The 141,943-nt window shown below is 35.7% G+C and overlaps 3 protein-coding genes across 4 annotated transcripts; 1 reads left to right on the top strand and 2 right to left on the bottom strand.

The window, feature by feature from the left end:
* Positions 1 to 1,371: 1,371 nt before the first annotated feature.
* e(r) (enhancer of rudimentary) lies at positions 1,372 to 7,422 on the bottom strand. Its single transcript, XM_089647800.1, has 3 exons — positions 7,321 to 7,422; positions 5,881 to 6,066; positions 1,372 to 2,591 (listed from the first exon to the last, which is right to left on the bottom strand). The coding sequence occupies exons 1-3, from the start codon at positions 7,321 to 7,323 to the stop codon at positions 2,469 to 2,471; spliced, it is 312 nt and encodes a 103-aa protein (XP_089503926.1). The 5' UTR covers positions 7,324 to 7,422; the 3' UTR covers positions 1,372 to 2,468.
* Positions 7,423 to 9,206: 1,784 nt separating this feature from the next.
* On the top strand, positions 9,207 to 69,768 carry PPP1R15 (Protein phosphatase 1 regulatory subunit 15). Of its 2 annotated transcripts, XR_016304984.1 has the most exons (3): positions 9,207 to 12,943; positions 64,012 to 64,591; positions 65,396 to 69,768. XR_016304984.1 is itself a non-coding variant. In XM_089648005.1 (2 exons), exons 1-2 carry the CDS (start codon positions 9,587 to 9,589, stop codon positions 64,465 to 64,467), a joined length of 3,813 nt encoding a protein of 1,270 aa, XP_089504131.1. In that variant the 5' UTR covers positions 9,207 to 9,586; the 3' UTR covers positions 64,468 to 69,768. The 2 variants fall into 2 exon arrangements, 1 of the variants encoding a protein (XP_089504131.1); XM_089648005.1 differs by having other exon boundaries at positions 64,012 to 69,768.
* Positions 69,769 to 122,674: 52,906 nt separating this feature from the next.
* Positions 122,675 to 127,594, bottom strand: LOC149410486 (uncharacterized). Its single transcript, XM_089648255.1, has 2 exons — positions 126,727 to 127,594; positions 122,675 to 126,624 (listed from the first exon to the last, which is right to left on the bottom strand). The coding sequence occupies exons 1-2, from the start codon at positions 127,592 to 127,594 to the stop codon at positions 122,675 to 122,677; spliced, it is 4,818 nt and encodes a 1,605-aa protein (XP_089504381.1).
* Positions 127,595 to 141,943: the final 14,349 nt, after the last annotated feature.

Raw genomic sequence — 141,943 nt, forward strand, 5'->3', positions numbered from 1 at the left:
CTGAAAATTGAAAGCTTGAAAATTTATGACCACTTACATATTGATATTGACGTGCTGATAACCAACCTCCAATAGGAAAGGGCACCAAAAGAAGAACATATTTGAACAAGATAATAATGTATTATGTACATAGTACATGCCTCGCACACATTTTAAAAAGAAGGAATAAAAAATTACATATTTATTAAAGATAATAAAGAAATTTATTTTATGCAAACAAAAACAGGTGACAAACCACTCTAAACCTGAAACAAGCCAACCAGAATGAATAAACTACAAAAAAAAAAACAATGGAAAAATGCATTTTCGCATTCAAGCGCTGTACAGATTGAAAAAATATAATTATCTCCTACATTTGCTACATAATATACACACCACAATTTATTTTTGCAATTAATATTTTTGTACCTTTGAACACAAATTTTATTTAAAGAGTTGAATTACGAAACCTGAGGAAATTTATGACTACACTCAAACTTGGTTATAACGATCACGGCAATAGTAAAAATTGTATTTGCAAAAAATGTTTTCAGCCAGGGTTTTCAAGAATTACCCCAAACATTTAGATTTTTCTCTATAGACAAGTGGGCCGTATGAAATTGACATCCAGGACGCAAGAATGGGGCCGCGGGTTGTGCATCACTGATTTGTGAGAAGTAAATTTTTACAGCCGAAAACCAAAATAATCTCGCTAGCTAGTTATTTATGACAAGTGCGATTTTACAAACAGTAGGTACAGTACGCACAAACTAGTGATAAAAAGATGGACAACTTGGTGATATTTTTCTTGGAAGCCATGAACCAGGTGATGATAGTTATAATGCGTTGATTTTTTTGAAGAGGAAATTGAAAAGCATGAAAGCGAAATGTTTAAAACAATCATTGATAATAAATTTGAGTAATATAAGAGTGTATTTTTCTAATTTATTTTTTAATAGTTAATACCTACTCGTATTCTGAAAATGTACTGTCCTTTTGCGAATATATTGATGGTAGAGGCAGGTAGGTAGATACGCACGACTTTTAAAAAACCTATTTTGGATATAACGACTAGCGGCTATAAGGAGCAAATTTAGTCAGTCCTCTCGTGCTTGTTGTAACCAAGTTTGACTGTATTTTATTTTGGTTACCCGCTATCCCGAAAAATTCCATTACATTATTTCAGTATACTTCGGTTTGAAATTATTTCTGTTGTGCGTGCTTCTTTAAAAAAATACCCCATGATTTAAGATAATATTTTAACTAAAGATAATACTTTAACCTACATGCTGTTGACCACATCATATGCTCATTCATATGTGAATACCGACAAAGAGTCCCAACTGTGTGGAGTTAGTGAAACTATGAGAGTGAGGCTGAAGGTAGTATGGAGGGGAAGGGGGAGAGTACCTGGCCATTCAGATCTGGTCATCAAACATGACTAAAGCCATTTCAAGCAACGTTTCAATTCTCAATGGTGGTCTTTCACCATGGCGATAACTGAAAGTATCTTCCATTTTGGAACGTGCTGCAAGTATACTATGTATTATTTTGAATTAACAAATTGTGAAATAATACAAATTCATCAAATATAATTTACTTGCGCACGCCGGGATTTGAACCCGCGACCTCCAGATTGCTAGTCGACAGCCTCACCCCCAACAACAGCAAACAGGTTAAATATTAAAAAATCGGAATATTATGGAAAGAAAACAACGATAGGCATTATCAAAATATCAATATTATTAAAATTCATTATATTTAATTTTTTTTTCAAAAAGTTTTGAAACGTTAAGACTATTTCAGTATTTTGGAATTGGATGTTTCAATTGTTTCAGCTATTTGATTTAGCTCATTGCTCCTCTAATGACAAATTTACTGAATTCGAGATATGCTTCATTTTGCAGATGTAAATTACAGACAGAACAATGATGTACAGCGGTATTAAGAATAGATTGACAAATGTAAATATATTATGATTGCTGATAATGTAATAAAAACTATTTTGAGCTTGGATTTATTTCCTTATTTCTAAAGATATACAGTGAAAACCTCTTTAAAAGTTCTCATATAAGAGGTTTTCATGGTTAAGAAGTTTTTTGGCGCTCTTTTAGAAAATCTTATATGTAGAGTTTAATTTTTATCCTGAGGTAAATTATAACAAAAAGATAACACGCATTATAAATTGTGTCCTTATGTGATACGTGCTTTAACACACACTTCACCACAATTTTTACGTATCTGCCCATGATGATGCTGCCCATAATGATGGTCACGGCAATGCTGTCCGAAACATTGGCTAAAGAAAGAAACACGGCATAATACTTGTTTTAATTGTTGGTAATAATTTGGTAAAATGAACATGTCATCTTTCGGAGAGTGAAATGTGAAATTTTGACGAAACAATGAGAAGTTGGTTGGTTTTATCAGAGCATCGTTCTTCCCAAAGCACTTGGAACAATTTAATACACAGTTAGAAGATAGATCTGTTAGTCGGTCTGCCCTGCGGCTTGCCTCAGCAGCACATAGATCTTTTCCTTAATCCAGTCTTTGTTGTATGGCGCGTACGTGTTTGTGGATTTTTGGTACACCAGACAACTCAAGTCTGCCAGCTGGAAAATAATACATTTGAAATATGAGATAGATTAGGTGTTAGGATGGTTAAACGATTACATGACGAAACAGAAAAGTGAAAAAAGAACAATAAACCTAACCTATATTTTATCATGCTTTGTTTTGTTTAGCCCACCAACATACAGGGAGGAATTGTGGAATTCTCAAAATTAGAATGCTTTCATAACCTCACTCACAACCCAACAGTTGCTGTAGCTGACATTTTTATATTCTGTCATTCTTTGTTGACTGTTTTATTCCTAGGATTAAAAGGATCTAAAGCTCACGCACTGTTACAAAACATCCAAAACAAGTGACACAACAGTGGGAACAACCTTTCCGAACTGGTCGGTCGCGGGAGACTGGCGCCAGCGGCGAGTTTACAAAATGTCTGCAATGTGTGTTTCGTCACGACGTTTGGTAACCGGTAGATTCGTTTGGCTCCCGCAAACCGCAGAGCAGGATTCCAACATGTACCATTGGATCCATGCTCGATTTGTACAGAACGCCGCTAAATGAAAGCAGAGTCATCGATCAACTTCTGTCTTCTCAACACATGAGAAGATACCTACCACCTTAAATGCTGATCATTGCGAGTGATATTCGCCGTTCTTTGTGAAGTTATGAGTGTTAACGTGATTAATACCGAGAGGTACCAGCGTTAAAACGTAAGCTTTTGCAACAAGTGATCGCTGTATGTGTGTGCATTGATTCATGTTTTAAAGTGACTTGTGATTCAGTTATTTATCGAACATTATCTCGGTGTGGGCCCCACTTGACATCGCACATACATTCTAACAGCAAGATCATCAAACTGGTAAGTGCAAATCCTGCGTTGTTACTCTGTGTGTGGGTTAGGGGCATATCGATCCTACCGGAATAACAAGAATCCTCAGGCAGGGAGAGGATAGAACTCCTTTTTCTAACTCAGTATGGTTCTGTTGCTGAGAGCTCCGTTGCAACCTCTCTTTGTGTTACATTTGTCATTTACGAGGAAGAGGTTACAGGGAAGCTATCAGCGGTATGCCCTTATAAATGAGGAGATTTGAGAAATGTAAAGTAGAAGATCAAGATTAAGAAAGGGACATAAATAATGTGTTCTCTTTCGCACAGTGCTGTGAAAACAATTAACACATTCTCGGTATCCAAGTAATTCGAGTCTTATTTTCCCAACTGAGAATAGGGAGAACAAAGAGCGGGTGAAGAGTGAAATTAGTGTGAGGAGAACATATGCACAAATGAATGGAAGGAGTCAAGGATACTTCAATAGATGATAAAGGGAATGAAGTTAACGGCTCCAAGATAAAATATGAGAAAAAGAATCTGACTAACTAACAATCATGTCTTTTTTCCACAGGTGTAGACGGAGAGGATAACTGCCACACATCTTGGTACAAACTCCTTGCTTCATTCACATTCATACATAATTTTATATTTTACTCCTGACATGACTTGACTCAAGTACATGATTCACTTGATGATGCCATGTCTTCCTAACACCACCTAAAATTTTGTTCATTCAAAAAACATATATTAATTCATTTCATTAGATTATATTGAGTTGATTGTTCTGTTTTTTCACCATTCCGTTTTATCATAGTTCTAGTATTATTTTTTTAAATGATAAACTAATGTTTATAAGACACGGTTTTATGCATAGCACAAAGGATAACAAATTATTATAAGCAATAATTAGTCGCCTGAAAATGTTATCCTTTGTGCTACGCATAAAACCTTGTCTTATAAACATTAGTTTATCATTTAAAAAAAATAATAATATTTGACGAGTCAAAATATTTCACCCACAAATGTAGATATAATATGTCTCGACGCCATCTAGTGGGAAATTTAGCACTAACAAAGCATTCCCTATAAAAATAAAAATTGGTTGTTTACAGGTGGAAAAATATAATAAGCAGTAATTGTTGATTGAAGTACTAGTACATATTGAATTATTTGGCGTGTTGGAAATAAGCCGACATAGCTCTGTGGCCCAGAGCGTCTGAGCGGGTTCAATTCCCGTCGGCAGCATTTATTTTTACTCTGGAGATATTTTCAATTCGTATTGATATTTCAGGCGACTAATTATTGCTTATAATAATGTGTTCTGCTTTACTATGTTGTTATATAGCTTTTACCACTCAAGTGACTTGTGGTGTATTATGGCAAGTTTGCAAAAACGTTTGGAGCGATCTCTTGTTTATAATGTGTCTACTTTATAGAACCTAAAAATCTACAGCGAAATCTAGGTGGATTCATTGGCTTCAAACCGAAATAAACAGTTCATATGTTTCCATATTAATATTTTGAGGAATTTTACTTAAATAATATGGTAAATGTGTATATATACACAACCCAATCACTTGAGTGGTTAAGGCATAATATAATAGTAATAAGTAGTAGGTTGTAGGATACAAAAAGTTTGAATCAATTTATTATTAAGTCATTTGTTTGCTTTTCGGAACAGCACATAGGTCTCGTAAAAATCGTTGTTTTTCCCTCACTGTCAGGGTTAGAAATATGATCTAAACGGTGTTAGAAAGAGAAAACACCATGCTTTATACTCAAATCTAAAAGCTAACTACAGAAGAGATAAAATGTGCACCTGAATGAAACCAAAGTTTTTAATCGCAATTTGAGAATAGTTTATAAAAGTTTGTGATTTTTTTTATTAATTTTTTTTTATATTAACTCCACACAGGAGGCCCTGAAGAAAATAATTTCCCTCGGGGCCTATGTCATCTTTGGGGATGCTGTGTGGAGGGTCTTTTTGTGGAGAGGAAGGAGTGAACATGGGTCTTGAAGAGTCCCATGTTGTAGGAGGGAGGAAACACAGAGGCCGGCAGTTTGTTCCACAGCCGAGCTGTTGAACTTAAGAACGAATCGTAGAAGCGACCCGTTCTCATGCAACAAATGTCAACCCTGTACAAATGAATTACTTTTATATGAACCAACAAAAATGAGAAGGTAATGTTTATATTGCATTTATCTAATAAAGTTCGTGTTTTTCTTTTTTTTCGATTTACTTAGAAAAAACATAAGGTGAGCCATTTTCAAAACTTTTTTTTGTTGCATCCAAAATTTTAATATTTTTAAAATGCATTTATATCTCAAAATAAAATTCATCACCTTTCAAAAAAGTGTTTTTAGTTTTCGGATATGTTCAGAAATATTCAATTTATTTGGATTTTATTGCAAAGCGGAACAAAGTGGACAGAATATGCCAGAGGCCTAAGGGGTTAATATTGTAAAGCGCCCACAATTAGATTAAGATAAAAAGAAACTTACTTGATCTATAAAGTCGAAGAGCTGTGAAATATCATAGGTAATGGTGGGGGTGTTGGGGTTCCGTCTCTTCAGGTGCTCCTCATATATCTTACAGACGCCCTCCATGCAGTCATTCACGCTCTCGTAGTCCGAGTAAGTCCTGGTCTCTGGCCGCGCTCCGGGCTGGACTAGCAGGATGGTGTGCGACTGCAAACATGCTTCAAATTATTCACTGTTCCACCGGTATTTTAATGGAAGATGCTTCGAGGAACTAAAATCATTGATCCCTTCGGCACCGGTGTAAAGTCGGGAACGCCAAACATTTCACATAAGAATGGGTCGCTTCTACGATTCTTTCTTGTTTTCAACAGTTCAGCTGTGGAATCATATGTCGGCCTTTGTTATTCCTCCTTCCTACAACATGGGTCTCTTTAAGACCTAGGTTCACTCCTTTCTTTCCTTGACAAGACCCTTCCCATAGCATCTCCAAAGATAAAGTGGGCCCCGAGGAAAATTTTATTTCAGTCAGGGCCTCCTGTGGGGAGATATATAAAAAAAAATGTCTTCTCCACCAGTTTCCCAGAGGCAAATCTGTGCTGAATAATCCCAGCATCACATGGTTATGTCCTCCATCAACTTTCTCCCACCAAACGAAGAATAAAAAGTGTAGATTATATGATAAAATAGTCAATAAGTTGTAAGAAATAAACAATTGTTAGTAGGTTTAAATAGGTCTGTACTTGAGATCTGTGTTTTATACATAATGTGTGGCCACGAACATCGTTGAAAAACAAATGGTGTGAATGCTTACACGTGCATAAATAATTTAATCACTACAGCAAAGGTTCAACGTTTACATATATTTTTATAAGTTCAAAGCTTTATCATGTTTTAATTTTTACTAGTTGTTAAGAGCCTTAGAGAAAATTATTTCAATAAATTAGTTTCAGATTGCCATCAAATTTGACTCTGTTCTTGGTGTAGATTCCACCAAGACAAGAGAGTAGTCAGAAAAGTAATGCGCAAGAATATTTGAAAGTTGTTTTTAAAGCGACGCAACGCTTTCATTAGGACCAATTATTATCGTTATTTGATTTGTAACAACCCCTAAGGAGAACCGGTGTCTTAGAATGTGTGATGTTTTTTTATTATTATCGTGTACTCGTAAGGTAACATCATCTGTCATGCATTGAAAAAACATTATTTCAACACGACCTAAAACATCATATTTACATGTATAAATCGTTCAGATGGGAAGCAGATCAAATTGCTGTAATTTTAAGACAATTTATAACAAGAGCAAACAATAAATAGGCTTTTCCCATTCAAATAATAAATATTTGTCATAGAAGGCCTAACCTAAACGGCTCTAACAAACTGTGAAATGCCGATATACTTCCACTTGCACTAAGGCAGGACAGTGATTTATTATCTAGGAATAGTAAGTAACACGATATTTACCATTTTATTAGACTATTTGTATAATGGCGAAGTTTCACTAAATAAACAATAATTATGAATACAGGCACCGCTGTCCAAATTTAAGCATAGAATTTAAAATTTTCAGAATGGTAATTATATATTTGATTGAATTCTTGTCTCTGGTTAACGCTTGGTTAGGTACCTAGTACCTACTAACAAGCATGCTACCAAGTTTAGACAACCAGATAAACAATTAATAATAACCGGCACGAAACATCGAATCAAAACAATAGAATGAAAATAATAATATTGTCTTCCTTTCATAACACAGGAGAAATATGTACAGGCGTCCCAAAACTCAACATTATCCTTTGGTGGACTGATTAACCAACTCATGATAGACCAAAAAATTATAACATTATTTTAATAAGAAGTCGTTAGTTTACAAGATTTTGGTATTTTTATGAATTTCGTGAAAATCAACACCAAATGTTTTTCGATTGCCACAGCTACAAAATTTCACATTGTAAGATTATTTTTTTTTATCACGCAACTTCAATAGCACTGCTATTGATAACGATCCAAAATAAAACTAACCGTGACTATGCCCTTAATAACAATAATAATTGATAAACTTGTATAGCGCCGTTTTTGTGAAAAATCACCTTAAAGGCACTCTACAATTTATTACCAATTCCTAGTATCTATCTTATTTTACTATTTACGAACAGATTCAGAAAAACATTTCTTTGGCAAATAACAACATTTTTGCGTGATTCATTAATCGTTTTTTATCAACTAATTATGACTTCTGTACCACGCCAACCTGACAAGTTTTGCAAAACAAATGTGCAATATATATTTGAAATTTATTAAAAAAAGAAAAATTTTGCTATTTGGCTGTAAAACTGCTAGCTGGAATATTTTAACCAATATAATAACATAATTTATCCGTATTTCAAAATACTTCGTTAAAGCAGGGGGTGTCGACACTGTGACATTTTAAAAATAAAAGTATTTAATCCATAGCGACAAATTATTCGGTTCTTGTTATTTTCTCACTTGGGCTCTTTTGACCGCAAACTCTTTAAAAATGTCGGGCTGTATTCGTTAAGAAAATATTTGGATATAAATATTATATGATTAAGGATAAAGTTATTATTACTTTCGATTCTTCTAGGCTTCTTCTATAAAAAATGCAGTTGACAAAACCAAGAGTAAAAAAATATATTCGGACTATGAAATGTACAGTTGATAAACGACGAGAAACATTTATTATTATTGTTATTATGTCATATCATTTTAGATAGATCTAGAATCGGGTTTATATATTTAAGAAAAGTATATAAACAATTTTAATAATACCTAAAACATTCCAGGCAATAAAATGTACCAAATGCGCGTTTTCAATCTATTCTGCCATCTATGTGTTTTTTTATGAACTACAAATGGCTGATGCAATAATTCCAACGTGATAGAATCCTTTTATCCCCCTTACTTCGTATCCTGTGCGTCATTCCTTTGCTAAATTACTCAAAATTACAACAACTTCAAATATTCTCTAAATAAATGAATCGTCATGCCTCTGAAACATAAAATCAGCTTCCAGGAATATGAAGAAAATTATATTTTCCTACGCAGTTTGATGTTTACTAATATGGTCAGTAATACCATAACAAAAAATAGTTTTCCTTAAAACCTGTTAAATTTATATTTATATTCATAATAACGTTCGAAATCGGCGAGTTAGGCAAATTTTTTGCATTAAAATTATTTTTTAATTTATTTGAATTACAAACAGATTTCTTTTGCCAATGTATCTAATATGTTTACTTTTGTTCTAAAGGTGACCCTGATTGTGAAAATTATTTTTCACTATGGCAACCTCCACCATAACACACTTTTGATTTTGATCTGACATTAACACCAAATGGCTAAATGAAGAACGTAACGAATATATTGTAATCGCGCCAATTTGTCAAAATAATGGAGTATCTTTGTGAAAATCGTCTGAATAGTGAATACAACGTGATTGAAGTTTCTGAAGTGCAGTTTAATAAGTTTTCTGTTGGTGGTATTTGCCAAATTCCGGAAATTTATCAGTATATCGCAGCTGGACGGTTTCGTAAGAAGTGTTTTGTCAAGAGTTCGACCTTGGATTTGAAGAACTGTCGCGGAATTACCAGAAGAAATGTGCTACCGAGAAGGTTCCAGCGTTCATGAGGCACGTTATTACTAATTTCACGATGACCTGATCTCTTTGTAAATAATTTATTTGATAGAATAATAAACAACACAACCCATCATGGAGTTCAATAGCAATTTTGGTAACAACGGAAAGAAATTCAATAAGCATAGCATGCAATTTATGCCCCGCCACTATGCAACTACAACGCAGACACGTTTTCCCGTTAATCCCCCCATTAATAATATTGTATTTAGAGAACATAGTGAGACTATCATCGGAAACAAGATGACGACGGACCCTATGATGAATGGCTTTAACAACGTGTTTGGCAGCAACCCAATCATCTCTGAGAAGATTTTTAAATCGTATGACACTCCTGAGCCCTCCAGGATATCCATTTCAACAGAAAATTCCCTCTCACAGCCTCATATTTCTCTCTTGCAAGTATCCGTGGAGAATCCTACCTACAAGGACCGTGCGATGACTCCCTTAAATACGTTCACCAACATCTTCAATGGACTAGTTAATAACGTGTTAGCTGCATTCCCGGCAACTGTGGCCAGATCCTCCGACTCCACAACACAAACAATGCTCAATGCAGAAGAAGTAAACAATTGGAAAGACGCCTGTGACCAAGCCAGCTGGGATCAATACAAATCAGACACCATTATCCCTGAGACCATTTATAACCAGAAAGAACAGATGGATTTAATGGCTGATAAAAAACAAACCTCACTCTTGGATGATTGCCAACAGCCCGGTCACAGCATTAACACACAAATTAATAGCGAATCTGCAAAAAGCAGTTGGCTTCTAGATACCCAAGGTGTCACGGGTAAAGATAAGAGTTCTTTAGAGTCTCCTGTTGCTTTTTGTGCTCCGGTTTGTTCACAACAAGTATTTAGTGACAAATGTGTATTAAATCTTGTCCCTGACTGTTGTACTGCAGTGGAAACATCACTACAACCGAGCGTTCTTCTTCAACCGTCTCCTTCAAGTTCCTGTGCTTCTGATCAAGGAAAACAAGAATCGACTCAAAAACCTGTTTTAAAAATCCTTATCGATCACTCTACCGAAGTTGGTACATCAAAATGTGAGGAGAAATCTCAGTGTGGTCTTCCTTGTTTTACAATAGTGCAAGATATTGTTGAGCCCAGCGTTGATGAAGTTGATTTTAGTCCTAATTGTGATATAAGAAGTTCTGACATGTTTGCCACTATGAATCAACGGCGGTGGCAGCCTTCTCAGGAAGTGGAGAACCTTCAGTTTACCGATATAAAACCCAAAGTTTCTTGCCAGGGCGTCAGCACTAAGGTAGAGGTTGAGCCCATTTCAAAACCTACAAAGAGTAGATTCTTGCAAGCTGTTCGACAGAGAGCTGCAGAATCCAAGGAAAAGATTGCCGAAGAGAAAGCTGATTCTGTGTCTAAATGCGAAGATAAACTTGCAAGGCTCAAGGAGATTCTTTCAACTTCTAAGTTGCAGAGATCATCTTCAATTTCCTGCGAATCTGATTGTAAGAGTGTGTCTGCTTCAACTCCTTGTGATTCAGATGTTATTCCACCGGCTGTTAAAGGTATTCAGTTTGATGACGTTTCTAAGCCTTCTCTATGCGAAATAGGAACATCACCCTTAATGACAGCACCTGTTAATGCAAATATTATTAACATTCAAGATTGTCTTGAAAACAAAGAAAGATCTGAATCTACATTGAAAAATCATTTTCAAGAGTTAGAAATTTTATTCAACCATCTCTCTTTGCATGATGATGATAAAGTTAGTTCGTCGAGCGATGTTAAACCATCAACATGTGATGATAAGTTATCAATAGAAAGTCAAGATCTGAACACATCCAACGATGAATCTAATGTCAATATTAACAAATCCAATATTCAAGATGATGTTATTCAAATGACAAATATAATATCAACTGTCGAAATAACAAATAAACCACCAACTGATATTGTAAATAAGATTGTTGAAGAGGATATTTTTACTGATACCATTAAGTCAGAAAATGATTTTTTGAAGCCAACAGCGACTAAAGACCATTTATCTAAATGTGATGAAGAAATCATTTCAAAAGAGCAACTACCTGAAGATACGAAACCAGTCAAAGTCGCTATAAGTAATTGCGAAGACAAAATGGCAAAACTAAAAGCCTTGCTTTCAAAGAAAAAACAGACTTCTAAACTAAATGTAAAGGAAAGGCAGCCAGATAAAATAGAAGCATTGCCCGATGTACCATTGAAAGCAGAGTTGCCCGTTGTTCCTACTGTTGAGAGTGTTGCTTGTGCTATATCAGAAGATTTTCCGTGTCCAATTGAGAAAAATAAAAATCATCTTACGAAAACTGAATTGAAGCCACCGAGAAAGACTAAGCGGACCAAGTTGCAGAAAAATCACCGGCTGTCTTCTGCCAAATATAATGAAATTAATGCATACTCAGAAGACGTTTCAGATAAAGTCAGGGAGGGAACCAGCCATGACAGATTGTCACCTTCAAAACACAATGATAAGATTTGCAGCAAGAAGCATAAGAACGAGCATTGCGGCAGCAAGCATCGCCATAAGGATCGTCAGAGCTACAGGAAGGACATACGCGACGATTTGGTTTCCGACTTGGATCATGATCAGTTGCCGGTTTATTTCTCTCCCGATACGCTAGAGCTTCACAAACCTGCCCGCTCCAAGAAGGCTAAGCGTCTGAAGAAGCCGGGTAAGAAATATCTCAACTCACAAGAACTGGTCAAGAGAGAAACCGTCCCAAAATGTTCAAGGAGATTCTCCGAGAGGATTGGTAAGTGCGTGTCGTTCTTGTCAAAATTACCAGCACAATTGTCTCCGGGCTCTACATTTATCTGCCGAGGAAGGCAACCACAAATTGCAGCCAAACCACGGCTCTCCAGCACCGAGTCCGAAGATTGTATAGGCTTTGATGAAGTCAAGGGTCGATTCAAGAAACAAGCGTCTGAATGTGAGAGTGACGATTCCTTCGTCATTGTCTTTTCTGATTCCAATAAAGATAAAAAAGATGATGCGGAGAAAGAAAAAGATGTGATAAAACCAAAAGAATGTGAGATATTGAGAAGGGTTTGCCCCCCACGTGTTCGAATGCCTTCGGAATGTGATTCGGAAGATTCCTTCGTTGTCTGTTTTGAGAAGGACGAGAGTGACTCAGCCGATGACGTCTATGGAAATGATGATGTGTATTCCGACTCGGATTCCAACTCTTCGGAAGATGACGATGAAGACCAGTCTTCAAACGATGACGAGTCAACGACGGAATCGTCAGGATACGGCGAGGAAAGTGACATTGTAAAGTTAAATGATGAGTTCGCAGTGGATTGTGTAGATAATGTTGACTGTGAAGTGTTTGATGAAAACGGAGATAAAATCCTAAGAAGCTGCATCAAGAGGAAAGGGGATAGAAGTTCACCGAAGCCCTCGTCACGCCAGTGCCAAACCAAAAAGGTAAATACTATTTTATATTTATAAACAGGGTCTTTAATTAACGGCAGAGCTGGCTGACGACTCGGGTCGCTCATGAACCATTGCCCAAGTGATTGGGTCGAGAATACCTGTTCTTTGATCGGCGCGCCGCCGGCCTCCAGTCGAAAGTGCACATCGTACCTGAGACCTGATTACCCATTATACGATGTTTGATCAGGTACATTAGTTTTTTTTAGATTTCAGGTATCTTCCATCTCTATTTGTCTGTCGCGAGAATGAGTTCCGAGGTGCCCGGTTTACAAAATTCATACATCTATGGTCGCTCGCCATACCACCCATCAATCATGCTGACGATCGATCTTTTAAAAAAAATAACCCGCTCATTGGTGTTGGTTCGTGATTGGGTTACAATGGTCAGGTAGTTAACGATCGACTCCGGACTACTTCATGGATTCCTAATCCTTGTTGCATATAGCAAGATATAGCAATACATAGTATCAGGTAACTATGGATTAAAAGCTCGTTTATACCAGGGGGTAAATTAATCAATTGTATAGAGAAACCTATCAAATTCATTGAGTTGTGCGCTGTTTGCAATGGAAATTCTTTTAGTACGATGCCAACATTACCATAATGATTTAAGTTGAATATTAGAATTCTGAAGTTAGTTGTTAAAAGGTTTATACTAGATATAAAAATGTTATTTTTTATAACTAAATAAAAACATACAAAAAAATCATTATTAACATTGATAAATTTGTGTACACTGTGCTTCGGTTCATCTAAACCGAGCTTTAGAAAGTGGCTTGACCCATTCTGTACATAACATACAATCAGTAATTCATTTGATGACATAATGGAAAAGTACAGACACTAAACGAGCTAAACACGTTATTGAAGTAATTTATTTAAATGTTCTAATTATATATTTATCAATTATCTTTGCTGTGAACCTGTTTTAAAAAGACAATGAATTTTGGCATTGTCCGAACTGAAAAAGGTATCCACCATATTTGTTTTATGACCACAGACAATAAAAAATATTAATTTCGGTTGTGTCTGGTTCAATCAACTCGTATTTGCTTTGCTCAGGAACGCTGAATATTTTAACAGAAAATTGGTAATTATAACCTAACTAACCGCCACACTTTTAGTAAATTTTGAATTTTTGTTGAATAAAAATGGAATTATAATGCATCTCCAGACGTAAACAGTTATTTCTTGTAGTAATTAAGTTAAAACTAAGTGTAATATCCGTAATCTATGGCTGTGAAAGGTGTGGCGGTTAAAATATTTACTTAAAATAATTTTATCTGTGGAAATTGTACCTACACATGGACAAATATTTTCCTTGATTTATTTTGACTAGCAGCATATTATCTTAGGTAGAGAATTCAATATTTTCTTCTGTGGGTAGTTTATTGCATTTGCTTTTATTTATGTCGTAATGTATATTCACTGATAATAGATACGTGGGTAAACATAATAGACAAACTCTAGGGAATTTTATCTAAGTAACAAATACTATTACATATTATACAAATTAAATGGTCCAATAGAAACCTTTATTGTTTGTGAGAAACTTGTCTTTGTTGTCAAAATAAAGTAAAATGCATGTCATACATATTTTATCATTATTACTATTTTGGGATTTCTGAACTTTTAGGTACATAATCTAGAACAGGGGTGCCCAAGCCAAATCGTTTAGTAGGCCAAAAAGATAATACTGAACTTAGGTGGGCCACACAGGGGGGATGGGATATATCGGTTGGAATTGATTACAAAAATAATTTCCTAGTGCGGCCATGCGCCTGGCACTTTCCAAACAATAAATCAAAACCCCCATCAAGAATCCGAGGTCTCATAACAAGAAAGTTATAATTTCCTAAATATAAATTTTCATGAACGATTTTTTTGTTGTTGTATGAATATCAAAATCCAAAACATGTAAGCTGAAAACTTCATTTTGGGCCCATTTGCAGGTTGGGTATGCCTGATCTAGAATATTTTCTTTTGTTATTGATAAGCAACATTTTAATCATTTTTATCAAAATTGTGGGTTTTTGAAAGTCGAATTCAAAGAAGCTATAATTTGGAAGTGATTTTAAATTGTGTTATCTATGTCATGAATAGTGAATAATTATTAATTTAGTCATAATAAAACAATAAAAAAATCTATGTATGCAATATATAGGAGATTACAGCGGAATGTAAGGTAGACGGCTTTGCATTTAAAACCTCTTATAATCTGTCCCTCTTTAAGACTCGCATTAACTAGCTCATCTTATAGCCCCTTCCTAAACCGCCTCACAAAATCATCCAACCATGTACACATTTCCCACTGTACCACCTGGTTCAAGGCTTCCAAGAAAAATATCACTAAATTGTGTATCTTTTTATCACTAGTTTGTGCGTGCTGTACCTACTTCCTACCGCTTGTAAAGTCGCACTTGCCATATATGCGGGATTGTTTTGGTTTTCGGCTTTAGTTTTGTTTAATTTACGCTGCATTTTCTAAATGGAACCAAATTTGAAGAACCGGTTTGTTTAACACAAAATTCAACAGAAACCTTAACTCCTGAATTTCGCTGCCAACCGCCCCCCCCTCGATGAAAAAAAAATCGGCTTGTAGGTCGCGACCTGTTTGAAAAATAGGCAAAGCGGCCCCTCTGCTGAAAAAGTTGTGCATCACTGGCATAAATTTACCCCGTGCAGGGATGTACGTACTCGTAACTAGGTACCATCATAAACATATTTATTGGTTTTTTAAAAAAAATTGACGATTAGTTGTAATACAAAAGAAGACGTTAAAAGGGAACAAATTTGCGAAGCTCAAATTTCGAAGATTTTATGACAATTTCACATTGTGCCCGATGGATAGCAAATGGTTCACTTAGCCGACAAACTTACACAGGTAGGTAGTGCCATAAAAAAATATGAATCCGTCCCTAACGGGATAGGAAATTCTCGCCCCTTTGTTTGTTACTACTTCGAGAATGATTTCCAACTTCTTTTTAGACCCAGCGACCCATTAATTTATTCAGAAATTGTGTTGACAAAATTATTTGCTCGGTATATCAAGGAATCGACCTCGTTATAACAGTCAACAATTATATGAAGATAAGCCTGAACTAAAATATGGTTTTGTAAGTGCATATTATAGCCGTGAACTCGCTATTGCAGTGATCGTTATAACCAAGTTCCACTGTATGTATATTTTATTATGATTATACCAATTTTCTGAGTGATTCTATTCAGAACACTCATTGTAATCTCTTCTATCGGAATTTGTTTGGGAATTTATTTTTTCGAGTACTTTGACCTCTACCAACAAATCAATGAAAATTAAAAATGACTACAATATCACTTATGATTACATTCGTTTCTGTGTTGTGAAATTATGTTCGTAATAGGAATACCCAGTCACAAGATAACAGATAATGACTTACATTTGTCATTATATAATTACATAATTAATTTTACCAGGGCTTTTGTGTGTATTGCATTCTGTCATCCATGACTTGGTTGTCTAGTACTAAGTGCATCCTTGTAATATATGCATTATAATCATCACAACATGAAGTCATTAAATTTTCTAATACTATATATAATACATTATGTATATTATGAAAGCAATATCATTATGCTAAAGGGATTGATGGTTAGTTAGTTAAGGCGATGCCATACGTAGTAATGCAAAATCATGTGTTTTTGGTTTGAAATATTGGGTCGTCTGGAAATGTTTCAGATGCTTTAATTAAATACTGCGAGCAGAATACATAGGCCAAGCCTTTTGAAATAATCGAGTATTTTTTAGATAATGGTCTTTTTATAAGCCCAGAAAAAAATAATGTAAAGGCCTATGAAAACTTCTTTTAAGTTCAAAATGTCCTACTTACGAACCCATTTTCGGGTATGATTTTATTGTATAATGTGGAAAATTAAGTTATTTATAAAATGATCGAAAAAAAAAATATTTATGCATGAACATCCACAAAATAAAATAAAAGGCACTTTTTGGTCATGTTTTTTTCTTGCATAAATCAAAACAGGCGGATGGTGTTTTGTCATGGTTATTTTTGTTCATTACTTTATTTGTACAGTTTATTGGTAAATAAAATATGGTAGTTGATTGTAAAACAATCAGTAACTGTATGTAAATGGTGTAGTAATACTTTGTAAACACCTCACTAGTCGCTAGGTGAACCCACCCTGAGGTGTTCGAATGTTGTATATAAGGTGTTATTGCACAGGGTGTCCGGGGGTAAAGTGCACTAACTTCGGAGGGTGATTGATTCTACATGATTTTAGAAGTAGAAAAGTCAGATAACTTTTTCGAAATTACAACGTTTTAACGTAGTTTTTAGCTATAAAAGTTAGGTTAGAATTTCGAATCTTTTTTACTTATAAAATCATGTAGAATCATTAGGCTAGCAGCAGTTGTAGCACATCAATTGTGTCAAAATTATTTATTTATTTATTAAATTATACATTTAACCCATCGGCATACCCGCCGCCAAGATTGGGCGGCTGGATTTCTTTCGCAGCGGCATATGAGCCGCCAAAACTAACCCTACGTACTTGGGTACATTATAATAAAATCACAATTTTTATAAAATCTATATAAAAGTAGGAAAAGTGTTTCGTTTGAGGTGCAATAAGAATCAGTAAACAATGCACAGTAAGAACCCGTCTGAAGTATGCACAGATGTAACAATTAAAAATATATATATATATTATCACTTAGCGTAGTGTGGTAGTGTATCTGTGGCTTTAGGATATGATTATTATATGCACTTTTAAATAACAATATTTATAAATATTTGAATGATCTGTTATCTTTTCTTATCAATAATTATAATAGCGAGTGTTGAAAGCACAACATTGATAGGGTGTACCAAACAATAACCAAGCGACTAGATACAAGATACTCACTATCTATTTTGATTAAAATTCTCGATAAAAGATTATATTATACTGTTCTGCGAAAGTTTAATATACATTGACGCCAATGTAAATATTGCCTTCGTGGCCTTTATGATGTGGTGGTCAACTCACTTGGATTCGAGCCTTGGAACCCCAACACGCAATCTAACGTAGACACGATAAAAGTATTTAGACAACATTGGTGATTAGTCGACATGCGCGAGCACGACAACAATCTTTGACAGTTGACATCGACTACAATATCGTTAGTATACCGCAATCGACAATTTGGGAGGCGGCTATGGGTATCGCCGCCCGGCAACCATTTATTAGATAACCAACACCTCTGCCATATGTCACCCCAAGTGGTTTGCTACGTTTAGTGACTCAGCAGAGGAGAGATATTTCTTTATTTTTCTAAATTATCTAAAACATTTAAAGATGTTTTAATAAATAAGAATAAATTGAAAAAAAAATTAAAACTATTTTTTTTGTAAAATCCTATAAAAATTAGGAGGATGATTTGAATGAGTGTTACGGCCTTGTGATCTAGCAGGTTTTGGTTCAACTGGACATGGTTTTGTTGGGGGATAGCGCTACAACAATCAGTGTTAATTTCTGGGTGGCAGATGTTTCTACTGAACACGCAAACGAAATATGCAGCCCGTGCGTTCCCCAGGTATACGCTAGTACATCGTGCCCCTCACAGACATAGGAATTAATAGACGAGAAGATAAAGGCGAGGGGTAAAATCAACTGTTGAAGAACGAAGGGAGTGAAGATGACTGTGATTCGTCAATAAATCAATCTGACAGTAAATAGGCATCTCGCATTATAATATCACCATTTACTTCTTAAAAGTAAAATCTGCTTTGAATGAATAGACATTTTTACATGGGAGCGCAAATTACTCGCCACGTTATGAACAAATTTGCGAAGTCCAAATTCGGCAAAGTAAGGCAGCTTCTATATTCAGAGTCGTAGTTAGTTTCAGAGTATTTAGTTAAGACACTTTTATAAATGTTCATAATTTACTTCCCAGCAACCAACCAGCTTTGTGTTTCGCGTCCAGACGTTTCTCGATGTGATAGTAACAACTGATTCATATTATACGATGTGAATATGCTTAAAATAAAATAAAATAATGCTTATATATGGAATGTAATACGACAATTGGGTTTATTCTCTTTTTTCGCATCTATTTTTACCAGTTTTCATAGTACAAGTAAACATTTTGCCGTGTTATTTCGTAAAATGAACCGATGATGCCTCGACCATAGTTCGCACAAGAATGATGACGTCACGTTTTCAAATATCACTTGAGGCCGTACGCGAGCCCAGCCGGCTCAATGGAACCGGTATGGGGAGTGGGGATAATACGCTTTTAATCACTTAGGGCAGGTCTACCTAATATTCATATGTCTATGGTGCCCCTGGAACAACAAGGTTCTATCTTCCATTTGTACGAAACTGAGATATTGAGTCTCGACTTTTGAATCCCGAATAAAATACGTCTTACCTTCTGTTATGTTTGAATACTTGGAAGGTTTTGTCGATTAGCTTTTATCGCTGTGACGAGAGGATGTTGTTTGTTTATATTGTCGAATCTTTGAAGTACCTATATATAAAGTCAATATCGATGGAATAGTGCATGTTTACAGATCGACCTACTTATGTAGAGTGTAGTCGGTGGCGTTGGTGAACCTAAAAGGCCATGGACCGAGCTATTCGAGAACAATTTTAAGCCGTGAAGAAGACGTGAAAAATTCATTTTTATCGTGAAAAGAGATGTGAAAAATGCCGTTACATACTTATTTTTTTTTTAAATTTCCCTTTCCCCGTCTAATCAAATACCCCAAAAAATATCATTAGCCGTTAAAACTCCGTTAAAAATCTATATAAATAAAAATGTTACTATTCGTTTGTTCAAAATCTTAAATCTAAGAATGCTAGAATGATTCTTCACCGATTGCTTTTAAATTTTGACACAACTTTGCATTCGAAAACGCGTGTATTTTTATCAGAGATGTGCAAAATGGGTACCCAAAACCATTTGAAATGGAAAATGGGTCAAAAATTTTCCATTTGAAAATGCAAAATGGTTTTTAGAAAAGCATTTCAAATGCAAAATGCAAAATACCTATTTTCAAAATGCATTGAAAATGCAAAATGGTTTCTCAGGTCAAACAATCAAAATAATTATAGAATTTTGTCATTTAATAATGGACATCAATGTAGAACAAACATGATGGTAAATCCAAAAACACAACGACTACAACTTATGAAACCACAAAAAATATGCGCGGTACTAATATTGCCAGCGTAAAAACATAGAAACTGCTATCTAACATTTAATATTACAGCGTCATGGCCCCATGTTCAGTATTTTTTGTAATGGTATCACTCAATTGCCAGGGCTTCTACCAGGGAGCAACTTGACAAATGTAAATTATCTCTCATAGCGAGGTTGAGGACCGACTGATATTTGGGGCTTATGAAAAAAAGATGAGTGGAGATAGTAGGAAGAATGTTGCAAAAAAGCATTTAAAATGGAAAATGCACCGAGAAAAGCATTTAAAATGCAAAATGTAAAATACCCATTTTGCATTTTGCATTTCCATTTGAAATGGATTTATTTGAAATAAAGCACATCTCTGATTTTTATATACGTATATTATATATATGTCACCTGTGACAGGTAAAAACATTCTTTAAAAAAAACAGTGCCATCTGTTGGACAACATGCTTTTTATGAAAAATAGTGTCATATGTTGGACAAACATGCTTTTTATGAAAAATAGTGCCATCTGTTCGAAAAACATGCTTTTTATGAAAAATAGTGCCATCTCTTGGAAAAATATGCTTTTTTATAAAAAACAGTGCCATATGTTGTACAAACATGCTTTTTATCAAAAACAGTGCCATATGTTGGAAAAACATGCTTTTTATGAAAAACAGTGCCATCTGTTTTACGTAAAAGCAACACGCGCTATTGTTTCTCCATCTGCACGGACAGGGGTGCAGCTAGTATAAAAATAAAATACATAGTTCATTTTATACCAGCCAGAAATCGCTAACAGACTTTACTGTCGGAAACGTTTTGAAGCATCATGTATACCATGAAGCAGAAATCTGTTTGTCTGAAGCAGCAAAAACTCTGTAGTCTGTAAATTTGCACAGCGGATTCTGTTTTAATTTTTTAGGTAAACGCAATTATTTTAATTTCGCATTGTCATTTCCACCATGGTCTAGGAGTTTTGAAATATCCATGCAACTAAAATATTTTAAAAATTCCACTCACTGGGAGACGCAATAAATTTTCATGCGAAAACGCGCAGTAAAGCTAGTAAAAAAATAAGAACAAGGTAAAGTCCATAATTTAGGAAAAAGCTTCGTCTGACTAGTTATAACACGATAAATTGCGCCACAGGCCGGATGGTTTCTTCTTCATCTAATTCTTTAAAATTATTATATCCTAGTTTAATAATGGCCGCCTTGACCGGTGCTTGATGATAGATACAATAAATAAGTTTAAATTTAGAATGCCTTATTTTATACGAAAACATCTCTCTTCCGCAACCATACTGCCGTAAGCCAAAATTTTGTCAAACTGCCGTAATGAACTTTGAGTCGGCTTAGAGTAGTAGTTGGTACTTTTTAATTTTAGATAATTCTTTTATAGCTGGGTATGGCGTGTACTGCGTGAAGAAAATAATCATTCTTATAATGTTTAATTCAGAAGAAGCACATGTGCAAACGTTCGCGATTTTTAGTAAAAAATGCAGAAACTTTGTTGTGTATAAATACCACTTCTGTTATTTATCTATTGTATTTACGATTGTAAAAAATTTAATATACCCATTTAAAAAACAATTCAAAGGTTTTTTTTAATAACAAACACTTCTTATACTGATCACAGAAAAAATTGCAATTGTTGACACCGTTTTCTCGAAATATGAAAAAAATATATTTTAAGGCTTTGTGTAATATTTTAAATTGAGCCGCTATCAATAACAACCCTTACGTAGATGGCGATAAGTTTTAAATTCCCGCTTAACACCCATCCATCCGCCTGTTTTGATTCATGCAAGAAAAAAACATGGCCAAAAAGTGTCTTTTATTTTTTTTTGTGGATGTTCAGGCATAAATATTTAATTTTTTTCCATCATTTTATAAATAACTTAATTTTCCACATTATACAATAAAATCATAACCGAAAATGAGTTCGTAAGTAGGAAATTTTGAACTTTAAAGCAGTTTTCATAGGCCTTATACATTATTTTTTTTCTTGGCTTATAAAAAGACTTACCTAAAAAATACTCGATTATTTCAAAGGCCAAGATGTATTCTACTCGCAGTATTTAATGAAAGCATCTGAAACATTTCTAGGCGGCCAAATTTTCAAACCAAAAACACATGATTTTGCATTACTACGTATGGCATCGCCTTAATCGTTCATTTTGCAATACATGGGCGAAATGTGCATTATTTTCAAAGCTATATCGCAAGCAAACGTATTTGCGCAGGCTCATGTCTCTTACTATGCGCAGAAAAGGCATTATTTATTAATAGTTCGATAGCATCCATTGGCGGAGGGAATCTAGTTCTGAAGTTATGGCAGTGTAGTTGCGGTAGTCTGGTATGATATCAATGGGCCACGGCAGCTGTGTTGGCAACGATTGTATAAATAATTAATAAATAAACAGTTTGGTGATGTGGGGCGCCAATTCAAAACAGATGCATTAGGCATTTGGCTCACCGTCCGACACGAGGAATTCTAATATCAGCCACTTCTTCTTTCTTCTTCTTTTTCTTCGGTAAAATGAGCATTTCTTTATGGATGTCATTTATTTCACTGCTTCCTAATGTAATAATGAGACGTGGTGGATAGCCAAATGTTTGCAAATTAATGATTTTACGATCAATGTTTTTTTTACTTCCTGGTATAGGGGTCTGGGAACTTTTTTAGGTGTTACCTCAAAAAACATTTGTGAATGTAATCTTCCTTGTAATCCTTTGAAAATGAGATTAACTGCGTTTAAGACTCCGTTATAAGCGTTCAAAAATGAAGAGGATTCCTGAATATGGCTGGAAAGAGATATATGTAAAATCGAATGATAGGAAAAGCACGCTAATGATATAAAATATATTTAATAAAACACAACTTAAAATATAGCAGAATCTCTTCATAACTGAGTTAAGTAGCATTTAAAGAAAAAATGTAAATTTTTATGACTATGAAGAATAAAAGTAAGCAATGTTATATTTTACAATTACTAATTATTTTTATTATTATACAGTTGTTATAATGTTTTATAATGGGGGGGGGCTCAGGAAGGGAAGTGGGGACTTTTATGAAAATGCTTCCTGAGGTAGGTACTATTCACCTGCAAACATTTGCTTTTTCCCTAATTAGATCCAGCTGGGCGTTGATTCTTTGTCTGGATTGACTGGGTAATACTAATCTAATAACGGTGTTTTGAAAACATTGAACCCATTTACCACTTCTTGTTCGAAAAAGGCTTTGCTTTAAAAAACTAAGTACAGAAATCGTCAATTATCGCACTAGAATATAATTTGCCTATGTGTGCTTGAATAGTCGATCCATTACAGATAACCTCAATTAATTAACATATATTTATTTATAGAAAGCTGACTTATTTTTTGACACATTGCTACTCCCCTCCCCCTGTTCGGTACCCCCCTGGGGGTGGATTAGTGATCTGGCTATAAATGTGAACTTAAATATAACTGATCTGTAAAGGGTAGAGGTCATTTTCAGTTGACCTACCCCGTGTTGATTGACGTAAATATTATTTGGGCGAGTCGAAGATCGTCTAATGTTTACATTTCTATGGAATGAGATCTTATTACAGCGGGCAATCTTGTATTGATTGATAGATACGATTCAGTGGTGGAATTAAACGTAATAACTACTTCATCGTATGCCAAGGTTATTTTTGGCAGTTTGAATCCAGTATACCAGTAAGTAGACGAATGGCTAAAAGCGTCGGGATCGCGTCCAGGTGTCGCGGGTTCAATCGCAAAGCTTACCTTATATGATAGAAGATAAAAAATTAAAATATTTTTAGTATTTAAAGAGTCACAATTGCTCCCAACCCTGCTGATTCTGTACAAAGGAGGGCGGTCCGTCTGATTGAAAATCCGTTGCTAACGGACTGATCACCATATCTAATGCACAGACGCAATTTAGGTAGGCTGAGTCTGTTCTGCAGGTATTTTAAAGTAGCAGCAATAATCCCCGGTGCTCTTTCCTCGTTCGTGAAACTCGACAGACACGAGCGTAATAACCGTTCACAGTGGATGTTGGCTCTTTTTGTTAAGTCGGCTTGTATGTGGAACGATCTTACGTCGTTTGTTTTTCCTTCTTCACATAATCCGGATCACTTCAAGAGACCCGCATCAATAAATCCCTTCTTACAACACCTTCCTCACAACCCTGCTCAACCGGGTGGCGGTATAGTTCCCCTGTCTTTACACCGTACAGACGGACCCTCCTGAGAGGTGTCACATAAAAAAAACAACCGTCTGGCCAGTAAGTTAGCCAGTAGAAATGATACGTTACAGTACTGCCTCAATAACAATATTTTACACAGGAATACACAGTAGAAATGATACGTTACAGTACTGCCTCAATAATAATATTTCACATAGGAATACACAGTAGAAATGATACGTTACAGTACTGCCTCAATAATAATATTTTACATAGGAATACACAGTAGAAATGATACGTTACAGTACTGCCTCAATAACAGTATTTTACATAGGAATGAATACACAGTAGAAATGATACGTTACAGTACTGCCTCAATAACAATATTTTACATAGGAATACACAGTAGAAATGATACGTTACAGTACTGCCTCAATAACAGTATTTTACATAGGAATGAATACACAGTAGAAATGATACGTTACAGTACTGCCTCAATAACAATATTTTACATAGGAATACATAGTAGAAATGATACGTTACAGTACTGCCTCAATAACAATATTTTACATAGGAATACACGGTAGAAATTATACGTTACAGTACTGTCGCAATAACAATATTTTATAAGAACATTAATGTAGTGCATTTTCACATTACTATTCATACAACAGATATGATAGCCTTGTATCTATATTCTGTGCAGTTAAACACATCAGCCACCTCTGCGTTCAAGCGAGTGCGTATCTAAGTGACTGAGTGCAATGTCTTGCACCAATCTTCTCGTGTGCAATGGCTTAGGTGACCTTGCGTTGGACACGATGCGCCCAAGATTTTAAGGTTTTATTATTTTATGTCTAATTCAATTTCGCAACTTTTAGCCAGTAACATTTTTATCTTTCACTTTTTCAACTGGTGTGCCTTTTTGAATGTTAATACTATCACTACACAAAAAAAATCTACTAGCCAGTGGGACTATGACACCACCAGTTATTGACGAAAGTAATTACATTTTTTTTATTTGCTAGAACAAAAGATTTTTTTATTTGTTTTTTTAATTTTATTGTTGATATTCAATCGTAAAATATCAATGGTTTCGTTGCTTGTGTGGCACGTGTGGCCGTCTTGTTGAAAGTAAACGTTGTCCAGATCAATACCATCCAATTCCGCCCATAAAAAAGCATTAATCATCTCTCGATAGGACAATCCATTCACCGTAACTGTTGCTCCAGCCTCATTTTCGAAAAAGTAAGGTCCAATGACTTCGCCGGACCATAAACCGCACCAAACAGTCACACGTTGAGGATAGAGAGGCTTTTCAACCATAACTCTTGGGTTTTCCGAGCCCCAGATGCGACAATTTTGCTTGTTGACGAAGCCACCGAGGTGGAAATGGGTCTCATCACTCAAGATGATTTGCATTTGATTCACTCAAGTGAATTTTAATAATTTCAATGCGTTGTTTAAGCGTGTATGGTTCAATTTTTATTAATGGCGTAGTTTCTACTTGTCAAATGTCACAAGATGACAGCTTCAAAAGTAACATCTACCGAAATAGCGGGCTATTCAAAGTAACACCTCTTATTGGAAAACCCTGTATATTAATTTGATTACTCTCGAGTCGATTTTTCACACGAACTGGCTATAATTTTTTTTATCGGTTTGTTTTTAAAAATAGAATACATTTTTATATCTAGCCCAGCGACGGAATATATTAATTTTTTTCGGACGATTGTACATATTTATTTGTGATTCGAATTGCGCCGTGTGGCTTAATATCGCAGGCCATGAGTGGGACCTATTGATGTATTATACGTAGTTCGAACAAAGGAATTCGTAATCATATTACGTAATAATATCATTTCTTTCGTCCGCTATGAAACAAGAATGCTTAATGATGCTTAAAAATATTTTTTCTTTTGATACTGCGCGAAAGACGCCAATTAGAACTGAGTCCTCCCATCTTGCCACGCTTTCCGAAAGATGTTTCCCATCAAAATGAATCGGTGCCTTCTAGAACCAAAGCTAAGGGGCTTACCGCTGTGCCACGTATGTCGTATTAATTTATTATAATGCTGCGAATGTTACAATCGCCGATTCCAGCGAAATAATTTCGTTTTACAACTACATTGCTTAGCTTGTTGAAAATTGCCACGAATACCTGTCGGAGGTTTTTAATTACACCTTTGCGCTATAAATCCGGTTGTAAATACCAAACTACTTCCAGGTATGCTAATATGGCACGTGATTTCATCGTGGTCGATTAATGACATTATTACTTATATTTTTATCTGTTATTTATTATTAATTTGTTGTTATGTCTGATGTTGACTCGTCTACTATCGACCATTTACCCGCAACATGTAAACATTGTGTGATATTTATTAAAATATTCAATAATTGTTATTATTAAATAGTTTATTCATTGATAATGCTGGTGCCATGCAATAATATTGTGGTATCATGTTTTAATAAATTGTTCGGCGCTGCGACTTTTCTACGCGTTACCTCTTCCGTGTATGATGATGTTGGGCAATCGGAACAAACATGATAAAACGGATCAAAAATAAAATATTTATTTTGGTCGTAACGATATAATCTAATAATAAATTTCTGTACAAAACAAAAAAAAATCAATGAATAATTTATATCACGGAAGCGACCCCTCGTTATAACAGCAAACGATTGTATGAAGGTAATTCTGAATTAAAATATCATTGGGTAATTAGTCACTATAGCCGTGAACACGCTATTGCCGTGATCGTTATAACCAAGTTTGACTGTAAATATAATATTGTGTTATGTTAGGTGATTTTTTAAAAGTATTATTTTTAAATACATATATTTGAATTTCACTCTTGATATCGTGAGATGAATGAATGCAAACCTTATAAGTGGAAATTAAAAACACGCGGACGTATACGCATTTCTCTGAAATTTGACGACATTAAAACAGTTACTATTCGAAATAAATGTTGGTCCTACCTATTGGGATTTGGCGCAGTTTTTAGCCTGGTTGACTTCAGTCCCTGGGTAGGATAGTTCAATAAAAAAAATTAAATTTGAAAAGATATTTTAAAAGTTCACAGCAGTTTAAGAGCCAGTCCCTGGAGCGGAAGGTTCAACCGTTAGTCAAACACAAAAAAACGTTATTTTTAAAAATACATGTATCAATAATAATTGACGTAAAAAACTTTTTTGGGTTGATTTTTTCTAAACTGTTCTGTTTTATCGGTAACCGGACACACTTTTGAAAAGTCATGAAAAAAATAGGTCAAATAGACGTTAGGTTACGTTTATATGCTAGTTTTTTTTTTCATAATTTTTAATGACTACATCACTTTTAAAAGTGTGTTGAATTGCTATTGTCCTGAAATGTCGTGGATCCTAGGGTTGCGTTAGGTTAGGTTTATATGCCCTTTTCATCGCTTTTAATTACTTTATATCACTTAACAAAAGTGTGTTGAATTGCTATTGTCCTGAAATGTCGTGGATCCTAGGGTTGCGTTAGGTTAGGTTTATATGCCCTTTTCATCGCTTTTAATTACTTTATATCACTTAACAAAAGTGTGTTGAATTGCTATTGTCCTGAAATGTCGTGGATCCTAGGGTTGCGTTAGGTTAGGTTTATATGCCCTTTTCATCGCTTTTAATTACTTTATATCACTTAACAAAAGTGTGTTGAATTGCCACTCTCCTGAGTTCCAATGGTACCTCGTTGTTACTGCTGAATTGTGTGTTGTTTTGTGGCACTGACTTCTCAGGTGACATAATAACTTACGTACTCTAGCCGGCCTTGTGTGATTGATTGCTCAGCCATGAGATACATTATTGTAGAAGATTTTCCTTATTTACATTGCATATTTCTGAAATCCCTGAAACAGTCGAGGACCGTGTTCGTACATTAATAAAATTAGCAACTTCAAAAACAAATAATGTACAAGTATAAAAAAAAAAAAAAATTTACCGCCATCGAAGTTTGTGTTTATATTTATCTTGAAACTTGTCCAAGTTCAAATACGATAATTGCCACAATACAGTTGGCTGTATTCACAGTTGAACAATTGAACAGTTAATAATCGATACATTGCTATTTGCGCCCCGCCTTTGTTTCATAAAAGTAGCAGTACCTGGTGAAAGATCACCATTCAGAATCGAAAGGATAGCCAGGTTCTTCTCTACCTTCCTCTACCCCATCTCCTGCCCATCCTCAATACCTACAGCCTCCCAATTGGGGATGCCCTAGTATCATTGGCTCCAGACGGGACTTGTGTCTCTTGTACGGTATTCACATTAAAAAATGACAATCGGCACGCTTATATGCCGTATCTCCGTCTGTTTTGTTTGTCTTTTTAAATTTTCTCCTACTACCAGCATCATTATAAGCGACAAATTTTGCTTGTGTAATGATTGAGGACCTAGCTAGCGGAAGCAGAGGAATTGAACCCACGACGCCTGGGCGGCTACCCGAACCATTTTTCCACTCTACTATTATCCCTGTTGTGCTCGATTCGGTTCTTGGTCATCGGCACTTAGCTTCTGTTTAAGCTGAACATTCCGTGTATAATTTTCCTCGCTGACGTAATTTTTCTTTTTAATTATTCTCCCACACACAAAATCATCCGACAGTTGACAGCTTGAAACATTTGGTACAATACAATAATTAAAATGACTTCAATGGTTCTACCCACAACGGTAAAAAAACATAGGCGACAATGATCAATGGATGACAAGATACGGTATTTTTTTTTAAATTTCCGTTTTCATATTATTTATCTTTAGGTATTTATTCCCGAGCAATTTTCAAAAGAATAATAATTTTAAAAAAACGATGACGCTATAGATATAGATGTATTAAGAAAAAAAAATAATTTTTATGAAAATAAATTTTTCGTATACCTTTTTTATTTTTACATTAACTCCACACAGGATACCCTGAGGATAATAATTCCCCTCAGGGATTGACATCTTTGGGGATGCTGTGTGGAGGGGTTGTTTTTAGGAAAGGAAGGATGGGAAGTTCTGGGAAGGTAGAAGGTACGAGTGGTGGGTAGGAATCTGGGTCAAAGAGTCCAGGAGTGACGTATGCATCCATCCCTCCCACTGCGGTGCAGGGAGATGTTCCGAGAGAGTCCTGCTGGAGAAGCCAAAAGGTCTCCCCCAACTCGATCCGGCCTGCCACGCAGTTGGTGGACAGACGCGTCCGCCGCCAAGACCCGGATACACTTTATCCCATGAACCCGGACACCCTTGCTAAGTCACCAAACGTAGCGAACCACTTGGGGTGACCTATGGCAGAGGTGTTAGTTATCCAATAAATGGTTCCCGGGGCGGCGGCACCTATACCTCCCAAATAGTGTGTATACCCCTACCTAAATTATTTGTGAATATTTTTGATGTCAGGATCGTTTTCATTGATAAATTATTTCTACATGAAGAATGAACACTATTTTTTAAGTCTAATAAAAAATCAAAAATTGATAAAGCTGTCCGACAGAAGATTGGTATCTGATGTCATTTTTCTGTTTAAGACGATGCCATACGTAGTAATGCAAAATCATGTGTGTTTTGGTTTGAAAATTTGGTCGCCTAGAAATGTTTCAGATGCTTAAATTAAATACTGCGAGTAGAATACATCTTGACCTTTGAAATAATCGAGTATTTTTTAGATAAGTCTTTTTATAAGCCCAGAAAAAAATAATGTAAAGGCCTATAAAAACTTCTTTAAAGTTCAAAATCTCCTACTTACGAACCCATTTTCGGTTATGATTTTATTGTATAATGTGGCAAATTAAGTTATTTATAAAATGATCGAAAATTTTTGAAATATTTATTTCTGTAAATAAAATAAAAGCCACTTTTAGGCCATGTTTTTATCATGCATAAATCAAAACAGGCGGATGGTGTTAAGCGGGAATTTAAACCTTATCGCCATCTACGTAAGGGTTGTTATTGATAGCGGCTCCATTTAAAATATTACACGACGTAGTGCATCGCCTTAAAATCATTAATTCCCTTATTGGGTAGCCCTGTATATATTGCAAATGATTTAACTTCATGTTCCTTTCAGAGTCACCCGAACTAAAACTAACTTTCACTGCAACAATAATGTCAATACCAATTCATTTATGATCTTAGATAACCAATATGCAGAAATAGCAGATTTTTGTAATAATACCGAAAAAACTTTTTATTTATTTATATAACATATTTAAAAAAAAATATTATTAGTTGACATTTCGTTTTAGCCTGATTTTAAATTTTAGTTATCATATTAGTACGTTTAAACTTTATAGTTTTTTGTAATCCTTTTTTATAATAATTTTATTTCTGATGAAATTTACTCCCCATAGTCTCGAATACTTCGATAAAAAAATCGGCAGTTCAACAGCTGATGTTACTATCGCGAGAATTCGTTTCTTGTTTGATAATGAAATCTTAAAATAATCATTTGAACCTGTTGTCTTGCGTAGCGTGTGAACATGACGTCATAGCATATTTTATATCTCAGATTAAAGTACTTTGTTGGATGGAAATGGTAGTTTTTCCGTCACGGATTAAGTTGATTTATAACAGATTTCTATTGTATTAAGTATACTTTAATAAGATCCCTGAGATGTATGTGTGGTAAAACTGTATACCACCCTCGACGTGGAGACCCGAAAAGAATGCAATATAGTTAAGAAAGGTACGCTTGGATTTGTTAAGACACATAGAACGGATTGATATACCGCGAAACTTTGGGGGTGATTATTCATAATCTAAGATAAAATTCCTAATAAATATTTTTAAACAAAGCAATATTGATTTTTTTTTTTAATTGTCTAGTGTAATCGTAGCTTTACTTTTGTGAGTCGGAATGCAGGTGTTCGGATAACGTAATGGCAACCCTCACATTTCAAATAGAACAAGAGCACAGATGTAAGAGCAAGTCGCTTTTCGCGTCTGTCTGTTTGTGAGCTTAGTTCTTATAAACTACACAACGGATTTTGACAGGGTTTTCACTATCATTTATAGAATTACTTCAGTAAAGTTTATATATATGATAGATGCTTATTGTTGTTATAGAAAGTAGAGAAAAGTCTAATCTGAAAGTAGAGATGTTATGTAAATCAAGTCGTCAAAATATATTTTCAGGCGCTTACATTGCTAACGCTTGCTAAACCATATGAGATACATCAAAATAATGTATAGCGGAATTGTATATCTTTAAAAGGTCTACAGAAAATTCCGCGAAGGTGTATGTACGAGGGTGGTCTGAAAAGTTTCCGACCTAACAATGAAACAATTTTTTTTTCCAAAGTTTTTATTTATTTATTTTTCTACACAGTCTCCTTGTAACTCTACACTCTTCTCCCAGCGATGCTCCCATCTCTCAAACCCATCCAAATAGTACTCGGCGTTTTTCTCTGAAAAATAATTATTCACAAAGGTGATTGCCTCCTCATTTGACGCAAATCTCTGTCCTCCGAGCGCAGTTTTTAGATTAGGGAATAAAAATAAGTCGCTTGGGGATAGATCTGGTGAGTAAGGCGGATGGTCAAGCAGTTCAAATTGTAATTCGTGGATTTTTGCCGTGGCGCGTTGTCTTGGTGAAATAGGATTTTCTTTTTCTGCAAATGTGGCCGTTTTTCTGACTGCTGACTTCAGCTTGTGAAGTTATGATGGGTAGTATGCTCCTGTTATAGTTTTTCCTTTTTTGAAGATAATCAATTAAGATAACTCCATGACTATCCCAAAAAACAGTCGCCATCACTTTCCCAGCCGAGAAAACAGTTTTTGCTTTTTTTGGAGTCGGTTCCCCCTTTGCAGTCCACTGTTTTGACTGTATTTTTGTTTCAGGCGTATAATGGTGTATCCAAGTTTCATCTATTCGCTTCAGCGAAGCGTTGCGGGGTCCACCATTAAGTGGATGTATGGGATTTTGTCAAACGACGATATATGCGGCAGTCCATCCCATTTGCCTCTGTGGAAAAATTGCGTAATTCCTAATAAGGAATAATAGAAGTTTAAGATTATTTTCTTGTTGTCGTTATACTGAACTATTATCTTGAACAATTTAGGATTGTTGTAAACGGAAGTGTCGCCCTCTGTGTTTTAAACATAAAATCGTTAAAGTTTTCAAACAGCGAACGGCGTCAGCGGGTTTTTATCTGCTAGTTTACACGAATGCACATCGTTCTTTGTTTTGTGTGGTCGCAATGTTATCGTAATTCTTGGCAGTTTATCGCTTGTCAATCAACACTGTTGCATAGCAACAACAACTACATTGTGTACATAATATAAAAATTATAACACGTACAACTGACGTACTTGACACGAATTTCATAAAAAATGCCATTGGAACCACAAAACGAACATCGCACGTTTTTCATTACATAAGACAAATACTTAACTACTGTTGCACATAGTACGATACATAACAGGTAAGTGATGATGACAATTGTTTGAATCTCTAATTCACACGTACGCCCGACGTAAACGTGCTAGTAAGAATGTACGCGTTTTTATCTATTTTTAGGTTTATTTTAACGTTTTCCTGCTCAATCTGTTACGTTTATTATCGTCAGCACGTGTTTGCATCAAATGCATGATTTATTTTGATGTTTTAAAATTTTCTCCACATATTTTATTTTTGACCGTTAACTGTTTCAACCTGTTGCCTCAAGTGTTTGAACCGGTAAAGGTTAAAAATAAAATATGTTGGAAAAAGTTTAAAATTGTATCAATATACTCGTATATTATAATGAAATTCCTTTTCGAATTATCAGTATATTTTTATTTATTTGGGTTTTACGCCCAGCCGGGCTTTTACAGGAAATTTAAGAATATAATATACCTGGTGAGCTTTCTAAAATAATTCACAAAACTGAATATAAAACAATATAAATATAATAATTCTATATCAACGTCCCAATATCACACTCCTATGCGACGGATTCAACAGCTAGGAAACAAATACTCTGATGTTGTTGATATATTTAGTACATCAATTTTAATATATAAGGCATACCCTATTGAAGTTTTTTTCATCAAGTAGTGGCATATTTTAATAAAGGTATTTAATTTGACTAACACATAATAATTTTGTCAACTGAAACGGAAAAAAATATTTTTGATTTTTGATGTTTTGTGCCTGCATACTGTGTAGATCAAGTTCAGTGATATTTTGACTTTATATTTATTTTTCTGCAATTGTTTTAAATAATCGTTTCCTGCACTATTTTCGTGTATAATTTCATAAATATTTTTTATATATATGTATGTAAAAGCCTTAATAGGCGTGAAATAAATAAATAAATATTAGTAAAACATGTCAAATGGAGTAAATAAATATTTCAATTGTACCCTCAAACTTGTTGCAGAGATCATGCATCCTATTGGTTGGTGGGTGTGTCTGATAGTTGATTGTGTATGTATTGCAGAATAATGTTACATTTTGTCTGGTTTTCCTTGTCGGCACATGGAATTTAAGAGTGGCAACGATGGCAGGACTGTCAATTAAGTTGTTAATGACTCTGTGTAGCAAAAATTTATAAAAAAATAACTTCTATAAAAAAATTAACCCGGAAAAAACACGGTTTGTTTTTCTATAATACATCAATTTTCGACCAATTTTTTTTTTTTGTTTAACTGAGGATTGAATCTCCCTCCCCATGGAATGGAGTAATCCGCCCTAACGACATTTATTTCGTATGTTAACTGCTGTAATGTCATCCAATTTCAGTAAAATGCATTTACAAGTTCGTTTCACTACTTGGATAATTTTTCAAAATTTCCAAAAGGCTTTCGCAAAGGATATTTTGAAACTGCTCATTTTAGTGTCCAGTCATTAGTTTTTTTTTTTTTAAATTTAACATACGCATTAAAACTAATATATACATTTTTGTCACGGTTTTTTATAGCATATACTAATGCTGCATTAATTTATATCCGGCATTTTGTATCACGTCATTTTTTAAGAGGAATCTGCACTAAAGGAGTGTTCAACACTGGTAGGAGACGCAAATGTTGATGATTCTGCCGCTGAAATCTCCGCTGTAACTTCTTTTTCTATTACGTGGTCGTTCGTGAGAAGGACAGGTTACAACAGTGATATCATATCATAAATAATATGTGTTTTTTAACTTGCTAAAATTACCCAGTGAAGTTTTGCTTCCCGTGACGTCACATACCTGCAGTCTTCCTGTCCGATCACGTCCCGAAGGGTTCCTATGACGTCAGACTACTCCCGTTGCTTTTATGTGCCCAATATATTGGTTATTTAATAATTTTCAAGATTGTTCAAAATAATCATTTTACGAATAAACATACACATTTCATAAAACTCATATTTAGACCTGTTGACAATATTTTTACATTGAAATTTCTTATTATTTTACACTGTTGCTTTGGAGTGCATTTGATTTTCCATTAAATTTTCATTACGATCTCTTTTATGGCAATTACAAATACTAATTTCGGTTATATCGTGTCTATCTGTAACTCCGGTTTAATGAACTCTGGAACTGAGATTTGCTTTGAATTTAACTGTCAGTATTTTCAAAATTGGAAGTGTTCGTTTGTAGAATTCCGACAAGCGATAAAGTTATTCAAATTATTTTAATTGCTATTTTTAAAATTGGTACTGATTTGTCGAGAATTCAAAATATCTCCATTGATGAATTGAATCATATTTAGATGAAATTGGTTTCACTTTTTTACCTTCATTTAGACCTCTAACACCGAACGACCGGAAACCATCGAATCCGTCCCCGCGCACAGGTCTGCCCTAGTATAATTATATTTAATGTGAAGGAATTCGCTACGGTATTAAAAAAATAACTTGTAACTCTTAGACTGGCTATTGGCTTTGCGAGTTGTTGCTCCAACTGGACAAATAATACAACGCTTTGTCCTCAGGTACAATGTCAAGTACAAACTCGTTATTTTTTTACAATGTTGTATGGTAGCGATTTACATATTATTAATAAGTACACTGTTTCAATATACTTGCCTGTAATATATAATGTAAAGTGGAAATTAGCTATTAAAAAGTTGTTGAAGGTCGGCTAGAGTTCTCATAGCAACCCTGATGTAGGCATGAAAATGGCATAGAAAGGACGAAAGTTGATTGAATGATGTAGAAATGATATCCCTGAAGTGGAGGTAATCCATGCTCAATCGAATAAGTAATACAAGACTGTAAAATGATACAAAAAAATTGGACTCTCTCAGTGCAAGTAGTCCAAATAATTTGACTCCAACACACTCGTGTGTTATGTAACAACCACGGTACTTGCGTGTTTTGAATTGAATATGAATTTCCAATTACGAAGCCTAGAAGCTTGTACGCTCTGCTTGCCAAATCCTTAATGTGTTGATGAAAAGTTAGTTTGTTATCGTAAAATATCACATGTCAGAAAATCCTAATCCATTTTGAGGCGTATTCCTTATCTTGGTGTAATTAGGAAATCCTCATCCATTTTGAGGCGGTTTCAGAATCTTGATGAAATTAGGAAATCCTCATCCATTTTGAGGCCGATTCCAAATCTTGATGTAATTAAGAAATCTTCATCCACTTTGAGGCTGTTTCCAAATCTTGATGTAGTCAGGAAATCCCCATCCATTTTGAGTCGGTTTCCAAATCTTGAAGTTATTAGGAAAATTCCATCCACTTTGAGGCGGTTTTCAAATCTTGATGTAATTAGGAAATCCTCATCCACTTTGAGGCAGTTTTCAAATCTTGATGTGATTATGAAATCTTCATCCATTTTGAAGCTGTTTCTAAATCTTCAGTTAGTTTGGAAATCCCCATTCATTTTGAGGCGGTTTTAAAATCTTGATGTAATTAGGAAATCCTCATACTTTTTGAGGCGGTCCAAATCTTAAAGTCATTAGGAAATCCTCATCCATTTTCAGTGGGTTTCCAAATCTTGATGCAATTAGGAAATTCTCTTCCATTTTCAGTCGGTTTCCAAATCTTGATGCAATTGGGAAATTCTCATCCATTTTGAGGGTCCTAGGAACAAGGGGAACAAGAGGGTTCTGATGACTTAATTTATGAATTCGTAGAAGCATGTATCCTAAAGTTAATGGATAGACAACGGAATAATTCACCCATCTGTCCGTAGATGATGTAAGGATTGGGTGTTGAGATCACCCTCCAACAAACATAATAATTTAGGGGTGTGTTGTATGGCTGATATTCATTCTTCTGTTACCTACACCGTTGGCAGACAACGAAGGCAGTTTAGTATCAACACCCCACGGACACGTGCGACACGTGTGACTAACCGCACGTAGTCCATTTGGTATTGTTTGTGTGTATTGCGGCATTATCGCAACTATACTGCCGTAAGTCAAACTCAGATGGACTAGTTTTGCATCTTCAATATGCATAATATATGGATGGTTCCGTAACAAAACAGAAAAGTGGAGAAAAATAACAAACACACCTCACCTAACCTATTTATCTCTGTTCTATTTTTTCCGGTTAACCGTATGTATTTATGTAAAAGTAGATCAAGATTTGTATGTGTATTACTGGAAGACCCATGGAAAATCACGGGTTGGTTCGAATTCTTGAAAAATCCGTTCCAATTTTCATAATGCCGCAAATGAAATGAAGATTAAAGGTAAAACACATTGGACCCACGTACGCAATGTACACAACGCATAATTTATTTTATTTTTATTTATTTAATAGCGTTATAAACAGTCTTTAAAAATGCATATATGACAGTGATAAGAGTATTTATGTGATTGATCAATAAAATAAGATATATGTATTTATTTAATTTCAAAGGTACATATACGGGGTGCCCGGGGGTAAAGTGCAATGATTTCGGGAGGAGATTTTACATGATGGTAGAAGTAAAAAAGAAAAAAACTTTTTTTCCTATTGAACTTTTTTATTCCCATACTAAAATATTTTTCCATAGAAGAATATTTATGTTCCCATACAAACGATTCAACCTTTTTTACCTTTAAACGTTGAAATTTCTAAAAAAGTTATTTGTTTTTTCCACCTCTAAAATCGTGAAAAATCACTCCGGACGTTAGTGCACTTTACCCCCGGACACCCTGTATAATTTCAACGGTATAATTTACAATTTGGGAATTAGGTTTGGGAACCGCCGCCCTCGGAAAACATTTATTGGATAACCAACACTTATGCCATATGTCACCCCAGGTGATTCGCTGCGTTTAACGATTTAGCAGGGGTGCCGGGGTTCATCGGGTGAGGTCTGTTCAGAATGCGCCTTGCCCACCAGCTACGTGGCGTACCCGATCGAGAGACGCTGGTTTGGGGAGACCCTTTGACCTCCTCAACTGGTCTCTCGATCCATCGCCTTGCTCCGCAGTGGGAGGGATATATTCATATGTCCTTCACTTCTGGACAAATTGATCTATAGATACCTAACCCTCAGACCTTTTACCTTCCCATAACTTCTTCTCATTAATTTCCTCAAAAAAGACCCTCCACATAGCATCCCAAAAGATGACAATATATGCCCTGAGGGAAATTATTTTCTTCAGGGCCTCCTGTGTGGGGTCCATGTAAAAAATACAACCATAAACAGTAATTGCAAGCTACTAAAATATTTAAAATAAAAATTTACAATCCATTAATTTTCTATTAAAATAGATGCTTCAGAAACACACTTGTCTTGTCACTTGTCAGTTGTCGAGATCGGCGTGGGAAATAAATATGTCACTGGTGGAAGGCTTTAACCTTTGATTTGAACATTATTGTTGTTTGTTCTGGCGTTTATAGACATTGGTTGCTCGTTTCGCAGTTAAATTGGGAGATACGTAATTTCCAGATTGGTTAAGAAGTTAGGAAGTGATTTTATAACGTAAAAACCAATCGAATTTCGCGACGATTCAAGTTACACGTTGGCCTGCGAACGTAGTAATGCACACGTTGCGTACGTGGGCCCAGTGTGCATTACATTTACATCGGATCTTTTAACGACAAGCCTGTAGTACCACACTCACCTTGTATAAACTTGAACATATTAATTTCCCTTAGCGTCAGTTTCGTGTTTATTTTTAAAGAACCTTTATTATTTTTATTCTGTGTAATTCTTTTGTTGACTTTGCCGTGCATTCCTTTGGCGGCCGTCAACCTTAGTAGTCAAGCCAGTTTCTCCTCAGTTCGAACATGCCATTGCCTCGATCGAGTATAAAAGACCTTCCACACGATCCGGCTTACTGCCGTTGCTGTAGCTAACATACAATTTTATATCCTGACATTCTTTGTTTATTTAAAAAATATATATTATTGCCTATTTAAAATATTTACTTATTGAAGACAATATTAGCGATTTCTAAACGAAAATCTGAAACAGAAAAATCAGAAAAGGATACGGTCACATCTAGGACTCGAACTCAGGACCCTTGTCTTGCCGGGACACCGCTCTACCACTGAGCTAATGGGACCCTATCCCCCTCGGTCACTTTTAACTGTATAATACTTCGAATAAGAACTACCAACATTGTCTCCATTTTTTCACCGCACATTTTTATTGGCAACTATCTTTATGTATGATCGCAAGATTCAACCAGAACTAAATGCAATCTAGACAGCGTCTTTTTAGATAAACCTATCTTATTTTTTATTTTTTATGTGCGACATCTATTGACTTTTCTGCAAGTCTATAATGAATATTGTTGTGTTGACCTTGTATCTACTTATGCTGTATTAATTTTTTTAATAAAACTTATCTTCATGTTTACTTAGCCATATCTTGATGTGGTTTTAAATCTTGTTGACTATTTTGTTTCTAGCATTGATCCAAAACACGCATTGTCAACAAAATCTTAAGTGACGTCTCGACGACTTGGCAGAAATAACCAAGCGCGGCTCGCGCTAACGTTCATTTGTGCGCTGAACGGCCAACAAAATTGAAAACATTTTACAGCTCATCACATAATATTTTAAATTATAAAATTGCACACAATGTTAAAAATAAAAATGAAATCTATCTAAATATATTAATTTGGTTGAGAATCCATTGCCGACACAAACTTTGCTTCCCGTACGCCATTTATGACGGCTACGAACCAAGGCACATACTATTCCGGACGATATGGATAAACGTCCCGTTTGGGAATTGTCATTTTATATGAAGCTCCAAGCATACATCGCTAAACCGTCATAATATATGACACAAAATGTATCGAAAAAATTGCCCTGAACGGGCGGCGTTCGGCGCACAGTGGGCTGAAAAAAAAATAGCAGTGTAAATAAAATATTGTAAACTAGACAAAGCATACTCATATGTAAAGCATTAAAATGAATCATCAACATAAAAAAGTTTTTTTTTTCAACTTCGAGGATTTAAAAAAAAAAAACTCAATTTGCGCCACAATACGAAGTATGTCAAAAAAATACAAATAAATAGTAGTATATATGTGTGTAAGGATATAATGGTCAACCTTATGATTCCACAGATAGCCTCATTTTTAATGTCAGTGCCATACAAATTTTTCTTTAAAAAATGATGACTCCTTCATTTGTACACGCAATTGCTTCATACGAAATTTGATAGCATAATAATGATCAGCAGAATCCATTTCTAGCCAAAAAAAATACCCTTGAAAATTCAAGTCTCTATGTCTATGAAAGGCGATTTTCAGCCCACTGTGCGGCGTGAAGATGACACCAAGAGAATCGCTGGTGTCCGAAGATTTCCGAAGAAATGGCTGCAGCGAAGTAATTATTCTTGACCTATGGTTTGAACAAGATAGTAATAATATTTCTCTTATAAAATGCAATCATGAGTCAACGGGTCAGCTATGCGTCTCGTGTAATATTTTCTTATAATACAGCCCTTGGGTTAGAGAACCTATTTGATATTGACATTATTACTTTTTTTTTGTACAGTTAAAAAATAACCCTTCGTTAACGTGTATTTCTTATCACTTATTGTGTTATTATCAGATCTGTTATATAGAATTATTCTGGTATCTCTATTCTTATATAAAAAATTACAATCTCTTCATATACTCTTAATTATGATAATCCTTTAAAATGATTGACGTAATAATAAATGTGGATTATATAATAAAAAGGTCGATGAATTGATCTTCTCTATAAACAGGTAAGATACCCACACTTTTAAATATATATATTTTTTTATTAGTTGCAATTCCAAAGTTTGTACATGATGTATAAAGTATAATATAAGTAAAAAATAAATTTTTATTCACAGTCCTCCTCACTAGGGTTTCTTGTTCTGAGACAGCCTGTAGTTTTTAAACTTTTGTATATATACAAGGTGTATCGGCACGTACCCGACAAACTTTAACCAGCTATTCCTTAGCATATTTGGAGTAAAAAATCTTATGTGCACTTTGCTGTCCGGTAACATTTTTTTTTAATAAAAAATTTACTATTCATATTTTCACCACACGTCACCACTGTTTTATCCTTTGTCAAAGTTTGAAGACCCATCTGACAAATATTTTATTCGAATTCCGTTGAATAATGCACGTGTGTACCTATATTGGCGCACTTTTACAATCACAACGAAATGGCATGGCACCATTCGTCTCATTTTTAACTATTATTATTTTTTTTTTTTTTTTTTTTTTTTTTACTTTATTTATTTTCATTTCTTTACACATATTATACATATTAATAGATAGTATAAAATAACATAATATATAATACCAAATAGTTTACAAAAGAAATGAAAACCCACTAAGGCACTGACTGCCTGAGTGTGGGTAATATAAAACGATTACTATATTTCAAGTACCTAAAGTATAATATACATTAGTAGAAAAAGTTTTTTTTGTTTATAGTTATTATAAAAAGTAAAGAGAAAAACATTATGTACAATAATTTATAAAGTTTCAGCAAGTGAGTTGTAGAAAGGATAAATAAATTTATAGTAAAAGCGTTTCAATATCTGCGTCAATCAGCCATAATTTTACCTCTTTAATATATTCTATCTTTTTATTTATCATTTGAGTTTGTAGTGGTAGAAGGTTAAATGTACGAGGACCAATGAAACTGCTATGCGTCTGCATTAATTTAGTATTGGTTTGGGGGGTGTAAAATATATTATTTGTTCTTTTGCTCATTCTGTTTTCATTTATTTTGAAATTGTTTTTGTTTTTAAATAGATATTTCATAGTTTGTAATATAAATAATTTACGAATGTTAAATAATTTAGATTCCTTGTATAATAGGTCGGTCGAAAATGTTTTATTTTTGTTATATATGACTTTAATTATGTGCTTTTGAATTATTTGTAGAGGCTTAATAAATGTATCAGGTGCACCACCCCATCCTATTATGCCATAAGTGATTGCAGATTGCACCAGGGAGAAGTAGATCATTTTCAATTTTTCAGCGTTTAAAATTTCCTTGAGTCTATAAAATATGTAGGTTAGATATCTTAGGGGGTATTTCACTATCTCTGATTATGTTCTGACCAAGCACTAATCCGCGGAATAGTCATTTTTTCGTTTTCACTATATCTGAATAACGCTAACGCTCGGGTTAAAGTTAGATTTGACTAATCAGTGCTCGAACTTCACGTTAGGCGCTATTCCTCGAATCAAAGATGGCGTCAAAACATTCCGAGTTTAACAGCTGAGAAGTGAGTCGAATTTTGTAGAATGAATTTGAATGCTTGTATGATCCATCCTGAATTATTTGATTGTGTTAAAAATAAGAAACAATGTATTAATTCGACACGAATCTATCTAAAATGACCTGATAATCAACATAACATAACCAAACAAATGCACACTTCGCGGTGTGCGGACTGTGACGCATGACAGCCGTGGCAGTAGATGGAGTAACTCAAACATTTTGCGATGTTGCCAGACTATTTCGAGTGTTATCTATCCGGAAGCTAGAAACAATGGTGAAACGGTCGCCGTTGAATAACGAAGTTATTCTGATCTTTAAATCCAGCCAACGGATAGCTAGTCAGATATTTAGCCCGACATAGTGAAATACCCCCTAAGTTTTGAAGTGGTTTGATTAATATGAGATTTCCAATTAAGATTAATATCTATTGATACTCCTAAATATTTTATATTTTTGACATTAGCGAGTTCGTTGCACAGGAAGCACATTTCTTGATTGCAAGTTGTATTATGGATTCTAATTTTAAGGTTGTCTTTTGGTTTGTTTTTGATGTTTTTATAAAAAGGTAAGTAAAATGTTTTGCTGTAGTTTAAGACAAGTTTATTATTTAGTGTGTATGAAAGAGCGAAGACGCTTTTTGACACACTTGCTAATAACAGCTGTTGAACACGAGAAACAATGCCAATGACAGTGACGGAGTGTGGATTTTTTTATAATTTTTTTTTTTTAATTGAAAAAAAATGTTACCGGACAGCAAAGTGCCCATAACATTTTTTACTCCAAATGTGCTAAGGAAAAGCTGGTTAAAGTTTGTCGGGTTAGTGCCGATACACCCTGTATATAAAGTTTTTGAGGAATTGTTCGGTGAACCACCAAACACTTAAGGCACCGGCTGCGCCTGGAAACAACCTCTGCCGGCTGGTCGCTGGAGACTGACGTTGCCGACGAGTTAACAAAATGTCAGCAACGCGTGCCTCTGTACGAACCTCCGCGCAGACATATAGCGCTAGTCGCCAATACACTTGATGCCTGGACAGACTACGCTAAAAACGCGCAATATTTTTGTGGCTTTGCCTATTTTGCCGTATCGCTAGTGTATAGCGAGCGATATGCTGAAATAGGCCCAGCCATGATGCTTATAGCGTACTGTGTCGCCTACCTGAATCGTCGAGTATCGGATACTTGCGTATCCCTGTGGACGAAGGGCCTTAGTGTCGGGGAGGGCGGTTATTCGGCTGAGTGACAGATTTTTTTTAATGAAAGATAAATGTCACTAAAAACCAAAATGCCAGCTAAAATTCTCTTCAGATTCTTGGCAATTCCGGTTAAAAAAGGACTTCCGAATGAATTAACAAGTTCCCGAAAGTTTTAGTGAATTACGAATATAATATTATGGTGTCGGAACACGTATTCATGAAAATCCGAATATTTTAATATTACAACGAAAAATTTTTTTTTTCGTCGTCATTATCAAGGCAAATCTATAAAAAAAATTTAATTGATATTTTATTAATAAGGCCTGTTAATTTATCGTGATTGCAAAAATCAATTTCTTTCCGTGCAGTTTTCTCGATAATGCACGGAGAAAAAATAGTATGGCTGATAAAATCTTGTTAAAAACATGATGGCAAGCCATTTTCCAATAAAATATTAGTCCATACTGAATATATCGGAATACGTTTATGAACACGTGTTCCGTCATCCTCATAACACATTCGTGTTTTACTGATAGTTAGTTAGGAAATCTGTCAATTTATTCGTTCAGGCCTGCAGTCCCGTTTTTAGAAAGGAATAATGTTTCTTAACAGGAATATGAATAATTTGACCAGATTTTTAATAAATTTACAATATTTTATATCGACAAGTTTTCTCCATGTGGTAATGCCATGGCATCGCATCTGTTTATCTTGTCTTCTTTTGATCTGGTTCGGTTTTTTAATTATCATTCGTTATCGTTATCAGTATAGTGTAAGTTTGTTCACTAATCGCTATCAGAAAATGTACACAATTCAAAATGTAATTATCGATATAGTCAGGATGTCCAAAACCTAGTGGTGTACGTGAAAAAGATTCTATGGTATCAGTCTTACTTATAAAGATTCCCATAAACGCCGCTTCAGCGTTGGTATAGCTATACGAGGAAGATGGTCGTGTACTGCGCTGGTTAAAATCGTTACTCATAATATTAATACCCATGCCAGATTTTTTAGACTGGCATCACAATGTTCTAAACCTCAAAATCTCTGTTATTTTCGCATTTCACGTTTTGTTGCTAACTTCAAGTTTTTTCAGATGTCGTAAATAATGACATTTGTAGTGTCATTGACCCGGTCTGTTTTTATTTCCATCCAAATACGGCCAATTCGATTATGCGTCCCGTATTTGCTTCGTTAAATCGATATTTCGGGTTAAAATATCCCTCCGATTGTGCCACAAATGGGTATTACTGCTTTTTTTTTAACATTTTACCGCAGATCGATATTTGTCAAACTCTGGCATTCTTCATATTGCCGGCGCTATCCTGACCTATACTAAGGGACCATTATAAATCTGACAGTTGCTTATACGGCCGGTATACGCATCCGTAGTTATTATGAGTAACGTTTTCCACTATTCCGACTTTATACGCCCGTGTAATATTTATACAGCGATTATAAGTAATACTGTTTAGGCTTATATTGTGATAATGCTTTCGTTTTTTTTCACGGATTTATTATAAACATCGTCCTAAAATAATGCAATCTTTGGTGACGTTTTATGAACTGGTATATTAAAAATCACACTGGGAAGTAGTACACATGTTTACGATGTCATCTGAATTGGACATATTTTTATGATGAGTTTCCGGAAGTTTGCAAGTAAACAGATGCCCAACAAACACAATAATGTAATATATTGCACCTCCATTGAAATACTTTTCCTGATTCATCCGTGACAAAGAAAATGCCACGTATTAGGTATATTATTATGGATTATTTCACCATTTTCGGACAGATTTATCTTTCTGTTGTATTTGTTACTCGGGTGTAAGTAAGTACCTGCTGTGTATTTAGAACCGCATTCACTATAACTTTCTGATGCAATTTTCCGTTCAGTTTGCCGGCATACTAGTTACAATCACTTCCGATGTAAGATCAGCGATCTGTGGGGGATGCATCGGTAATATGAAAGTAATTTTTAGGCCCATGTGATTATTTTCTCGATGCTTAGTTATTATTATTTATTAATTTTCAGGAAATCGACATTTTACATTTATTTCAGTTTGTACATAAGTATTATACCTATAGCCAAAATGAAACCTATTATGGATTTCCTTCTTGTGACTCTACCTCTACTGAGACAGCATAATAATGAACAAATAAATTAAATTTATAAGAAAGGAATATGAATTACAAAGTTTATACAGAACAAAACATTATATAAAACGAAAAATTAAAAAAAAAAAACATTTATCAATACATTTATAGCCATGGAGAGAGGTTTTAGATATAAATCAAATCATAATAGAAATATAAACAATTGTATTTGGTAAATTCGCAATTGAAAATATCTACCTTGAATAATATGCTATTGTAATTATTGCATAGTCTGTTCAGGCAAGAATTCTGAGAGTTCGTTTTGCATTGATCCACACTGAACAGGACAGAAGAGCGTGTTGAACGCGCAGGTACATTGAATTGAATCTTGTTTAGCAACTCTGGGCATTGAATATTATTATTAACTACTTTATACAGGAATAGTGCATCCTTATGATGCCTCGGTACACTCATTGAATCAATATTATGTTATGTTATGGTATTTATGTTCTTGCTATTGTCCTGTGATGAACTTTCAATGTGCATTTCAGTCTTTGCTACAAAAAAAAAATGAGTAATGCCATTTTATTAAAAAATTTCTTCAAAATTATAGTCATCCTGTTAAAAACGGGACTGTAAGCCCTTCCTCATAAAATGTAAATTCCTAATAATATCGGAACACGTGTTTATCCAATCGTGTATATCAATTCATTCGTTAGTGGCCTATAATCAAATCAAATCTGCTCAAACTCTAACATCGACAATTTTTCGGACTCACTGGCCACATTTAAAAAGAGCGTCTCGGCAATAATATAATCTGTCCAATGAGCTACATATCGTTGTACTTCATTATACCATCACTTCTCACACCAACAAACACACTCACACAAACAAACACACTCACAATTTACACTGCACGTGTCACCCAGTAATTACTCTGTGTACCTACCACAATAAAAACAATACAAAGAAACAATAGCGGTACCCACTATGAAATATTTAATAGGTATGTGTAATCTATTGCGTATGTGCGTATCACTTCCATTGTGACCTATGTGCTGTTTTATTTCTATGATATTAATAAAATAAAATAAACCACAAACTGATCTTGTCTTCTCCATTCGACGTGGCCATTATTTTTTTTGTGATTGGTTTGCTTTTTTTTTAAATGGACATCCTAGTTCCACCACCCAAAAGCATTGGGTTTTTCTGATTTTTTTATGACGGGAGAAAATTATGCAGTCAGGGGAGAAGAGGATGTTGACTTAATACTTGTCTCTCTGGCTACACATTTATTAACAAAGATGAATGTAGCTGTTAGCATACATCAAGAAGTATTGAGTGGCCTAAACATAACGTGACCACAGAGATATACTATTAGAGGCGATATTGCTTACTAATATCTCACCTAAAAATGTTCCACTAGAGCACGATAAGCGTTGCGTGTAGAGTGTGGTTCGGTAGTTTTAGTTGAAGCGTTTGGAGCGTTGATGGTCAATTGGAGTAAAAAGCATGTGTACGCTTCATGTCTCATCTAAATATAATATATTAATGCGTACATGACTGGAGTCTGCGTGGAGAAGATAGCAGGAAACCAACAGCAATTTACTCATTTCCTAGGATCTTCGAACAGCTGCCAATGATGATGCCACAAAAAACATCAATTTGCTTGCATTTCCAACCCTTTGAAGCGAAGACAATGGAAGATATTTTTATTATTAAGTGATGTAATTTTTTTGAAATATTGTGACACACCCTTCGGGGCTCTTTCACCATTGCTACTGATTTTATTATTAAGGCCATTAGGCATACGAATCGAGGCCAATGGCACCCTATTAAGCAGACGTGTTTGTGACGTAATGAGAGTTCAATTTGAACAAAGAAACAAAGAGATAAACTCACGAAACAGCGTCGCAATTAACTGACGTAAGAAGTGGCATCTCGTACCTGACCCCACTGAGAGATAGTTTGAACTCTCATTACCCTGTAAATTCTGGTCGCCCTATAGGATAGGACAGTTGAAACATAGCGAGATAAGCGTGCCGACTGTAGCCGAGCTACGACCAAATTGCACGACTATCAAAGCGGCCGAATCAATGAAACTTATGCCTTTGATGTGTGCGATTGTGCGCAAACGATTTTGTGTGCGCGGTTTCAAGTCAAAAACATTACGAAATTGTTCACTTTAATGCTTTTTAAAATAAATTTGTAAAGAAGAAATACATAATACTAGTAGCAACAAAGCTTGTCTTTTAAAGGCAGCTATAATAGATGTTAAAAATGTCGATATCAATTAGTTAGACTAAGTTTTTTTTTCTTCTGACCAATATAGCACAATTTGGCAAAGTTGGCGACCTTCCATTCGCATTCAGAAGTGAGTAGAATTGCAACCGGCGTCTTTTTCTAGGCAATTATAGCCACAAAGGTTGACAACGGTCAACAATTAGGCAAGGCTACAAGGCTGCTTTTTTCTCCCCATGTGAATACGGCTTCATATTGAGTCAACTTAATAAAAATATATTTTTGTTTGTATTGAATAAAGTTATGCAAATTTTCGAGTTGTAGTGAACCGAATCTGCAATCTACGAATTCGAAATCATTCGTTACGCTGAAAATCGGTGTGCTAAATCGAAAGAAATCTCTGGATCAGTGAGCTCTAGAGTCGTGAAATTTGCACGACTTTTTTTTATTATTTTTTTTATTTTTATCTTTTTTACTATACAAACATTACAATTACTTGAATATTATTTAGTGTTTACATTAGGTACTTACATGTCTGTAGGTTCTACTAAATCAATATTTAATGCACGATGTACATTTCTATACACTTCTAGTGTTTTAAGGATAAATTTATCTTATGGAAATAGGCGCTTTTAACTAAATTATAATTATATTATATATATAAATATTTAGGTATGTACATTTAGATATTCAATGTAAGATTGTTCATTTATTAACCGCAGCTTTGACACTTTGTCGCAGGGTCTCACTTTCAATTTTTAAATTTTTTTTTACTAAGCTAGTTAAAAATCACTGATATCATGTATTCAAGCGTTCGGCCTCAGTACTTATTAACCCTTCAGGCCTCTGGCACATTGGCTGTTATATTTCTTAAAGATGCTGTCAGAAAAAATCCTAATAAATGGAATATTTATGAACGTATCCGAAAACTAAAAACTGTTTTTGAAAGGTGATGAAATGAGCTTTCAAATTTTATTTATACTGTTTAAAATATTGAAATTTTGAAATCAAACATAAAAAGTTTAAAAAATGTATCACATTTTGTTTTTTCGTCTAAACACTAAAATTACTGAAAACGAAAATACACCCTGTATATGTATAATACATGGATATTTATTGTAGGGTATGGAGTATTGTCGTGCCTTTATTGTGGCGTGTGTAGGTAGTAAGTAATAACACAGTAATAATACGTGATCTTATCCTGGTATTTATTCGGGAGTTGTACTAACAGAAGGGGCACACAACTAACGTGCATCGCCTTTTATAAGATCTCGCAAGCATGCTATCTCGCTTGCACTCATATACATTCGCAAAGATATAACATTTCGTCGCTGTGAAATCAAACTTTTGAGTTATTGGTGTCAAAAAATTTCTTTTTTTCCCTTCTATTTTTATGTCGAACCGGCATGTCGTATAGTTGAATAAAAATCTGTCAGATGGCGTTGGGCCGGTATGCATTTACGCGTGAATCGCCATTTTTTTTAGCAGAAGACAGACCTATTCCGCAATACGCCAGTTGCTTCAAAACTTTCAAGGGGGAAATGCGTCCATCATGTAAGTAAAACTGGATTATCTCACAATAGTACATTTTTATTACTACCAAATATGACTTATTGTATGACTTATTGGCAGATAATCCGGTTTGCACTTAACAAAAGCGTTTATAGCAGCCTCAACTAAAACAAACCGGCATATATGCCAAAATGTCTGACCCGGGTAAAATTTCTCCCGGTTAAAAAAATAAATTATAATAGGCAAATTTAAAAAAAAAACTTTAGCAAACTGAAAGATGCGAAACTGCGGTGAGGAATACTAGTCTAAAACCCGTGGAAGAGTGAACCAACGAAGCATGAAGCCTCCTTGCCACAACTGTAAACGCAAGTGTTCCTAGTCATTACTACAGATCTCAAAGTTCTCGGGAGTATATCGATGGTGGAAAATCTATCGCCGATCACAGAGATTATCTAATATAACAGAAAGAAAGGAGTCAAACCTTGCAGGAATCAGCTACTACCAGTACAGAGGTTTTTTCAAGTCATACAAACTTTCACACTGAAGAAAGATCAGTGTGATGTTTGTCTCATTTACGACGGCAACTTTTACTTCAAAACCTCCTACGGATCACATGCCTGGGAGGAGGCGAAGAAAAGGAATAAACGGGGCAATGGGAGCGTGAATCCTGTTCTGATGCACGCTTATTCCAAGAGACTATTGATGAGAAGAAGAAAAATGGTATCCTAAAGTTAGTTACCGCCGGGATAATACCGTCAATTCAGATTTCCATAAACGATTGGGAAACTTTGAAGTTACCAGCAAAGGAAAGAGCAGTATTATGTTAATTGTTTATAAAAAAATTGTGAAGCAATTAATTATTTTTTCATTGACAACATTGTCTTTTTTTATACCTTAAACAGGTTTCAAAAGAAGAAGCCACTGTGACACAAATGCAAATATTACACTGATTTTAAAGCCATACTGGCATATCTGCATTTTAAGGTGGAAACACATTATTAAAACCCGACGCGACCCGATGAAACGCGATACGTGTTGAGTCGAATCAAATGTATTGTTTTCTTATGACCAGAATCACACTATGAACATCCGACGCGACGCCATGTCGGATGTTCATAGTGTGATTCTGGTCATAAGAAAACAATACATTTGATTCGACTCAACACGCATCGCGTTTCATCGGGTCGCGTCGGGTTTTAATAATGTGTTTCCACCTTTACTCTTAATTTAAGCAATTTTCGATTTATTTGCAACTACTACTTCAATAAGCAGTATTCGTCTAAATTTTATTCATTCATAAGGTGGCATTGAGGTGAACCAAACGGACGTAAAAAGGAAAATATCATATGCGAAATCTTTAAAGCGCTCTGGTGAAAAACAAGCATTTTGCAGATATGCCGGTTTGATTTCACAGCGACGATTTATTGAAATTAGAGAAAAGTCCAGCTACGCCGGGTAAACGTCAGCTAGTTGACTGATAAAATAATAAGACAACGCCATCATAATGTATTGCTTCTTTCATAGTTTTCAATTTGTTCTCAGAAAAAGATATCGATGAAGAGTGTTGAAACTTCAGCAAGGAAGAAGTGTGAATTGCTGGCAATGACATTACATAGTATATAAATATTTATTATGTATTAGTTCTAGAAAGTAAATATCTTTTTATATCGTCTATTATCATTTGAGATCCAACCTTACAAAGCGTAAATAAGTGTTTACGCTTTGTGAGGTTCAGCGTTCATTTTCGGGTTCTGTGAAAGTCGTATTCAAGTTCTGCTATCATATCATTATTGGCTAGTTGCTTGACAGAACTGAAATATTAACAGAACTTGAAAAAATCTTTCACAGAGCTTGAAAATTAACTTTGGTGAAATTCTCCCAAACAACCCGTCCTCGATATATTTCATTCCCATGTTATGAATCACGTAACTGGAATTAAGCCCGTACTGTGTGTTTGTGAATGAGTGACGCGCGGAGGAATTAGTATGATGATATATGTACCTAGTATTGAAATATCGTGGAAATGAGTAAATGTTATTTACAAGAAGGAATTTGGTATTAATAAGACGCCTCCTCATTAAACTCCCACTGCATGAGCCGGTGATAGTGAGGGTATATTTATTTTTGCTTCTGATTTAGAAATGTTGGGAAGAGATAAAAATAAGAAGACGAAGGCTGGGATATCATACTTATCTGTGTTGGTTTTTTTCTTTCTTTTTTATCTGAATACCGCACTAGTGTTCAAACTAATACCAACCGTCTGGAACCCCTAACTCCAATTGAGGTATGTTGTAAGGCTGAAGGTAGTGGGCAGCCGAAGGAGATGGGGAAGAGTAAGGTGGGGGAGTACCTGGCTATTCAGAGAGTATCTTCTGATCTGGAACGTGCCGCAAGCATTAATATTTATAATTTTAAATTAAATAACACAAATTGTTCAAATACAATTTTCTTGCGCACAGCGGAATTTTAAACCGTCACCTTCGAACTGCTAGTCGATAGCTTTACCCCTCGACCACGGAGGCCGTTACGATAGCTGTGAGGTCATTTTAACGACACGATATCAACCAATACGACTGAATCGTGGCAAAGTTGTTATCAATAATATGTTCTTTTTTTATTGTTTTTTTTTACGTGAAATCGTCTTTAATCGATGCCAGGTGAATTATGTATTTTCATACTAATAACTCTGCTAAAACAGACATATATCTTAGTCTCGTTTTAAAGAGGAAGGGTGAAAGTTTATGATGCAAACTGCGCAAGCGCAAAGTGAATCCACGGTTTTAGACTTTCCGGATTCGACACGTGTCCACATGGGATATTTCGGATAATACGTAGGTTTTTCACATATGATTGAAATTTATTTATTTATAGGTACTGTGTTTTTACAGACGATCTCACTTATGTAAGAACAATCTAGTTATAAAAACTCAGTTAATATACAAATAGGTACAACAATTACCAAAATATACACATCAATAGGACGCATTAATTTTCATATACCTAAATAAAGATTAAAATATAAAACAAATAAAAAATCAAAATTAAAAATACATATGAAACACAAATATTACAGAAAAGTGAGAGACGCAAGTAATACATAATTTAACCAGTGTAACATATTATTTAACAATAGCAGATTTTTTTTCTGAATCCATATTCATTTAATTATCGACGAAAATATCTACTTCAGCACACTCAATCTTATTATACAGTCGACACATTTGGGTCAGAGGGTTAAAATAGGCGATATTATTTATGAAAATATTCAGGTGAAAAATGCTATGGTGTATTAAACAATGGGAATTGGGGACATTTATTTCAATATTGCTAAGACATAATGAGGTATCAAGATGGCCGTGGATAATTTTATGCAAACATATTAGGTCAGTCAATTGCCTTCTTATTTTAAGTGTATTAATCTTAAAGTATTCACGACGCACGTCGTATGATCTAAGATGGTCATGTAGTCCACATTTGAAAGATATTAGTCTAAGCATTTTTTTTAACCGATTCTATAATGTTTTCATACTTGCAATAATGTGGATTCCAAATAGTGCTTCCATATTCAAGTTTACTTCTAATTAACGCATTATAAAGGGTTAGAATAAATCCCATAATTTTAAGTGATCTGGACTTAATGTCATTAATGTATAAATCAAATATGAATTTAGAATCGAGAGTAATTCCTAGAATATAGCATAATGTTTCAAACACACAATAGAAGATGCACTTCAATTGAAACGTTGCTTGAAACGGATTTAGCTATGTTTAGTGGCTAGATCTGGATATAAATAAACGTAAATCGCATGTATTTATAAAATCGCTAATATTTTTGTGATTCAAAGTCAAACGCGCAAATAATTACGTTACGGAGGCTGCCTTATAGAGCTGTGCAGAAGCAAGCGAACGTTGAAACATATAAACGATGTGAAAGTGCAAGGAGGGAGAAGTCGGGGCTAGCATAGATAATGCAAAACCTTGCTTGACCAGATCTCATGGACCCCGAATCAGGTCGAAGTCGTGAGATAATACAATAATTATATTCACGTGCAAACTATTTTAAAACTAATAATATGTCCTAGCTCCATATATATCTTCCTTTTCGCTCAGTTTCACTACGTTCGTTGTAGCTTATTGAAAGGTCGTAGATGTTACGAGTTCGAGATTGCGTAAGTTTCGCAGCATTAAGTGTTGATTTTTCTCCAGGAAGTCAACAAAAATAGTCGATTGCAAATTTCCCTTCATTTATCACATTCGTTTCTCAGAAGGTAGAAACACGTTTAAGAAAATTGAGGAAAAAAATATTATGCACTTAAATTATTGTTAGATCTACTTATCTATTCCCCATGATAATTTTCAACCTGTATAAACAAAGTTCTCATCTATTTTCAAATGTTTTTTAAAACAGTTTTTTTTTTGTTTGACTAAGGATTGATCCTTTCTTCTGAACCTGTCGACAACTCTATAAGACCGACATTTATTGCGCATACTGATTGTTGTAATGTCATCGCATTTCGGAGAAATGCTTATTTGTCCGCGTGTGTGTGCGTGATTGACACCAAAAGTTCATAGAACGCATTGTCATCGACAACGAGTCTATCTACTGAGTTTCAGATCGATCGGATGTCGAGAAGTGGGTTAATTTCCGCTTACAAGATTTGCGTTCAGTGCCGAAAACCGGGAAGTGAAATTCAATGAAAAATATTATCAAGGATTCTTAAATTTTTCTGAGACCCATAGAGATTTCCATAGTCGTTCCATTTCAAATGTGTAATTCCCACAAAGTCATTTCGCTAACCCTATTTTCCCATCCGCTCAAATTACAAATGTGACCTATAGTATCAAAGTGTGACATCTCCATTTTTGGCTAAAATGAGATAATGATGCAGTTTTGTAGCCATTTTATTGTTGATTATAGCTTTTGCCACAGAATCTGACTTTTCCTTTTAAATTTCTACATAATTTGAGTTAAAAATTGAGGTTATTATCAAAAAATGACATATCCCTCGCTTATTAGTTTCAAATAATGACAGATCCACTTCAACCAATAGGGAGTCGCCATCTTGTCACGTGATTGAGGGATTTAACTGCCATTTCTGTCTTGTGTGTCCAGCTGTGAGTGTCGGTTGACAGTTTTTCGGTATTTTAGTAAGTTTTAAAAAGTTTTAAGATAAAAAACAATGGAACGTGTTGTTCCAGAGAAAGCAAGGAATAGAAAAAAACAGCCAGAAAAGTGGAAAAGATCCAGGGAAGTGAAAAATAGGTAAGTTTTGTTCTCAACTGTCAAGATCACTCATGGTTCATGCAGTTTTGCAAAGGGCGTGCGAGAGTTAATTTTATTTTTCACACACGAATTTTTTTATGTATTTTATACCTGTCTCTAGAAACATCAATTTCACTTTAATCAACTATTTCATTGGCAACTCAGATTAATAAGTGAAATGTAGGTATTTTAGATACCTCTCTAGTAAATATGTATGGGTATAAATAATTATTAAATATAAATTTATTTTTCATGTAAAATTAAAAAAATTAAGTATGAAGTAGATGCATCAATGGAAAATAATTTAATAATAGAAAAACGTGTGCATAAAATTCGGACAAAGGCATTCTTTACAATGTTGGAAGAAGAAAAAGAGGGCATGGCAACAATTTCTTTTGATTGCCAAAAGAACCAACCACTGCCGAAAGTTGCCGATCAAGCAGCTTACTATTCACGCCAATTATATACATATAATTTTACAGCAGTTATTGGTACTTCCCATTCTAAACTCACTAACGTGCACATATATGCTTGGACAGAAGATCAGTACGCAAAAGGATCAAATGAAATCGCAAGTTCATTATTCCATCTTCTTTCTAAAATTAATTTTGATGGAATCAACACTATTCGACTAATGGCAGATGGATGCGGAGGACAAAATATAAACTCTGTTCTCATAGGAATGTGCATGAAGTGGTTGGAAAACAGAGGTGATGTTGTAAAAAGAATTGAAATAATTTTTCCCGTCCCAGGCCATTCCTTTCTACCATCTGAGTTTTTGCTGGAATAGAGAAAAAAATAAAGAAGAAAGAAGTAATTGTCAATCCTGAAGAGTATTACGATATATTTAAGGAACATGGAAAAGTATATAATCTTGGAACTGACGTGAAAGTCTTTGACTGGAAGTCTGCCGTTCAGGAGGTTTTGAAACCTCCAGGCAAATGGCATTTTAAATTTGCTCCTTTGAAAAGATTTATTTTAACCAAAAAACCATCAGGCGTCATAACAGTTGCTGGAGAAGCTCACTATAGAGTAGATTTGTGTTCTTCAAAGAAAATTTTCAAAACAAATTTATCTGCAGTACAAATTAACCCCAAAGAGTTAAATTGTGGAACAAATGTAAAAATGGCTAAAATTAAGGATGTTGATTATCTTTTAAAAAAACATTATGGCAACAACTGGAGAGCTCTTGGTTGCTTACAATATTATAAAAATGTTATCGAAAGGTATGAAGAAAATCAGAGAGAATCCGAGAATATTGAAAAAGTGGAAGTTAGCGAAGAAGATTGTGAACCTATCGTGGAAATTAATGACCTTATAATATGATTTGTAATTAAATACGTATCCTTTGTACAAGCACCAATTACCAATTTACGAGTCTATTTTAATTTCTTGTTTATCATTTGAATAATAGTGTATTTTTAAAACTGTCATTGCTTTCATTGGAATTTTTTTTATTTTTAAATTGTTTATTGAAAATTAATTAATAAACTTGTGATTGTACTAACACTCTTTCGAGAATGGTGTTTGTACTTTTTTTTAAAAATATAATGAATATTTTTTGTTTACCTCATGAAAATAAAGTACTTATTTTAACAAAAATATGTATAATTTTGCTAGTTTGTTACGTACACCCATGGCTTCAAAAAAATGGCGGACCTACATAAGTTGGCTGCAGAGTATGACAAATCCAGTATCATGAGTTTCAAAGTATGACAAATCCATACATTATTTTCAAAATATGACACATCCAAACTAAAAAGTTAAATAAAAATGAAAATAAGCATTATACAAAAGAACTTACTTCATAAAATTAAATATTTCACTATGTTTATTGGAAATACGTTGAAAAATGGTTAAATATCGTCAATATTAATAGTTAAATATGTTTTCATGATTATCTCAAAACTGTAAAAATGGAGATGTCACACTTTGAAACTATAGGTCACAAATTAAGTTTCAAATTTTAAAAAATGTTCATCGCTTCAAGACCTAGCAATACCTAATGAATTCATTACTCTCCGATTCGGCCAAAATAGTACGTACGCTTTCGGTTCAGAAATATCGACTTGTTGACGGCACTCCTCGCTGTACTGCCAGGTATTTCCCTCGAGAATTTCCATAGAAGGATTCCAATACTAGTACGGTTATCGTTTACGTCAGGATCGCATCACAGCGTCGTGACGCACGCCGTGACGCTGCGACTATTCCGGCGCGTGACGCATCGTCTAATTAGGGATGTCCACTACATAATATTATTTTCATCAGAGATGATATTATTCTTAGAATGTTTTTGATATTTTTACTGTCGATTGGCTTAGTCACGATTTTCATATTTTTGTTATTATTTGAGACATACTGTTAAACAAAATGCAATGTTGTCAGCGCTATTTAAACATAGAAATTTATTTATAAGAGATAACTTTGCTATCCGGTTTCGCACGAGATTTTACACATTCAAATAAATTCGAGTGGGTTTTTTAAAACGAATCTAAAAGTCAAAAAAATTGAGTTATTGCGTCATTGACTTTGGTATATTTTTTTCTGAAATATCTATGTATCGAGCTATGCAGCTGTTTCAACGCTCCATGAACTGTGGAGTTTTGAAATATCCATTTAACGCCTCATTTTTTGATTATTTTTTTTTGATTTTGTGGAAACCCTTTTTTTATTAATTGTTTGCTTTTACTAGGGTGATACTAATTGAGAGTATCTGCGACTCTAGATAGTAAAACTAAGTCAAAAATAATAGTTTATCATAAGCAATAACATTTATTTTATAAAGTGCTTTTCTACTAGAATACAATATCTCTTTCGATATTTTCCTCAATGCTTCCCTAATAATCCTGTATCAGCGTCGTAAGCCATATGACGTAGTTGTGACTTCACTTCACATTCCGAGCATTCCGTTGTTTTAGGGTGCGTATAAACACGTGAGCTATACTGCCGAGCAGAACCATTGACTTATTTTTTACATGTTTCGCACCATTTTTCGATTGCTTCTTTCCTTTCCCATAATTAGTAGCTTGGCTCGCGCGTTTTTTTCTCATGTCGATAAGCAGCATTATACATAGAATACAGAAGAACACGATAACTATACTTCCCCAATCGGGGCTTAAATTTTCAATGCAAAACTGTGTTCACATTCAAATTGAATGGAGATCTACGGTATCAGGCGAGTGTAAGTGAGAGAGAGCGCTGAGCTATGGGCTAAATGAAACATTTGTTTCCATTCAAATTTGTATGGAAGGCAATTCTAATTTTATTTTTTATTCTATTGTTTTATGGGTATATCGGGTGAAGTCCTTGGTGTTTCCCGGGCTTCACACAAACTCTAATATAGACACCTATTATAGTTACCTTTATCTTGTTTGTTATAGTGACGTTTCTTTGGACAAATTGTATAGTAAAATTACATATTCGAATTAAATAAAATGTTACTTGATCCCCTCCAGCGTTTGAGGGTAATATATGACAGGGCGACCATATTTTAATAAAAACAAATTCTATCCTGCGGAAAAACTTAATTTTTTGACGTTAAAAAGAGAAATAATAATTCTTTCAAGTTTGCCTCAAATATTTGTATTGGAATCTATCAATAAAATCCTAAAAAAATTCAAAGTGAATAATTCATATTTCGCACCCCTATCGTAACAATCGGTTTAACTTTTTATTATTATATGAACGAGATAAAAGTGAAGTGATAGTTATCTTACAAATTCGAGAAATATCAAGTTCTTTCAATTTTTCTATGATTCGAGTAAAAATTTAAGTAAAAATGTGGAGAACATTTTACACGTTTGATATTAAAATTTTATTATTTCGAAAAAGTTATGTTTATTTTAAACGCGGACACCGGAAAGATTATTTTATCTAGTTTCTAAAACAGTATTTGTTTTTGAGTAAAAAAAAATTATTTTATTTATTTATTTATTTATTTTTCATGTTCTCCGTAAAACGGTTATTCACCAATACATTATGGAGAAGATTACAAATTAGACAAAAAGTATAGCAAAACACATAAAAAGGTCAGTTTCACTACTTTGTGACATACGTCAAAAGATAATTGTTAAACTGCCTGTAGGTTACGTTAAAAATGTCGATGGTCAATGCAGACTCGTTGAGCAGTTCAGTCGCTCTGTTGACTGGGGCGTTCTGATAGGCAGAAGTCCTCGCTTTTGGAGCATAAAAAAGGGTATGGGACCTTCCACGAGTATACTTGTCTGGGACATATAAGTTAATCTCTTTCAAAATAGGTGGATTATGTATAGTTCCAGAGATTATCTTAAAAAAATGTTTTCCTAAAAATATTTTTCGGCGGGCTTCTAATGTATTAAGATCGAGCATTCCTGCTAAGAATAAGGATGGATACAGGAAAGGGTAGTACATATATTCCCTCATATATAGGTAACGCATGAATCTCTTTTGTACTTTTTCTATTTCGAGAATATGGTTTTGCTCAGAAGGGGCCCAAATAATGGAGCTATATTCCAAGATACTGCGAACAAGTGCTTCATACGTTCTTCGGATTGCGATTCCGTTGGTAAATGATCTTGAATTACGAAGAACAAATCCAAGCATTTTGTTGGCACGGGAGACAATATCAGATATATGGGATTTGAAAGAAATAATACGTATATTGCTAATTTGAAATACAGAAGTCATGAAAGTACTGAAGGGTTAAAAAGTATATTTTATCATTAGCCCCTCAGGCCTCTGGCATATTCTGTCATAAGTTCTGAGTATTTCCGCTATGCAGTAAAATCCAAATAAATGTAACATTTCTAGATGAATTACGCTTTCAAATTTTACTATTAGAAATAAACATATAATTTTTTAAACATAAAAAAATTGTATGCAAACATAATTTTTTTTGTCGTTTCATATAAAAATCATTGCTAAAAAATGATTTTTGTTGTCGTTTCATATAAAAAATCATTACTAAAAAATGATTTTTGTTGTTGTTTCGTATAAAAATCATTATTAAAATATTCAAGAAGTTTCATATTTTTTTCTCAAATTACGGTAGCTTTTGGTTTAAAGCGGCGTACATTTTACTTTTTCAGTGGTTAACTTCTGAATTTACAACAAATCACTCTTTCTAATGCCGTTTATTTCCATGAGACCGTGTGAGCTGTTCCCAAAAACGAACAAATTATCCTGAGGGGTTAAGTAAGTAGGTATTTAAGTACCTACCTGCAAATCTATTGATTTTTTCAGAAAAAAATTGGTTTTGATTTATTAAATAAGAAAAAATTTGAAACGTATTTTTATGAAGTCGAGGACTGTTTACAGAATTGCCAGTTTGCGACTCGGCAATGATACGATTTTTTTTTCTAGTCGGACATTTGCAAATCGCTTTGCTAAAAATATATCGCTGAAATTGTGACCGGTCGAATATTTCTTTGTACGTTTCTGACCTTTATGTTGGCATTTATGTGCTCACTGAAGAGATTAGCCGGTAGAGGTGTGCTGTGGGCGTGTCAGTGTGCCAAACAAGTGAGAAATTTTCTTAACTTTTATTAAACAAACCTTTTTTTCTTGAGCAGGTAATCAATTAAATTTACTTTTTATGTGAACATGTACTAGCGCAGCTCTGTGAAAAATAGGAAATTCTTAACAAATCGTTTATAATTTTGAAAATGATTATAAAAAATAATTTCTGTTAGAAATATTATATTAGTATGTAGCCAGGTACTTTTTCGCTGGTCTGAATTCTTCACAAAAACAGTTCCAATTTTGAAAATTACACTTAAATTCAAAGAAAATTTGAGTTCATTGCACCAGAGTTATGCAGGACGCACAAATAATCGAAAGTTGTATTTTTTATATTTCTGCACAATTTCCAATCGGAATATGTTGTGAAGCTGAATGGAATTGGGGAGGAGGGAAGGAGAAGGGGAGATTCGGAAATACCTGGCTATTCATATTTGGTCACCAAACACGGTTAAAGTCATTTCAAGCGACGTTTCCATTCTATCACCGGGCCAATCTTATGTTATCTACCGCTCTGGAACGTGTCGCAAATAATATATCCAATACAATACTGTGGAATAACACAAATTAAATAAAATAAAATGTATATTTTAAATTTTAGTTAGTTAGTGAAATAAACAGTTATATTTTTACTGAAAAAATTACATGTTACATGGTTGCATTACAGAAAAACAAAGTGGATTTGACAAAAAAAAACTGATTAAATATATATAGATAAAATAATAGATACTTACATCAAAAAATAATGTTCAAAGATAAACAAATTAAAGAAGAAAAACAAAATAATGAAAATACAAAAATAACTTTCCATCACAACACAAGCAACATTTTTTCAGCTTACTGTGGTGGTAGCAGGAGATTTTCAAATATTGTCAGGTTATTCGTAACTCGGGAATGTTTGTATTTCTAAAAAAAAAAAAAACTTTATGTATCTAACAAACAGTAGAGGGTTTGTTATTAAATTTGATATTTTTTTTACAAAATATATTTAGTAAATTGACCTGAGGATAAATGTAAAATATCAGCGTCTGAAAAGATATTATTGTATTTTGTGCACAGACATAGGAATTAATAGACGAGAAGATAATGGCGAGGGGTAAAATCAACTGTTGAAGAACGAAGGGAGTGAAGCTGACTGTGATTCGTCAATAAATCAATCTGACAGTAAATAGGCATCTCGCATTATAATATCACCATTTACTTCTTAAAAGTAAAATCTGCTTTTGAATGAATAGACATTTTTACATGGGAGCGCAAATTACTCGCCACGTTATGAACAAATTTGCGAAGTCCAAATTCGGCAAAAAAATTCGGTTCTATTTTGAGAGTCGAATATTTCGTTTAAGTATTTAGTTAAGACACTTTTATAAATGTTCATAATTTACTTCCCAGCAACCAACCAGCTTTGTGTTTCGCGTCCAGACGTTTCTCGATGTGATAGTATATTATGTTTCTAAAACTGATCTATATTATACGATATGAATATGCTTAAAATAAAGTAAAATAATGCTTATATATGGAATGTAATACGACAATTGGGTTTATTCTCTTTTTCACATCTATTTTTACAAGTTTTCATAGTACAAGTCAACATTTTGCCGTTTTATTTCGTAAAATGAACCGATGATGCCTCGACCATAGTTCGCACAAGAATGATGACGTCACGTTTTCAAATTTTACTTGAGGCCATACGCGAGCACAGCCGGCTCCAATGGAACCGGTATGGGGAGTGGGGATAATACGCTTTTAATCACTTAGGGCAGGTCTACTAATATTCATATGTCTATGATTTTGTGCAAGTCTTTCTGAAAAATGAATGTTTTGTGTAGTTAGTTTTTGAGTGTGAGTAAATTGGCTACAAATCAATTTGTTTTCAAATCGCTAAAGATTTATAAATCGCACTTCTATGAATTTTGTATTCAGTGTATGTGTTCCTGTATGATTTTCTTCTAGACGAAGTTATGTGGATATTTTTACGTTGGTATTTGGATAATGTGGGATCTGTGATTGGTTTTATCACTTGATTTCGTGTCGGCAGTATGGTGGTATGTGTGTTTTATTTGTTTTGTGATTAGTTTATACGCCGATTTTTTTTTTATATCGCACACGTGCCAATTTTAGATTGTTGCGATGTGCAGAGTGCACTTTTAAGAAGCGCAAATAGTGCAGACCTTGATGAAACCAGTGCTGTTAGATAATGGAAAAGAGTTTTTAGAATATTTACAGTTTTTTTTTACGAAGTGTTATTTTTATTTTCCTGAATACCAAAACTAATTAAATGAAAAATATTAAATCTCATAATAAAAAGGAAATTAGTGGATCTTTGTTATTTTTGTACTATGCCCTTGAGGTAATATTTCAGAAAAATTGCACCATAAAATTTTCTTTTCACATATTAAGTTGCTACTAAGCCAATCTTTTAAAAACTTTGGTAAAATATATGGATAATAGAGACATAATATGCACTTTTTATTTATTTTAAAACACTTTGTGGTATAGAGATAATAATGAGAAGTAAGTATTTCAGTTTCCGAAGTGGAAAATATTGCATTTTAGTAGCTATATCGTTTTTTTTTTCTTCTTCAAACCATGTTTTGACCAATGACGTTACAATGTATCGTTTTGACATATTAACACTAAAAAAAGTTTTTTTAGGCTAGTTTTTAAAAATTTGATTTATTTTTTAATTAAACCTAAACAAAGAATCTAATAAATTTTGGAATAAATAAGAGAAGAAAAATAACTAACCTTAAAATTTTCACATAAATGTCAATGGCTGCGTAGTGAATTTTTGATTTAATTTTGACTAGGTAAATATTAAAATGTATTATTTTATTTTTCCGGAAATTGAAATCCTTACTTCTCATTAATATGTAACTACCCACAAAGTGTTTTAAAATAAATAAAAAGTGCATATTTACCAAAACTTTTCCCATCGGTAAATATGCATTTGAATAGGTTTGTTCGGGTTTTAATTTAATTAAATAAAAGATTATCTAAAATCGTAAACTTCGAATTACTTTATTTTATGGGGCGTAATATCTCATGTATTGTACTAGCGATTGTAAATCTGAGATTAAATTCTAATAATTGTAAATTCTAAGTTGTCATTTTATGTGTTAAAGAAAAACAGTTAAGATAAATCAAAACATTTTATTACTTTGGATAATAAATTATTTATTACTTTGTACATTAAATTATTTACGACTCACTTCTGATGTTCTCCATAGCACTGAGCTGTTAGATGACTTGCTGGCTTTTGTATTTCCATCATGATACAACATGGGTCTCTTCAATGCCCGAGAGGTTAACTCCTGCTTTTAATTTAAAATACCCTCCGTGCAGCATCCCTAAAGATGATATATGACCTAAACAAAACGACAGGCAAAAAACCTGTGAAAAATCACAGGATGTAATTTTATAATATAGTTTCCCTTTTTAAAATGGCCTGCAAAAGTAAACCATATTTATACGACATTTCAAATATAGAATTAAAATAATTTTCTGCAAAGATATATTATAATTAGGTACCCACCTATCTACTTAATCGCTCCTCTGAATTCGAAAAGGTTTTTTTTAAAATGTATGTATGTATGATTAAGTTATCCCATTTGATCTATTCTATGATCTATTTCATAGAACGAACCGTTTGAAATTTAAAAGGATTTGGTGCGTGTTCACATTTCTTCTATTGTATTTCGTTCACACTTGCTCTATTCTATGGTCAATTCTATATTCAGTTGAAGTTGATTCATAATTCAAACTTAAAACAACTCAATTACTCTCAATCTTGTTGTGTAATCAGATATGAGCGCATCAGCAGAATGCTGCCTGCTCATTACATAATAATAATAATAATAATATATTGGGTTTCTATTTCTATCAAGCTTTCTATGACATAGAAAGTCCGTTCTCACTGATCTAGGAAATAGATTTCATATATAATTCAAAGAAAACTCAAATAATAATGTATGAAACGTGATGGTTATGACTATTAATATTATTAATAACCATAACCACCATGTTTTACCGCAGGGGCAGAGAACAGACTGCCACATAGCCCTGTCTCGGCACACACTCCTTGCGTTATATATCCCTGTCTGTTACCCTGAGTCTTGACTTGGCCCGACTCACAATTTTCTTGATCTTGCCGTGTATTCCGTGCGTCCTATACTTCTACTGTTCACTTTCGCGACATATATTCTCCTTACACTCCTTTCTTTGCGCATCCATTCTACATACCCACGCCATCATATCTTCTTGTATAGTTCCTAATTTTAATATTTGGTCTCTTGATTCCAGGTCCGCTTCGAGTCCGGCGCGCCCAAGGTGCACAAGATCGTTGCGTGGGCGCACGCCTATCGCCAGGCGCGCATCGGCCCCTGGGAGCGCTGTGCGCGGGACGGCGAGCGGTTCCGCCAGCGCATCCGCGACACCTCCGTCTGCCTCGAGTGGGTATTCCGCGCCGAACACCGCAACCGCATCTTCTTCCAGAGGTTCCGTCCGCTCGTCATGAGAGCCGCACGCGAAGAGCGGGAAGCCAAAGCGAAAGAAGACAAACGATTAAAAGAAGAACTGAAACTTAAGGATCAAGATGAAAGTTTGAATAATGAAGTTGTGAAGCAGGAAAAGTTGAAGAGAGAACAGGACGCTATCGAAGAGAAACGGATGCACGCCGTATTTCAAGCTATGATTAAGGCAAACGCAGCAGAACAGCAGAGGCTTATGAAAGACGTGGAGACCGTCGGAGGCGATTGATCGTAGTTTTAAAAATTGCCAATTATTGTGAACAATGTGGAAAATTTATACAATCGCGGTACGACTTGAAGTTAAAGGCGAATCAAGCAAATATAGAACATCCGAAATGAATAGACCACTGAAGGTTCGTCTTATTTTCAATCAAACGATATAACGGAAGAAATATATGGAACAACAACTACCTTGGAGAATAATTTTTAACACAATCAACGTAAAAATGTAACTGTCGGAATCTTACAGTTGCAGAAATAAAATGTGGCAAATATTACATTAGTCTGATTATTTTGTGAAAACAACGTAACTACTAAATGGAATTCATACACCGATCGCATTTTATAAGTAAACCATACTGAAAAATTACACCTATAATATGTTTACAGTTGAAAAGTTAGGTTTTAATTTCCGCTGGATGTATTCGTTATCGCAACTTTTTAAATTAATTTGTTGCGCTTTGGTTTGTAAAGTAAATGCTTGCTGCGCTTTATGGTTTGTTTGGCTTGGGTCTTTGCTTTACGAGTATATCGCGCATTATTATTAAGACAATCTTTCAATTTGTTGACTTTTATGATGTATGGATATTTTCTTGGCAGCTGTATGCACAACCAGACATCTATTTATGTAACGATTATTTCAAACATCAAACTGCTTGGCAATGTGATACGTGCTAATACGATATATTCAAGAAGGAATGATAAGTTATCACAGTGATAAAATGCGTAAATCTTACTGAAACAATGAAATAATACTAGTTTCAAACTATGTATACAAGCGGAGAGATTCTGGGAAGATGTTCTTACCTGAAACTTCATAGATCTGTGAAATTCTAAAGAAAGAAATGTCCAAACTAAACAAAGTCTGCTGAACCATGAAAACTGTTGTACAAACTTTGAAGATGTCTGTCGATAAATGTTTATTTGTATTGTTGCAGTTCCTACGATGCCGACCGACTTCCAATTACAACTGTTTTGGGAACGATGATGTTTTGCGAATTCAAAGTGATAAATTTAATAATTTAATTAATACATTTTATTCAATAATCTATACAAGCCAAGCAATTAAAAACGACAATCTTCGTTAATTTAAAGGAAAGTTTTTAATGCATCAATATGCGGTATCAATGTTCCAAGTTTTATACGAAACTGTAAACAAATTAAATGTACATCTACAAACCGTTTTCTATGCATAACCGCTATTCGATTTGGTCTCATTTCTCATACAGCTCAGGGTAGCTAGTTCCATCAATGACTGAAATATGGTCGTAGACGAGAAAGAAACAGAGATGATTTAAGATTTGCAAGACCAATTAGTTAGTAGGAGTATTGAGACCTCCTTTAGCCAACTTTTCAGACAGCTTTGCAGAGGCCGTCATAAGGGCAGAGCTGAACTCTAAATCTGCCGGATGCTCTGACAATAGACATCGAAAGCGTGTCTGAAATGTTGACTCTAGAAGGAGGAGGATGGGCTAAATGTAAAAATACCATTAAAGTCAAACAATATATAAGACACGAAACTACAAAGAATATAAATATTATATGAATGTGAAAAAGACTAGAATGTTTAATCGTACGACATTGCTAAGATCATCGCTGTATGTGTTCATTAAAAGTTATCAATATTCAAATAACTGGATGTGTAGTAGTGTTCTCTAAGTTTTTAATAATATATTATGTACATTTGTTCAATATTATTATTTATTCAAGAACTTTGAAGGAAAAATAGTAAAATTACAATCAAAATGACATTGATCCGAAAAATATATTATACTAATAATCATTTAGAAGTTAGTTTATTCTAAATTGTAAGTAATGTATTCATGTTTAAATTTTATATCAATAATAATACATATTTATAGATTTGAAGGGCTTACGTGGTCTTTTTGGTTTAATTTCCTGTATTTCTTATATTTATGAGTCGTCGACTTGCAAAACCCAATTCGGGAAATTTCTGCTGGTTCCTGATACATTCGCAAAGTGCTTAGGGTAAATTGAAAATAAATAAATTATTAATATTTTTCGCTAAATATCAAAAAAATAATGTATAATTATGTTTATTTTTAGCATAAAAGGTATGTTTTTTTATATTCAAAATGTTCTAAACAGTTTTTCGTGACGTCCTACAGATTTCCAAAAAATTCCAAAGTGGCTTTTGCAAGTTGACGACTCATAATATTATGTACGTTCAAGCGATAATTTGTGCAAAATTTAAATATGTATCTCTTGTTCTTCTATGTATTTTTAGTTTTATTTGGCAAATCTTCACTAAATTGTAGTCTAAACTTAAGGTTTTTCTTTTACCAATCATAATAGTTTTATGTATTTCTTAGTATATATGGTTGTATTTTTTTTCCATTGCTTTCACAAGACTTGTGTCAGAAATATTTTGAACGTAGGGCCAGTTATTATACTGAACTACGATGACTGATTATAAAACAAACATAACATCTATCTCAATGCCCTGTCCCTGTGTTTATAGCGGAGAGAACAGAACTCCGCACATCACGTTCGGGCATGGAATAATAATAATTATTTTCCTGGCATATAAATTTAATGTTGTGAAAATGATGTTTATATAATAGGAATAGGATTAGTTTATATTATTCTTTACACCGTTTTCTTTTAAATTTCATCCTAATTTTTATGTTATTATAGACATCCAAATTAATAGATTAGCCAATCAGGAAAAGGGGAACAAAACCTGGGAGGCGGCGTGACCATCCTATTTTCGGTGATTTCTCAATAAATGAATCTGACAGTATACACGCAACTCACATTGTAATATCACCATTCGGTCCTCGAAAATAAAATCTGCTCACGAATTACTAGTCCTTTTACAATGGCGCACAAATTGCTGGTTGTGTAAATAACTACAAATCCAAAATCAGGTAAACGAATTTGTTTCCAAATTTTAATACTTTGTTACACTATTTAGTTTGAAACTTTTACAAATGTATTATAACCTCCGTCGATTTTAGCATCGCTACGCTAGGCAATTCATTTAAGAATGAATATTCAGATTCTGCGCAGAAAAGTTCCAAAATGGACAGCTCTGCAAACCTTTGCCTCATCTTAGTGACCTCTACTTTTACATGCCTGGTTATTATAATGTGCGCTCTTCGGTGGTCAATGTAGGACTGATGTCATAGTTTATTAAAAGCATTCTCGGACCCTGCTGGTGCCAAAAATATGGTCACGTTGTTTGCCTCCATCCTGTCGAAATGATACCCATATATCATATTAGGGCAAGTCTGTTAATTTAAATGGCTATGTATGTTACCATTTTTAAGCTAAGTTGTTTGAAGCCCATAGTCACATTTGACAACTTCACGAATCGACAATAATGACTCCTGTTTACTAGACCACCCCTAGTGAGCATTTGATCTAATGTTTATCTGCCGTCGTGGATAATAGCACGGTTGTTACATAAGCTGATCATCGGTGGTCAACATGGGCCTGCATTTGGCGTGGCAACTATAAAAAAATCCAAAATGGCGCTGTTCGTCAATTTGTGATCATGTCAAATGTGACTGAAGTTTGAACAGCTGGACGTTTTTTTCAACTCTTCATTTTTATTTTTTCATTGTGACAACATTTCAAGTGTTAATAAATAATAAATAGTATTTTAGGATAATTAAAAATAAATACTTTTTTTTTTACAAAATTTTGACTTTTTTTTTTTACAATAAATAACTTTTGAAAGGATGTCTGACAAATGTTAAGTTCCTTTTATCACTTGATATATTTTTTAATTGTAATATAATATCAGTTCTTTTCTCAGGGGTAATATAAAAAAATGTCCTTTTTAACTTACGGGTAATAATTATGAAGTTAAATTCTATCATTTAATACAATAAATATAATGATAGCATAAAGCTCAATAAAACATTTTTTAACATTGTATTATTTTTCTTTAATTATTTGGGTTCGATTAGCCGTAAATTATATTTTTCGGGCACCAAAAAATCACAAATGATGATACAGAATATATTATACAATATTTGTAACTAGTTTAGGGAAATCTTTTTTGCTCTCATCACTGATTTGAAAAACAAAAATTGTGTTTTACAGAATATAGAAATGTGTTTGCTAAGTTCTGTAGGAAGATTACCAAGATATAAGCATGACCGAGTAAGATGTAGAAGTGTTTCTTTAAAGTAGACCGGAGAATTGTCGATACAATTAATGTCATTTAAGCGATAATTGATCATTTACTGAGGCAATTGAAACGATTGACAGTTGAGACTTTCCACTGAGGGAGGAATGATTATTCATTTAATTGATTCATTTTCATCGCGGAACTAATTTGTTTTACTTATAATTGCATTATATCGCAATTGTCCAGAGTTATGGAAAGAATAATCCATTGATTATCACTGTATTCGCACACTGTGTGTTTGTGTTTCTGTAGACGCCCAAGTGGGGCGAAAGTATTGACGTGTCAATTGAAGTTCCGTCAAATACGCCATAAGGTGTGGATGTGGGCAACTGAGATGTAAGCATGACCAAGTAAGGTGTAGAAATGGTCAACTAAGGTGTAGAAATGGCAACTAATGTGTACAAATGGCAAACTAATGTGTACAAATGGCAAACTAATGTGTATAAATGGTCAACTAAGGTGTAGAAATGGTCAACTAAGGTGTATAATTGGTCATCTGAGGTGTAGAAATGGTAAACTAAGGTGTAGATGCCGTCAACTAAGGTGTAGAAATGGTCAACTAAGGCGTACATGTGGTCAACTGAGGTGTAGAAATGGTCAACTAAGGTGTAGATGCAGTCAACTAAGGTGTACATGTGGTCATCTGAGGTGTAGATGCCTTCAACTAAGGAATAGAAATGGTCAACTAAGGTGTACACGTGGTCAACTGAGGTGTAGAAATGGTCAACTAAGGTGTAGATGCAGTCAACTAAGGTGTAGAAATGGTCAACTAAAGTGTGGAAATGGTCAACTAAAGTGTGGAAATGATCAACTGAGGCGTGTAAGTAAGGTATACAAATGGCTAACTTTGGTGTGGAAATGACCATCTTCTATTAAACAATAATATTTTAGACATTTCTATATTCTGTAATAATAAATTATTTTCATAAATCCAAATTAGAATATTTTCACTGTATTATTTAAACATTTATGTATGTAATATTTTAGTTTTTTTTTATTATCATAAGGTAAAAATCTATGTGTATTTAACATTATATAAAATAAAATAAGGTTAGATGTAATTGATATTTTGCACAGATAGATAGCCAAAATATTAATGTAATGAATATATTTACACTTTTCCTGTTTGATTTATGTAAAATTCCTGGGTAATATTAAAACAAAAATCATAAAAAGTTGTTTTATTTCATTTTGATTAATTTTACTGAATCATCACATAAGTTTCATTGGGTTGTGTTCAGAGATGTGCTTTGTTTCAAATAAATCCATTTCATTGTGGTCAACGAATGCCCGCTCCATTCATTCCCCGGCGGGATTGATGAGGTTCACATGGCGACGCCTGAGGCCCTAAAATGGCTCGCAGATCTAGATGTCCCCCTCTGACCCCCCACCATACGAAAGAAGAAGAAGAATCCATTTCAAATGGAAATGCAAAATGCAAAATGGGTGTTTTCCATTTTCGATTTTAAATGCTTTTCTAAAAACCATTTTGCATTTTAAATGCTTTTCTCAATGCATTTTCCAATTTAAATGCTTTTATGCAACATTCTTCCTAATATCTCCACTCATCTTTTTTTCATAAGCCCCAAATATCAGTCGGTCCTCAACCTCGCTATGAGAGATAATTTACGTTTGTCAAGTTGCTCCCTGGTAGGAGCCCTGGCAATTGAGTGATACCATTACAAAAAATACTGATTCAAATACTGAACATGGGACCATGACGCTGTAATATTAAATTTTAGATAGCAGTTTTTATGTTTTTACGTTGGCAACATTAGTCCCGCGCAAATTTTTTGTGGTGTCATAATCTGTAGTCGTGGTGATTTTGGATTTACCATCATGTAATATGTTTGTTCTACATTGATGTACATTATTAAATGACAAAATTGCTTAAAAATTCTATAATTATTTTAATTGTTTGACCTGAGAAACCATTTTTCATTTTCAATGCATTTTGAAAGTAGGTATTTTGCATTTTGCATTTGAAATGCTTTTCTAAAAACCATTTTGCATTTTGCATTTTCAAATGGAAAAGTTTTGACCCATTTCCATTTTGCATTTCAAATGGTTTTGGGTACCCATTTTGCACATCTCACACAACTTGTGTTATTATGAAATATAATCTTCTATATGTATAAAGCAGAGTGTCTGTGGCAGGCGGGCGGTATGGTTTTGTTTTTCATACAAATCTTCAGTTTTATTCTGAGATTGATTATTCATTCAAAACATGAGTAAGGTGACTGCCTACATGAGATTTAGAAAAACCACACCCGTCCTCTTTTTCCACCGCTTACAGCAGAATTTTGATACTTCTTGATGAAATTTTGCACACTTGACTTACAAAATATGAGGCTATTTAATTATTATTGAAGACAATATTAGCGATTCCTAAATAAAATTCTGAAACAGAAAAATCAGAAAAAGACACGGTTAGATATCTAGGGCTCGAACCCAGCACCCTTGCCTTGCCGAGGCACCGCTCTACCAACTGAGCTAATGGGACCCTATCTCCTTCGGTCATATTTAACTGCATTATACTTCATAAAAATAAGATATGTTTATCTAAAGACACTGTCTAGATTGAATTTAGTTCGGGTTGAATCTTGCGATCATACATAAAGATAGTTGCCAATAAAAAATGTGCAAGTGAGAAAAATGAAGACAATATTGGTAGCTCTTATTCGAAGTATGGTTGGTAGAACAGTGCCCCGGCAAGGCAAGGATCCTGGGTTGTTGTTCCTAAAATTTAAAATTTGCGTAACGCCGGGGGACTTCAAGCCAGTATGACATAAAATTATTCTTTCAAGTTAACCGGTTGTGTGCCTTAAGCGCGTTTCCGCGCTCTAGGTAGCCGTGCTCACAAGGCTGGCCATACAAAATGAGCGCATTAACACGCTGTTCTATATGACGATTTTGCTTGTCGAACTCAAGTAATTTGAAAAATCTAAAATATGGAACCCACGGTGACATCTATTGGGATGATGAAGAAATAATTATAATATAACAGTTCACAGATTATATCGACTTTAGAGTGATGTAAATGAAGCTTCAAGGTATCGGTGTAAAGAATTCGCAACCTGTCAGTACATCCAAGCAAAATACCTTCTAGCATTTAAAGCGTTAAGGAAAAAAGGGGGAATCGTACAGAATTGAAATAGTGTAAAAAGAAGTAGGGATTAACAAATACTGATAAATTTCCGTGTAAATCTAATAATGGGCATCTAGGTCTGCGAGCCAGTCTACGGCCTTAGGAGGAAAATAGTCATCTTTGGGGGTGCTGAAGGGTCTTTTTAAGGAAAGGAAGGAGAAAAAGTTCTGGGAAGGAATAAGGTATAAGGGGTGGGTAGGAATCTGGGGGTCAGTGTGTCCAGGAGTGACGGACATATGAATCCATTCCTTCCACTGCGGTGCATGAAGATGGGTTGAGGGAGTCGGGCTAGAGATGTCAAAGGATCTCCCTCAATTAGTCTCTCTCGATCCGACCCGCCATGCAGTAGGAAGGTAGACGCATCCACCGCCAAGACCTGGACAAACCTCCCATGAATCCGGTCACCATATAAATCACAAACTTAACTTGCCACTTGGGGTGACCTAAGGCAAAAGTATAATATAAAAAATGGAGCAGACATCCGTTGAAAACATGCTTGGTGGTATTTACCGTGCCATTTTCACACATGGCCGACACTTTATGACTCCTTAGTAAGCATTCAAAAAGAAGAAGAAGATGGTTTGCAAAAGGAGATAGGTAAATTCGAATGCTAGAGGGAGCGCGCTTATATAAAAAAAAAAACAATAATTATTTATCGAAAATTGTGAAAATATTTAATAAAAGAAAACTCTTTTAAAATAGAGCTAAAATCTTTCGAAAAATGCTTAAGTTGCATTTAAAGATACACTGTGAATTTCTTCATACCTATAACATGTTGAGTTTTTAATAATTTTATTTTTTCTATCGACAGAATTTCATATAATTACTGTTTCAGATCTACAAATTTATGGATATTTTAGGAACTTATAAAATTAAATTGAGAAATATGTCATAAATTGATAGAAATTCAGTTTTTTTTTTTTTTATATTAACTCCACACAGGAGGCCCTGAAGAAAATAATTTCCCTCAGGGCCTATGTCATCTTTGGGGATGCTGTGTGGAGGGATGATCCCTCATTGCGCTTAACCGGTTGTGTGCCGCGCACATCCGCGCTCTAGGTAGCCGTGCTCCCAAGGCTGACTGTATAAAATTAGCGCGTTAAGACGCTGTTTTATATGACCATTTGATTTTGCAGCCTGCCGGTACATGCACACCAAATACCTTCCGGCAGAGAAAGGGTTAAGACCCCAAAGCATCGTCAGGGCACACCGGCTGTGGGAGGATAATTATAATCTTAGTTTTAATTTCTGTTTGCAGTTCGTTGTTTTCTGAGTTTAGACATAATATTGACGTGATTGTTTCTTTAAAGATGATGTCAACCTTGTCTAAATGGGATTTTATCAATTATGACCATTAAAATTTGAACGCAAATGTAAAACAAATTAGCATGTATTGTTTCAGTAAATTATCAGCGATAAGTGGGAGTAGAATTTAATTTTAAGTTCTTGGAAAATCGTCCATTTTTAATTACCGAGTCTTTTTTTTAATGGCTGATTTAATATTAGCAATTATTATTATTTTTCGTTCTCACCAAAACTACTTTAATATTATTTAATGTTTTCATTAATATGTTGACCCAAATGAGGAATGCCATATGTCATGTGAATGTTTTCTAAATTTGTTCAGTTCAGTAAATAAATTTTAATTGAATGTGTGAAGTTTTAGCTTTGTCAATAATTTAACAGATGTCACCGATGGTAAGTTTTCAATATAAATATAAAATAAAGTTGGTTGTTTTCAGGTGAAAAAATGTAACAAGCAGTAATTGTTGAATGAAACACTAGTATATATTGAATTATTTCGCGGATAAGAGATAAGCCGCCATAGCTCAGTGGTCAGAGGTGTCGACCAGAAATTTAGTAGATGGTAAGTTTTCAATATAAATATAAAATAAAGTTGGTTGTTTTCAGGTGAAAAAATGTAACAAGCAGTAATTGTTGAATGAAACACTAGTATATATTGAATTATTTCGCGGATAAGAGATAAGCCGCCATAGCTCAGTGGTCAGAGCTGTCGACCAGAAATCGAAGGGACACGGGTTTGAGTCCCGTTGGCGTCAATCTTTTATCAGGAGATTTTTCAATGCGGATGAGTGTTTCAAGCGAATAATTATTGCTTGTAAAATAATAAATATATTTGTTTCTACTTTTTGTTATTATTAATTTTTTAAATATGTTGTACTTTTTGCTATTATCTCATATTCTCTCATCTTATCAACATAAAAAACGTGAATTTAAAAAGAAACGAGATATCTCTTTTAACTATAGTTCCGTTCAGGAATATATTATTCTAAAACTGAGCTTAAAAACTATAAACCTGAAATAAAACCATGAAATAAAGTTACTCTGGACTTGGAGGTTGTGGGTTTAAAAACCACAATGATACTATAATTTTATTTATTTATTGTTATTTAGTCATTAACGCATTATATTTAGATAAGACAAGTGAAAAAGGAGGTGACACTTTTTTATATTTATTTATTAATTACTAGTTGACGTGTATCCAGCGTTGCTTGGGGTTGTGTATTATTTGGAGTAAAGTTTGGAGGTTGTGAATTCCGCTGCGTAGTTTAAAAGAACTAAGTGTGAATGAGGCAAGGAGTGTGTGCCAAGACCGAGTTGTTTGGCGGTCCGTCCTCTCTGCCTACCCCTGCGGGGAAACGGCGTGATGGTTAGTTAGTTAGTTAGTTAAGTGCACAGACAGACAGACGCGTATAGAGACTTTATTTTAGAGATAATCGCCCTGATGGGCTTTTATATGATATTTATTTTACAAGATTTACTACATAATACACTGAAAACAGAAGTTTTTTTAGTGTTTAAATAACAACAATAACAAAAAAAAACGAAGAAAATGAACATAATACATGGTATATATAATTTTCCATTTAAACGTACATAATATAAGAGAAGAAGAGAAAAAACAGTTTTAAAAGTGCAGAGTCTTGTTTTTCTTTTGGGTCTGTCCAATTAGTCTGATTTGGCCTCCAACGCTCTACCGACTGACTGTTCGCTGACCGACAGGAATCTTCAAAATCTTGTCTACTAGCAGTGCGCACCAAACACATGGAACACGTTTCGATAAGACATTAATTAGCATGCATTATTGCCTCTAATTGTATAGCTCTACGTTTCAATTTGTAGAACTCTATCTTAATTTTAAGTTTATCTTTTGAACATTCAACAATATTACTAGTCAATTTATTAAAAAACGTCCAAATTATTATAAGCAAGAATTAGTCGCCTGAAATAATGATACAAATTGAAAATATCTCACAAAAAATAAATAGAAAAAATAAATGCCGCCGACGGGAATTGAACCCTCACCTTCTGATGTCCGGTCAGGTGCTCTGAAACCACTGAGCTATGTCAGCTTATTTCCAACAAGCCAAATAATTCAATATGTACTAATACTTCTATCAACAATTACTGCTGATTAAATTTTTTCACGTTTAAACAAACAACTTTATTTGTGTAGGAAAGGCTTTGTTAGTGCTAAATTTCCCACTAGACAATTAGTTCTATTCCCGTCGGCGGCATTTATTTTTACTCGGGAGATATTTTCAATTTGTATGGATATTTCAGGCGACTAATTATTGCTTATAATAATTTGTTATCCTTTGTGCTATGCATAAAAAAACTATGTCTTATAAACATTAGTTTATCATTCTAAAATAATAAAAATGTCCATTTATAAATTATGTTTTGCTATAATTATTAGCACTACGCGTGATAGCTGTTTCGACTTCTGAAGGCATTATCAAACTGCAAGTAAATAATGCCAAGCTAATTTTATGAGGCAAGTCAAATTTTTAATAAATTATTTGGGTTGTTTCATAAAAATATTGTAATGTTGTATATTTTTGCCTTGTTCCAAACCTTGAACGCCTTGGTGAAAGACCACCATTTAGTGTCGAAATGTTGCTTGAAATGGCTTTAGCCGCGGCTTTCGACAGATCTGAATGATCAGGTACTTCCCAAGCTTCATCTTCCACATCTCATTTCCTTTCCCTCCCTAACCCCTTCAGCATAAATAAATCAATCACTAGATCGATATCTTCGGGCTTTTTGTATGAAAAAAATTGCTCCAAAAAAACCATAGATATGACAATATATAGATAGTGAGCCTACTTATTATACTATACACCAATGAAAAACTCCATAGACTTTCAGAGTTTTTCATTGGTTGATATAGTTAGATAATCATATGACGTCACAATATTTCGGTTCTAATTTTCGTTCGAAGTTATATTCCCCTGCCGTTCAGTCTCATAGCATTCCTAAACTGGTGATGCCATCCACTGGCTCCGAAGACAGGTTTATTGAAGGCCAAGTCTCTTCTTTTTTTGTTTAATTCATTTAATTACGTTGCGTTTTGTCATTAAATTAAACAATAAACTTAACAACATAAATACGTACTTACTTAATTTACGATATGGGCTGAATTAAGTTGGAAGGACTTTACCAACATTTTCAACATATAATGAGCAATTATGACTCTTTTATTAATAATTACTGTATGTTAATATGTCATTTTTACATTAATTAACAAGTTATTTATGATTCTGTGAAAATTGTTATTAAATGCTGTTACGTAAAATCACATTTTTAAATCATCCATATGAAAATTGCACAGCAATTTTAGTTGGATTTGTATTATGGGGAAATCTATTTATCGAAAATTTATTTATTTTCAGAGCAGTAGGGCTTATGATAACTTAGACCTATCTAGTAGATCTTTTCGATTAAACATTAGATAATAGAATCGAACCTCAGAATTCAAAATTTCGGTCGTTAGTGTAGACGGCCATTATCTTTTTTTATAAACGCCATAAAGTATGTTTTATAATTTATAAAAAAACAGGGTAATGCCGTATAGTTTTTTTCGTAAAAAAACGGAGAACAAGCGATATCGTTTTTTCAATAATTAAAAAATTAAGTAGACGCCATATTGTTTTTTTGCCGTAATTAAAAAAGGAGAAGAAACCATATCGTTGTTTCCATAATTTAAAAAAAATTAAAGAATACCTACTCCATATCGTGTTTTTCCACAATTAAAAAATGGAGAAGACGCCATATCGGTTTTGGAATACTTAATAAAATATATTGGAATAATTATTTGGATTAACTAAAAAAAAACATATTGTTTATTTAAAATAATGGAGAAGACGCTACATCGTTTTATCCATAATTTATAAAAAAATTGAGAGTATGCAATTCCGTTTGTTCATTATTTAAAAAGAAATTTTGAATAAGAAAAGAGACTGGAGATAATAAGGAGACAAAACCATTTATTCATTTTCATATTACGTAAGCAAATAATTCGTCTTAATATTGTAAAGCATAACTTGAAAAAAGCGTAATAAAATTATTAAATTAACGTCATCCACGAACACGTAAATTTAAAAAAAAACGTCGCGTTTAGCCACATATTTTGACTCACTGCATGCAGTTATGATTAGGATTTTTTTCTACTAATATTTTTAGGCATATGATGAGCATTTATTCCACAGTCTCCCGACTAGAATTGCTTAGAATTAGACCACTTGCTGATTTTTCTGTAGACCTTCTGCCTGCCGAATATTGAATTTTCTTAAACCCATTAAAGTCAAATGTAGATTTAGGGAAAAAAAATATTCTCAAGATAACCTTGTCATCATCAGCACTGATATTAATTTATCAATTTCTAACCAGAAAGTATATCTTGCAGCCTGTATAGATATAACTATATTCAACTAAACAAACATCCTCTCTTCTATCAAGTCTTATTTAAAGTATACGTCCCCTCCATTCAACATCTCATCTTTTATAAGTCTATTCTACTCCAATCTTACATATAATTTTGAAATTTGCCTATTTAAACAAAATTAATGCATAAATTCATCTCCCCTCTCTCCATAATTTGAAATGATGGCCTAGAACACACTTTAAGGGTGAGAGCTAGAAGCATTTAAAAAAAGTCAATTGTGATTACCATTTCTGTCTTTCATAAGGACATTTCCTTCTCTTGCCTGCCCAACAACTGGGTGGCGATGTAGTTCCCCTGTCCTCACACTGTGCAAACAGGAGCGCCCTTCTGAGGTGTTACACAAAATAAAAATGAAAATCATGTGTTTTTGGTTTGAAAATTTGGTCGTCTAGAAATGTTTCAGACTGCGAGTAGAATACATCTTGACCTTTGAAATAATCGAGTATTTTTTAGATAAGTCTTTTTATAAGCCCAGAAAAAAATAATGTAAGGCCTATGAAAACTGCTTTAATGTTCAGAATCTCCTACTTACGAACCCATTTTCGGTTATGATTTTATTGTATAATGTGGCAAATTAAGTTATTTATAAAATGATCGAAAAAAATTAAATATTTATGCCTGAACATCCACAAAATAAAATAAAAGGCACTTTTTGGACATGTTTTATTCTTGCATAAATCAAAACAGGTGGATGGTGTTAAGCGGGAATTTAAACCTTATCGCCATCTACGTAAGGGTTGTTATTGATAGCGGCTGAATTTAAAATATTACACGACGTAGTGCATCGCCTTAACCCCTCCAGCATTTTAGGGTCATATATGACCAGGCGTCCACATTTTAGGGTCATATATGACCAGGCGTCCACATTTTATAAAAGTATTTTTATCTTTTTTTCTATCAAGTGGAAATAATAATTCTTTCCAGTTTGCCTCAAATGGATGCCATTAATAAAATGTTAAAAATAGCCAAAATGAATACTTTATATTTCACGTCGCTATCATAACAATCGGTTTAGCTTAAACATTTTTTTCTTATTTTTTATTATACGAACGAGATAAAAGTGAAGTTACACTTTTCTTACAAATTCCCCAAACAAAAAGAATGTGTTTTCGAAATATCGAGTTCTCTCATTTTTTCTACTATTGGAGTAAAAAATTAAGTAAAAATATGGTCAGCGTTTTTGTAAACATTTTTCACGTTTGATATTAAAATTCTATTATTTAGAAATAGTAATGTTTATTTTAAATGCGTATACCAGAAAGATGATTTTATTTAGTTTCTAAATTAACAGTATTTGTATTTAGGGAAAATTAAAAAATAAGATGCATAATACATAGCTACAAAACTTTTTAATTGTATGCCCACCACTCTGAAACTACTACTAATGGGAAATACATACACAAACATTCACAAAAAAACTGATCACAGCCTGGATCAAAAAACAAGATATCCACTTTATACAAAACATCATAGATGTGCAAAATGGGTACCCAAAACCATTTCAAATGCAAAATGGAAATGGGTCAAAACTTTTCCATTTGAAAATGCAAAATGCAAAATGGTTTTTAGAAAAGCATTTCAAATGCAAAATGCAAAATACCTATTTTCAAAATGCATTGAAAATGCAAAATGGTTTCTCAGGTCAAACAATTAAAATAATTATAGAATTTTTAAACAGTTTTGACATTTAATAATGGACCTCAATGTAGAACAAACATATTACATGATGGTAAATCCAAAAATGCCACGACTACAGATTATGAACCACAAAAAATTTGCGCGGGACATATGTTGCCAACGTAAACACATAGAAACTGCTATCTAACATTTAATACTACAGCGTCATGGCCCCATGTTCAGTATTTGAATCAGTATTTTTTTGTAATGGTATCACTCAATTGCCAGGGCTCCTACCAGGGAGCAACTTGACAAATGTAAATTATCTCTCATAGTGAGGTTGAGGAACGACTGATAATTGGGGCTTATGAAAAAAAGATGAGTGGAGATAGTAGGAAGAATGTTGCAAAAAAGCATTTAAAATGGAAAATGCATTGAGAAAAGAATTTAAAATGCAAAATGCAAAATGGTTTTTAGAAAAGCATTTAAAATGCAAAATGGAAAATACCCATTTTGCATTTTGCATTTCCATTTGAAATGGATTTATTTGAAATAAAGCACATCTCCGCAAAACATTATAACACCAAACCAAACATAATCATGGATGAATGTGTATGTATGTATGCATGTGTTTATTTATATGTGTGTATGCATGCATTTATGTGTATTTATGTATGTATGTGTATAGATTATACATGTATATTTTTTCCTTTTTCTTTAAATAACAATGTACAATAACCATAAAAAAAAATTAAAATACCAACTTACACTTATATAAGAAAATTTAACCAATACACATAAATACATGTACCATTTAAACATAACTACGTAAACACCTCAGCACAGGTTCTCCCAGTGAGGTGTTCACGAAACATATAACACTACCCACCACAGTATCACCTACTCACACCCAGCATAAAAAAAAACACCATATTAACAATAGTTCTAAATTTATGTATTATACAGTGTGTCCGGAAACTCGTAGTACAAGCGGGAAACTGGTGAATCTACATCACATTTGGAGTCGATTTTGTAGTATATTTTTTTTTATTTGAGCTTTCGTTATCGAGTAAATCGAGTTTGAAGTTGATTTTTTTTTTTTTTTTTAAATTTTTTTTTTTTAATCAAATTCTTGTAAATTATTACTGAAGATCAAAGTACCCAACTAATTAAAACTATTTGAAAGTAAAACAAATGAAGAAACTCGGATTTGAAGCATTATTTTGAAATCACCCTTCATTTAACCCGGTGTAATCATAAAATATTTCTGCTCTGCAGGGTTAAAACATCTGTTATTCAACCCTAAACACCAGAAAAAACTTTAACCCTAAAATAGCCGAAAAATATTTTTTTTTGTTTTTTTTTTTTTTTTGAAAATGCTCAAATCAAAAAACTTTATGTTTTTTTGGGTTCCCCATGTGGTGTAGATTCTCCAGTTTCCCGCTTGTACTACGAGTTTCCGGACACCGTGTATACAAATGTAAATATTTGGTAGACACTGTAATGTATGTATAGAAATAAATAAATAAATGTATATAGCGCATTTGAGATGCACAGAAAACATTGCAAACTGGACAAAAGTGATGAAAGTACTGAAGAAAGCAGGATAAGCAACGTGAATTTCTTTCTGAAGCTAGAACTGCTCTTCGTCGACGAACTCGAAAAATCTCCGCCTTCTAATGTGCAATGTTTTGCTTCAATATATTAATTCTGATAAGAAAAGAAACGTACACTTTATATACCTCATATAGTGACACGGAGAGCACACTCAATTTTACGCTTAACACAATTTAATATTTTACAGTATTTTTAAACAGTGAAACTAACAATTTAACGAGTCATTGAGAGACTGCAAGTTTAAGGAAGTCGGAGAGCAATCCTGCTGGTTCCTAAATTCATAACTGAGTGAGCATTGTCAATATAATTAAAAGTCAAAACATTAAGTATTATTGTCACCCAAACTACTACCGCGCGGCTGGGTCCCTAGTATCTACTTCAAATCACTCCACCTTAAATACAGGCTAACCCATCCTCCATTTTTCCAAAAAAAATAAAAAAAATTAAGTTAATAAAATGGATTCCCAAGGATTCATCAATCTGGCGAGAAACGCGGTTGAGGCCCTCACTGAATTAATAATTGACCCAACAAGCAAATTAAACAAAAATCAAATTGCAAAAATGGTACCAAAAACTAATGCTATTCTCGGAACCATTGCTCAAATGGCTGCCAAAATGGCAGCACTCGAGGGTGAGCTGTCAGCTTTTAAAGCATTATCCAATAAACCTAACTCATTAGTATCTACTTGTGAAGCAGCCGACGAACTCGAAGAAAGAAAAAAAAGAGCAAATAATCTAATAATCATAAATATTCCTGAAAGCTCTAAGCTCAACCAAATAGAAAAAATACAAGATGACAAAATACAAATTACAAATATCTTGAATAAGATTGATAGTAACATTGAAATTAACTCTATCAACACTTTACGCCTTGGAGCAGTGAGGCCGGATAAACCTAGGCCCGTTAAGGTTATTCTAAAGAACTCCACTGAAGCAATAAATATCCTCAGGAGAAAGAACTTTTATCTGACCAACTCCACTGTTAAAATCTTTTCCGACCAAACACCGAACCAACGAAAATTCTTGTCGGACCTCCGCCAAGAATTGGAAACTCGGATAAAGGGAGGAGAAGTTGGGTTAACAATAAAATATATGAATAACAAGCCCACAATAATAAGGTCAACTTCAAAAAACTCAAACACATCATCGGATACGGCCAAAATATCTGAGGCTGCCGTACCAAACTCATAGAGCTACAAACTACTCTTCCACTACTCCAACACATTGAAGTTTTTCTTCTTACCGAAACTTGGCTTGATCCTGATATTCACACCGAGGAACTTGGATTTTCATCTTACAACACCTACCGCCTTGACAGAAATCCAGCCACTAGTACTAAAACCAGAGGAGGAGGAGTTCTTATATCCGTTACAAAATTACTGCCATCCACTCGATTAATTTGTAAACATCTGGACGTGGAACAGGTATTCGTTTTACTAAAAACTAAATCAGGCAAAATTCTACTGGGATGTGTCTACATTCCTCCTGGATCCAATATCACAGTCTACAGAAACCACATAGATGACCTCGAAACCTTTAAAAATAAATACCCTGATGCCAGAACAATTTTATTTGGTGACTATAATACCCCTTGCATTGATTGGATGAATAAGGACTCTTATAACAACTTAAGCCTACCAGAAAATGCCCGCGAAATAATAGAAATGACGAACTTACTCTCTCTACATCAAGTCAATCAAGTCTACAATACCAATAATCGGCTGCTGGATTTAGTATTCTGCAGTGATACCTCAGTCCATATTGCTAAATCAGTTGACGAGCTTCTCCCCCTAGACTGCCACCACCCCGCTCTAAGCATAACCATCACTACTAATAACTCACCAGATGACACAAATGTTCTTCCTAACCTAACTTATAATTTCTCCAAAGCTGACTATTCTAACATGAATCAATATCTTGCAAATGAAGACTGGTCATTTCTTCACCATAATAATACTATTAACTATAATCTTGAATTATTTTACAAAATTATTAATAAGGCCATTGAAAGCTTTGTACCACTTTCACACTTCAAGGAAGCGAAGTTTCCAAAATGGTTCAGTGGCGAGCTAATTAACCTAGTTATCTGTAAAAAAATTGCACACAAAAACTTTAAAGAATCGAACTCTCTTATCGACTACAAGATATTTCACAACTATAGAACTCAATGTAAAAAACTATCAAGAAATTCATATTTCAATTATATAAATGGAATCGAAAACTCTATACCTTCTAATATACAAAACTTTTTCACTCACGTTAACTCTCTTAGAAAAAACAAACAAGGTTTACCCCTTTCAATGCACTTCAAAGAAAAGAGTAGTACTGACATGAATGTAAAAGTTAACTATTTTGCTGATTATTTTAAAAGCGTCTATGACGAAGATATTCCCAGTCAATTATATACCACCTTCGTCGCTTAACGAGAGCATACATATCCCTGCCATACACATCAACATAAACGACGTTATAAGTAAAATCAAATCCTTAGACAAAAACAAAAAGGCTGGACCTGATAATGTACATCCCAATATCCTGATAAATTGCATTACTTCACTGGCTGAGCCGATTTTTCTATTGTTTAATCAATCCCTTGACACAGGGTGCTTCCCTGATATTTGGAAACGTTGTTATCTAACTCCTATATTTAAAAAGGGTAATAAAAGTGATGTTACTAACTATAGACCAATATGTAAGCTATCTGTAATTCCTAAACTTTTTGAAAAACTATTACTTGATAAAATTTCACCATGTATTAACCATCTCATTGTTCCGAATCAACACGGATTTTTGTCAGGTAGATCAACTCTGACAAATCTCTCGTTATATGAAAACTATATATCAAACGCATTAGCTAACAGAACTCAAGTCGATTCCATATATACGGACTTTATCAAGGCCTTTGACAAAGTATGCCATAAAATTCTCCTGATCAAACTACGTAAGCTCGGTATTGACGGAAAACTTTTAGAATGGTTTGCTAGCTATCTAACTAATAGAGTTTTACTTGTAAAAATCAATTTGTTCATTTCCAATCAATTTATAGCTACCAGTGGTGTACCACAGGGGTCTCATTTAGGCCCAATATTATTTTTACTGTTCATAAATGATATTGTAAATATATTAGATGAAGATATTAATACGTTACTTTTCGCAGATGATTTAAAAAATATTTAAAATAATCAAAAGCGCTGAAGATTGTATCTGTTTACAAAATAATTTGAACAGGTTAATTAATTGGTGTTCTCTTAACAAACTTCATCTGAACATAAATAAATGTTATTCAATTAAATTTTACAGAATAAATCAACCAATTATTCATTCATATAAACTCAATAATTCAATCCTTACCTCTGTTGAAGAAATTAATGACCTGGGGATAACTTTCGACTCTAAATTAAACTTTATATCGCATATAAATAATATTAATAATAAAGGAATGAAAATGCTAGGCTTCATTCTTCGAAATTCCAAAGGTTTCAAGAATATTTCAACATTAAAATTTTTGTATACATCCCTGGTTCGTAGTCAAGTCGAATATAACTCCTCGATCTGGTCCCCCCACTACAAATTACATTCAGATTCAATCGAAAAAAATCAACATAAATTCCTAAGACACATTAATTTTAAACTCGGTATTCCCATTGAAAATATAAATTATAATTACTTGATGAAAAATCTAAATTTATTAAAACTCTCAGATCGAAGAATTATATCCGACTTAATATTTATGTTCAAAATTGTAAATGGTAGTATAGACAGTCCTGATTTAATTAACCTCATTGAATTTCATATACCCACGAGAGCTACTCGTTCTAAAATTTTGTTTAAATGCAACAATATCAGGACTGAGTATTCCAAACACTCGCTTGTACCTAGGTTGCATGAAGTTAGTAATAGATACGCAGATGTGGCAGATCTATTTAACTGCACGCAAGGTAGGTACAAGAGGGCTATGCTATCAAATCTTTTCAATCAATATTAATTAAATCTAATTCTACCTTATTTGCACTATAGAAACTTATGTACTTGTATCTCTTGTTTACTTACTCTCTAATGTCATTTCACATTCAAATGCCACATATATTTGTAATTCTTTTTTAAAAATATTTCTACGATTTTAACTGTGACATGTTATCATTGTTTATGGTATATTTATACCGTTGATATTAAATAAATAAATAAATAAATACCTCAATAAACCATTTAACGAAAGATAAGTAATTTCTCATTCGTCTATTATAAGTAGGTATTATGTAAAGTTTGTTATATGTGTAATTCATGTCATTTACGGAACGCCTGAATGTTGAATGAGTAAATGGGGTCCGCGTACCCCCATTTAAATCTCGTGGACCCCCATTTTTTTCGTTGACATGGACCTCCAGCAAGCCGAAATCGACTCCTGGGGGTCTGCATAGACCACTTTGGGAACCTCTGAACCATATGTATGCTCCCTGCGATAGTTTCCAGGACTTCTGCCGTCGGTTGTAAGGCGAGCTGCTTTTCTCGAAGTCCTTCGTTTCTTTGCGCAGGTATACGCACAGAGAGATAGATGGATGATGAGAGATGTTGTTATTAAAAAGACTTGTGTTTTAATAGATTGATTTATTGCGTTTTAATTCAGATGAATTGCAAGGATTCGAGTTGGTAGCTCATAGGCCTTTAAGTCTCGAAATCAATGACCAATAGACCAACGCGGTAGAGTAACCGGACAAACAGAACATAATGAAATAATAAGTTAGATTCAGGGCCGGTTCTTCCCTTGGTCAATTGTTTTTGACCCGATCGAGCGGCGGCGGCTAGTGACGAGCAGCGACATCTATTGTCTCTAATAGAAGCTTTCATTCATAAAAACATACGATTAGCTGTATCAATTTAAATAATGTCCACGAATAAACGAGATGGCACTATGTCTTTCGTCTAAGCAAAAAATAGGTACCGAAGAAAGCTTAGGGACGCTTAGGTCATGGCCGTAAGGGAGACAGAACGATGACTATTATATGTTTTAAAGAGATGGTGACATAAACATATGTCGGTTTTTCATTTACCAGATAATAATATATGGGCATTTTTAAAATGACCTTCCACGCATGGATTCCTGAAGCCGCTTCTGGTTAGATTATTCTATTTTACCATCGAACCCTGCGGTAGCCGTCTCAGATCTTTTCCAAATAAAGATTGCACTTTGGTAAGCAAAGGAAAATTGTTTGTTTTTTTTAGATAAAAAAATAATCAGTCCATTTTATTTGTTGTTCTCTTTCCGCGTCTTTCCTCTTTCCACTTAACCTTTCCAATGCCCTGCATTTGCTCGCATTCAACTAAAATCAATTCCTGTCCATTGGTAATCACTACTACAGACTCCATCAGTACCTACCTACTCCATCCAGCAAACAATGATTGTTTTATTTAGTAAATTATGTAGATTTCCGTCAATTTGATGTTGTTTCATTCATAACACTTTTAATAAGTCGTTTCAATTCATACTGTTACGAATTGCATTGGAATGTGACGCCAAAGACCTCAAATAATTTTTTTTTTAAATCTTATTTTATTTTATTTGTTTTTACGCTTAGCCGGGCTAAGGATTAAGGATACATGGATTATAAGAACAGAAAATTATACACAAAGTTTTTAAAGCATGAAATAACGTTAAATTGATAAACTAAAAATGAAACAATATTAGTAAACCATGTAAGAGTAACATCAAATAAAATAGAAACTTGAACAATACTACATATAAGACAAATCACTAAAACTACATTATCAACGCAGCTAAACTTGTAGAATTTTTAGAAACAGATTGCGAATTTATATCACGCTTTTTACTTATTTTTTATTGTTTTTCAAAGTACAATCCCATTAAGGCGATGCCATACGTAGTAATGCAAAATCATGTGTTTTTGGTTTGAAAATTTGGTCGCGTAGAAATGTTTCAGATGCTTTAATTAAATACTGCGAGTAGAATACATCTTGGCCTTTGAAATAATCGAGTATTTTTTATAGTTTAAGTTTTTTTATAAGCCCAGAAAAAAATAATGTAAAGGCCTATGAAAACTGCTTTAAAGTTCAAAATCTCCTACTTACGAACCCATTTTCGGTTATGATTTTATTGTATAATGTGGCAAATTAAGTTATTAATAAAATGGTCAAAAAAAAAAAAATTATGCCTAAACATCCACAAAATATAATAAAAGGCACTTATTGGCCATGTTTTTTTCTTGCATAAATGAAAACAGGCGGATGGTGTTAAGCGGGAATTTAAACCCTATCGCCATCTACGTAAGGGTTGTTATTGATAGCGGCTCAATTTAAAATATTACATGACGTAGTGCATCGCCTTAAAACGCAATTAAGCAGTTTGTCAACAGGATGTTCATGTTCAATTGCAATAAAACATATGTAGGGTAATTCCGGGGGGGATGGCCGTACGGGAGAGATGGCCAATAGAAAAAAGTTGTAGGAATAATTCATAGATGGCGCTTCTTTTAACTCAGTTCGCTTCGTTTCGGCACGGGCAACAAGTATTAGCGGAGTTTTGTTCGTAAAAATTATGGAAAGGTGAGTAATTTGACATTGTTTTTTATTAACACGTTCGATTTAAGCTAAAGGGGTTAAGATATTCACATACTTACGTTAAAGTTTTCAAAGTTTTGCCCGTTTTCGTGATTTCTTTGTGAAGTAAAAAACTTTCTCGTATTCTAACCTCAAAATTAACTAATAAATTGAGAAGTTGCTTTTATTATGTCATGTGGCCATCTCACCCGGACAATCGGCAAAGATGGCCATAGTATTTACGGTAGAGATAGCCATACAATTTAATGTCCTAATTTTAATTTATTTTTAATATTTTCTACCGATGCCTAACCAATACATACGGAAGGCAGCTGCTGGAAGAGGTGCCTGGATCCAAGAAGACTTAAAAAATGCTATGGAAGAAGTACAAAGTGGAGGGATGACTGTTTATAGGGCCTCTTTTGTCTACCATATCCCAAGAAAAACACTTAAAAGAAGGTTAAAACAAAACAAATACACAAAGGGATCTATGGGACCATCATCAACCTTTGGTGCAGATAACGAAAAAAGACTGAGCAAGCATATAAAAGACATGCAATCGAGAGGCTTTCCGTTGACTATCGATGATTTAAGAAGAATTTCATTCAAGTAGGTATGCTGAGAAATTAGGAATTAAACACAGATTCAATATGAAATCTGAGAAGGCGGGCTATGATTGGTTTCAATTGTTTTTGAGAAGGAATTCCAATATTTCATTAAGAAAATCAGAAGGGGTGTCATATGCTAGAAGTCAAGGGATGAATAAAGCAGAAGTAAACGCCTATTTTGAAATGCTTGAGAGGATTCTCAGTGATAATGACCTAATAAATAAACCTGGCCATATTTACAACATGGACGAGTCTGGGTTGCAATTGAATAATCGACCAGGTCACGTTTTGGCTGAAAGAGGCTCCAAAGCTGTAGCTATGTCAACGTCTACAGAAAAAGGAGAAACGATCACGGTAATTGGTTGCTGCAATGCTGAAGGTAATTTTATACCTCCTGCATGTATTATGAAAGAGCAAAGGAAGAAACCTGAATTTGAAGATGGACTGCCTCCAGGTTCAGTGGTTTATATGTCACAAAAAATCTGCCTATATAACCTCTGACCTATTTCTAGAATGGATTAAATCGCATTTCTTTCACACAGACTTGAACACAGCCACTGGATGTGGCTGTGTTCAAGTCTGTGAAAACTTTCTTCTACGAATCCTGCAGGTTATGGATGAAACAGCACCCCGGACGCCGTCTAACAAGACAACAATTTGGCTTCTTATTAAACCAAGCCTGGGGAAAATCAGTGACAAGTGGAAATGAAATATCAGGATTCAGGGCAGCAGGAGTTTTCCCATTAAATCCAGGAGCCATTCCGGAGTACGCATTTAGTGAGAACATCGAGCAACCTATTGAAAGAAACATCGAACATGCAGCGCAGGTCCAATCAATTTCAGATTAAGGCCCAAGTACATCCTTTCAGACTGTGGACCAATCAACACCGACTAGATTACTGAACGAAGTATCTCCACTGCCTGTAAAACTAAACCAGGTTCGGAAACAAGCCAAACAAGTAAGCATTCTCTTGACATCTGAAGAGCATATGGAAAAACGAAAAATGAAAGAAAATGAAAAGGAAAAAAGGGAAGAAAGATAAAAAAAACAAAAATAATAAAAACGAAAATTAAGTCTGAAAGACCTAAGAAAAAAAATACTGTTAGCCCAGGCTACACGAGCGGTTCTCCCGCCGCGGGAGAACCGCTGTAAACCGCTCCAGACACAATTTAATATGAACGTTGTATGGCCCAGGCTACACGAGCGGTTCTCCCGCCGCGGCCGCTCGCGGTTCACGGGCGGGAGAAATTCGACCGCCGCATGCAGCGGTTCTCCCGCAGCGGATAACCGCTACGTTCATACTACACGAGCGGTTTCCCCGCTTTTGCTCATTCCCTGCATAAATGAACCACTCACTAGATCAATATCTTCGGGTTTTTAGTACTGAGCCCATGGGTCCTAATGTTTGCCATAGATAAAAGTCAGTAACTGAAAAATATACGTCACTACTACACATACTCACCATCGACTAGGATAGAAACTATAAAAAAGGCGTAACCATAGACAATATAATTCTCATTCGGAGCCAACCCATTGGCTAGCCTAAAATCGGCCAATGACAGCGGCCTATAAACATGCATGAAGTTCGTATTGGTTTGTGGAAAATATACGTCACAAGTCACCCATAGAGATTACCGTGTCTTTTTTTTCTGACCCACTTTTTTCTCGGAGTTATACCCCCCTGATTCCCTGCGAGAGAGCGTTGTTGGTCGGTCGTGCGCGTGAAGGATTCATGTTACAACATGTTTGATACGGAGCGATTCATAATAGAAATACAAGATCGGCCTGCTTTATATGATGTAAAGTTAAGTGATTACGCCAATCGAGAATTAAAAGCAAAGTTATGGATGGAGATAGGACAACAAATGATGGATCATTGGGATGATTTAGGACCAGAAGATAAAAACAGATCTAGTGAGTATACTTTTTATTCTTATACAGGGTGACCTCAAAAATGTTAGAGAAACTTTATAGGATGGTTTTGTATCGATAATGAACATTCTAGATCAGTTCCTATTAATTGAAATATGCTTGAAATTGTTTGGTTTTGCGATGCAGTTAACGTGAGTATGAATAAATGTACGCGAATTTGACGATTATAATGAACGCTTCTCCATCTTGAAAAGTTTCACCAATATTTTTGGGATCACAGGGTAACCATATGGCATTTACGAATATACAGTTTTTTTTAAAATCATAAACGCTAAATAATAATGTTATAATAGATTGAAATTTAATGTTAGTAACCAGCGTCTTAATGGATCATCCTGTTTTGCCAAGGAACGGCACCAGGACCATTGAAGTATCGAATAAACGAATCTCTTACTGTAATGCCAGTAGATCGGCCTGCAACTGCCTGAACTACATCGTATTCTTCGAAATCACATTCAATCGTGTCTTCAAATCGATACCCATCTCTGCGTCTTACAAAGTTGTGTAGCACACAAGCTGCTTTTATAATGGGTATGGCACTCGGTGGATTGATCATGATGCTTGAATGAAAAATTCTCCACTTTGCGCTGAGAATACCAAACGCACATTCGACAAAACGGCGAGCTCTTGATAATCGATAGTTATAAATTTTCTTGGGCAATGTTATGTTTCGTAAAGAAAATGGTCTCATAACATTTTTGTTTAGACCAAACGCAGCGTCACCTACAAATACAAAAGGCACAGGTGGTTGTCCTACATTGTCAGGAAGATAAGCGGGCTCTGGTAGATCTAACTGAGAATTTATTAACTTTTGCCCAAAATTTGAACTTTTGAAGATTGATGAGTCAGCTTCTCGACCTGGAGCACCAATATCAATGGATGTAAAACAGTAGTCTGCGTCCACCACTCCAAATAAAATAAGAGAATGGTATTTTTTGTAATTAAAATATTTAGATCCACCTTTCGGAGGGCAAATAATTCTAATATGTTTGCCGTCCATGGCGCCAACGCAATTAGGGAAGTTCGCTTCTTTGTAAAATTTCTCAGCACTATTGATCCATTTTTCTTTATTTGGTTTTGGCATTTCTAAAGGTGCCAGTTCTTCCCAAATAGCTTGACATGTTTCTTTTACAATAAATGGTATGGTTTTTCGTGAAATTTGAAAATCGTATTCCAAATCTGTGAATGTTCCTCCTGAAGCCAAATATCTGAAAAAATAAATCATTGTCATCATCAGCCAATATTGTCTACTGCTGAACATAGGCCTGTCTCAGAGCTCGCCACAACGTAAAAAATAATAGATGCATTATAAATATAATATATTTCTTTTTTTTACAGTAAAAGATCTCACGAAGAAGTGGAAGAACATCAAAGACAGTTATATGAAAGAAGTAAAGTCAGAAACCAACACAGTGTCGGGACAATCAGCACAAAAAAAAAGATATATTTATTTGACCTCTTGTCCTTTTTACGCCCTACTGCTGCCAGTACTTCAGACGAACGTGAGTCTAATATTTCTCCTGTGGTTTTAACACAAAATCAGGAGATAGAAGCAGATGTTCTAATGAGACCACCTCAAGAAAGACAAGTTTCTATGAAGAAAAACCAAAAAGAAAAAAAAGCAATTCCTCAAATAACCAAAATTTTGAACGAAAGTTTGCAATTGCAAAAAGATAACAAGGATAAGGATGAAAAGGGGAATCGTGCATTTCTTATGTCGTTTGTACCCATTATGAATGCGATGACACCAGATTTGGCTATGGAAACCAGATATCAAATCACCAGTTTATTCAGAAATATACAAAGAAAGCAAACAACCTACGCAAATAATGAAAATACAAATCCCGATATTCCCAGCAACTTGTCTGAATTTATTTACCGCAGAAACCAGGATGGGAGCTCAGGCTCAAGAACATATTCTGAAGCATTTTCTCCAATAAGCAGAGTAGCATCGCCTCAAAATGAGACTGCTTCTGACACATCACAAGAAAATGATGATTATTATAATATTATATCTTACCTACCTCTTCAATAAATTACTCTGGTCTACTTTTTATTAATAATTTTTTTTTAATAAAATAATAAATAATATTATGTGATTTTATTTACCTGAGTGTGATAGCCAAGCGTTCTGCAGGTTTGATGGATCGTCGCATGTTTGTATCTTGTTTGTTAATACTATGGCTCACAATTGATAGAAGTTCATCAAACGAGTTCACATACATTCTGTAGTATGTGAAGAACTTTTGAGGATTATCTCGGTGTACACTAAACATTAAATGAAATATTCCGGAATTTAAACGATTACTTAATATTGGTGCCACCCAAACACTTCGTCGTTTTTTTTTTAATAACTCTATTAAAATAAGCGCTGCAAGAGCAGTGATCATTGGCGGATCCATTTTGAAGAATGAACCAAATAATGTCCGCGGTCGCTTTCTCGAGCGGTTTCCCGCGGCGGGAGAACCGCTCGTGTAACCTGGGCCCGTCTGTAGCGGTTTACAAGCGGTTCTCCTGCGGCGGGAGAACCGCTCGTGTAGCCTGGGCCTTAAGAAACGAAAAGCAATTCGTAGGTTGTCTGATAGCAGTTGTGAAGAAATTCCCATCGTTTACAACGATACCTCTGAAAGTGAATCTGAAGATAGAGAAAAAGATAATTGCAGAGGTTGCGGTGATAATTATTACAGGACACAATTAGTTGAAGATTGGATACAATGCAATATTTGCATGCTTTGGGTGCATGAAAATTGCACCGAGTTTGAGGACATGTGTTCTTATGGCGGCAATAAGAAAAGAATGGAGTTAAAATGTCACAAGGGCAAAGGGAAAGGCGAAAAAAGTACTGGCCATCTCCCCCCTACCACTATGGCCATCACCCCCGGACACTCTGGGAGAGATGGCCAATCCTAGTTTTTTTTTAAAGTTTAAAATTATATTGTTTTCATTAGTTGAAGTGATTTATCGTTAATATTTGATAAGATTAATAGATAAAGTTTATGTTCTATAGCGATTAAATGTTTTATTCATCATAATTTCTTCACAATAGAGTCTTAAAGTTACTAGGGCCATCTCCCCCGGAACTACCCTACATAATATCATTAGGTACTAATTGCAATACAACTTACACATAATATTTATCACTAACCACTGCCATAACCAATAGTATTTCTAATACAGAGTATCTCTGCTTAGTAGCCATGTTTTCAGCATATATCTGAATCTCTGAGGTAATTCGCATTTTTTATATTGCTTGGTAACATGTTGAATATTTTGGACGCGTTGTATTTATTGTTAAATTTTGGTACAAACATTCCTTCATTTTTTGTGAACCTAGTATTATGTACATGTTCGACTTTCCTCGGAGTCAGATATATGCTGAATCAATATTTTGTGCCATAATAAGGCCTGTACCGGTAAGACAGTCAAGTTCCGATACAATAATGATATGTTTCGCCTCTGTGAAAATATCTGTTCTGGAACCAGTAATTTAATCATAGAACTTTGTACGAATTGTAGGTAATTTAAATTAGTTTTGCAAGAGTCTCCCCATGTGGTAATTCCATATCGTAAAGTAGATTCTGGAAGTGATAAGTAAAATATTCACAGGAACGAAACATTTCAGTTTGTCCAGTTTACCCACTATCGCCCTCAGCATTTTACAAATTTTGTTTATTTGCAAGACCCATTTAAATGGAGACAATAAATGGACTCAGTGGATATGTCAATAGTACCTACCCTCAAACTTGTTGCCCAGATAATGCATCCTATTGGTTAGTGAGTGTGTCTGATAGTTGGTTGTGTATGTATTGCAGAAGAATGTTACATTTTGTCTTGTGTTCCTAGTAGGTACATGGCATTTAATAGTGTCGACGATGACAGGGTTTTCAATTTAGTTGCCGATGCCTCTGTGTAATACAACCAGGTCTGTCATAATTCTCCTGTCAGACAGATATATTTTTTATAAGTCAATTTAAATTAATCACGCTTATTTTTTTATAATATTAACTCCACACAGGAGGCCCTCAAGAAAATAATTTCCCTCAGGGCCTATGTCATCTTTGGGGATGCTGTGTGGAGGGTCTTTTTGTGGAGAGGAAGGAGTGAACATGGGTCTTGAAGAGTCCCATGTTGTAGGAGGGAGGAAACACAGAGGCCGGCAGTTCGTTCCACAGCCGAGCTGTTGAACTTAAGAACGAATCGTAGAAGCGACCCGTTCTCATGTGACAAATGTCAACCGTGTACAAATGTTGGGCGCGCGTTTGGCGTGTATCCCGACTACGCACCGGTGCCGAAGGGATCAATGACGCTAGTTCCTCAGAGCATCTTCCATTGTAATACCGATAGAACAAGGACAGCATACCTACCTGACGCCTGTGCTATCACGGAACTACAAACGGTGATTCTGAAGAGATTATTAAGTGGTATAATGTATCGTAGGACTACTAGGGGGTAAGAGGGGACTGCGGGCGGTTGCTCCAAACTACTATGTAACCGAAGCGACCTCATTATAACAATAAACATTTGTGTAATGATAAGCCCGAACTAAAATAATATCTTCATTGAATTATTTGGCGGTTAAAATAAGACAAACTAGCACAGTGGTTCCGCGCACCTGACCGGCAGTCAGAAGGTGCGGGTTCAATTCCCGTCGGCGGCATTTATTTTTTCTCGGATGATTTTTTCAATTTATATTTGTGTTTCAGGCTAATAATAATTATCGCTTATGATAATTTGTTAAAATAATATCATTGAAGAAGAAGAAGATAATACTGATAAATCTAAGCGTAACATGAAAGAGAACAAGACATATTGCTCTGTAACTACTTTCATAGTACCTTAAGTACTTATTTTACTCTTGTTATTATATCTCACTAGAATACATAAATTATAATTTTGTGTTCAATAATCTACAAATGCATACATTAGAATATAAATGTAAAATAAACGATGTAACTTTTTTATTAAAAATACTAAACTTTAATTTCGACTGTTGGGAAATTCTGCAAATCATAAACAACTTGTACTGCAGCATACCCAAACTCGTAAACCTATTCTACTGCAGCATACCCAAACTCATAAACCTATTCTACAGCAGGATACTCAAACTGATTAACCTATTCTACTGCAACATACCCAAAGTCATAAACCTATTCTACTGCAACATACCCAAACTCATAAACCTATTCTACAGCAGGATACTCAAACTGATTAACCTATTCTACTGCAACATACCCAAAGTCATAAACCTATTCTACTGCAACATACCCAAACTCATAAACCTATTCTACAGCAGGATACTCAAACTGATTAACCTATTCTACTGCAACATACCCAAAGTCATAAACCTATTCTACTGCAACATACCCAAACTCATAAACCTATTCTACAGCAGGATACTCAAACTGATTAACCTATTCTACTGCAACATACCCAAAGTCATAAACCTATTCTACTGCAACATACCCAAACTCATAAACCTATTCTACAGCAGGATACTCAAACTGATTAACCTATTCTACTGCAACATACCCAAAGTCATAAACCTATTCTACTGCAACATACCCAAACTCATAAACCTATTCTACAGCAGGATACTCAAACTGATTAACCTATTCTACTGCAACATACCCAAACTCATAAACCTATTCTACAGCAGGATACTCAAACTGATTAACCTATTCTACTGCAACATACCCAAAGTCATAAACCTATTCTACTGCAACATACCCAAAGTCATAAACCTATTCTACTGCAACATACCCAAACTCATAAACCTATTCTACTGCAGCATACCCAAACTCATAAACCTATTCTACAGCAGCATACCCAAACTCATAAAACAATATACTGTAGCATACCCAAATGCCCATTCTCCTATACATCTAACGGCTTCACATCATGGGAAACCAATACTTGGGTGTTATTGACATATTTAATGTTATCTTAGCGATTTTTGTGTTAAATAAAATATGTATTACAACTCTACTCTTAAACCTTCTGTTGTATTTTTGTAAATCTATTTATTATTTTTATCTATTCAAAATTATCTGTCATCTTAAAGTTATACAACCTACATGTAAAGGCCCTCAGTTAAATAAATAAATAAAGACACAGAAAAAAATGGTAACGGTCTTAACTGGGAATCGAACCCAGGATTTCTGTCTTACCGGGACAACGGCTATTACCACTCGGTCATTGGGACCTAATTATTTTATGTAATTTTTCTCAAACTCATATTTCAAATTCCGAATTAACAATATTATCCTGAACTATTTTTTCGTTTTTTATCCTAGATGGAGCCTCGGAAAAACATATTTGATTTTTTTATTGAAATGGGTACTTTATTAACTTTTTCTAAAAGTCTTAAAGAATATATGCCCAGTTGAAACCGTTACCTTTTTTTCTGTGTCTTATTCTGTTACGTATTTATCAGTTTTATCCTCTATTCAATGATATAATATTGATGAGTATAACCTTCAAAGGTTATTCCAATTAAAATTACAATAATATAATTGTGTTAACAAATTGCACACTACGGCAGTGAACTCGCAATTGCCATAATCGTTATAACCAAGTTCGAGTATATTTCGAACCAATTTGAATAACTATTGGCGTTCACAAATACATTCAAAACTATTTGCCTGTAAATCGTTATAGAAAATCAACACCTCAAAACGTCCCTGACGTCATTAATCCCCGTTTGCAGCGCCATTGCGGAGCTTTGTGGGTAAATTGACAACTATTGTGATGTCATTTACTTAAAAAAGCGTAAATCTTAACCTTTCAATTCAGTTCAGTTTTCATGTGAAAAAAAAACAAAATTAAAAATGTATTCTACCATCAACATTGGAATATTGCAATTTTGTAAGAATATGGTGAGAGGTGGTTAGGTAGGCGTGGAATAATCTGGATGTTTATTTCTAGTCACTGTTAAATAAAAGCACTGTTTTAATAGGTCAATCCCATTTATAATCAATTCCTTTACATAATAGTATAACAGTCGGACGCTTTTGTCTCAAGTTTAAGAAGCTGTTGTTCTCTTGGGTTCAAATATTATAAGGAAGAAGATTTTGTTTTGTATCATAAATAAAATAAAATGGTTCCTAAGGAAAAGCAGCAAATTTCTACTATCGATCTATTGATAAATCAATAGTACCAACAGAGACATCTATTGACAATTAGTTGCATTATTATTGAGAAAATCATAGCTTCAAACCATTTTTCATTTTCATCAAGAGGCCCTGAGGAAAAAATTACTCAGGGCATGAAAAATTACTCATATCTAAGATGACATAGTATCTTTGGGGATGCTGTCCGAAGGATATTTTTAGGGAACGGAAGGAGAGGAAGTTCTGGGAAGGAAAATATATTGGGGGTGGGAAGAAATCTGTGGGTTTATGTGTCCGGAGAGTCCGGCTGGAGAGGTCAAAAGGTTTACCTCAACCAGTCTCCCCTGATCCGGACGAAGACTCCGACAAACCTCACCCCATGAACCCATGTACCCCTGTTAAGTCATCATACGTAGCAAACTACCTATGGCATTTATCTTATAAATTTTGAAAGATTACAGTTTTGGTAATTTTCTCAGGTTCTTGCCCGTATTATGGTGGTCGTACACGATTTATGCAAGAATAACAAATTAATATTTTGTAGAACAATAATAAAACATACCTAAGGGAAAAAAGAAATTGCTATGGTAAAACAAAATTTAAAAATTCATTTATAAATTTATTCTGTGAATTCGATTTTGTTTTGTTTATATATATTTTTTCTAATATTATGGCATGATATAAAAACCATATTAGAAATAAAAATAAAGATATTTTATATCCAGGGTCTAGAACCAAGGAACTTACCGCTTTGCCACACCGTCCTATGCTAAAAACTGAATGTCACCTTATCTGTATTTATGATCTACTTTATTATATTTTTAATTATAAACTACTGTTTATAAGACAAGGTTTTATGCATAGCATAAAGGATAACAAATAATTATAAGCAATAATTAGTGAAAAAAAGTGTTTTATGTATAGTGAGATGCAATAAATAAATAAATAATTTCATCATTACGCTGCATCCTCTTCAGAATAATCTAAACAAAGGCTCTTAAAAACTGAATAATGTAATGGTATTAATACAGTCGAAACAGGTTTTTTTAATTTCACTCTAATCGTAGTTAATTTACCGTTAATTATAGGTATTAATAAATAATTATTAATCTAATAAACAAATTCATTTATATCACGAAGCCATTGACTCATAGAAGTTATAACAAAAGCTAATTATTACTAACAACTAATATATAAATGGCAATAGGAAGTGATATTCGTGAAGTTATTGATCAAATTATTATTTAAATAAAAAAATCTCATCTCAGTAGCCTCAAATTTAAATTCGACCAAAATGTTGTTTCCGCAAAATGGAAACATTTATTCCTAAAAAGTTTAGTATAAAGATAATAATAATATTTAGATGATTTGTGCAGCGCTTTTTTTGTGAAAAATCTCTTCAAGGGCGCTGTACAAATCTACATAAATAAAAATGTGAATGTTCGTTTGGTCAAAATCTTATATCTTTATCATAAAGATGTCACATGTGACAAGTAAAACATGTTTTTTTTTAAACAGCGCAATCTGTTGAACGTAAAAGCAACACGCTCTATTTTTTATCTATCTTCACAGACAGGCTGAGTCACAGTAACGCGTGGCGGGGTACAGCTAGTATACAATAGAAAAAACGTTATTTACTTACGTAAATGTTTTTATCTCGAAACGTCACCATTTTAAAATTATATTTTGGTAAATATATATGCAGATACACGGGAACAAGTTTAGTGGAAACACTTAAATAAGAAACAACCATTTCAGCATCCGGAAAAAGAAAATAATGCATGATTAAATGAAAATGAAATACTTCGTATAATCCACTTTTAATCAACAATAATCTACATGTTTCAAAGCCAATAAATTCTTCGAAAGGATATTATATATGTATAATTATCCTGACGAAGAAGCCAAGGAATATTATTATTGATTAAAATTGACGTATACAAAGTATTTAATTTTCATATAATTAAAATGACGCCACAAAGTATTTCATTTTCATATAATTAAAATGACGCCACAAAGTATTTTATTTTCATATAATTAAAATGACGCCACACAGTAATTTTGAAAGTATTTCATTTTCATATAATTAAAATGACGCCACACAGTAATTTTGAAAGTATTTCATTTTCATATAATTAAAATGACGCCACACAGTAATTTTGAAACTATTTAAGAAAATAAAATTAACGTTAGATGCACTACCTACATAGTTAAATATTTGTAGATTTATGACGATATTTAAACAATTGTAACCACGTATTGTACATTCTGTCTGAGGTTTTGTTCCAAAATCCAGTCTGATTGTTTTGTAAACAAATAATGACGTCCAATTTAATTCCAATTCATGTTTTAACATTTTTATTTTATTTATAATTTTGATCTGTGAATTCGATTTTGTTTTGTTTATATTTTTTTTTCCTAATATGACTATTTCTGTGACCGGATCACAATGATAATTCGTCACATCCTTAAAAAGTTATATAAAGTCATGGAAAGTGATGAAAGAAAAACTTTATTAACTGGGTTAAGTAGGTTAGGTTAGGTTAGGATAGGTTAGGTTAAAAACAATTTTTTTCATCGTTTCTAATGAATTTATATCACTTTTTAAAAGTGTGTTGAATTGTCACTGTGTTGAGTTATCATGGAACCGAATATTTCGATACATAAATTTAAGAAACACAAAAAATTGCAATTACCTTTCTTGAAAAGCGTTAACTAATATAATCTTCTATCGAGTTATTTCCGTTTATAACCATTACGATCGCAAGGCTCTCATTTTTGGTCTACCTTAATAATGTCGGACTATACATAATATTAAAAGTGTCAAAAATTGTGGCTAAGAATACTGAATGCCTTAGGAAAATACTGAATCCTTGAACCGATAAAAATATATACATGCGAGCTACGTACTCATTTAGATGCGAACGATTCTATCATTGCATAGGTACTGTTAGTAGCTCTTGGCAATAAAATTTTCATCATGACTCTGCAAAAAATATATTCGTCGATAATTTTATCAATTTAAATGGTGGGTAAAAAAGTTAACCTTAATAACGGCCGGCAACAAGATGGCGTCGGCCAATGCGATCAGCTGATCGGAAAAACGGAATAATGACAGATTGTCAAATTTAATATAACTATAAACTATTGGTCCATTCTCTTCCGTCATTAGCCGTTGTAAACAATGAATTATTTCTTCTTCCGTATCTCTATGCACTGTCTGATAATATGTTTGACGGGTTTTAAAACTCTTGCCAATGGATTTTTATCTTTATACTATTGCAGATCGTCGATTTTGATAAGAATAAAGCATGTTAATAAATATTGGATCATAGAATAAAGAATAATACAAGAAGGGCTTTGTAGGCGTGTTACGTGATCGAAATATAAGCATAATTTGGACCTATATTTCCTTATAAAACTGTGTTTCACTATTAAACTAAATTCAAATGGGTTGGCGATATACGATTACAGGCAAGTTTATGAGAGACAGACGGCGTGCTAAATGGTCTAGAAAAAAGGTAATAAGTCAGTGGCACATTTGTTTCCATTCAAATTTGTATAGAAGGCACTTCTAGTTTTCTTCTTTAATCTGTGTAGGCAATATCTGAGTAGAAATATACTGAGGTAGAAACAAAGTGTAGTGCGCCATGTATCACTGTCTTCAGAAACAACTCAAGTTTCTACCAGGAGTAATGTAAAGGAGTTCATTTTCAGAATCGAAACTTTGCTGAACGTGTTTAGTCAGCGGATCTGATTAGCCAGGTAGGTACTTCTCAACCCTCTCAATTTTCTTCCCCTCCCCACGTGCTTTAACCTCACGACATTCCACAAATCAGGAATGCTATAGTCCCGCTGGTTCATGCTGTTGAGACTTTTATGTTCAACAGGTTATAAGTAAAAAAAACACATATTTAAAATTGTTTTTAAAATGTTCCACGAGAAGGCTTGTGTAATATCTACATAAATTTATTTTCCAAACATAGGATCTCATACAATATCTGTTTGTTTATGCCACTGGTTGAAATACAACTTACTTACATGCATCCTTGGGGTCTTGGGTTGTCCCCCTTTCCCGCTTACTGTCTTCAAGGCACCACCGAGTACCCAGCTTAAGGACGTGGTAAAAAGGCCTAGTAAATTCGATCGGATTTCCACTCCGTGCCCCGGGGACAGCCTAGCACTGAGGGATGCAGCTTCTCCATTTACTGTCTCCCCAGCTTCAGACCATTTACATACATGTAGGTATATTTCTTTTGTAAATTTAGGAGACGCAGTGCCGGCCGAACATGTACATCGCTTTTCAGTAACCTGTTCCACCAGCTCATCATTATATATTTAAAAAATTGACTATTATTCCCTCTTGTATATGTTTGGCGCTTGCATACCGCCACCTAACCAAGTATGCGGGGACATTGGAGGTCTAGAGTCCTTTTTTATGAAATTGTAGAGTCATTTATACCAAAAAATTAGCTTCCTTGCGAGAGCCCCGAAGGGGTGACAATAAGTCACCTATACCGGGACGGGAAAGTGGTGGGTCCCTCCAATTACCCACATGCAATCAAACAACTTCAACCTTGTAAAAACAAGGCATTTTTGAAAAATTGTAACTAAATATCTGCATTCCATTATAGCTTTCGATTATGTTTTTTCGGGGAACTAGTACGTCGTCATATCGAGGTAATTTTTTGCTGTTGTAAATAATCATATAAATTTTCTATTGGAGTACGGAGAAAAATGAATATTGGTTATATCTTAAGAATCTCTTAAACATATTGGTAATCCGGATAAAAACGGGATAGCAGGCCGTTTTCTGATAAACTTTTGGAAAATTCGTAATAATATTAGAACACGTATTCATTCATTCGCCTGCTATTGATGATAAATAATGACTAAGTGTGGAAATGGTTTTTTATGAACACGTGTTCTGAAATCGTGACAATACATTGGTATTTTACTAAAAGTTTATCAGGAACCCTATCAATTCATTCGTTAAGGGCCTGCAATCCGGACTACGAATAATTTGAAGAATTTCATAATAAATTAGAAATATTTTTTATCAGTATTTTTTCTGTGGCCTAATCCGACCTTAAAACCTTTTAATCCTTCATTCTCGAAAATATTGAATGTTTTTTATTTTGATTTATTTGCAATTCATTTTCCCATCATATACTTGCTTCACCATTCATCAACTGATTCTATCCCAGGCTACATGAATTGACCATGACCGAGCGATTTGCTTCCGCGATTATCCTGTCAAAAGCTAAAAGTAGAACCGAAAAAAACTTTTAATACAGGCCGAATGAGAAATAATTAATTAATAAGATAATTTATTATTAATAAAGTTCCCAGAATCCCTCCCAAACGAATTTTGACTCAATACGAGGTGGCCTGTATTCCGTCTTCAACCATGCATACGCTGTACATTACATAGATTATCTTAATTATATGTCTGCACGAAATTACCACACCAAACATCTGTCAGTATCAGCATCAATGTGACATCAGGACAACTTGCTCTACCAATTTTCTTATTTACTTACGTATATCTGTATATAACTATATGTGATGTAACCTATAACTTATAGCGTAGCACCTACATCACCATCACCAACCGGGACAACTCGTCCCCCCATCGTAGCATTTTGCATAGATTTTTGCTGTCTGGTCGACACTCCGAAATCCAGTTTGATCGAACTCTACACGAGTACGTGGCGCCTACCTACATCTCCAACCAGGATTACTCACTCCACCATTGTAGCATTTTGCGTAGATATTATTATTGCTGTCTGGACAATAATATCCCAAACCAAGTTTGATCGAACTCTAAACATGGTGACCTTTACCCTGTAGTACGTAGTACCTACCTACACCACGAATAAGGACAACTCCCCCACCAATACATCATTTTGCATAGATATTATTATTACTGTCTGGACGATACTCTTCCAAACCAAGTTTGATCGAACTCTACACACGGTGACCTTTACCTTGTAGTACGTAGTACCTACCTACACTACCAACCAGGACATCTCGCCCCAACAATACATCACTTTGCATAGATATTATTATTACTGTCTGGACGATACTCTTCCAAACCAAGTTTGATCGAACTCTACACATGGTGACCTTTACCTTGTAGTACGTAGTACCTACCTACACTACCAACCAGGACATTTCGCCCCAACAATAAATCACTTTGCATAGATATTATTACTACTGTCTGAACAACTATCTCCCAAAACATGTTTGATTGAGCTCTACACGAGGTGACCTAAAATACCCTGTTGTACGTAGCACCTATTTACATCACCAATCACCATTCACCAACCAGGACATCCCGCCCCACCATTACATCATTTGTAATGCTATTATTATTGCCGTCCGGGCAACACTTTCCCAAACCAAGTTAGATTGAACTCTACACAAAGTGACCTATAATACCCTGTAGTTCGTAGTATTTACCTACATCACCATTCACCAACCAGGACAACTCACTTACATTGCAGCATTTTGCTGAATTAATTCTAGATATTATTATTGTTGTCTGGACTATTAACTCCCAAACCAATTTTGATCAAACTCTACACGAGGTGACCCATAATACCCTGTAGTACTTAGTACCTACCTACATCGCCATTAACCAACCAGGACAACTCGCCCCACCATTACATCATTTTGCATTGATATTATTATAGCTGTCTGGACGACACTTCCCAAACCAAGTTTGATCGAGCTCTGCACGAGGTGACCTATAACACCCTGGAGTAAATAATACCTACCTACATCACAAACCAGGAAAATTCACCCCACCATTTCGCATTGATATTATTATCCATTCTTTATGTCTGCCAATAACAGTTCGTTGGAAAGGATGGGAGAAGTGAAATATTATTTGCGGCTGGCCAATTAACGCCGTTTGAACCACTTGACCGGTATTTAAGAGATCAATGCGATGGACAGTCGCTTCTGATAACAATATGCAAACCGAATATTGGCCGTAGGTCGAATCTTGCCAAGTTATTCCATCTTACCAATTTATGGAAGCGATTCAAAGTGGAAAATAATCAAGAATGCCCGCTAATTTATTATTGCAGATATGACGTAACGAGGAACAATTATCTTTAGGCTAGTAATGAATGATTTAGAACAGAAATATGATGTTTTAAATGAGATTTTTTAATCAATTGAATTAGCGATGGGCATACCATCACTGCTACCTACCATGTAGCAGTGATGGTATGCCCAAATATTCGTCTATATAGCAGAATCTATCAAACGGACTGTACGTTTCTGCAAAAGCAATTTGGAACTCCAGACCTGAGATGACTGCCAAATTCAATATTGCGGCGTTCACATGAGAAAAGAAAAAAAATCGGTACCTACCTGAAAATATTTGTTCAGTTTCACGTCCCTAAAACATGTTCTTATAGACAGAGTGATTGACTGACTGTTGCAAGAGTCATGTCAGATGCACCGGATTGAAGTCAGCAAAAAAACGGTTGGGAGCAAATTAATGAATTAAAATTATGAATAATATATTGACACATACCAGTGATGGACATAGTCGTTATAAGCATTTAAAAATGATTCTCAAAATAGAAACATTTCTACATACTTAATGTTAAAATTTAACCTAAGTGAACTCTAGTGACATGTAGGTAAATTGAATGGAGAAGAAAAATGACGTGTTTTGCAATATAAATCATACTAATCACAGTACATTCGCGTCCACTTAATTCGAACAAATCGGGGCCAAACATTTTGCAGCTTCATTTAGGCCACAAAAAATATTATTTTGAGTTTTTAATGTGTACCAATACACATTACATTTATTCGAGTTCTTTCGAATGTGTTCTTGAACTTTATTACATTAAAAGATATGTAATTTATTACAGAAAAAAAATTACATACTACACGGAGAAAAATGAGTATGGCTGATTTATTAAAATCTTGTTTATAACGGGAAAGAATGCCTTTTCCTAATAAACTTTTAGTATATTCACCAAGAACCCTTGGAATAGCGGGTAATATTTTCAGATGGTTTAAAAGTTATCTGCAAAAAAGACAAATATCAGTTAAACTCAATTCACACCAGTTTGAAGTCTTCACCGGCGTTCCACAGGGGTCTCATTTGGGACCAATATTGTTTTCCTTGTTAATCAACGACATATTTACCGTTTTTGATGGAATTATGATACTCCTGTTAGATGATGATCTTAAATCTTACAAAAAAAATAAATCTTAAATCTTAAAAACTTACAAAAATATTTATAATCTGAATTACGGTTATGTATTACAATTAAACCTTGCGAGGTTACAAGAGTAGTTCACCCAAAATGAACTATTCCTAAATATTGATAAATATCAAACGCCAATTTTTGCCCGTAAAAAAAATCCTATCAAATAGTCGAGTAAATTAAGGACCTTGGAATTATTTGTGATTAGTAAATTAACTTTTGTTCCTCATATAAATGAAATAACAAACAAGGCCATGAAATTCTTGGGGTTTATTTTGAAAGATTTAAAATTAATTAATTCATTTACATTACTATTCTCTTGGTTGGTGAGAAGCAAGCTAGAGTATAATTTGACAATCTGGCTCCACTATATGAGATTCACCAACTAAAAATCGAGAGAGTGCAGCATAAATATCTAAAATTTATGAACTATAAATTAGGAATTCTAGTCGAAGATTTTAATTACACCTTTTTAATGGATTTACTAAACTTGACCGACTTATCATCAAAGCGCACAATGACTGATTTAGTTTGTCTTTTCAAAATAGCGAATGGCAGATTAGACGCCATGGATTTAACCAACCTTATTACTTTTCGCGTACCAAGGTGTAAGGTAAAACAGACTGCTCTCTTTATTATTTTTATAATGATTATCTAATGTTTATAAGACAAGGTTTTTTATGCATAGCACTAAGGATAAAAAATTATTAAGTATAAGCAATAATTAGTCGCCTGAAATATCCATACAAATTGAAAATATCTCCCGAGTAGAAATAAATGCCGCCGACGGCAATTGAAACGGCACCTTCTGATGTCTGGTCAGGTGCTCTGGACCACTGAGCTACGTCGGCTTATTTCCAACACGACAAATAATTCAATATGTACTAGTAATTCATGATTGTATTCATGTAGAAGCCTTCATAATACAAAAATTAAAAATAAATTATTTATCGGAACACGTGTTCATGCACCTGAATTTGTCATGATAGTACATAATGACGAAATGCGAAAATATTTGATTTTTTTTTACGAACACGTGTTCCGAGTTCCGACATAGCATAACACATTCGTGTTTTACTGATATTTTTATTAGGAAACCTATCATTTCATTCATAAAAGGCCTGCAGTCCCGTTTTTAACCGAAATATGAATAACTTGAGAGATTAATAAATTAGCAATATTTTATATCAGTATTTTTTTTCCGCATAACTACGGATATATGTTATGAATATTTTCTTATGCAAATACAATAAAAAAACTCTTACAACACTATTATCAGAACTGTATCCAACCGACACTACAATGTACCTAAACTTCATTAGCACAAAGACAATTGATCTACCTTGGTCCTAAAATCTTTAATTTTCTCCCACACCGGGACAACTTTAAAACCGAAACCCAACTTCATACTTTCAAAATACAAATAACCCTATGGATCCTTACGTCTACAATACATTTCAATCATACCACCCATTCATTCTACACTTTAATCACCTTCCTTCATACATCTCTCACATTCCTCGTCCAATTATCTTGATAAAATTATCATATACACATATTAACAACTAAATCTGATCTGTATAATTTAATAAAAATTATTATTTGCAAATTATGAAAAACTTAAATCTGTAAACTTCACCCGCCATAACACAAGACGTCCCTAGAAAGTCGTGTGAAATAATACTAAAAATGTATTCCCTGTACATTTTTTTTGTATGAAATAAAAAAAATAATAATCAAAGACAAGTAACCAAAAAAATTACAGCTTACGCACACGACCATGTTACTATTTAAAGTTTATTTTTCTGATCATGATTATTGCACTAAAAGTGTGTAGTTTTAATGGTGACCGGATAAATCATCACAATGAAAATTCATCACATCTTTGAAAAGTTATTTAAAGTCATGGAAAGTGAAACAAAAACTTTATTAACTGGGTTAGGTTAGGTTAGGTTAAATTTTTTTTTCATCGTTTCTAATGACTTTATATCACTTTTTAAAAGTGTGTTGAATTGTCACTGTGTTGAGTTACCATGGAACCAGTTTTAATATGTTTATGACTTATTTCGGAAGATTATGGGTTTGATTGTTTAATTTTAATTTTAAATAATGATTGATTTAAAATTATTGATAATAATGGTTGATTTAAAGTTGATTTAAACGATTTAAAACCGCTCATTCCGAAACGGTTCCGACTGGCTACAACGTCATTATAACATATGAATATATGTGCATGTCAACGTCGCCGAATTCACGAATAAAAACGAATACGTCCTTTTAGCGGTAAATAGAAAATGGCGCATAAAAATTAGAATAAAAAAAATCAGTGACAATACCCTATTGAACAACTTTACGTTGACGGATGTCGACGGACGAACTATTGAATTATTGCCGAATATCATTCAAACAAAGTTAATGTTCTTAATTCCAACGAGATAAAACAAAACAAGTGTGTTGTGGCCGTGTCCTTAATTCTGTTGATTTTGATCGATTTCGAAATTCTATATGGAACTGATAGTCAATTTTACTAGCCTAACTGAGCCCCATGAGTCAAAAGATCTTATATCTAATTTGGCGACATTCGTTTACTTTCATATCAGTAGGAGAGAGCCTGCAGTATTGACCTCCTAAGCTATGATAATTATACACGGTGTCCAGAAACTCGCAGTACAAGTGGAAACTAGAAAATCTACATCACTTACACGGAGAAACAAAAGTAGTGCTTATTTATTAAGAATATCTTAAAATTATTGGTAAACCGGTTAAAAAAGGGATTGCAGGAATTATGACTGAATTAACTAAATTATGGTTTCCTGATAAAATTTTAGTAAATTACAAATATATTATCACGATGTCGGAACACGTGTTCACGAAAATCTGAATATTTTAGAATTTCGTCATGATATCTTATCAAAGCAAATGCGTATAGATTTTTTATGTTATTCCATTTTTCATCAAATAAAGGATTAAGAATCTTTTGGGGCCGGGTCTAGGCTTGGATGCGTTTAAAAAAAAACGTTAACCAACTAACCTAAAAAATTACAACTTCAGATTCGATTAATCAAAAACAAAGCTCAAAAGCTCAAAGCGTGAATTTTTAGATTAAATTTGAATAATCTGTCGCTGGGGAGTTAATATCAGCTGTTAATGTCTTTTAAAATTAATCGAAGCGCAAACCCGGCTTCAAAGGGTTTTTTTAACACTTTACCTGCCGTAAACAAAAAGCAAAAAAAATTTTTTGGAATTCACTATTTTCCGGCTTTTACCACTAGTTTCCGGACACCGTGTATAATCAAAATGTAAATGCAAAAGTTTTAGATACGGGTTTTCAGCGTCTCCCTTGACTAATTTTAGATTAGCAGCATCCAAACGGACCGATCTCTATTCAATAACAATTAATTTACAGCGTTTGGGACTTCCTCAGAACTGCGCCTTCAAGGCTGACTCCTTCATACCTAGCAAACCAGCGGTGACTCACTTCCGTTATCCTAAAACAAGATAAAACGATACACGGACCTAACAAACAGAATGGATAGGCATCAGGAAATAATGCGACGTGGGCGGGTTTCGTCAAAGAGCAAAAGTCGGACCGATTTCAAATTCAGAAATTTGTGTAGAAACTGGTGTACTGTTTAATCTTAGTATAAGTGTTCAGTAAATGTTTTGGTTCGTCAAAGATTATGAATACTTTATTATCGTAAGATAATTACAATGAATCTCTAGCAGGATATACGTCCGTTCTATCAGTTACTATGAGTTATTCTAACGAGGGAAGCAACTGGAACTGAGCTGGCTACTTATAGAATGCACTCGGCTTTAATCATTACAGTTTGGGTACATCCGACATGCTGTCTCTGTCATGCGGCTTAATCACCTCCATCTATGTAAATACCTTAAAACTACACTAAGTAGAATTATCCATAATAACCTAGTTCTACACAATCTACTGCAACCAAATAACAACACTACAGTTTCTTACAACAAATTTTAAATCAAATGGAATCGCGATATATATGGTGTCAGGCAGTATAGTATATGCAATGAATTGACAAGGTTTAAATTCCCGCTCAATACCCGCCGCCTGTATTGATTTTTGCAAGAAAAAAATGGCACATATATTTAAATGTTGTACTATTATTTTATAAACAACTTAATTTGTAACATTATACAATGAAACCATAACCGAAAACGGGTTCGTAAGTAGGAGGTTATAAAGTTAAAGCAAAATTTTACTAAAGGCCAAGACGTTTTCTACTCGCAGTATTCTATTACAGCATCTATTTCTAAGCGATCAACTTTTGAAACCAAAACATACATGATTTAACCTTGTGCTTCGCCTTAAAGTGAAAAGAAATTTAAGGTATGGCTAGTTAAATAAAAATTGGTTATTAATAATATTAAATTGACCATGTTAACCCATTGTATTTCCTATTTAATTCATAAAAAATAATGATTTGTTTCCAAATGTGGATAGCAAATTCAGAAAAATAAAAATAATTGAACTTTGAACTGTTTTAAAAATTAAACTAAAATTGCTTTCTTCGTTCAAATATCGGCCAATCGCACAAGTAATATTTAAAAAACCTATAATGACTGACATGAACCAATTATTCAACATCTTTGACGTAATAGTTATAAGTCTTTTATGCATCAAAATACTACTAACTTACGCTTTTGACTAAAAAACAAATTTGTGTAGAAACAATCACAAATTATCATTAATAGACCAGTTAGACAAACATAATATACAAAAAAAAAACATAAAATTTCTGACTCTAAACACAAGCCTTGGACGAATACAACACAAATACAAGTCAACAATCTATCAATCGATTTAAAAAGTGAGGGAAACAAAAAACATTTCAGATACAAAATCAAAAGATGGATTAAAGAACAAATAAGGCAATATTACAAACATTGTAAAATGGAGGCCTCAGCACCGATAAAGCAACCAGTGAGGCCCATATTATCAAATACTGTTTTAAAATATATAACGTTTTTGTATCTATATATATACTAGTGGCCCCTGGTAGACGTTGTTCTGCCACAGACCGCCTTCTTTGTAGACCACATTTTATATATATAGATCTCATTTTATGTACAACGTCTTTTATCTGTTGTTAGATATTTTATGCTTTTGACACACACGGAATGCATGCGCAAGTCACAACCATCGTAGATATTGTTTTGACGATTCATTTCAGCAGATTGTGATTATTGTTCAGTACGATGGAAAATAAGTAAAAATGCGACCGGTACCGTTCTATACTTTTAAAACTGGCTTGAAGTATATGTCTATTACAGTGTGACCATAGACATATGAATATTAGTAGACCTGCCCTAAGTGATTAAAAGCGTATTATCCCCACTCCCCATACCGGTTCCATTGGAGCCGGCTGTGCTCGCGTATGGCCTCAAGTGAAATTTGAAAACGTGGCGTCATCATTCTTGTGCGAACTATGGTCGAGGCATCATCGGTTCATTTTACGAAATAACACGGCAAAATGTTGACTTGTACTATGAAAACTTGTAAAAATAGATGTGAAAAAGAGAATAAACCCAATTGTCGTATTACATTCCATATATAAGCATTATTTTACTTTATTTTAAGCATATTCACATCGTATAATATGAATCAGTTGTTACTATCACATCGAGAAACGTCTGGACGCGAAACACAAAGCTGGTTGGTTGCTGGGAAGTAAATTATGAACATTTATAAAAGTGTCTTAACTAAATACTTAAACGAAATATTCGACTCTGAAAATAGAACCGATTTTTTTTGCCGAATTTGGACTTCGCAAATTTGTTCATAACGTGGCGAGTAATTTGCGCTCCCATGTAAAAATTTCTATTCATTCAAAAGCAGATTTTACTTTTAAGAAGTAAATGGTGATATTATAATGCGAGATGCCTATTTACTGTCAGATTAATTTATTGACGAATCACAGTCAGCTTCACTCCCTTCGTTCTTCAACAGTTGATTTTACCCCTCGCCATTATCTTCTCGTCTATTAATTCCTATGTCTGTGAGTGTGACAGATTGCCGTACGAATACGATCCATAGAAAACCATTTAATTTTACATTTTTTTATTTACGGAGATTAGCGTGTACGAACACAGTGACACGTGATTGTTATATCCCAAGACAAGATATATAAAAATATCAATTATTATCATAAGCAACGATTTGTCTATTTTGGCGTACAGAAAATATACAAATTAATATTTAATTTAATTTTTTTATTACATTACACACGATACATGTATATAGCAAAAATAACAAGATAATCATATTGAAATAACTGTATAAGTATATTAAAAATAAGTTCAAGTGTTATTATGAATTGTAGGTCGATATTAGTTCCTTGCTAGGCAGATTGCCCGTTCTAAGGAACCAAATGCCGTTAAAAATGGCTAAACTGGAATACTCTTACCGTTAATACAATAAAAACAAAATTCATCACACATAGTATTACACAAAGAGGTCAACCTCCACCTAACATAGACCTGTTTCTACATGACTGTGAACAAACTTCACCCAATTGCCAATGCGAGCGTATAGAAAGGGTAAACCAAACAAAATACCTAGGAGTCATTATTGATTCACACTTACGCTGGACTGACCACATAACTTTCATTACTAATAAACTAAAAAGAGTCATGCACCTAATAAAGTCAATTAAAAACATTTTCCCACATTCAATACTTAGATCTATATATTTCGCACTCTGTCAATCGATTGTTACATATGGCATACTGGCATCGACCCAATACAAAAAAATCAAAAGGCAATAATTGAAATCATCTTGCAAGTACCATTCTACACAAATTCAAGCGAAATTTTCAAATCATTAGACGTCATGTCAATAAGACAACTTTATGCCAAATCTGCACTACTAAATTTCCTCCAACAGAAACTACACATTCCAATGCCACCTCAAACAACAATAAAAACAAGGTCGTCAACAAACAATACCCTGAACATACCGTAAACATACACCACACACGGACAAAGACACTTCCAGTATAACGCTACAAAACTTTTTAATTGTATGCCCACCCCTCTGAAACTACTACTAATGGGAAATACATACACAAACATTCACAAAAAACTAATCACAGCCTGGATCAAAAAAACAAGATATCCACTTTATACAAAACATTATAACACCAAACCAAACATAATCATGGATGAATTGTGAATGTATGTATGTATACATGTGTTTATTTGTATGTGTGTATGCATGCATATATGTGTATTTATGTATGTATGTGTATACATGGGTGTATATATATATATATATATATATATATATATATATATATATTTATTTATATATATATATGTGCATATAAATAAATATTTTTTTTCCTTTTTTTTAAAATAACAATGTACAATAACCATGAAAAAAATAAAAAAATTAAAATCCCAACTTACACTTATATAAGAAAATTTAACCAATATACATAAATACGTGTACCATTTAAACATAAACACGTAAACACCTCAGCACAGGTTCTCCCAGTGAGGTGTTCACGAAACATATAACACTACCCACCACAGTGTCACCTACTCAAACCTACCTCACACCCAGCATAAAAAAATAAAAAACCCATATTAACAACAGTTCTAAATTTATGTATTATATACAAATGTAAATATTTGGTAGACACTGTAATGTATGTATAGTATAGAAATAAAATTGCTAAAAAATTATTCTGTAAAATTAAAGTGATGTTTTACTTGTTTGTTTTTTATTTATTTTTTATCCAATTTCAATATAAATTAAGTTTTAATTAAATGAGCCATTAATAGGCCTAATTAACCTAACCTAACCATGTAAAATTTTAAGTGACATTATTTAATAGTTTTTCATACTCCACCCTCCCATTTAGTTATTATTGAACCGATGAAATACATTTTGCATGTTTTAATATTTAATTCTTGGGGATTTAAGTATATAATTTCGGTCCGTCTTTGCCGTATTGCTTCCTGGAACCACGAGATCCTTTCGGGTGTGACTTCTTGTGATATATTTATGATCAATTTTATCAAGATTTTATAGATTTTTGTGTACTTGAATAATAACTCAATTTTATGTTATTTTTACGAACATCAAGTACATTAAATTTTATGTAGAGCTGATCGCTAGATTACCTATGGGGTTTACGCAAAACGACTCTAATAACGGATTACTAGGCCTTCACAAGGGGATCTAATATATTTATAATAGTCGTCAGTAGTATTAGCTGCCTCCAGTAGTTTGAGCTCCGTGAGAACCAGTCACTGCTCTGGGATATTTAAGGCTTTTTGCATCTGAAAAAACCTCAAGATCACGTCTCGTTTCGGAGAAGCACCATTATTATTATTATTGTCTGCTGTTTGTTTCACGGATTGGTGCTAGTTCCGGGTTGGATTTAAACACATAATATTGGGTATCAGTTGATTGATTGCCGACTAACTTAACCTGGTATTTTATTATATTATAGGTTAGTCATTACTCAATAAAATTCGAAGGAAAACAGTTTTAAAAGGATTTGAGGTTGAGCATACGTTTTATATGCATTTTATCATATTTTATACGTATTCCAATTGGGTACCACCGCCCGGGAACCATTCATTGTATAACCTCTGTCATAGGTCAACTCAAGTGGTTCGCTGCATTTGATGACGCAGTTGAGATGAATTCAAACGTAGGTTTGTGCAACCCTCGTACCTTTTTACTTCCCAGATCCTTTTCTCCTTCCTCTAAGTAGAGGAAGGAAGGAAGTCCTTTTCTTAAAAAACCCTTCATCCACTGCATCCCTAAAGGATGGAAAGGCCCCGAGGAAAATTATTATTCCACAGGGCCTTCTGTGTAGAGCTAATGTAATAAAAAGTTTTCAGAATGCATTCAAACCAACATTTTTGAGTTATGTGCCAACCACTTTGGATCTAGCTTTCGTCAGAATCGTTCTTTGAATTAACTATCCCGCAGCCAAGTGGGGGAGTAGGTAGTACCAAAAATTACTATTCTCCTTACATTAGCTTAAATACTTGACATATCATTTTAGTATTTTACGTATTCCTGTTCAAATACATAAGTTACCATTAATATATTTTTTAATTTATATTTTTTAAATATTTTATTTTATTTTATTTTATTTTTTTATTTTTATTTTTATTTTTATTTTTTTATTTTTTTAAAAGAAAGACAAACATTCCCGGGTTACGAATAACCTGACAATATTTGAAAATCTCCTACTACCACCACAGTAAGCTGGAAATGTTGCGTGTGTTGTGATGGACTTAGCCAGCCGAGGAATTGAACATACTATGCCCGAGTGAGACCCAAGCACTATGTCAACTCAGCCACCGACCGGACAGAATAATAAATAAATAAATAATTGGGAAATAAATAATTGGGGTTTCTATAGTTTAAAAGCACATAAGACAGAAAAAATGCATGGGGTCGTCGGAAGACCCACATGGTTACAGACGTTTTGTTTGGCATCTTGGCGTGTCAAGAGTTAAGATCATGATTCATTGTAACGTTAATAAACTCTCGAGAAACTTATATCGTACACTTAATTTAAAACTATAATGGCGCCACTCCCCAACTGAAACACGAGAATTGGCTTCTTCACTAAGATTGGTGGTATCGATAAAAACAAATAGCTTGCAAATAGCCTTAAGAACCATTATGTATTCCTTTTAATACCAATAAATAAAAATAAACATAAAAAGTTACATCCAGTAGCTCAGCAAAAAGAGAGGCTATGCCTGGAGTCGAACCCACAACCTCGATTCAAAGTCAAATGCGAAGCAATATACCAATGCGAAACAAAGGCCGTAAGAGGGTTTGGTGTCCTCCGTGATAGAGAGGTAAAAACCTTGACTTGAGACCCGGAGGCTATAGGTTAAAAAATAAATCTAGTAAATAATCGGGTTAGTCACATTTATATGTAATTTAATTGGAAAAACTTTTGTGTAATAACTTTTTAAGGTTAAACCCATCAATAAACTACGGAGTTCCGCAAGGATCTATACTAGGACCACTTCTGTTCCAAAGTTATATAAATGATATCTCCCAATTAGATTTAAATGGTGATATTTTTTTTATATGCAGATGATACTGCAATTTTCTACTGGGGTAAAGCTTTAAACATCTTACTAGAAAATGCACAGACTGACTTAGACAAAATTAACAGTTGGCTCCAATCAAATATATTAAAAATAAATGTTAAAAAAACAGGATACATGATTTTAAGCTCAACTCGTAAAATAATTCCTCCTCATGTACCCTTAAAAATTGAAAATAACAACCTGCAAATCCTGATACAGGAGAAATATCTTGGGCTGTGCATTGATAAACACCTAACTTTTAAACAGCATATTCAAGATATTAAAGATAAAATCACCCCCTTAATTAGCGTATTCAGCCGGATATCATATCTGTTACCAAATAAAATAGAAAAAGGTCTATATTATAGCCTCGTACACTCACATTTAAACTACTTGGTTGAAATCTGGGGAAATACATGTGAAACATATATAAACGAACTACAGGTAACACAAAACAAAGTAATCAAAAAGCTATTTCACTTCAAACCTAGAACATCAACAAAAAAATTATATATTGAAACAAAACTATTAAAATTAAAAAAATTATATGAATATAATACATGTCTCCTTATTTACAAAATAAATAATAAACTCATACATACAAATACAGAACTCATTAAAACGTCCTAAGTACACACACACTTTACACGGCAACACGATAAAATACATTTAAACACCATACATACTCATTATGGCAAGCAATCCATTGGTTACGAGGGAAGCAACATATACAATTGCCTCCCAGACGAAATTAAAAATGAAAAAAGTATAGGTACATTTAAAAAAAAATTGTTGAGTTTTATGTTCAATCAACAAAACAATGAAAGTGAATAATATCGGTGTGTAATATATTTATGTGTAATATATATGTTATTTCTAGTTAAATAAGTGAAAATGTAATTTTCTTTTATCTAGAATAAAAAAAAAATGTAATGTATTGAGACCGCTACCTTTTTATTTGTGTATTGTTTTGTTTGTTTTTATTAGTATTATGTTTCGTTTATATTTATCAGTATTATCTCATTCAATGATATTATTCCGCGGTTCACAAGGTTATTTTATTATAATTACATTACCATTATTAGTTCCACACACATTTGATACGTTTGTGTTACTTTTGGAATGCATGTTACATTTGTACGGTCCATTTAGCATAAAAAAATGTATATACACCAATTGACCATCATCGAATTGTATTTATACCAAAAAAACCATTATCAAATTGTATTTACACTAAATAAACCATTATCAAATTTTATTTAGACAAAAAAACCACCATCAAATTGTATTTACACCAATAAACCACTATCAAATTATTTTTACAACAATAAAGCATTTCCAGATATAGGCCAGTGCAATTAGCGATTCGCGATCGAAGTAATTCCGGTAGTCCCAATTTTTTTTATGTATTATATAAACTGATCTCCTGATGTAAAATCTGAATTTCCGACCTTGGCACACCTGTGCTCGCGCCGCCATTTTGAAAAAACTGGCCGAAATCGGGCCAAAATCTAGTTTTTCCCAAATATCTCATTTCCAATGCAAATTTCGGCCAAAATATTTTTACAAGTATAATAGAACATAAAATAATCTACAACTTTTGTGAAAAAAATTTCTTCTATCTCTAATAGGTACTGAGGTAGAAAGTCGTAAAGGTGCGTATATTTTTTAAAAAACAAGTTTTTTGCGCGACTTAGTTTGGTTTTTTATAAATACCTCGTTTCCAGTACAATTTTGTGAAAAATTTATCGATAATTATTTTGTAGAAAATAAAATTTCGTTACAGAAATAGGTATATAATTTATATTTTTTATCTCTATTACGTATCCAAACTCTAATCCACCAAAACCAGGCCAAAAATTGAAACAGAGGTTAGGTGTTTTAAACTTGGCATTCCTTGATTTTATTTTTCTTTGACAATTATTGTTCTACATATACGTTGACAACAATCGTCATGCCTGTGTCAGACCTAGATATAAATAAAGTAAATAGACTATTTCAGCATAACGGTCGCCATACATTCCCAATGGGAAGACCACTAAAATTGGCCAAGCCACTACATTTGTGCTCGCAGCTTGGTCTGACATGCCTATCAACGTATTAACAACATACATTTAAGATTATTAATACAATTAAGATGATAAGGTACATAAAAAAGATAAAAAATTGGTATTTTCGTAAAATTAACATTTATTGACATTCTTTTCTTTATTAGTTAAGTTGTCAGCATAACAAAAAATAAAATTAATGGTAGATCAGTTTAGACAGAAATACGAGCACTTGACTATAGTTTCTTACTTCTGGCCCTGAATAGCTTCTTCATCTGTCTTATCACCCAAATTTGTGGCGACTGGGTCGTCATATTCCTCGTCATCGTCATCAACAAAGGCTTCTACAGCATTCTCGCAGGAGTTGCCATTGCAATGAATGCAGAGTAAGGAACATTTCAAACCCGACTTTCTGCAGGTGCACTTTCCAGCGCAACCTTTTTTGCATTGACATGATATGAAGTTCAGCAAGGCCTGAGGTGCAGCTTCCTTCAACATTGTTACTGGAGTAAGTAACCCAACAGCTTCCTTTTTCCACCCCCATTCAGTCGGATCTTTATCGTGACCAAGCCAAGTCTGCATTTGCAAGTATGTTCTTGAAGCGTCTTGCTGGACTGCATCTTTGGTGGGTGGTAGCCTGGATAAATTGAATTTGTTCTTTTTTACTCCTTTGACAAAAATGATGTACCTACCTTAAATTTTCCAAATTTGATTTCTCGTTGCCGCCATACAAAAGTGCAAATAGTTGTTCGGCAGCCAAAGTGATTGTTTCTGTCTTTGCTTTTGGGTCTTGAAATACACGAACAAGTTCATTCACTGAGTGGTTCTTGAGAAGAATATTACAAAATTTGTGTTTGCCTTGACCGAACGGAGCTCCAGTTGTATCGCAACCACTTATGGCATGAAGGAATAAAATGTTTTCAACTATTTCAAGGTGTTTAAAACATTTGTTCGAGTACAACGCGTTAGGTGATTTATTTTTTCCAACTTTTTGGTAATATACGTTGGGAGGTGAGAGAGCTGTGAGGAGTACCAGCAGATCAATATCCTGACCAACGATTATGACTACATCATGTTGAAATGACAATGAATTTGCTGTGTTCACTATGAGAACGTCAGCATCCTCTTCAGCTTGTACTGTCGTTATGTGGGATCGTGCAAATGAGGTTCTGAGTAGTGAAACAAAACGAGACATGTTCTCCTCATTTCCCAGAAACTTTTCCTGTGGCACTTGTGGGTGCATGCTTTCAAAAAACAAAACTTCAGCAGAAGTTGTAACTCTGACACGCCGTGCTCTTTCCACCCCTTTAGTGCTTTTCTTTTCCATAGAATCTGGGTATTCATCGAATACCACTACTGCATTGGATCCATAATGATTTTGTACATACCTGACATATTGCTGGAAAATTACTGAAAAAGGTTGAGCACGACCCCATACCACTTTGTGCAGTAAATATCCTCCATCAATTACGTGTATTTTACTGCTTCCCAGTTCTGTATTATTTGGTAGAGGGTTGAATGATGAATAAAATATAGACTTCGTTCCTTTGCGCATGCCTTCCTCTGAGAAAAGAGACAATGGTACAGGAGAGAGTTCATATTGAATAGCATTAATGGATCTATTGCCATAGTCACACCCTGATTTTTGACACTGCTGGTCACTGCCGCAAGAGAAACTATCGCATCATTACGTTTTAAGTGTAGGTTTCCAAAGTTCTGGTTGATAACTTTAGACATAGCTAATTTCCCCATCTTTTCAGTCATGTGACAAGTGACTTTGCTATCCCCGATTGTGCCTCTGCTAATAGACATAATCACGTTTGTTTTAGGAAATGGTTCATGGCAAGCAAACCAATCAATGAGAGTTTGAACGTCTCGATCATCCCTCCTAATTCTTGTAGGCCTCATCTCTACATGTTGCTCTGACGTTTCTGATTCAATCCCACAGAATGACTCGATACCCTCACAAATGTTATGCAGATAAACGAATCCAGCAGTCCAACGAAGGATGGAACTGTCTGTGAAGGGAACCGGAGGGGAGGAGTAGAAGGGTGGGGGGGGTAGCCCCCCCCATACCGAAGTGCCCTCTAGTAAATTTATAGAAGTATGTACGAGTATTTAAAAATGCAAACAAAAATCTAATAACGTGATAATAAACCGTGATTGATTTTCTGTGCGTACCTACCTAGATTTGTTTATTCTTTATATCGGTAAAAAAAACTATATAAACATAAAAACTGCACAGCCTTTTTTTAAATTTTATGTTCTACATAATTTGTATCAATAAAATTTTCATGAAATTCCACTGGAAACGAGGTATTTATAAAAAACCAAACCTAGTCGCGCAAAAAACTTGTTTTTTCAAAAATATACGCACCTTTACGACTTTCTACCTCGGTACCTATTAGAGATAGAAGAAATTTGTCTTAACAAAAGTTGTAGGTCTTTTTATGTTCTAGTATACTTGTTAAGATACTTTAGCCGAAATTTGCATTGAAAATGAGATATTTGGGAAAAACTAGATTTTGGCCCGATTTCGGCCAGTTTTTTCAAAATTGCGGCGCGAGCACAGGTGCGCCAAGGTCGGAAACTCAGATTTTACATCAGGAGATCAGTTTATATAACATATAAAAAAATTGGGACTACCGGAATTACTTCGATCGCGACCCTCTTTTTGGCGCTAATTGCACTGGCCTAATAGTATTTAAACCAATAAATTATTATCAAATTGTATTAACACCAATAATCCATTATCAAATTGTATTTATACCAATAAAACATGATCAAATTGTATTTACACCAATATACCACTATCAAATTGTATTTACACCAATAAACCACTATCGAATTGCCTGTAATGTGCGAAACTTTTCACAAAAGTGATAGGAATGACGGATAAATATACCGCCGAAGAAATAGAAAATAAAATAAGGATGCAAAATGATTATATAGACAAGGAAAACTCAAAAATATCGGTAAAATTTATAAAAGAAAATAAAAAAAGTAGTGAAAACAATAACTTTACTGTATTCATAGAAGTAGATGGAAAAACACACTCAAAAATGTTAGAGGAAGCGAAGATAAATATTGGATGGAATAGATGTGCTGTCTTCGATCATCTCTCAGTTTTGAGATGTTTCAATTGCAACGGATACAGACATAAAGCAGGCGTTTGTAAAAATAAAAAATCATGCGGAAGATGCTCAAATGAACATGATACGTCAGACTGTCAGGAAAATAGTGACAAAATCAAATGTGTAAATTGCAAACTGACAAATGAAAAACTTTCATTAAATTTGAATGATAATCACCATGCATGGAGCAAAGAGTGTCCTATTTACAAAAGAAACATAGAATCGGAGAAGAGAAAAATTGATTTTTTAGGATAAAAAAAAAAGACAAACGTATACTATTTAAATATTTCAAGTCTTTTGGCCCACGTAAATGAAATTGAAGTTTTATTACAAGAATTGAAACCAGAAATTTTAATGTTAAGTGAAACATGTATAACCAGTGATATTTACGATTCTGAAGTATCATTTATTGGGTATTCAACTGTAAGATGCAATTCATTTAGTCGGCATACGGGAGGAGTTCTAATGATTATTAAAAATAATATATCTTTTAAAATAATATCAAATGAAGTGTTTGATGAAAAAAATACATGGATACTGGCAGTACAAATAAGAAAAAACTTTATTGAAGGAACATACGCTGTATTATACCACTCACCAAACCAAAGCCATTCAAAATTCTTAGATTTTTTCGAAAGTTGGTGTAGTAAAAACATGAAAAATCAAGATATGTTTTATGTAACCGGTGACTTTAACATTGACATGAAAGTCAAGAATACCTACAGTAATAGACTTCAGAGTTTAGTGAATTATCTAGGAATGAAACAACTTGTGACCAAACCAACTAGAATCTCAAATACATCAGCAAGCATTATTGATTTAGTCATAACAAATCATTTTTACTTGAATGTTAATGTTATGGATACTCCAAAAATATCTGACCACGAAAATATATTAACAATTGTACGGGACGGCACTGTAGTCGCCGGCCGCACAGACGATATAGCGGGAGTGGCCGGCTGGCCGCTTCGACGCCTTGGAAGAGAAGGTCCGGAGAAAGTAGGGAAAATGTTGAAAAATGGGGAAAAATATGGGGAATAGGAAAAATGGGGAAAAAATTGGTAAAAAATGGGGAAAAATGAGGAAAGGGAAAAATGGGGAAAATGTGGGAAAAAATGGGGAAAAAATATAGGGAAAGGGAGAAATGGGGAAAATGTGGGAGAAAGGTGTAAGGCAGGGGGGAGGAAGGTAGGGGGGAACCTGCGACCTGACTAGGGACGCTTCGACTATTGTGAATGTTTTCTTCTTGATGAACACCAGGGAGCCGGAAGAAAGAAGAAGGCCAGGTTGAGGTGAAGGTCCAGGGCAGAAGAGGCTTGAAGTGAAGGCAGTCAGGGGCAGTCCAGGAGAGATGTTGATGGTCCGATCGTTGCTGGCTCTCTGCCGAATTGCACAAGTTGTCCGCCTTTTAAAGGACCAACGGGCCTAGCTCTCCCTTTGTTAGCGACAAATTCCGAGAATTATTTTTGGGTTCCCGGAATTTGTCACAGGAGAGAGCGCCGTTGTTGCGTAACTTGGAAGGGGACGATTTTGACTAGGTCCCTGACTGTTCTTCAAACCACTTTGCCCGGTCATTTTTATTTAAATACATTTTTGTGAGTTTGCACAAATTACATATTAAAAAGGGGAATTGACATCATACATATTAAAAGGGGAATTGAGTTTTGCACAATATTCAATTTTGTGCAAACGGCGAGTTTTGTAAAGGAAACTGCGTTTGCACAATTTCAAACCTTGTGCAAATTTACATATTAGAGAGAAAACATTTATTTAAAGGGGAAGATTTGCACAATATTCAATTTTGTGCAAACGGCGAGTTTTGTAAAGGAAACCGCGTTTGCACAATTTCAAATCTTCATGCAAATCTTCCATGTTTTGTACAGATGATAGGTATTTAATTTATAAGACGGTGTCGGGGGGTCAAGCCTTTGTTTTTTGTCTATAATGATGACTGCTTGACCCCGTGGTTTTATTTATTAATCAGCAGATAAGATTTATAGTTCTACAAGTTTTACACAGATAAGATTAGGTACAGATTTTGTATAGAGAAATTTGTTGCATAAATTCGAATATGCGCAGAGGTGAGTTTGTAAATGAACTGCCTCTGCGTAAATTCAGATTTATGCAAATTAATTCAAGTCAGTGGAGGTACGTCCGGTACAATTCTCCCCCCGGTGCAGTCACGGCTGCGCCTAGCGGTCCGGACGTGTAGGTCGGCGGCGTCCTCGACGTCCGGTTCCCCTGGGCCGCTGGGGGTTGTGGCTCCCATGCGGCATCCGTGGTCCGGGTGCTGTAGAGGGCGGCGCTGGTGCTGGTGCCGGTGCGGGCGCTGGTGCTGGTGCGGGGAGGATGAGGGCGAGTTTTACAGCCGGGCGGGTGTACGTCCCTGTGGCTGTTTGGACCCGGGCTGTCCTCACTTGGCCATCGGCAGCTGGGATGGCTTCGACGATACGTCCGCGCGGCCAGCTGTTGCGTGGCAGCGCGGGGTCCAAGATGACCACCAAGTCACCAGCTCTGAGGGGGTCAGTCGGGTGGTGCCACTTCTGTCGGGCGCCCAGGGTGGGGAGGTACTCACGGAGCCACCGCCTCCAGAACATATCGGCGAGTTGTTGGCTGATACGCCACTGGCGACGGAGACATACCTCCTCCTCCTTGCTGTCGTAGAGTGACAGATGCGGGCGGTTCCCGGCAGACCCCATGAGAAAGTGATTTGGGGTGAGGGGCTCTTCGTCCCGCGGGTCGACAGAGACATGAGTCAGTGGCCGATTGTTGACCACAAACTCAGCCTCTGCCAATGCTGTGCGCAGGGTTTCCTCCCTTGGCGCCCTCTCCTTTAAGGTGGCGCTCAGGGCTCGTTTTACCGAGCGCACCAACCTTTCCCAGGCTCCCCCCATGTGGGGACTTAGGGGGGTGATGAAGCGCCACTCGATGCCCTTGGTAGCCATGGCGTCCGTCATCCTGTCATCCTGCTGCAGGGCTGCCGTGGCATCTCGAATTTCCGCGTCCGCACCACGGAAGTTTGTCCCGTTGTCTGAGTACAACACCTTGGGCTGACCTCTTCGGGCGGTCATCCGTTGTAAGGCCATAATGGCCGAGTCGGCAGACAGCGAGACCGCTAGTTCCAGATGGATGGCGCGGGTGGAGAGGCAGGTAAATAGGGCTCCATAGCGCTTCTCCCGATGTCTGCCGACGGTGACCTCCATTGGCCCGAAGTAGTCCAGTCCGCAGTGTGTAAAGGGGCGGACGTGGTGAGCCAGGCGGGTCGGCGGGAGAACCCCCATCAGTGGAGGAGAGGGCTTGCTCCGTCGTAAGCGGCAGGTGGGGCATTCATGGCTGATTTTCCTGCTGATGGTACGGAGGCGCAGGATGAAAAAGCTGCACCGGATCTCGGCCACAGTTTTCTCCGTGCTTGGATGGTCCGCCTTTTCATGGTAGTGGCGGATCAGCAGTCGGGCGTATGGATCGGAGCCATCCAAGATCACGGGGGTCTTCGCCACGCTCGTGCTTCCAGTGAGCTCCCTCAGCCGTGAGCCCATCCGCAAAACGTCATCAGGTCCGAGGAAGGGGGCCAAACTGACGAGACGACTGGCGGCAGGTAGCGCCTGGCTGCGACGGATGGTGTGCAGGTCAGTGGAGAAGGCGTCTTCTTGGGACCTTCTCACCCATCTGCGCTCAGCCTCCGTCAGCTCGTCTGCTCGTAAGGAGCCTTCAGGGGGTCGGCTTGGGCCCGTCCGACAGCGCCTGATGAAGCGTAGCACCCACGCTGTAGCCCGGATCAGCCGGTGCCATGACGAGAACCTCTCGACCAGAGGTAGGGCCTCTCCGGCTGTGGTGATGTGCCCGACGTAGTGTCGGGGCCGGGTCTCGAGGGTCTGGTCGTCTGGCTTTGTGAGGGTGCGCTCCTTTGGCCAGTCGCTCTCCGGTGTGGTGAGGAAGGCGGGGCCGTTGAACCATCTTCCTTGGAGAGACAGGTCGGGCAGCTCCAAGTCCCGGGTGCCGATGTCGGCCGGGTTCTGCTTGGTGGGGACCCACCTCCAATTGGCTATGGAGGTGAGTTCATCTATCTCGCCCAACCTGTTGGACACGAACGCAGAGTATGTGCGTGGATCGGTGCGTAACCAGCACAGCACTGTGGTCGAGTCCGTCCAGAAGATGGTTGACGCTATCTTCGCTTGGCTCTCCAACCGGATGGTTCTGGCCAATCTAGCCGCCATGAGTGCGGACTGCAGCTCAAGGCGGGGTATGGATAGCGGCTTGAGAGGTGCCACCTTACATTTGCTGGCGATGAAGGTGGCTTTTAGGGTGCCCTGCACTTCCTCCACGAAGTAGGCGACGGCACAGCAAGCTTGCTCCGAGGCGTCGCAGAAGAGGTGCAGGGTCACGCTGCTTGACCTCTGTCGGAGCGACCGTCGTGGGATGGAGACGCTGCTTTCCTGGAGCAGGCTCATCCAGTCCCTCCAGCGTTCAGCGTGCTCCGAGGTGATGTGGTCGTCCCATCCAACGCTCGAACGCCACACGGCTTGCAGTAGGATCTTCGACCGTATGGTGAGGCAGGAGACGAAGCCCACCGGGTCGAAGATCTTCATGACGATGGAGAGGAGCTGCCGCTTTGTAGGCCGTGTGGCTTCCTCTAGACTGGCCGCTTCCAGGAAAGTGTAGATGAAGCGGTCGGTAGATGGGTCCCACACCAGTCCCAGGACCCTCTCGGTCTCGCTGCTCCCGCTGCTGATAGCTACCGTGGAGGTGGCGCGGTCTTCAGGGGGCACATTGGCGATGGCGTCCAGGCTGTTTGAGGCCCAGTTCGTAAGGTGGAACCCTCCCTTTGCAAGGAGGGCTCTTACGTCTCGGACTAGGGCAGCAGCTTCGTCAGGGTTGTCCACTGCGTCCAGGTAATCGTCCATGTAAAACCGTGAACGAATGGCTGCTGCGGCGGCCGGGTACTGGTGCTCGTACTGACCGGCCACCCTGTCCCGCACGTACTGGGCACTGCTGGGCGAGCAGGTAGCCCCAAACATCATGGACGCCAGCTGGTAGGTGTCCGGCTGTTGCCGGTCCGGCGACCTCCACAGGTAAAGTTGCGAAGACTGGTCCTCTTTCCTGATTTGGATCCTCAGGAACATCTCCTGGATGTCGGCGGCAATGGCTATACCGCCTTCCCGGAATCGGAGGATGTTCCCCAGGAGAGAGGACAGCAGGTCAGGGCCAGTGAGCAGTTGGTCGTTAAGTGACGTCCCTCGGCATCGGCTGGCGGCGTCGAACACAACCCTTATCTTCCCTGGCTTGTTCGGGTTGGTGACGGCGAAGTGGGGAAGATACCACTTCCGTGGGGCAGGGAGCGACGCCTCATTGGGGGAGAGGCGTCTGGCGTAGCCTTTGGTGACAAGCTGCGTCATTTTGTCATTGTACGCCGCTGCCAGGGTTGCGTCCGCTGCGAGCTTTTTCTCGAGGGACTGGAGCCGCTTCAGCGCACACTGCCGGTTGTCGGGTAGTGTGGCGTCAGGGTGTCTCCACAGGAGGCCAGTTTCCCACCGCCCAGAAGGTAGGGGGCGGGTGGTTTCTGCCATTAATGCCATGGCCTTTGTGTCCATGGCATTGACTCTCGCCGCAGACGTGACGCCGAGGGAGTCGACGGCAAAGTTGGATGTTACCAACTCCCTCAGGCGGGCATCTGCAGCGGTCTCCGACTGGAGGGCCAGTGTGGTAGCTGGCCCGTCATTGCTGAGGCTTGAGCCTCCGTGGGCGATCCACCCCAAAGCGGTCCGTGACACTATTCGAGTAGTGCTATTCTCACGGACCTCTCTTGACACGATAAGGTGGGCATTATCCTGCCCGATCAAGAGTTTTGGGGTGACGCGTCTTCCAGGAACGCGCTGCTCCGGCAGGCTCAGGTCAGCTACTGTGTGGGTGGTGATGTTGAAGGTGGGCTCCAATCCAGCGCCCCGGATCGTCAGCTTCACGCGTTGGGAGCGGGCGTCGGAGGTACACATCCCCTTCGCTCCGTGCAGCCGCAGACTGTGGACTGGGCCGCGTGCGCCGATCTGCGTTGCGGTGTCAGCGTCGATGAGGGTGACGGTGGATCCCTCATCCAGAAGAGCGAACGTTGACAATTCCCCGTCCGTGGGGCCCCGCAACACAACCGGCACTATTTTTAGCAGCACGCGGCTGTCCACTGTCTGGCGTCACAGGTTCACCTCCGCGACCGTCTCCCGGTGGAGCAGCCGATGATGCGGGTAGCGGCACTCACCCACACCACACCACACTGTCTCCTTGCAGTCCCTGGAGTGGTGCGCCTCCAGGCACTTGCGGCACAGATTGTTAGTGCGGACTGTCTCCCACCGGAGGGAGAGCGGTTTGGCAATAAACTCGCGGCACTCCCGAGTTCTGTGTGGCTCACCGCACTGAGCGCACGCACTTTTCACTTTGTTTTTGTTTATTGTTCTCACTACGGGTGGTGGTGGGCGGTTGGCCTTCCCCTCTGGCGGTGTGGCCACAGCGTTGGCCAGCACGTGCTCCCGGCGCCCTTTGCCGGATCTCAAGGGATCCACCATCCCGCTGACCGGGATCACGCCGGCGACGCCCCTCAAAAATGCTGCCAACTGGAGGATGGTGGACTGGGTTGTTTGCCCCAGCATCCGCAGCTCCGGCAGCCAGGCCATCCTTAATGTGCATGGCATCTTGGCAGTGATGTCGGCCAGCAGGGCGGGGTTGGTGAGGTAGCCTCCCGTCCTCAAGTCCCGCAGGGAAGCCACCAGGTTCTGAATTGTCCCGGAGAAGTCCGCAATCTCCTCCAAGGTGGCTTCGGCAGACAGGAAGGGCAGCTTCCTCACCTTATCCAGCATAAGGTTGGCTATTGAGCCCGATCCGCCGTACCGCTCCTCCAGGGTCGAAATAATTTCGGGCACTCGGTCCGGGTTCAGTAGGAGCGAGTACACGTTTTCCCTCGCCTTCCCCTTAAGCGCACGCTGCAACCTTATAAGGTTCTCGCTCAGCGTGAGCTTGCAGGTCGAGGTGGACTGCTCGTATTGCGCAATCCAGGCCGGCCATTCGAGGGGGTCGCCTGAGAATATGGGGAGGTCTTTGGCGGTGGACTGCCGGGCAATGAGGGCGGTCATCCGGAGGTCCTCCTCTACTGAGGGACGAGGGCTGTCCTGGGCGCGCGTGGAGCGGATGGCGTCAGGGTCAGGGTGCCCAGCTGTGCCAGGAACGGGTCGGCGCCTTGTCGGACCCACTCGCTGGTGTGATGGGCAGTCTCATCGGCGGTCGGCTGCGGGGGGAACAGCGGCGAGAAGCTCTGAGATGAGGCACCCGGGTAACCGGCAGGAGGTGCGCCAGGGTGCTCGCCAGGGTAGGCACCAGGATGCGCTGCAGCGGGCGCAGCAGGGGACCCGCCCCCAGGGTAGGCGCCAGGATGCGCAGCAGCGGGCGCAGCAGGGGGCCCGCCAGGGTGCTCAGCAGGGTAGGCGGCGGGATGCGCACCGGGGGGCGCGCCAGGGTGCTCGCCAGGGCAGGCGCCAGGATGCGCAGCAGCGGGCGCAGCAGGGGGCGCAGCAGGGGGCCCGCCAGGGTGCTCGCCAGGGCAGGCGCCAGGATGCGCAGCAGCGGGCCCGCCAGGGTAGGCGGCAGGGTGCGCACCAGGGGCCGCACCAGGGTAGGCGGCAGGGTGCGCACCAGGGGCCGCACCAGGGTAGGCGGCAGGGTGCGCACCAGGGGCCGCACCAGGGTAGGCGGCAGGGTGCGCACCAGGGGCCGCACCAGGGTAGGCGGCAGGATGCGCACCAGGGGCCGCACCAGGGTAGGCGGCAGGGTGCGCACCAGGGGCCGCACCAGGGTAGGCGGCAGGGTGCGCACCAGGGGCCGCACCAGGGTAGGCGGCAGGGTGCGCACCAGGGGCCGCACCAGGGTAGGCGGCAGGGTGCGCACCAGGGGCCGCACCAGGGTAGGCGGCAGGATGCGCACCAGGGGCCGCACCAGGGTAGGCGGCAGGGTGCGCACCAGGGGCCGCACCAGGGTAGGCGGCAGGGTGCGCACCAGGGGCCGCACCAGGGTAGGCGGCAGGGTGCGCACCAGGGGCCGCACCAGGGTAGGCGGCAGGGTGCGCATCAGGGGCCGCACCAGGGTAGGCGGCAGGATGCGCACCAGGGGCCGCACCAGGGTAGGCGGCAGGGTGCGCACCAGGGGCCGCACCAGGGTAGGCGGCAGGGTGCGCACCAGGGGCCGCACCAGGGTAGGCGGCAGGGTGCGCACCAGGGGCCGCACCAGGGTAGGCGGCAGGATGCGCACCAGGGGCCGCACCAGGGTAGGCGGCAGGGTGCGCACCAGGGGCCGCACCAGGGTAGGCGGCAGGGTGCGCACCAGGGGCTGCACCAGGGTAGGCGGCAGGGTGCGCACCAGGGGCCGCACCAGGGTAGGCGGCCAGGTGGGTGCCAGGGGGGTCCGCCCCTGGCAGGTACTGCGTCGCGGTGGGGAGGGCTGCGAGCAGCTGAGCGAGCTGCCTGCTCATTGTCCGGTTCGCCTTCCGGAGCTGCCTGACCGTGTCTTCTGTTGTGGTTGAATCCTCCTCTGCATCGGAGGATGGTGCGCTGTCAGGGCCGGCAAAGTGAGTGTCGGCAGGGCTGGCAGCGCGTGGGGCGGCAGGTCCGGCAGGGTCAGGGCCGGCAGGGGGGGCAGGGTGAGGGCCGGCAGGGCCGGCGGGGTGAGGGCCGGCAGGGCCGGCGGGGTGAGGGCCTGTCACCAGCTCCACGTCGGGTTGTGAATCTGGGGTGGAGGCCTCGCGGCCGCTCCGCAGGGACGGCATCTCGGGACGTCACTGGAAGGCGCGAAGTAGTGAAGGCGTGAAGAGGCGATCGCGGCTCGAAGGACCATGTACGGGACGGCACTGTAGTCGCCGGCCGCACAGACGATATAGCGGGAGTGGCCGGCTGGCCGCTTCGACGCCTTGGAAGAGAAGGTCCGGAGAAAGTAGGGAAAATGTTGAAAAATGGGGAAAAATATGGGGAATAGGAAAAATGGGGAAAAAATTGGTAAAAAATGGGGAAAAATGAGGAAAGGGAAAAATGGGGAAAATGTGGGAAAAATGGGGAAAAATATGGGGAATAGGAAAAATGGGGAAAAAATTGGTAAAAAATGGGGAAAAATGAGGAAAGGGAAAAATGGGGAAAATGTGGGAAAAAATGGGGAAAAAATATAGGGAAAGGGAGAAATGGGGAAAATGTGGGAGAAAGGTGTAAGGCAGGGGGGAGGAAGGTAGGGGGGAACCTGCGACCTGACTAGGGACGCTTCGACTATTGTGAATGTTTTCTTCTTGATGAACACCAGGGAGCCGGAAGAAAGAAGAAGGCCAGGTTGAGGTGAAGGTCCAGGGCAGAAGAGGCTTGAAGTGAAGGCAGTCAGGGGCAGTCCAGGAGAGATGTTGATGGTCCGATCGTTGCTGGCTCTCTGCCGAATTGCACAAGTTGTCCGCCTTTTAAAGGACCAACGGGCCTAGCTCTCCCTTTGTTAGCGACAAATTCCGAGAATTATTTTTGGGTTCCCGGAATTTGTCACAGGAGAGAGCGCCGTTGTTGCGTAACTTGGAAGGGGACGATTTTGACTAGGTCCCTGACTGTTCTTCAAACCACTTTGCCCGGTCATTTTTATTTAAATACATTTTTGTGAGTTTGCACAAATTACATATTAAAAAGGGGAATTGACATCATACATATTAAAAGGGGAATTGAGTTTTGCACAATATTCAATTTTGTGCAAACGGCGAGTTTTGTAAAGGAAACTGCGTTTGCACAATTTCAAACCTTGTGCAAATTTACATATTAGAGAGAAAACATTTATTTAAAGGGGAAGATTTGCACAATATTCAATTTTGTGCAAACGGCGAGTTTTGTAAAGGAAACCGCGTTTGCACAATTTCAAATCTTCATGCAAATCTTCCATGTTTTGTACAGATGATAGGTATTTAATTTATAAGACGGTGTCGGGGGGTCAAGCCTTTGTTTTTTGTCTATAATGATGACTGCTTGACCCCGTGGTTTTATTTATTAATCAGCAGATAAGATTTATAGTTCTACAAGTTTTACACAGATAAGATTAGGTACAGATTTTGTATAGAGAAATTTGTTGCATAAATTCGAATATGCGCAGAGGTGAGTTTGTAAATGAACTGCCTCTGCGTAAATTCAGATTTATGCAAATTAATTCAAGTCAGTGGAGGTACGTCCGGTACAACAATATTTGAAACGACCACAAGTCCGAAGCCACAGGGAATACGAAATATAACGTATAGAAAAAAAATAACTATAATAAGGATACATTGTGTACAGCATTACAAAACAAAAAATGGATCTGCGATACCCAAGGAAATTTAGACGGAAAAGCCGATGAACTAGTAGGACATCTGAAAACAGTAGTAAATGAGCTAATGCCTTTAACTAATATTATATTAAAAGATACAAATAAATGGTATACGAAATCCCTACATATTCTACAAAAACAAAGGGATACAGCCAATAAAGCCTGTAAAATACAATTCACTGAAGAAAGGTGGGAAACTTATAAGAAACTTAGAAACATGTACAGTACAGAAATAAAACATACCAAAAATTCGTATATCAGGCAAAAAATAATTACCTCTCAAAGTGACTCAAGAAAAATGTGGACTACACTTAAAGAAATTATAAGCGGCAAACAGAGGGAAAACATTAAGGAAGTTCGGTTTCCAGATGGAGTTGAAGATGATACACTTAAAATAGCCCAAAAATTTAACACAAATTTTGTACTTAGTGTCGAAAACATAAATAAGAGTATTCCATTAGTCGCAGATACCTCTTCTCAATCATCGGAAAAAAGAGAGAATAAAAATATTTTCAGGTTTAATAAAATTGACAATGAGTATTTAATGAAAATCATTAAAACAATGAAACCAAAATCATCGCCGGATGGAATTACTATAAGCATAATCAAAGATGCACTGCCAGCTATAGGAGACAGATTAGTTGCACTAATAAATGAATCTCTGACTAAGGGAATTTTTCCGCAGTCATGGAAAACCTCCATAATAACACCAGTGCCCAAAATAATAAATGCTAAAAATTTCGAAGACTTCAGACCAATAAATGGATTGCCTAAATATGAACAATTACTAGAATGCATTGTGAAAGAACAGATGAGTAAATTTATAGAAAAAAATAACATCCTAGTAAAAGAACAATCTGGGTTTAGAAATAAATATTCCTGTGAAACAGCAATAAATTATGTGATAAATGAATGGAAAACAGCTATGGATCAGAAGAAAATCACAATAGCAGTGTTCTTGGATTTTAGACGTGCTTTTGAAACGATAGACAGAGAAAGACTAATAATGAAATTGAAGGACATAGGAATCCGTGCTAATGAATTGCAGTGGTTTATTGATTAATTAAAAAATAGAAAACAAAAAACCAAAATTGGAGATACTATCTCTGAAGAACAAGAAATCAACATTGGAGTTCCTCAAGGATCTGTTTTGGGACCGCTCCTATTTATTTTATATATTAATGATATAGTGAAGTGCTTAAAGTACTGTTCCATCAAACTTTTTGCAGATGACACACTTTTATATATTATAGCAAATAATATTGAAGATGCGTTGTCAAAAATACAAAATGAACTTAATGAATTATCTAAGTGGTTAAACATAAATAAATTGAAATTAAATGTAACTAAAAGTAAATTTATGGTATTAGGGAAAAAACTAAACGTACATACTGTCCTAAATATAGACTATCAAAATATGGAAGAAGTAAAAGAAATTAAATACCTGGGAATCATAATAGATAACAAGTTAAAATTTAACACTAACTTTGAAATTTTAAATAAAAAAATGGCGAAAAAGGTTAATTTCTTAAGTAGGATAAAAGGAAAATTGGACATTAAAACAAGGATATTGGTCTACAATACCACTGTAGCATCCCATCTAAATTATTGTACAAGTGTAATATTTCTAAGTAACAAAACCCAAATTAAGAGAATGGAAGTAATCCAGAACAGAGGCGTGAGGTCAATACTGTGTTGTAGCAGGTACACCAGAATAAAAACCATGCAACGTCAACTCAATATTTTAAGTGTGTGGCAACGATTAGTTTATAATACCTTAGTGTTTATTTATAAGCTAAAAAATAAAATGTTACCTGACTATATGTCAAAGAATGTTAGAATTAATAGTGCAGTTCATTTATATCCTACGAGAAACTGCAACGATTTTAGGCTTCCTAAAACACACTTATCAGAAACACAAAACAATATTTATTATAAAGGTTTTAAAATGTTCAATGAACTCCCGGTAATTGTTAAGGAAGCTAAAAGTCTTGCAGTTTTTCGTGGATTATGTCTCAATGTTGTTAAATCTAAATTTTAGTATGTAAGAAGTAAATAATATTGTAGTAGTCATAGAAAATAATATATTAGGTATAAGATGTAAACTCTTATAACTAAATAAATATACATTAGAAAAAAAAAAAGAAAATAGTAAAAACTAGCAGACCTTCAATTATTAGGCATTGAAACATTAATATAATAGTTACATTGGAGGTAAGTACTATAAAGAAGAGTATATGTGGCGCGCAGCGGGGCTTTGTTTATTAAACAAATTACAGTTTTATTTGGAGATTGTTGAAATTTCACACACTTTTTTTTATTTTTATTTTTTATTTTTTTATAGTGAATACCTCACAAGAGTCCCAACTGCTCCCGTCTGGAGCCAGTGAGACTATGGCATCCCCAATTGGGGGATGTTGTGAGGCTGAAGGTAAGTGGGGAAGGGAAAGAGGAAGGTGGGGAAGTACCTGGCTATTAAGATCTAGTCACTAAACACGGCTAAAGCCATTTGGAGCAACGTTTCAATTCTGAATGGTGGTCTTACACCTGGGCGATACTGGTAGTATCTTCCACTCTGGAACGTGCCGCAAATATACTTATATATTATTTTAATTAATTAATTGTGAAATAACACAAATTAATCAAATAAAATTTATTTGCGCACGTTGGGTTCGAACCCGCGACCTTCGGAATGGCAGTCCAATGCGTTACCACTGGACTATGCCGGCCGTCAAATTGACTTGACCTTCAAAACAAGAAGATACTGCATACATGAGAAAAACCTTCCCCATTCCTTACCCCAAGCATAAAGCACTCAACGTTCAAAATAAGAGGAAAATAAATAACTTTCTACGTCTGACTTTTACAAACCCTGCGTATAGCACGAGCGATGCCGGGGATTTTAGCAAGGGGGCGCACTGAAATCGATAACTTCACAATATTGGATTGGTAGGCGTAACTACCGATGATTTTATATCGACTTTCCGAGCACCGATATTGATAACGCAATAAATAAGAAATTGATGTACTATAGTAACACTGGCGAATCTCTCTGTGAAAAATTCTTATAAATTTACAATGTTGAATTAAAATATTAACTTTAACAAAACAGTTCGCATGCACTTTTTGAAATTAAAAAGGGAGTCAATTAAGGGGGTTCATAAGGTCATTAGTCATGTTAAAACTAACAACTTTCGTTACTCGAAGCTGGAACGGAATCAATTGATCGCTTTTTAGATGGATCGACACCCTGTTCAAAACACACATCAAATGGCCATTTTTTTGACCGGTCGGTGACTGAGTTGAATTCCTCGGCTGGCTTTTTTTTTATTTTTATAGTGAATACCTCACAAGAGTCCCAACTGCTCCCGTCTGGAGCCAGTGAGACTATGGCATCCCCAATTGGGGGATGTTGTGAGGCTGAAGGTAAGTGGGGAAGGGAAAAAAGGAAGGTGGGGAAGTACCTGGCTATTCAGATCTAGTCACTAAACACGGCTAAAGCCATTTGGAGCAACGTTTCAATTCTGAATGGTGGTCTTACACCAGGGCGATACTGGTAGTATCTTCCACTCTGGAACGTGCCGCAAATATACTATATATTATTTTAATTAATTAATTGTAAAATAACACAAATTAATCAAATAAAATTTATCTGCGCACGCCGGGTTCGAACCCGCGACCTTCGGAATGGCAGTCCAATGCGTTACCACTGGACTATGCCGGCCGTCAAAGTCTTTCATCACAACAAACGCAACAAAAGTGGTGGTAGTAGGAGATTTTCAAATATTGTCTGGTTATTCGTATCCCGGGAATGTTTGTCTTTCTATAAAATAAAAAAAAATCTGCTATACTGTTAGTAATCAGTCTCTAATACACAGGATATAATTAAAACTAAATCAGTAATTGTCAGAACTAGGTACGTACTTTAAAGGGCCATTCCTCTAGCCCTTGACTTATTTATTTATTGCCCTTGCACCTACATAATGAATTATCTTTATCGGTCTATCTATCAATCTGAATACAGTTTAGGTTCACCTCAAAGGGCGTTTCCGTGCTCATAAATTACAATATAAAACGGCCCACACACTGAGATGTGATCACGTTTACACATGTCATGGTATTTATCTGAGATTCCTGTGTCCGGTTCTTCGACCGGAGAGAACCTCAACTCAAAACATAAAAAATGTGACCTCAGTGCTCGAATATCGTGACCCGGTCAGAATTTCATTATATTTTATTTGAATCAACCTTCAAAAACTGACCACGGTAAATTATAGGTTAACGGTAGCAATAACGACGTACAGTCGTATACAGTAACTGTTGCAGTTAATAAAGTCAACATTGAAATGTTAATTGTAATAATTATTAAGGTATTTATTTACAACGGTAAACGTATTTTTACGATGTTTAAAAAATCATTTATAAATTTAGTCTCCGGGTACTAATGCTTATTTTAATATAATATCTACTGTGTAAATTCACATTATGTAGGTCCCGTAAAATGGGAAACTTTGATCAATTTTTAATTGCGAAACTAAATAACTTTTGTTATATTTTGTGGTGGAAAATTTCAGTTACATTTTTTAAATACATGTTTGCACACCTACTGCGTGGTGGGCCGGATCGGGAGAGACCCTTTAACTCTCGATCCATCGACTTGGACCGCAGTGGGAGGGATGGATTCATATATTTGCCACTCCTGGACACATTAAAACCCAGATTCCTACCCACCCCTCATACCTTTTTCATTTACAGAGCTTTCTCTCCCTCTTTTCTCTAAAAATACCCTCCACACAGCATCCCCAAAGATAACACAGGCTCTGAGGGATTTTTTCCTCAAGGCCCCCTGGGTAAAGCTATTGCAAAAAATAAAAAAAAATATATAAAAAATGTTAAAATAAGTACCTCTTCAGTTAATATTTTCAGTGTGTTTTTTAAGATGAAATTTATATTTCTGAATAAATCTTAATTGATATTTATATTTTTGATATGTACAAAACACTGATTAGACCAGTGCTTACGTACGCAGCCGAGACGTGGGGTCTAACTAAGAAGAATGAGCGAGCACTGGATGTTTTTGAAAGGAAAATTTTGAGCGCATCTTCGGACCGGTTCTAGAAAATGGATTTTGGCGCAGATGTTATAACAATGAGCTCTATACTCTGTTTAAGGAGTTAAACGTCACAAAGTTCATAAAACTGGGAAGACTTCGGTGGCTAGGTCATGTGGAGACAATGACCGAGCATCAAGAACCAAAGTCCCTGCTGAGCTCAAGACCGATAGGGAGAAGGAGCCTGGGAAGGCCAAGGTTAAGATGGAGCGACAACGTCCTCAAAGATTTGTCTGCCTTTGAGCTTCGAAACTGGAGAGAGCTGGCGCGGGACCGAGATGAGTGGAGGAAGACTCTTGAGGAGGCCAAGACCCACCAGGGGTTGTAGAGCCAAAAGTGATGATGATGATGATTTTTGATACTTTCTTTCTTTCTTAAAACTTTTTCCAATATACAGTTGATATATATTTTTTTGCACTTGTTTAAATTATCGAAATATATGTAAATAAATTACGTGTTTGGGGATTAAAAAAAACACTTAGTGATCAAAGTAAACATTCAGTGAGGTTAGACGACTTTGATATATATAATTTTTCAAACCTTATTACAATTATGTGCCAATCCCAAATTTTAAGTAAAAAATTTGTCATGTATCGATATCAAAATACACAATTATTTAGTTTACAGCATATATGAAACGAAACTATTGAAAACGTTGAGGAATTTTAATATCAAAAAAACAGCTTCACAATTCAACTATCAAGATGTATGAGTATAACCTAAAACTAATTAATTTGACACATTTTTAAAAGCGCCGTTATTTCCACCGTAATAGAGAGAATTATGCGGATATATCCGCGATGGTCAAAGTTACCCCCAAATTCAAAAGTCGCCCCGTATTACCGTACACAATGTGGTACATATTGTAAAATCGTACTAACTATAAAAGAAGACACCTCCAATATCTTGGTCGTATTCAAGTCATATTCGTATTTTTTGGCCTGATTACACGCCCAGTTGGGCTTTTACATTAAATTTGCTTTAAATTTAAGTGTCATTTTCAAAATTGGAAATAATTATTTGAAGAATTCTGACAGGCGATAAAGTACATATCTATAATATAATATTTTCAACAGAATATGGCTTTAATTGCTTTTTTCAAAATTGGAACTGATTTCAGACTATCCAAAAATTTTCACGGCTCTGCGGCTAGTTCGTTAATAATTTTAACATAAAAATAATGATATTGACAACAATGGTAATACGTCCTCCCAGATAAAGAAAAGATCCGTGTTCGAGTTCTGGTCGTCTGTCTTTTTGTAATTCATAGTATTGTTTAAAATATTATTAGAAATAAATAATATTACTTAAATTAGATAAAGCGTTAATAGTCAATTAAATATTATTAACAACCAAATATATACATTTTAAATAGCCACTTTTTTAATTTATTTTCACATTGATAAATATAATGATATTAATTTTTCTTTATTCATTGAAGACAATATTCTCAAACGAAAATTGTTATTTTCTAAAAGTTTTTATTCTATTCATAAATGTTTTAGTTTATAAAACTTATTGATGTATGCATATATGTGTTAGTTTATAAAAGGTTTTGATGACTGCTTAAATGTGTTAGTTTATAAAAGGTTTTGATGACTGCTTAATTGTGTTAGTTTAAAAAGGTTTTGACGACTGCTTAAATGTGTTAGTTTATAAAAGGTTTTGATGTAGGTATGCATAAATGTGTTAGTTTCTAAAAGTTTTTGATGTAGGTATGCATATATGTGTTAGTTAGTTTATAAAAGTTTTGATGTATGCATAAATGTGTTATAATACTAACGAATTAATCACCGCTCATGTTACATTTTTGTCTATGGGTTCTTATTTGTCTGTATGTGTGTACTTTTAAATTTTTTCATTTTAAATTACGTTTATCCTGACGAAGAAATCATTGGTTTTGAAACAAGATGATTCTTTTTGATTAAATAGTGGTGTATACAAAGTTATGTAATTTATTTAAATATTAATTGAAGTTTTATTTCAATGTCCATAGTTCGTTTAACTAGCGGGTCACCTCGTGTAACCCGGGGCAGTCCGTCGGTAATAACAATACAATAAAGACTTCACGTTTTTATTTTAATTGACACTGAGTTAATGACTTAGCATTGTGTGTGCAACTGTTTGATAGAATAGAACTGTTGCGGAATGGGAGATAGTTGATTTGGATAAGTAGAGAAGGTTGGTCGTGAATATAATGGAAATACTGATTTTAATTACACAACTTTCTGTTGCAAGATCGTTCGAAATTCGCTAAGTCAAACGAGGCAGCTATCTGCATGTTTTCTGCAGTTAAATAAAAAAAATAACTACGTGAAATCAATTGAGGCTAAAATTTCAAAGATCTTCCTTATGGTGAATATAGTTTACAACTTATAAAATTTCAAAGACCTTCTTTATGGTCAATATAGTTTACAACTTATAAAATTTAATAGATCTTCCTTATAGTCAATATAGTTTACAACTTATAACGACGGCCTATCGACTAGCAATCCGGATATCGTAAATTTTATTTGATTGCTTTGTGTTCTTTCAAATTTTACTCGTTTAAGCCGAATTTGTTATGCCGAAACGTTAATTATATGAAATTCAAAAGTAATTATTAGAAAGGTTTTTGCTCTATTTCAAACGAGTCGTGTTTTATTAAATATTAGCGCGGTCCCTCTAATATTCGTATTTACATATCTCCTTTCAAACCATCTTTGAAGGCTTATTACGAGGCCTTAAAATAATACAATGTATATTTATATGTTCCAGAGCGGAAGATACTCTCAGTATTACCCTGGTGTAAGACCACTACTCAGAATAGAAACGTTGCTTGAAATAGTTTTAACCGTGTTTGGTGACCAGATTTGAATAGACAGGTGCTTTCCCGCTTTCCTCCTTCTATTTTTCTTTCCTTCCCACTACTCTCAGCCTCACAACATATCTCTATTAGGGATGCCATAGTCTCACTGCTTTTTCCATCTAGAAATTCTAGGTCAAAGGTTTTGAAACAAGACGTATGGCACGTTTTGCCCGCGCTAACTACGGGCAATTAAAACCAACCTGTGACATTCTGCACGTACTCTTATATGTTGGGCGCGCGTTTGGCGTGTTTCCAGATTATGTACCGGTTCTGAAGGGATCAATGACGCTATTCGGAGCATCTTCCATTGTAATACCGGTAGAACAAGACAGCACTGTGCCCTAAATATTGCAATTCACTTGTTAAGATAGGAAAATTTATCAAAAAGAACCGCCCGTATCTGCACAGAGTCAAGGGTGTGTTGTAAGGCTCAAGCTAGTGGGGAGGGGAAGGAGATGAGAAAGAGGATGGTGGGAAGCGATCTTTGAATTGCTAGGCTAGAGGGTTACCCTAACCATGAAACACTTGAAATTTCGCCGTATTTGATCTGAATAGTCAGACCTTTTCCAACCTTCGTATTCGTATCTTTTCTCTATATTAGGATTGCTATAGTCCAAACGATTCCAGGAAGTTTGGGCTTCAAAAAACGAACCTAGGTTCTAGTTATTTTTAAAATTGGTTTTTAAGTGTCGCCCACACAGTTAGGAAAGTACATTGCACTGATAATGACCATAATAAGTGTACACACAGGCCTTTAGGTTCGGCCTTGCACCGTTCACCTTGGCGCTACCGGGGCATACAGAGCATAGCAGAGATCTCTGTCTTCCTACATCGAACCACCAATACGTAAATATATCTATCTGTAGCAATGCAACATTGCATTTGTTGGTCTGCAACCATTCTGGTGACAACACCCTTGAGAAATCATTTCAGAGTCATAAAGGTTATATTTATGGGCTATTCATACCGGATATAAAGTTTTATTTTATTTCATATTCACGTGGTAATGGGGTTTTACAGAAGACATTCATATTTATCGGAAATAATACATTATAAACTATATAATTTTAGGTTTTGGAAAAGGAATAATAAAATTAAACACAGTGAAATCGATGACTTTACAAGATGGAGACGATAGGCGTAACTACTGACGATTTTATTCCGATTTCCCGAACACGGTCGCACTATTGATATCCAGACTATGTTAACAACGCAATAAATCAGGATTCAATATACGATGGCAACACATTGTCCAAAAAAGCGAAACTAGCAGTCCACAATGGAGTGCTGGTACCTACCCTGATGTATGGAAGTGAGGCATGTAACTGGCAGAGAAAGGATGATAGTAGACTGAATGCTGTAGAAAAATTTATTGAACTTTTCTCAATTATTTTTATATGAAACGACAAAAAAGTGACGTGAAGTAACGTTTATTTTGTCTAATAAAATATGTATGTTTTTATAAATCCATTTTAAAACTTTTTGTTTGCATTAATTCAAAAATCAAAAATTTAGTTTTTTTCTAATGATAAAATTCGAATGCAAATTTCATCAACTTTTAAAAACAGTTCTTAGTTTTCGGATAAGTTAAGAAATTTTGTATCTATTTCATAGAGCTACAATTAGAGACGCTACAGCGTACGAATATTTCGTCGAAATTTGTTCCACTATTAGAACATTCGGTAGTTTTAGTTAGAGCGTAAACCTATTTTTCGCTGCATGTCTCATCTAAATATGATTTATTTGGATTTTATTGCAAATCGAAAAATCTTCTGACGAAATATGCCAGAGGCCTAAGGGGCTAAAAGCCTAGCCATGTGGATGCCGAGCTCTACCAGAATTGCTACATTTGTGTGTTTGGCCGAGGGCGTCTATCAGCTTTCTTTCGCTGACTCTAAGTGAACATGTTTCGACACTGCATTAAAATATGGGGAAAATTAGCACCCGGACTAGATTCATCTTAGTGATCCTTCATCTTATCCATTCCGAGTCCATTGAAAAAAATCAGCATAAATTTGTAAGATATATTAACTATAAACTCGGTCTACCAATAGAAAATTTAAATTACAACCACTTGATGAAAGGATTAAAATCATTAAAACTCTCAGATAAAGTAGACGTTTTTTTAAAAATTATTAGAATTATAGATAGCCCTGATTTACTGAGCCTAATCACCTAAAGCATACCATACATACTAGAACTACTCGATCGAAAATTATTTTAACGGCAACAACGATATCAGGACTGAGTCATTTAGATACTCGCTTGTACCTAGATTGCATGCGGTTGGCAATACTTTTGCAGAAATTGTATATGTTTTCAACTGCAAGGATTATAGTTACAAGAAGGCTATAATAATATACCTCAGTAATAATAATAATCAAGGTTAGCTTATTCTTCTGCATGGGTTGTATATAATTTTGAAATCATTTTTTACTTCATGATTACAGTTCCACTAAATATGTACATATGACATGTTTGTAAAAGCACGCATGGGCGTATAATATAAATATATAATAAAGAATGGATGGGGGACTTATCTCTTCGATAAGGTGCCTTCAGACATCCCTGTCATGTGCTGTTTCAACGGCCTCCTTCCGTCTCCATTCCAATCTCTCCTCGCACAGTGTTTTTAGTTGCTTCCACAAACTTTGCCTGGGGCTGCGGAATAGCACTGTTATTGACCGGAAATCTGGCATTCCTAATAAACAGCTTGTATCATATTTATTCATTTCGATTGTGAATAGTATTTTTATTAGCATCATTGAATTGACAAGCAGGCGACGCCCCCGTTGAAGTTTACAATGAAAGGGTAACAGACCGGAAGAGACACCGAGGATGGTGTCAGCTGGTACACTATACACTGTACACCAATACACACAAACGGAAGGTTAACTCGAGGAATATCGACCATTGATTATTATAGTTCTAGTTGTTTAACGTTACCATGCAATGAGCCACAAGCATGATGATTCAAAAGAAACCTTTAATTTTGAAATTGAAGCATTTTTGTGCACTAAGAAACCTGTTTTTTACTTTCGTTTGAAGAGCCATGTAAATGAAATAATGTAATCTATTAGGATCGTTGACATATTTTTTTGAAACAATACTTTGATTCAACAAAGTAACTATAAAAACCAACTATGTATTTACATCCGG

This window comes from Hesperophylax consimilis, chromosome 27 (genome assembly GCF_061612785.1).
Source record: "Hesperophylax consimilis isolate HC1 chromosome 27, BYU_Hcon_1.0, whole genome shotgun sequence".
Lineage (NCBI taxonomy): Eukaryota > Metazoa > Arthropoda > Insecta > Trichoptera > Limnephilidae > Hesperophylax > Hesperophylax consimilis.

Coding starts and splice junctions, on each gene's coding strand:
- PPP1R15 (XM_089648005.1), top strand. CDS start 9,587: ATGGAGTTCAATAGCAATTTTGGTAACAACGGAAAGAAATTCAATAAG. Junction 12,944..64,011: donor GCCAGTGCCAAACCAAAAAG/GTAAATACTATT, acceptor TCTTGATTCCAG/GTCCGCTTCGAGTCCGGCGC.
- LOC149410486 (XM_089648255.1), bottom strand. CDS start 127,594: ATGACCGCCCTCATTGCCCGGCAGTCCACCGCCAAAGACCTCCCCATA. Junction 126,625..126,726: donor GACAGTGTGGTGTGGTGTGG/GTGAGTGCCGCT, acceptor TGCTAAAAATAG/TGCCGGTTGTGTTGCGGGGC.